The sequence below is a fragment of the Dunckerocampus dactyliophorus genome, chromosome 11, assembly GCF_027744805.1.
Source record: "Dunckerocampus dactyliophorus isolate RoL2022-P2 chromosome 11, RoL_Ddac_1.1, whole genome shotgun sequence".
Taxonomy (NCBI): Eukaryota; Metazoa; Chordata; class Actinopteri; order Syngnathiformes; family Syngnathidae; genus Dunckerocampus; species Dunckerocampus dactyliophorus.
In genome coordinates, this window is record NC_072829.1 from 24,189,801 (window position 1) to 24,333,979 (window position 144,179).

Sequence of the window (144,179 nt, forward strand, 5' to 3'; positions counted from 1 at the left end):
CATGTGTGCCTCACCAAATATGCAGGAATATTACTGACACCTAGTGACCAGTATAAGATACTACACAGGCATCATGTTTCTGAATGCATCTTCTGAATGCCTTATGTGTTTGTTCATTTAGCAGTTTTTATGTTTGGAAATGCTTAACTTAGGCAAAAATATGTACAGTTTGCTTAAATATGCACAATTTTGACTAGTAGTAGGCTGCAAGCAACCACAAAACAGCACAATTTATTAATCTATTTTCGATAGAGTGAAGCCGCGAGGTTCGAACCGTGATGTGGCGAGGGACGACTGTATATCACGATTTATTATCGACCAAATAGGCTCCAGCAAATACTGAAAACATATTGGTAATGAAAGGTCAGCAACACAATAACATTCCAATGGTCATCACAGTTTGAGTCAGTAAGGTTTGCAGAGAAAAGGTTGTTAAATGTGAACAAATCAACCAGGATTATCAGGTTTGTTTGGTGTTTGAACTGTGAGACACCTTGTCTGCATGCAATGTCATTTCCAAATATCTGAAAGAGTTTATAGGATGTCCTTTATTGCTCTCAAAACATGAGTTAACACAGACAGAAGACCACAGTGAAAACTACGGAGAGTAAGACAGGAATGAATAGGTGTACATACAAAAAAAACAACAACAAAAACAATGGATTACACCATGGTGGCCTTTTTGAGTGAATGTCATAGTTCAGCAAAATAACCAGTTTGTCATGATGAGAGAACATTGGCTGCTTTGTTTAGAAAAATAAATGTTTCATGCTTATTAATCATACTTTACTCTTGTTAAATGCAGTCTGCCATTTGCCTGTATGTTACACTACTACTATAAACCGTTACCCTAGGGACGTATATATCAAATACTTTATATTTACATTTGAAATGTTGCGTAATATATTTATACTTACAATATAAATTAGAAAATATTTACATATTGCCATTTTTTTCCCCCTATTGTCTTATTCCTACTGTAAAATTCAAAAACAATATCATTTTTAATGGACAATGTACCAACATTGAGAATTCATGAAGAACCAAAGAATGAACACAGTATATGCTTATGAGAAATGCCACAACCACTACCACAACGGACAAACTGTCAAGAGAGAGTGCTTGTGAACACAATTTTGTCAGCTAAATTTTCATTGTTTAATAAAAATATCATGTGGACATGTGCTTTTGTTGGATAGTGACTAATTTATACACAGTCAATAGGTACAAAATGATCAAAAATCTAAAATAGTGCAATTGAAGCACCCCGAATGATTTATGGGCAATTTTGATAGGATTTATAAAATATATCCCTGTGATTTAACATGTATTTACTGTATTATAAATACAGGGACCAGTAATTTTATCAGTATTTATTCATCCGACATCTATCTTTTGTTGTTTTCGATTAAAGAAAAATGTGGCCTTTGCACTGCACTTTCTCCTAGCAGCATGTCCAGTGTGCACATTAGGCTAGCACACATGTGAAGCGCCTTCATTTCTGACAGAGGGTGAGACACAAAGAAGATTTCAGACACAAAGGATGTGTTAGTTTTATTAAAATACATAGAAAACTACTTTGTGTGTTTCTTATATACTTCCTAGATTGCACAATGTACAACAGCACATAGAAAGCAAATTGATAGTGCGCCTGACAACCTAACATGACAAAGGATCCTATGAAAGCTTTAGATTTGAGGATTACGTCAAATTCATGGCCGAAGATGGGATAAAACACTATATTACGCATTATGTCAACATCGGTTCTGATTCCAGAAGCTGTGCAAAATTTGAATAGTAAGCTTATTCCGTTGCTTGTGGATGGGTATGCTTTAAACTATAGCATCTTTTACAGTACGTAGTATTTTGCGCTAAATGTGAGGACACCATCATGTCTTTCTCTGCAAGTGTTTTCATTGAGCCTGAATTGTCCATTTTCAATGAACTGGCTTATTGTGCACGTGAATAGTGAGATGCAAGTGGCATATGAAGCAGGATGGTGTAAAACACACTTTTTGTATTAGGTGCAGTGTGGGCGTTCTTTCTCTACAGGATGTTATAGTACAGAGGATAAGAGTGTTACTTGGGTCTCTGCTACATGATATACCCAGTGCAGGTGTGTGCATACCAACAGGGTCAGCATGACTAAGTTTAATATGTTGCGCTTGGCTTTGAGCGGTTTTAGTTATCCAACACCGGCACTTATGTCTTAAATATGTCCGACATAGCCAACATAAATCTGTTCATTACAACATTTACTTCATACAGACATAGTACCATTTCACCAACCATTTCTTTAAACTATGCACTTTACAGCAATCGCTACTTGACAAAATCTCTTTTTTCTGTCCAGAGCATATATTTTTATTATCTTATAATTCTCTTGAAATATATTTATCACTCTTTTTTTCTTCACAAAATGTTATATTCTCTAAGTAGACACAACTCAAATGTACACTACATATAAAATATTATACTATATTGACTTATTTGTTTTGATAATATACTGATGAGGTGATTAGCCCTGTACCACCCAGTCTTTTGTGGGGTTCTGTTCACTTGTGCATTATTTTGGTGTATCTTTACATTTCGGAGCAAAATCCACAAGGCTACCTCAGGGCCTGTAAACATGGGATGGAACAGCTGCATTTAGTATCCATTGCACATTCAGTAAAAATGTAAACAATAAATGAATAATTAATGAGCTTGTGTTGGATTTGTTCACATTCCTGCCAGAGTTATCTTTACTGGGCAGGAAGAACTTTGATGGGTCGCGTGAGTGAGCTCATGTTATTGGTGTTGGAGGACACTTGAGGGCTCACTGTTTTTGTTGGCAGGCTGCTTGAATGTCCCATCGATTCCTCTGCTGCGCGAAGAAGCAAAGTGTAGTTAATAGCGACTTCCTCGACTTTCCTCAACAGCTGCTGTCTTTGAGCTTCTGTGCGAACCCCTCTGACCAGTTTAATGAAGGTCTGCGTTAAATCGCACAGCACTTTAAAGCTGGCTGTGACAACAGCAAGCATACAAGTCGGGCTTTTTTCCACACTCGCCACTCTCCGACAAGATGCTCGGAATTCCTTGAAGCGCACTGCCAGCTCCTGTTTGTACTCTGCAATCCGTGAGGGCTGAAGACGAGCCTCACCCTCAGCTTGTGGGCTGTTTGCACACTGACGCAGGATAGCTAGCAACTCGTTAGCATCCAGCTGGGCATTTAGGAAGCCATCAGGCAAGTTGAAGGATTTGCCTTGTAGAGCCTGAACCCGTGCCAGGCTGCCCTCCAGTGTACTGCATGCTCTGAGGTCAATCTCTTGTGCCTGTGGCTCTTTTTCTGTGTCTTCCTCTCCACTACAGTCCTCTGCATTAAGAACCTGGAGGGTTTTGCTAACAACAGGGAAGGTACTTGAATCCAGCTCCATGCCTGGAAGAACCTGAAGGGGAATGGAGTATGATAACTCGTCCTTCTCACTGCTCTCATCTGCTGCCTCACATTTTCTGTAGCAGAAACAGAATGAGCAGCATTTATCCTTGTCATCGCTGTCTTCGCTGGGCAAGGTAAGCAGTACCTCCCCGGTCTCGCCTTTATTTTCACACAATAACTCATTGCTCTGTATAAAAAACACCCCCTTTTTCCCCTTTCCGTCTGGCTGAAGAGACTGTGTATGAACCGGCTCCACTGGGGTCGGCAGCCTCAATCCTGTGGCCCTCACTCTCTCCATCTCTTTCTCAAGACTCTTGGTTTTGGGCTTCACTTCAGCATAAACAGGTGTGTTAGTATTGTTATCCAGCTCTCCAATGCTATATCGCCTCTGGAGCTTTTGTGGTTCCTCCACATAGTCTGTTTGTGAGGTACAGGCAGGCAAGCAGGAACCCTGCTCTCCCCTTGGCTCCCTTGACTCAAGGCTGATAGAACGTATTCGTGCAGTCTTGACTTCCAAGTTCTGAGATCTTCTTGTAGCGCCTTCATTGTGAGGAGTCTTTGCTGCAGTTCTCTCCCTGCCTCTGTTCTGCGTTTCTGTTGTGGAGCCAACTGGCGTGTCAGGTAACCTCATTCCTCGACACATTCTCTTACAGTCACAGCTACGTCTCTGCTCCCGAGAGATACCTGGTGCTTTTAGGACAGGGCTGGTGCGTAGCTGACAGGCACAAGGGGTCCCTGAGGGCACAGGTGAGGATCCTTGGGGCAAAAATTCTCCCTGCGAGGACTTGGGTTTCAGCAGCTCTTCTAAGAACTCCAACTCGTACTGACGAACCTTTTGCAGCTGAGCCCTCCGCTCATCTGTTTCTCTTCTCATTCTCGCCGGGAACGTCGCGGAAAGTAGATTTCTAATGCTCAAAAAAGGGGCACTGCGCTGGGACTTTCCCTTTAAACTGCCCACTTTGTTTGATTCTCTCGCTGGTAGAGTTGATACCTTATCTAAAGGGGGGCTTGGTGAGTTGTCCTCTAAATTAGGTAATGATTTTGTGGCACATATCTGTGGCTCAGAGTGGGATTTGCCAGGTGCACCATCTGTCTTGCTCTCTGCTCCATCTTTTCTTTCTGCTTTTAGAGGCAAACGAGGAGAATACTTGCTCTGTACTGTAGGACTTGGTTTTGCCAAACTACATTCTGCTCCAACTCTTACGGCATTTTCTTTGTTGTTAGCCAAGAAGAGTCCTTTTGCTCGAAGACGCTCATCATCAGTCGGGGATGAAGACTGAAACACTACCACCTTCTGAACCTGTGGATCTTTAATTCTTAACTGAGGCCCGGGTTCCTGTTGTACTGGGCATGTGCAGAAAAGATCGTCAACTGACAGAAATTCTGTCGAACTGGAAGGCTTCATGGTCTCGCTAGAGGCAGTCTCGGCATCTTGGCACATATTAGTTAGGGATATCTTGGCTGAGGCAGTTCTGTCCACAGGTAAGAGAACAGATAAGGCTTTGTCTGTATTAAGAGGTGGTGCTGTCTTCTCCTTTACGCCATCAGGAAGATTTAGCCTCTGTATCTCCCCAGTGGCACTGGATAACTTTGGATCTTTAGTGACTTGAGCTGAAAGTGAAATCTCAGACACTTTAAGTTCTTCAGTTGATTTAGATAGAGGATCAGGGATGGTTCCTTTAGTGGAATCGAACTTTGCTTTCAAATCAGGTGTCTGTTCATTCTGAATAGTATCTTGATTGGTTCTGTGCTCTGTCACAACACCGACGATTCCAGAGTCTTGACAGGGGCTGACTTTAAAGGGTACAGTCTTACTGAGGATTACTTGCTTGGGTGGACATCCAGCACGGATCTGACCCACAGAAAATGCCCCCGTCCCTATTGTCTTTGCTGTGCAGCCAGGGATTGCCAGAGGAAAGTCGCGGCGGCAGAGGCGGCTTTCCTTGTTTATGTGGTGGGCTAGGAGGTAAGCCTGGTTCTGGTTCTGCTTCATTGCTGAAACCATCTCCGAAACATCTGTCAGTTCAGAGGAATTTGTCTCATGGCCCGAGTCCAACGATGATTCGGGTGTAATGGCAGCCAAGACGATGAGCCCTGAGGAATAAGACAAGTGCACATAAGTACGATGACAAGGAACTATGGGGTATATTTACAGAAATGAAGTAACTATTGAAAATACTTGAAATTTTGAATACATTATTTTGAAGTTGAGTGGATTCATCTTGAGTTGATGCTAAAGCTGTGTAGGTTTTGCATGCCATATTTGTTTGCTTGATAAATAAGCCAGGATGATCCAATACAATTTTCAAGGCACAATATGTTGTATAAAACTATTGTGGCTTAGGCTTTTGTCTCTCTCTACCTTTACTTTTATCAATTTTCAGTCTTTAGCAAATGTTGTAAATTGTAGTAGCATGCAGAATAAGTAAGTTTTCCTTTATGATGTATTTTTGCAGCCATTACACAATAATTATTGCCACAAAAATCAGGAAATTCTAATATTTGGTTGCCATTTCACTGTAGAAAAACAGAGGATTCTACACTTCCAATGTAGTGTGAAAATCTGGTTACTGTTACTGAGATATGGACAATAGCATGACTGAGGCTGTTGACCTGCAGTCTGTGTTGGTTGCTGATGGGGATGGGGGTAGTCCTCAGAAGCTGCCAAAGCCTCTAGAGCTTGTAAGGTGGACACCAAAGCATCATCAAGTTCCTGTGCATGATCCCGGACGGTTCTCGTGGCCACGTTATCAATAAGTGTCACAGGCACATCTTCCTTAGTTTGGCGTTGTTTCCCATTGGTGATCTCTGTGTTGGCACCGGTTCGAGCCTTCCTTCCCCTCTTTGAGTCATCCTCATCAGAGCTGTTGTCTCTGAAGCCAGGTGGTGGGGCAGTAATCGCAGGTGGTGGTAGTTGCAGCTTTTCGCCTCCAACGGGTGGCTCCTCCTCCTCCTCGTCCTCATTTCCAGGGGGCGGCAGAGCCATGAGGTCAACGCCACCTCCATCTCTGGAAGCGCAAGCACTCGAGCACGTTTTTCCCGAGCTCCGAACACTGCCCACAGCTGTTGATGAATCTTCGTTCCTGTGCTTCTCTTTGCAGGAGTCACAGAAGAACCGTGGTGATTTCTGTGTCTGTGCCAATGTTTGGGCTCGGACTCTAAATCCTGCATTCTCCACTGGTGGGCTCAACGACACCCCAGCTATATCCTCGGTACTCTTCTGCATGGGGTCTGACTTGGTGCGGGGCCGCCCAGGGGCCTCCTGGGGAATAAAGTTCTCATTGATGTCAAGTTCAGCTTCAGGGTGTGCTTGGAGCTCCTGAAACTGTTGTTGTTCCTGAAGGTGGAAATGACACAGACCTAGATGTTGAGACTCTGCAGGAGCTACGGCCCTGGAAGACCCTGACTCTCTGTGTGAGCTTTCTCTCTCATCCCCTCTTCGCCCTCCACTTCCGGTTGCCCCAGAGCGTGGGTGTGAATGGTGGGAGCTTCTGTAATCTGAGGACAGAATCGTCAGAGCAGTGAAGAGCTTTTAAAAATGAGTTTGGTTGATTTTAAGAAGATCCGAATGGGAAAGCAGAGGCAACAGTTGATGGTCTCATGTGGACTATTTGTTATTTCACAAATGGATGTTGAAAGCTGAGGTTTGTTTGAGGTTGCAGGGTTAGATTCTGGTGGAATGTGATGGTATGACGATCCGTCGCCTACGCAGACTACAGGTAGACACAGCAGATGGCAGTGGATTTGTTCATGCTTGAACAAATGCTTGAGATCACAGCACAAGGTTGCACACTGGAAATCCAGAATGTCAATTTTTACTTGCAGGAAAAAGAATGAGAATCTCATTCTGATGAGCCAAGATGACGATGACAGACAGCAGAGGGTGCCATGGGATGCCAATTTGTTTAGCCAACAAATGTCATATACCAACTATAATATTCTAGCATGCTGTTGTGTTGATCCCAAGGCAATACAGTAAAACTTTCATGACGTATCACAAATGTTTTGAATTTTGAAGTCAGTTATGTTTTTGTACCAAAATTTCCAACATACCAGCCTTGGTCATGTGAGATTGACCAGAGATCCTGAAGTAAATGTTCCTTTTAGGATCTACAAACAGCTTGTAGTAGCCAGAGATGAGGCAGGCAAAGTTACTGGCATCTGGCCACTCCATGAGCAGCACCAGGGGCTGCAGGAGGTAGCAGGAAAGGAAATGTTAAACATCAATAAGGGAGTAGTAGTCGTAGTATTTAATACATTTTTACAGTGTTGTAATACCTTGCCCTCGTGGATTGAAACTTCCACACGTGCCACTCCTTGAGTCTCTCGATAGAGCTGGATCTTGGATATCCTACTAAACTCGGTCAGAACGGTGGTCAGGTTGTTTTTCAGATCAATCACATGACTGATGCCATGTCGAGGACCCACCAGAAGAGTTGTGGCTGATTGTTTCTCATCCTATTTAACAACATCAAATATTTACTAGGGCAAGGTCACTAGGGTAAAATGGTTAGTTCCATAGACGGCTGCATTGCTAATGGAAAGGTCCCTTATTATGAAAAATGAACTAGAGCCTGTTTTTGACCATCAAACATGAGAAAAATCTGAAAAGATTTGCATATGACGCTTTCATGACATCATAAAAGAAAAACCTCCTTCCTCATGGAAACCCGTCCCTATCTAGATGAGCCCGCCCCATTTAAACATCTTAAAATAAAGCCCGGAACGGTACCAACTGTCAGTCAGCTACAGGTGTGGGAGCTGTAAGTTTGATCAATTTGTTTTTCTTCAGCAAATCGGATAACCTAGCATGATGTTTCTGTTGAAATGTGACTGTAATGTTAGCACTGTAGCTCACATAGCTATGCTAGCGTTGCTAACATCTGTGTCCTCCTGTCCCACTCCTGCGACATTGTAGTATGTGATATATGGCATTATTACATTAGACAAGTGCAGAGTTGCAGTGAAAAGTGGATAAAGTACACAAACAATAATTAAACGTCTTGCAGCCACACACTCTGTCACACACTGTGGACAACAACAGCTAATTAGCATTAAAACTACAGGCACACAAAACGGCATGTTCCCCGTAGGGCAACTTTTAAACTGTCTAAATTCCAGCATCAAGGCGAGATTTGAGCAACACACTTGAAATACACGACTGTGGGACCTCTGAGAGGTATTTAATTTGTTGAGAAGTAGTGCAACATTGGGACCATTAAAGTGACATACTCAACAAAAATATAAATGCAACACTTTTGTTTTTGTTCCCCTTTTTCATGAGCTGAACTCAAATGATTCATAATCTATCCACCTCACAGGTGTGGTATATCAAGATGTTGATGACACAGCATGATTATTTCACAGGTGTGCCTTAGTTTGGCCACAATAAAAGGCCACTCCAAAATGTGACGTTTAACTGTATTGGGAGGTAGTCTGGAGGGGTCCGAAAACCAGTCAGTATCTGGTGTGACCATGACTTGCCTCAAATACCGTATACACCAATCCAGAGCATCTCAAACATGCTAGCTTTCTTCAAAATGCCATCAATAGAACACACCTGTGTTTGTTGTCCATAACAAACACGCCTGCCCATGCCATGACCCCACTGCCACCACGGACCACTCCATCCACAATACATTTTACTGTATTGATAGCATTTTGAATGCACAGGGATACTGTGACGAGAGCCTGAGGCCTTTTGTTGCGTCATTCATCCACAAGCACCACCTTATGTTGCAGAACGATAATGCCGGCCCCATGTTGCAAGGATCTGTACACAATTCCTGGAAACTGAAAACATCCCATTGCTTGCATGGCCATCATACTCAGCCGACACGTCACCCATTGAGTAAGTTTGGGATGCTCGGAGACAAATGGTGGTCATGGCAGATACCGCCTGGTTTTCGGAACCCTCCGGACCATCCCCAATACAGTTAAACTGCATATTTTGGAGTGGCCTTTTATTGTGGCCAATCAAAGGCAGACTTGTGGCAATAATAATGCTGTCTGATCAACATCTTGATATGCCACACCTATGACATGGATAGATTATGAATCATCAATGATGAATGCTTACTAACACAGATTTGTGTACAATATTTGAGATAGGCAGGCCTTTTGTGTACATAGAAAAAGTTGTAGGTCTTTGAGTTCAGCTCATGAAAAATGACAGGAAAAAAAAAGTGTTACGTTTATATTTTTGTTGAGTGAAATGACTTTAACACTCTGAGGCTCTGAAAGACTGAACATGTATTTACCAGTTCAACTGTGTTGAACAGTATTCCTCCAAAGGGTGGGAGGTCATTGAGTACACGCATGTACTGCAGCTTTCCTTGGAGAGGAGGGACCTGTCAACAGAATAAAAGAATAGAAGCTCAACCTCTTCCAACACAACCACATGGGGGCACTATTGAGCCACACATGTTGTAATAAACGCTTACGCAACATCCAAAAACACAGAGTGGCTTTTTCAAAGCTGTATGGCTGGCTATTATACAGACTCAGCTTACAGACTATAAAATTAAATAGCTTTTTTGTCTCCACCTGTGAGGTGCTTTGTAACTACGGTGCAATATTCTTAGAAAATCATCAGTAACCTCTTGAAGACCTAAAAACGGTATGACAACGATAGGAATCGTCACGTCTAGTAATGGCGTTTGAGGTGGTGTTTAAATAGCCGTTTCCCCCTCTTCTGCTTTATGGAAGTCAGGCCGTGTCCACATTTCGGTGCAAGGCTCCTTACATAAATTAAAATTAAGCTGCAGAAATATTTTCTGCTGAGGACATGCTGACTTGGCCACACTAAAAGTAATACATGTTTAATTCTGTTTCCCAAGAACAATTCTTTGTTTAAGTTCACGACACCAAATGCCCTTGAAACGCTTTGAGATATTCGGTGCAGGGACATTTAGTAGTACATGTGCTGCTACTGTATAAAGTTTAAACTTTCTCAAAAAAATCCCACAAAAAATCAAATAAAAATCCACATAAACACAAACATTAATGCCCTTGATTCTGTGGACCATCTTTTTGTTGATTAAAAATGGCATCACTTTCAAGATCTCACCTTGCAGAAAGTAAATTATTATTCATACAACGTGGGTACTGAGTGAGAAAATTATGACCGCGCATTTAGTCCTGTCATGTGTCAGACAAGAGCTTAGTGTTATCAGGAGTTGCACCTTGTTGCCCGATGGTGGTGGATGCTGGTAGGTCTTCAACAGCTGTGACAGAATCTTGCACACGTTCTTCTCTTTGACTGTTGGAAGCAGAGTAAGGGGAAGGAAAGGCTCAAGTCCCCACTCCTTTCTGTGACAGAGAGAAAACAAACAATACTAGAATGTAATGACTAAACAAACTTTAATAAGGTCACAGGCTAGCTTACATCCTCCATGTACACTTGACATGGTCACTGGCCGTTATTACATGCAAAGTAGATCTGTTCCACTTCTGTTGCTGTGACGATGCGAGCTAATTATTAGCTAGGTTGAGGTTTTTAAAGAATAAATTAAGACATTGAGGGAGAAATGTAATTTCACAAAGTAATGGGTTTCTTTGTGTCATGATAGATGAATGGAAATGATCATTTTACCTCTGTTTTCAAACCCAAATGGTATTCATGACTGTGGAACCTCTTAACTATAATGCAATGTGTTCTGGGAGGCAGGTCAAACTATGATTTATTTGGAACTTTTTATTGTCAATACCAGAAAAAGAAGTAATCAGTTTCAGGATCAACCTGTGGCCTTTATAAAATTGTTTAGGGAATGTTTAAGAAACATTTTACCTTTCCAAACTGTCACACAAGTGTAAAGAATAGGGGCCTTATGCATGACACGGCTGTTTTGCCAGTTTTGTGAAATGTAAATAAAATCTGCACTCTTTTGCCCATCATCCACAGTCCTTATGTGAGATATGAACACACGTCTTTCTCGCTTCTGTGCGTTCCCAAGATATAAAAACAGCTAAAAAGAGGCAGCTAATTAATAATGACTGTAATGGGTCGCAACTAGTCCGCCTACAAAGCCTTCTGAAAAAAACCTCCAAAAACCGTCAACAACGCTCCATTCACATAATGTCACCTGCAGCGAATGGTAACGCTACATATTGGAGCTGCCGCCACTGCTGCTGCTGTGTTTTTGTTTTTAAGTTTGGAAACGTTTACGCTAGGTGTAACGTTCGTTTCTATGTTGCTGTGTGAAATCAATGCGCCCAGGAAGGAAGTTCCGGTATTGCTTAAAATGACCAGAATAAGGCAAAGTACTCTAAGTATTACATGTTATCATGAATGTGCCTGTTACTACATGGTCACAGCATGGATATAAAACCATTAAACCATGTTAGAGGTTTTTGGGGGTGTTTTAATAGCAGGCTTTGTAGGCAGAATAAGTGTGGCCCATTACATGCATTAATTAGCTGTCTCTTTTTTATCTGTTATTATAGCTTTAAAACGCACAGAAAAGAGAAAGACATGTGTGCATATCTCACATAATGATTGTGGATGATGGGCAAATTTCCAAAAAAAGTGCAGTTTTCCTTTAAGTGGCATAACCGGGAGAACACCCACACCCACACGGCATCAGGACAACGTGCAAACTCCGCACATGCTCCAAGGGAGATTTGATCCCAGATCTCTCTGGACTGTGAGGCTGCTAATTTGGAAAAAAAAAAAAATCTTAATTTTTGACAAACTGCTGCTCCTGTGGGAGGAAACCCCAATATTTATTTTCTTTTGGGAACATTGTGTCAGGCAGAAATGCTCACCACAATGAAATTATGAATTGTACGACTTTTGGGGTGATCGATATTGGGGTTTCAGTCATTTTATAAACTCAAAAGAACAAACCTCTCCTACGTGACACCTAGAATGCTTACAGCGATGAATACAAAACACAATTCTCCCATTTGAATAGTTAACGAGACTGTGGACTTACTCTACGTGCTTGAGAGAAATCTTCTGATTGGGCCTTGTCGAGGACACAGTGATGTAGATATGGAGTGCGGCCAGTCGTAATGTGATGTCAGATTTCCAATCCATGCCAAAGCGCTCCTTGATTACATCATTGCGATTCTGTGAGGACATGATATGTGATTCTTTTGAGTGCTGCTAATTGCAAACAGCACTATTAAACATCGTGAATCTTGTCTGAGTCACGGCATTTGTTTAAGTGCTCAAACTCCCAAACTGATAATCATGTTAAGTTGTCTGCTGTGGAGGTAAATGCGATTGTGATTGAATAAGGTGAATAAGTCTGACTCGTCAGTGTAATCTCTCTGTAGATTTTGTAAAAATCAGTCAAGGAGTCAAATCATTTCATGGAACTTGAAAATGTCAAAGGTGACTGATAATCTAGAAAATGTTGTTTGAATATAGAGCAATAACCCTTCAAAGTTTGAAGATCAATTCAGCGCCGGCATGTCGTTGCCTGGTAGACAAGCAAACCGCTGCTTTCTGGCAGAGCCGAGCCGACATGCCAGGGCTGAGATTGAGTGGGGAATAAAAAGTTCTCTCATTCCGTGTGGAAATGGAGAGTTTTTGACTTCTTTGTCCTTCTTCTCTACTCCGTTTGAAACACTTTCTTAAGTTTAGAATAAGTAAATTGGCAAGGCTAACTAGTTAGCTCGGTAGCTTGCTATGCTAGCAGCGGCCATCTGTAATGTCCCTGCAGTGATCCCGTAGCCTGCACAATGTGATGTAAACAAAGTGTGTAAAAGTGACTATGGAGTGCTATTTCATGTCTTCAGGGCTCTAATAATGTTAAAACCCGGATTTAGAAAGTCATAAACAGGCTTTCTGTGCTTTAACTACAGTCCGATGTCACGGAAATTCACTTATCGCGAGTCGGGTCCGGACCCAATTAACCGTGATAAATGAGGGACGACTGTATTTTCAAATCAAGTCAGTCTTTGCTCTCATCCACTGGAAACCTCATACTGGGTTGAAAAAGTGAAGTCTGCCTCTTCCCGGGAGTGTAATAAATTCTGGAAGTGAAATGATATCACAGCTGTCCAGGAGAGCATTTCACGCTCCTTGGATATTCACTGCTCTTGGAGGAGATGGATCTCTAACAGCGACACGATACTGAATGACCACCCTTTAAACCAGTGCGTTACCTGAATGTAGAGGTACTCAAATGCAGCAGGGTCCCGTCTAAGCAGGTCTGCAGGGTCCTTGGGGAAGAAGCAGATGCGAAACAGACACTTCATTCCTTGGAAATAAGTTCTATGCACCACCTGAGGGAAGACAGAACACATCTCTCACAACCGTATTCCTAATTCCAGAGGGTTGGGTACATTTACAAAATACATCTGCAGTCGTGTTATGGTATTTACGTGCGTCAGGGGCTGGTTCTCCTGCAGCAGATGTAACTTTTGATTCTGGTCAAGACCGCCTGCCTCCAGCACCAAGGCAAAGTGCTCAATGTAGCGCAGTGAGAGGCGGTCCTGCAGGGAGGAGATCACATCCTGGATGGAGAGCGGTGGGAACAGATGAGACAGGGGAAAAAAATATATATTTCCAGTGTAGGAATACTACAACAAATACTTTGATATATGGAGGCAATTTACACAGTGGATTGCCTGCATTTTTATTCAGAGCACTTTGTCATAGTGATACCATAGTGATGGCTACTTCCTTATTCTATACTTCAATGTCATATTTGTCCTTTTGAGCAATGGTAAACTTGTTTAGATATCCTTTATTCTGGACAGTTTGTACATAAAGTACTTAATGTTTAAATTGTGTGCAAGGCAAACTAGTTCTTGTGCAGATTAGCCTTGTTTTATTGTAGACATTGAGAGAGATGTACCTGTAACACTGACATGTTAATGTAGTTTGGCTTTAACTGTTTCAGTTGGGGGTGTTCTAATCGGAAGCAATCGCTATCTCTTAAAAGCAAGGACAAGCAGTTTCACTTTAGGGACTTGTAGGGTTTGCCATAAATGACGAAGAAGTTGTACAATCAACTGGGCCACAAAAGTGTATGGCTCGGAGCCTAGAATGCTGCAGGAAAGCGTCACTTGACAGACTTTCTAATGGCCGTGCAACTGTGCATTCTGGCGTGCCATTGATTTAATCTGCAGTATTCTTTATTGATCCAGGCTTTCATATTATGCTGAAATTCCATTTAATTAGGCTGAGAAGGGACAGTTTCCATCTCCCCTTTAACGTAAATGCACTCTGTCTTTTACACTCCTTTCTCTCCCTCTGTGAGCAGATTTCTGAAATCTAATAGAGCCTATTTAATGAGTCTGTTCAGAGATGTCAGATTCTTCTTGGAAAATGACACAGCTCAGTCTGACTGAATTCATTTATTGCTTTCGTTTCCTAATCACATTAGTGAGAGATTTTGGGAAACTAAGAAGACATTCTCTTTTTTTTCTTTTCTGGAATAAAATAGATAAACATGGCTTTTCATGACTACACGAGGAAAGGGTTTACATGTGCAAAATGTTGCTGTATTATTCTGTCCCTATGTAATATAACCGGAAAGGTATTGTATTTGCATATTCGTGATTGTTTTGCATTTATTGTATTTTATTGTACATATTTAATGAAATCACAAAATGACTAATTGGAAAATGAATAAATAGAGAGAGGCTGTTATTTCCGAAATGTGAAAACGCATTATATGTTCCAACTGAATATTTTAACCTGAATAATGGTTTGGAGCGCTTGAGACAGCGGCCATTTATTAACAAGTGTATAGCACAACACATCAGCAACAGAACCAATTTTGTAAATGATACCGATTAAGCAGCGAACCGCTCAACCAGCATTAATACCACTAATGAGTACAGCAAGGCAGGTATAATAGGCATGAGTGCGCAGTTCTAAGAGGCAGCTGCATTCAAGGAAAACTGCACTTTATTTTTCAATTTTGGCAATCATGCACCATCCTTATGTGAGACATGAACACATGCCTTTCCAAATTCTGTGCATTTTGAATAGAAAAAAAAAGCCAGCACGAGGCAGCTAACAATGCCGTTAATGGGGATTCACCTATACCGCCTACAAAGCCTTCGAAAATAACCTCCAAAAACTGCCAATAAAAGATAAACAGCTTATTAGCCAAGCTACATTGGCAATGCTATTGTAAGAGCTAGCACTGAGGAACTACTTTTCTGGCATAGTGACACAGCTCACACGTTTTGTACACAGCTCACACACCTCACTCACAACACCCCAGGCCACTACCAGAGGTAACGCTAACTACTGGAGCTGCTGCATTGCCTTGGAGTTTGGAAAAGTTAACGCTAGGTTATGTGTAATGCCTTGCACGTGTATAGCAGAAGGTTGCGGCAATAAACCAAACAGTTGGTCAACTTTTGAAATTATACACGCTACCACCGAAAAATCCGGACAGATTGAAGCAGTGGATGGTGGCTCACAACTTAGACCGCATGACGAGATGCTTGTTAGCAGTCAGCATTTTTTTTTACCTGAGGACTATGCTGAATTTACCAGGTCATAGGGGAGCACAAGACTTGTGCTGAAAGATACATCCATCCCATCAGTCGGCATCTCAGTTTACTATGGTCTTATTTTGATGATGAATTGTTTAGCACTAGTGCTACATGATAATGCTACAAGAATGGCTTAGTGATTCATATGTAGCTGGATCTGCCTAGCACCCAACAACTTTAGTAAAAGTAAAAGTAAAAAGTAGTTGCCGGTGGCGCCTCTCACAAAGTCTGCCATGATTAGTGGTAGCAAACGCTCTCTCTATGTTGCTGCTGTTGGCGGAGCTAGAGTTAGTCTCTGCACCCAGGAAAGAAGTTCCGGTAATGCTTAAAATGAACAAAATACCTCGAAATACCGTATTACATGTTGTCATGAATGTGACATGGTCACAGCATGTATGGGTAATGCTATAACATTGTTGGAGGTTCATTTAGAGGGCTTTATAGGCAGAATAGATGAATCCCCAGTGCATGCATTATTAGCTGTCTCTTGCTAGCAAGGTTTCACTGTCTAGAAAGACGTGTGTCCATGTCTCCACTCACTAGAAGGACGTGTGTTCATATCTCACATAAGGATTGCGGATGCTGGGCAAAATAAAATAAAAAAATGCGGTTTTCCTTTAACTTTTAAACCAAAATACCTGTTTGGTACTGATTGGTACCAGTCAAAACATCGCACATTTTGTGGATGCTGACTGCTGCCATCTTGTGGAAGAAATAACAACTACATAAAGCAGTTGGCTACAGCCTTTGTAGACCATGGACCCAGCAACCATAGGAGAAGTAATCACTGAGTCACATTGCTGCTGTTTCATTGCAGCAACATCTGAAAGCCACTTTTGGTGCTTCTAAACGCTTTTACGGGAAGGACTGACTGACGTACATCACTGCATCCTATAGACTTGTTCAAGTAATTTTCATAACCTGTTATGGCCAGTGAAGACTCTTAAAAGGTATTGATGTACCTTTTTATTGTAAGTAGTAATAGTTCTAACAATGCTGTTGCTCATTCCTTGTGAATGAGACTCTAAATTTTGTTCTAGTGGTACTTACCCTCACAGTTGTACGGCTATCAAAAGTAAAGGACTTTATCTGCCCATTCTCCAAAAAGACCTTCAACACATTGGGTATAAGAAGCAAAGAGTCGTCCTTCAGCATTGTCTGAAAGAGATGGAAGAAGAGGGTCACGAGTGGCAGGCAGTGATGCGTTGTTGTTGTGTAGGTTTGGAATCTCGGTCTCATGCATTATGTCATTGAACTGAGCCTCCTCACCCTATCCATTCCATACGCAGAAGATGACATTCGCTGCAGACTTTTGTCCACAGAGGGGGAGCCAATCTGTCTGCTTTTGCTCAAAGTACTTGTTGGAAGAAAAGTTATAAAACGCAGCGCAGTCCATTCTTCTGCGATGTGATTGGCATCCTCGCTTTTCCGCTGAAGGGTTTTTAAGGTATGACTCAGCCGTGATTATGCAGCCACAAAGGACTATAGGAGGATAAGATTTCTTAATGTGTGACAGACCTGAGGGTCTGTCTTGCGAAAAGAAGCAAGGATCTAGCTAGAAAATCTCCTTTCTTTTTTATTTATGTTTTGGATTTGAAATAGCCAGCACATGAGGATGTGGATTTAATGCAACAATGCATCTGACGCAGAAATATGTGTACACAACACGTGTTCAGCAGTCTGTTTTTTGGTGAATGTAAACATGAAGTTGGCTGTAGCAGCTGCTTTTCTGGGCACACTAGAAGCCATTAATTCCGGAGATATTCAGCTACTGATTTGTCTGATAGAAAGAGGGAAAAGACTCCCGTAAACACTCCCAACACATCAATTGCTGATTTCTATGAAACTTTGTGCCACTGGCTCATTTCTGAAGGTATACAGTTTGGTGCAAATCTAAATTAGCATTGTTTTTCTTGGTCAATCTCTGTTCTACCAAGTTTCTTTCTAGTTTAAGATGGAGTCTGATGAGAAGCCAGTGGCGGTGCACTAAGTGTCAGTCATGTTCCTGTAATGTTTGGCGAGACTTGATAATCTCACAACAGGTACAATAATCCCTAATAAAAACATGGGCTACTGTTGCTGCTGTAACCCACACCAAGGTAAAACTCAATTCTGACCCCCCCAACGTCACTTCCTGTCCACTCGCAATTCAGCCCCCCTAGTGAACACATTTATAGCAACACACACAAGTCTTATTTATGTCTTCAATGGCTTAGTTACTCTTGTTATGTCTACTATATTGGGTATTACGCGTGTAAGGGTGACTATAGGGTATTATTTGGGTGACTATAGGGTATTATTTCAAGTCTAGAGCGCTTTAATAATGTGAAAAACTGTAGAACCTGGGCTGATTAGCTAGTACAAGAAATCTGATTGGATAAAAATATCTTAACATAAACGTACACTAGTGAATATAATTTCATGGAACGAATACTCGAATTTAAGTTGTAAATGTAGGTCAGTGTTTCGGATAGTGTTTAGGCCAGCAGAGAAGGCCTTGCTGGGCCTGACTGCACGCCAGTGTGAGAAGCAAGTAGCGTTTGGCCTCATCGCTTTTCTTTTTTGTTGACAAAGAGCTTTTCCTGTAACTTGTCAATACCATCCTGTATCCTCCTCATCAATGGAGGCAGCGATTAAGTCAGGAATGTCTTAAGCTGTTGAATCAACCATAGAACCTTCCTCTCATGTTGTGCAGCCTCGGATCAAATCAGGTCAATTCACAAGAGAAGTCGAGAATTAGTTTAAGTAAGAGGAGGAATCCAGCAAATCTGTTTTCTATCGAGAATAATGGTCTTGTCTGATCTATAGGTGCAATTAGGGAAGCTGTGACATTTGCACGATTTTGGCATCGTAAGGCTGGACAAGCTGTTCAAATCAGCTGTAATTAAAGTTCGAGTTGCCTGTCCAACAAGGTAATCAGAAGTCTGATGAGAAAGCCAATGCCTTGTTGTGAATGAGATCTTTCTTTCATTGTTTTTTTTTTAAACTCAAATTCCTGCTTTCAACTTTTAGATTAGGCCATGAACGCGAAGACTTTGCGCTGCACTAAAGCAGCAATGTGAAAAAATGATGATGCTAAATATTGAACGAGCAATCACACCTACAACCGTACTGTGTTTGCTACAGTGGTGGCCACGCTACAAGAACACATGGGTGTGTTAACTTAATTCTGGTTTACTTTAATCTATAGATTGCAATTGCCTCAAAATGAGAGTGTAAATGCTGTGAGATGCCCCCGCTGAGCCAAATAAAAGTCAAGACTATAATGCTCGGTCATCAAAGCATATCATAGCAATGCGGAGTTATCCCCTTAATGACAACAGAACAAATGAAGGCATACTTAGTACACTTACATTTTTATTCCGAACCAGCAAGTGATTCAAGTCATGGCTTGCTTGCTTCGCTCATTTTTTTTTTTTTTTTTTTAGTTTGAACCCTTTGAGCAATGCCCGGGATTAGCGTGGGAGATTTCAATTAATTATTTTTTTTTCCACGCACATTGTGAATGCTTGTCTCTAAATACTCACAAACCAGAGAAATTTGCTGCGGGAGATGCAAGAAACAACAACACAGTATCACACAAAATTGAGCACAACACTCACATGTGTAGCTAATATGTCTTCTCAAGGGACAATACAGTCGTCCCTCACCACTTCACGTTTCAAATTTGGCGACTTGACTCCATCACGGTTTTTCAAAAATATATTAATAAATAAATGCTGTTTCAATGTGGAATACAGCCGATTATTAGTAAAAAAAAAATATGACTATAGAAGCAAATTTGACATATTTTTTGACAAATTAAGCATTTTCGTGCGTAAAAAGCTAAATGAACTAAAATACAAATGTAGGGCGAAAGGATGACGCATTCATAGACGCTGTGAATGATGTAGTATTCTACACTGGTCGCTAGGTGTCAATAATGTTACTGTAATGTTCGGTGAGACTCAGAAACACCAGACTAGAAGTCATTAATGCCGGAGTTATTCAGCTACTGATTTGTCTGATAGAAAGAGGGAAAAGACCCCCGTAAACACTCCCAACACACCAGTTACTGATTTCTATGAAACTCTGTGCCGTATACATACAGTTTGGTGCAAATCCAAATTAGCATTGTTTTTCTTGGTCAATCTCTGCTCTACTAAGTTTCTTTCTAGTTTAAGTTGGAGTCTGATGGGAAGCCAGTGGCGGGAGATGCATTTACGTGCACTAGGTGTCGGCATGATGTTACTGTAATGTTTGGCAAGACTCGGAAACACCAGACTTGGTTGCAGGTTTTAATTATCTCACAACACGTACAATAATCCCTAATAAAAACATGGGCTAGCGTTGCTGCTGTAACCCACACCAAGGTAAAACTCAACTCTGAACCCCCAACTTCACTTCCTGTCCACCCGCAATTCAGCTCCCCAAGGGAGCACATTTATAGCAACACACATATCTTATTTATGTCTTAAATAGCTTAGTTACTCTTGTTATGTCTACTATATTGGGTATTACGCGTGTAAGGGTGACTATAGGGTATTATTTCATGCCTAGAGTGCTTTAATAATGTGAAAAACTATAGAAACAGGTTTTCTATGCTCTAACTAAGAAAATATTCAATTTATAAATAAGGAATCCTTGTTTGCGGAAATTCAGTTATCACAGTCTGGTCTGGAATCACTTAACTGTGATAAATGAGGGATTACTGTACTATAGAAATTAAACTTGGATATACTGCCCTTTGGAGTAGTCAGTGTACAGCTGGTGTAGCACAAATGAGTATCAAGATAATTGTGTCCAGCCTACAGTCAAACATAGCGGTGGTAGTGTCAGGGTCTGCGGCTGCATGAGTGCTGCTGACACTGTGGAGCTGCAGTTCATTGAGGGAAAACATGAATTCCAACATGTACTGTGACATTCTGAAGCAGGGCATAATTTGGATACGTTCCCTGTGGTGTGTACTTACTTGTGTTGCCAACTATTTAGTTACTTAGGACAGTAAATCTATAGAACTATACAAGGTGGATATTGACTACTCTAAGTTATATCCAAGTTTAATTTCCATAATATTTTTTACTTGAGAAGACATGATCATGTGAGGAGAGAAACTGTATGGGTTCGTGTGTACGAACTTACTGAGTCTGGATCGCTGATGGACACTTGCTCTGAAAAGCGCACTTTAGGCGGGTTAGTTCGCAGACGGGCCTTTTTGGCTGCACTTATGAAGGCAGACTTGGGTGACTGTGGATAAGTGAAGACAAATAACAGTTGGATTGGCTTTTAAAAGGGTGAAAAAGAGCTAGTGCAGGTTAGTGATAATATGATCATGTGACAAATATTGCTGGAATGCGATGGCTGCAATTATTATTCATGTTTAAATGTTAAAGTTGCGGAAAATGGGAATAAAAAGTTGTAGTAGTTGGAGTGAGTGCAAAACAGATGTTAGAGCACTTTGAGCTACCAGTGACTAAGTGCACTAAGTACAAAGGAGTATTATTGCCACAGTAAAATAAAGTTTGAATATTAATAGAAAAACACTGTACAGTAATTTTACACGAAGGTATAATACTACAAATATACACGGAATGTTGAGGATCTTGTCAGCACAGAAGCACAAGTTAAACAAACAATAAAATAGTCAGTGTTTTGGCACATTAACACCATCATCAGTATGAACGGTTTTATATGAAATGTTATGATGGAACCTTATGAATTCTGCCTAGCGACAAGTGGACATGCAAATGTGTGACGTAATCAGGAAAAATAATCAGCAATACTCCTGAATTACGTTGCTGCAAGAGCTCGATATTGCAGCTGAAATTGTATTTTGTCCTGAATAATGAATGATTTTTGTTTTGATTCATGTAAGGAGAAATTGGGATCGAAAAAGCACACTAGAGTGAGTTTATTTTCTAGTATGTAGTGAAGTCTGAGCAGTTGGGGCGTCGCCTTTTTCTTCATAAACAGTAGTCTCTCGCCACATGGTGGGTCGAATTTTGTGCTTCACTCTTATCACGATTTTCAAAAATCTATTCATAAAATAATGCTGTTTTGTGGTTGAATATGGACTATTAGTAAAAAATGTATGCATATTTAAGTAAATGCCTAAATTCAATTTGCCTAAATGAAGCACATTCAAGCATAAAAATGGCTAAATGAAGTAAAACACAAATAATAGGCATATAAATTGTGATATGCAGTATTCTACACTGGTCACTCGGTGAAACATACAAGCGTCAGACTTGATCACCGGAACAACAGGCTTTTATTGCAGGTTTGAATGATCTCACAACAGGCACAATAATAATAACATAATAATAATAATCACATGGGCTACTGTTGTGACTGCAAACTCAACTCTGAACCGCCGACGTCACTTCCTTTCACGTCTGAAGAGTTATTGCAACACACATGAGCATGAGTTTTAATCATGTCTTAAATGGCTTATTTTCTCTGATTAAATTTACTACATTAGTTAATGAGTGTAAAAGTGACTATAGGGGTGTTAGGAATCCTACTTCGTGGAAATTCACTTATTATGGTTCGGTCTGGAACCAATTAACAGTGATAAATGAGGGATTACGGTAAATACCACTACCACTACTCAACACATAGGCAAATATTTAAAATGAAATATTTATTTAGTCATGGATTAACAGATGAAAGCTTTTTAGTATAGTTTCCAGTAAGCATGTGAGCAGCTCTGATGGGGTTACCATAAAAGAAAGTAGTCTAATAATATAACTTATGCGTGGGCATGGTTGTGAATACTATGTCTTCTTGTTTGTGATGGAAAATGAATGGTAAGACATGCATAAAAAGAAATGGTGAGACAGGGGAACTTCTACGTACCTGATGTGGCTGCAGCACAGTGAGAACAATAGTGTCTTTGCAGTTTCTATGGGAAGACAACAGAAAGTGGAGTAGGTGAGGTAACACCGTGTACAGCAGCAGCAGCGTTTGGAGAGCTTTGCCACGTTCTATCTGCCATTTCCTCTCAGTTCTTCAGCAATGAATGGACTGACTCATCTACCTTTTTGTGTTCATGCGGCCATGTATCACTTGCGGTAAGAAACAGTGTGTTCCGTTGGAGCCATTTTCTTTTACCTGTGTTCCCTTCCTTTGTCTCACACCTTGTCCCCTGGCCTTAGCCACCCAAACCCTCCCTCCCTTCATCCCTCCCTCCTGGGACAGTAAAGGATGCTACCTTACAAGGTCTATGACTCTCTCTCGGGGCGCGTCGCTCACCGTCTCTTCGTTAATGGCCAAGATCTGATCTCCGGGGAGAAGCTTACCAAAGGAGGGTCCGTCTGCGGGCAACACACAACCAGAATACAAACTCATACACTGCAATGCATTCCGTTCTGGTTTGTTTCCTCACATACGCACACACTAACCAGCAGAGACTGAGCGTACAATGACCGGCCTCTGGCTGCCTGCAATGAAGCCGAAGCCTTGTGTAGGGTGTCGCTGAATGGTGACCTGTCGAGCTGCGGCAGGACTTAGGGTACCACTGTCCATACCATCTTGGCCCTCCTCTAACATTGCAGAGCTGCACACAAACATACATTCATGAGTGGACAAATTACATTTTGTCTTTGGAAAAGCTCCAACAAATATTTTGTATTAATATTTTATTAATATGAATTATCCATCCATCCATCTTCTATGCTGCTTATCCTCATTGGGGTTGCGGGGGTATGCTGGAGCCTATCCCAGCTGACATCAGGTGAGAGGTGGGGTACACCCTGGACTGGTTGCCAGCCAATCAGAGAGCCAATTAACCTAACATGCATGTTTTTGGAATGTGGGAGGAAACCGGAGTACCTGGAGAAAACCCACGCATACTCCACATAGAGATGCACAAGCGGAGACCCGAACTCAGGTGCCCCTGACTGTGTGGCCAAAATGCCAACCACTAGGCGACCGTGAGGCCTAATATGAATGAAAGAAATATATATACATGTAATATATAAGTCACAACGCCTCGGACCACTACCAAAAGGTAAGGCTACATATTGGAGATGCCGCCAGTGCTGTTGTGTTTTTATTTTTGAGTTTGTTAAGGTAACACTAGGTGTAGGTGTTAGTTTCTATGCTGCTATGTGAAATCAATGCGCCGAGAAAGGAAGTTCCGGTAATGAACAAAACATACATGCAGTTTAGGTAAATAAATGCTCTCGCTATAATTAGAGCATTTGCAGTCATCTTGAGAGTTTTTGTATTCGGGGAGAAGAACCAGGTGTAAATAATGACTAGTACAATGCTAAAAAGCACAAAAGGAGTGTTAGGGCCGCATAAAAAAACAAGATACTATGATAATAAAGTTTCAATATTATGTGAACATGTTTGTAATTTTTTGTGAGTATATACAGTATTAGCAAAAAACTAAAGTTATAATATTCCAAATATTGTACAAATACTGCTTCATATATAAGCAGCGCTGCAGGGTGGCCTAGTGGTTAGCATGTTGGCCACACAGTCAGGAGCTCGTGAAGATCTGGATTCTAATCTCCATTGGCTTCTCTGTGTGGAGTTTGCATGTTCTCCCCGTGCGTGGGTTTTCTCCGAGTACTCCGGTTTCCTCCCACATTCCAAAAACATGCATGTTAGGTTAATTGGCGGCCCTAGTGAGGATAAGCGGCGTAGAAGATGGATGGATATATAAGCAGCATGCACTGATATAAACTCTGTAAGTGAACTTGTACTAATAATCATTAAAAATGTCTATATACCTGTCACATGCGTATATGTGTCCATCCTGGACCTTGGCCATCCCCTGAGAGGAGGGAGCAGCATGGGACAGGTTTGCACTGCAAAGGCTGCACTCTGTTTCGAAATCATTCACCTGCACAGAAGGGAGAGGGGAAAAAAATGACATAACATCTCTTCCTTCATTCCTTAAGTTATTTGTAGAAGAAGCTGCAGCTTGTCACATCTCGGCTACATCTATTAAAAAATCAAAAAAGACTTGTGAAGGTTCAGTATGTAACATTGAACACATTCATCCCAATCAGGTTCTGCAAAAATCCACAAGGTTAAAGTAAGAATTTAGAGCGTTTCTTTTGATATATTCAAAAACATCAGACACAGGAGACATGCCTTAACAAACAGCTCTTATCAAGGACATAAGGGAATGCATACACAGCCTTTAACACAGAATCTCTCTGCTATTGTTGCCGTGAACCACACATGCTCTTTTGCAGATGCCTGCGTAGGAGGAAGCAAGAGCCTGATTACTGTTAGACTGTTAGACTAGGTACATGGCACATGGTATTGTCCATGGCAGGAAAAATGACACAAAAAACTGAGGGCAATGTAAGTGAAGCTTCTAAACTGGCTAAAGTTGAAAGTGACCGTGACATGAATGCTTCGAAACAGGGAGAAAGAGAAAGACAATATCGCACAGTTCACACAGTTATTATGCATGAATGCAAGAGCAGGACGGACAACAAACTGTCAGTGAATGGAGGCTGGGTCGTATTGGTCAATAGGTTATTGATTTAACTTCTTGTCACTTGTAGTTTGTGCTAACAGTGGCTTATAGAGGACATGGCTCATTTACAGTTTCATTGGTGCATTACTGATCTCTACCTTGTACCTCATAAGGGACCATTCATCTTTGATAAACATATTTTTATTCCCATGTACAGGATGATTGAGTTTGGTTTTATTTTTTTTTTCAATAGATAATAGTGGCATTCATTTGTCTGTTTCAAAGGTGAACAGCACCAGCTGCATCTGCCTCTGAAAAATGATCATTTAGTTTGACAGTGATCATAGTCTCCTCATCTATTATGTCCATCGGTACTTGACAGTGCAATTTTACCTTCATTTCTTTACCCTTTCTTTCTGCCCATCTAATGACTTGTAATTGCCATCTGCTTCTCTCTCCAGGTGCTGGAAGGACACCCATCTGGCGGGTCTTCAAGGAGGTGCCAAGGATTGCTCATTCATCAGGTGTGTGTGATAACTGTGGGGGTGTTTCACTGGGAATGTCAGTAGCACCTTGCCTGTCATCTCAGATAGACCAGACTCGGCAACAGGCTATGCACAGCAAACATTCCTGATGCATGTAGGCTCATGAACATACAGTACATACACATAGTCGTCCCTTGCCACATCGTGGTAGGAATTTGGCGGCTTCACTCTATTATTATTATTATTATTATTATTCATTATAGTATTATTATTGTCAAAAATAGATTCATCAATAATTCATGCGGTTTCGCGGTTTAATGTGGCCTATTATTAATTTTAAAAATGGCATATTTAAGCACATTTGACATATTTATTGCCTAAATTAAGAATTTCCAAGCATAAAAATGCCTAAATGAACTATGGTAAGAATACTAATTTTATTCAACAGGAGACTGAGGGCATACTTGGAACCCCAGCTGACAAGGTGCTAGAAGTAGTACATACCTGCTTTTCTCAGTGGAAAAGCATAAAGCAGAATCATAGCATAAGTGGTTTATTAAGGTATCAAGCCACCTTTGCTCAGGACATATTAATTCTCGTAGTAAATGCAAGCTGTTTTGGGGCTGTTTTTAAACATCTCACATAAATTACAGCATTGAAATCCCTCAGTGACTTTTGAGAAGAAGCAGGATAGCAATGAAGGTTGCCAGGGGCATGCTGAGGCAAAAACATCCGCCTGGTGATATGGCATCATGCAAATGCCAAGAGGGAGGACACCAAGGAATTTTGTCAAGAAATGATCCCCAAGGGCATCTGCGGGTTGCTATGACTACAGCTCTAAGTGTGGATGAAGAACGGGTGGGTGGATGAGAATAGCGATGTGGCCGCTACAACAAGGAGAGGGCTCGCCAGCTGCTCTCTGATCCGGCCACAGAAGCATTGCATCACCTCAGGGGACAGAGGTCAGGGCAACTGGTACCCACGCTTGATGCTTGTGTCTCAGCCTGCAACTGCTCACCAGTCCAACAATAAATGACCTTCACTTTTACTTTTACTTCCAGACCTGACAGCTTTATCATCATCACCTCAAGGGGAGCATTGCATCACAACAAGTAACAGCATCAGTGCAGAATAGGCTCTGTTCCAATGTGATCAGTGGTGATCGTGACAAGGTGACTCTGGAGATCACTTGCAGATTAATCAGTCACTTAATTTGTCCCTTTTGTTTAATCAATCAGTTTTGCAAAGCAACAATTAACAATACAGTTGGAATGTTATACTTTCTATGTTGGTACGGTGGCTATATTTAAAAAACACAAACCTTTATATAGTTCCCACAGTTTTGGAGCTCATTTGAACGTAATTAAACTGGGTAAGAAAAACTGGGTAATCATGGGATACCAAATTTCATATAATTTAACATATCATGGATCCAAATCATCAATGCACTCATCTAAACTCTAATGAGTGTTTGTGATAGCGTTTCAGTTGTATCAGTGAAAAAAGCAAATATGTTTTTTATAGTACACGTCTCTTTCTCTTTTACGTAACCGCAGTTGACCTGTGGTTCACTATTGTACGGTAAGAAAAGAAAGGACACAACCAAATGAAATTTCTGTGATGAACTGAACAATGTCATACTGCATGTCCATTGCCATAGGTTGCTGTAGATGAAATTGCATCATTAAGAGGAGGGTAACCACCCATGGCTCCAGGTGCTTCTATGGAAACCGATGGACATCATAGCTATTATGAATACCAACAGCTGCACAAGACTGCAGCGCTCCTGTTTTGAAGAAAACAGAGCCACAATCGCAGTTGAAACTTGATGACGAGGGAAAAAATTGCCGAGGCAAACTACATAAATACTTAATCGTAAGTTTTGTAGCCACCTTCTAAAATGATGTTATTGATTTGAGGGTAGTTAAGTGAGACACAGTCACCGAGACCTGTGGTAGATAGTCAGACGTTCATCCCTTTTTCTATATATACCGCTTGTCCTCACTAGGGTCAAGGGTATGCTGGAGTCTATCCCAGCTGTTTCGGGCAAAAGGCGGTGTACACTGTGGGCTGGTTACCAGCCAATCGCACAGCACATATAAACAAAACAATTCACACTCACTTTCACGCATATGGACAATTTACAGTCACCAGTTAACCTAGCATGCATATTTTTGGAGTGTGGGAGGAAGCCGTATTACCCTGAGAGAACACACGTACGGGAAGAACATGCACACTCCCCAGAGAGATGTTCCAACAGAGATACGAACCCACGATCTCCTGACTGTGAGGCGATCGTGCTGACCACTAGGCCACAATGCGCCCAAGTCAAAGACAAATCAGAAAATGTTTTTTTTTTAAATAACGTTTTCAATATACTGAAATAACAACATAGATTGCAACAAAAAATGATGTACATATATGTATTAGCATCTCAATGACTACCTCCGTTTGCTGCACAACCTTTGAGCTGCTTTTATTTCAGTGTGTGTCTGCGTCTCGGTTCCATCTCTACAGGTCACTGGTGTGTGTGAGTGATGGAGAAAGACTCTGGAGAAAAGTTGCTCGGCCATGCCCTTTTTTTTTCTGGGGAAACCTTATATTGGGGTCAATCCAGTATATTATTACGATATTAGATGTACAAAAAGAAAAAGATCAGACAAAATGACACCTTATTGCCAGGCAATAGTCCCATACTGTGATTATTCGTGACTCTTGCGTACTGGATAATAACTAACACATAGGGTCATCACACGTTCACATGCATCATCTGTATGTGCATGCACCTGAATTGTAAAGCTATGAGAATAATGATGTCAAATTCATTAAGGTAACAGTGTAATTATTAGTGTAATTTCCTCTGAGGCTCAAGAGGATTGGGTCAAGGTCTCAAGATTTAATTTCTTGATCTGGAATACATCCAGACAGACAGTAACCTCAATTACTTTGCTGGACTGAGGAGTAATGGGGGGACATGTGAACAATTTACTGTGGAGAGGCGATACCGAGGAGTGTGTAATTTCCCATAGGAGTGCCCCAAACGACATCACAAATGAAGCAAACTTTTCTTTAAATGTTGCAAAACTGAGTACAGTATATACTGTATATTAAGTCGGGAAAATAGAGCAAAGGGCATTAAACACAGAATAGAAATAAACACTATAAATAAGCCATAAAGCGTCTGACTTCAAATTGCTAGTAGTGATGGGGAAAGGCGTCTATTACTACGCTACGCTATTTCAAACAGATCTCTCACAGTCTTCAACATTAGGTACAAGAGCTACATGAGTTTTTGCTTTTACAAGACTAACACTGCTATCGCGAATGGCAAAAAACCTGGAATAATTGAGACACCCAAAAAAATGTCTATTTTGTCACTGTAACACAAACCAACAGGAGGTCATCAAACCAAACGCCTCCCTCCCTCACGGTGCAACCAAAAATAACACCACACATAACACTTGTGGAACACGTAATGTAACTGCACCAATATACATACAAAACAATACCATCTTATACTTATTTATATCCCACAAGTCATGCTGGGCAATTTCCTGTTGCGTGTGGGGGTCCCCGCATGCCTTACAGGATAGAATAAAATAGTATTGTTTTACATGTATATTAGTGTGTAAACATGTATTTCTATGCCCGCACAGTATGTGTGGTACATTTACATTGTGTGTCCCACACGTGTTACTTGTTATTTTTGTTTGCAACTCGAGTGAGGCAAACATTTGGGTTGATAAGCTCCTGTTGGTTTGCGATGTGCGCATATGGGTGTGAATATACTAGCAAATAATAATAAAAAGAAATCGCTTAAACAACAATGATAGCAAAACACCTACAATAAACAGTAACAGTTAGTAGTAGGGATGTCCCGATCCACATCTTTTGCCTTTTTTTTAATAGTCTTTGATCCGATCCTGACCTTTTTTTGTTTTGTTTTGTTACAAACATGAATTTGTGAAATTTAATATGTTATGAAAATAGCTCTTCAAAGCATTAAAAATAATGCAACCAAAGTATTGCTGAATTTAGTTTTTTATAACACAGCATGACCAATAATATTGTTTGGCTTTTGTAACAAACCTCTGTGAGTCAGGTCCCAATCCAATATAAGATCCAATAAAAATCCATCCAATCAAAGATAAAATTGGAAAACATCCATCGATCCATCCATCCATCCATCCATCCATCCATCCATCCATCCATCCATCCATCCATCCATCCTCTATGCAGCCTATTCATACCTATGGACAATTTAGAGGCTCCAATTAACCTAACATGCTTTTTTTTGGAGTGTGGGACAAAACTGGAGTACCCGGAGAAAACCCACGCAAGCACCTATCATGCTGGAGTGTGGTCCAGACGGCAACCGGATCGGCCCGATCTCATGGCGGAAGCCGATATTATCGGATCTTCAAAATACAGTGCATCAGCAGTCGATCACATTGATCACAGTGTCAATGAAAGTGTCAAACATGCTATTCTTTTGACATGCAGGTGTACCAATTGTGGCCAATGAGTGTCTTCTGTATAAACTCAATGTGTTCCATTCATTTACAGAGATGTCCTCTGTGGGCACTGAAGAAAGGTTGCCAACATTTTGCATCATGGAGAAAATCCCCGAATCTGCAAAAATCCTTTTAGCGTGATGAAAGAGGAGACACAATCATGTCCCTGGTGAAATGAGCCTTTTTCGGACAAAGACGCTGCCTTTCATATGCCAGGCCCCCAGGACCCCAATAGCAGGTATGTACCAACATCGCTGCTGTCTCCACTTTTCAACTGGCTGTGAACAAAGCTTAGAGAAAACATTCTGTAAGGATTTGGTGACTTTTGGTAATAGACTGACAGAGGTGTTGAAAAGGAGCCATTGGCAGTTTGTCAAATCCTCTCTACCACTGCAGCCTAGCCTGCACACACTTGCATAAACCCTGCAGGGCAGGCAATCACAACCACTTCACTCTGTTGGGAAAAGGATGGCTGATACGTACATAAAAAAAAATCAGTTAAAGCTCTAGATAACTTTCCATTGTGTTTTTTTTTTTATCTCCAGGACTGGATTATTAAAAACTCCAGGCTGTTCTTAAAATGGAAATAGTTTGTGTCCGTTTTCATCTTTTCCTGCAAATCCTGTTTTTTCATTCTTCAACCAAGCTCTTCACTTTGCATCCAGTTGTCTTTATAAATTCTGCCCTGGGTTCAACAATAGCAATTACATACCGCAACTCACTCGACATGTTGGCTGCACACTTGTCATTTGAAATAAACATTCGGTCAAGAATATTTGTGCATCTGCATGTCCTGTTCTCCTGCCTCTGTCTGGGTTCATTTGCTGGCTTTTTTTTTTTTTGCTGGACCCTTTTTTAACAAATGTCCTCCCCTGTAAGGCCACATGACATTTAGTTCGGGCTGCAGCCTGCAACCCAGATGCTTCCTGTGATTAATTTCCCCTTATTTCGTTATCTTTCAAGTCTACATTTTTCACTGTCTATGTGCTCCTCTTGAAGTGTATTGCATGAGAGTGAATTGTGACAATGATTGAGTGTTGCTGAACATCCTTATCACTCATAACTCACCTTTTCCTATCTGTCGTCCATGGTATTAATATTGTAAAGGTACAGTATGTAAACAAATGTTGCCATATCAGATGTGGCACTCAGCATTGTTCAGTTTATTGTGACAGTGTGAGACGGACACGACATAAATGGTTAAGTTACTGCAATCATCCTTTAACCACCAGCATGTGCGGATGTTGCCATGATGACTTGCTTTCTACATGGACACTTGTACAATAATCCCTTGTTTATCGGGGTTAATTGGTTCCAACCCAACCGTGATGAGTGAATTTCCACAAAGATTCCTTCTTTATAAATGGAATACTCTCATAGTTGGAGCACAGAAAACCTGTTTGCGGCTTTCTAAATATGGTTTTTAACATTATTAGAGCCCTCTAGACATGAAATAACACCCCTACAGTCACCTTTACACTCGTATTGTAACACTGCAATAACGTCTGAAATAGGTGGTAAAAACAAAACAAGCTTTCTAGTTTTCTGTCCTGGATGTTTTTTGTTTTTTCAGAGGCTAAAAAGTGAAGCAGGACATGGGAAAGTTAATAGGTTTTGGAGTGGATATGACTTCTTTTAAAATGGATATGACTTATTTCAAAATAGAGTTTATAACCTTGAGGAAAACACCAGCACACAAACTCTTTCATTCTTTGCAATTCCTCGAAGTATACAATGCAAACAATGAAAACAATTCACCCCCTTACTCACTGACTCACTGGATGCTGTGGCTTTGTTAAAAGCACCACATCCTATTGTCCTTATCTCCAAGTCACCTTGTTTATTGTTGTTGTCCATTACATTTTGGCTAGGATCTGGATAAAGGGGGCAATATGGGAATTCATTATTACAATTCACCCACTTGCCTCCAGTGCTGCCCACACTGGTGTATGAATGTGAATGAATGTTTGGTGGTGGTCGGAGAGGTTTCCGTCAGTCTATGTCTCTGTGGATACAGCTGTAGATTCCCACCACCAGTGTATAACTGAGGAGTGAATGAATAATGGGTACCTTGTAAAAGCGCTACATAAAATCTAATTAATTATTATTATTACTACAGTTTGTGTTATTGTGTCGGTCATTGCATCAATTAAATGGTCCACTGCCTAGAATCATAATGACACTTCCCATCTGTCCATGCCTGTCACTATTATAAAATAAGGGAAATGTTCCTGTAAAGACCCGACTGCATGTTCTGGTGCAACTGGCTACAGGTTATGTTACGCCAACGCTGCCAGAGCGTTGCCAAGCAGACCAAAAGTTGAGCTGCTCCTGCAAAACCGGAGAGAGTTTTTATTTTCATTAAAGATAAAACACAAGAAAAATACATTAAACTATTCAAACAGAAGGATGCCGAGAAAGAAGGGCAAAAACCATGTGCGTCTGTCATCCTCCATGAACCAGTAACTAGCCTGCGACTTAACAAACAAACACAAACACAAATACATTCAACAAATGCTTTTTCCTCTGCAATATTCTAGCTCTATGTGCTTGTTAAAGTACAGTGGAACCTTCGTTAGCATCATTAATTTCTTCAAGAAGGTCCGACCCTAATCGAAATGGACGCTAACCGAATCAACTTTTCCCATAAGAAACCATGTAAATCCAATCGATCCATTCCAGAAAACAAAAATGTGAACACAAATCATGTTTTTATAGTTTTACAATTATTTTTTTTGCATGCAGAAACCAATCGAAAATGCATATAAATTCATGCATTAAAATTATGAATGAAAGGGATAAACGAACATTTAAGGTTGCTTTTACCTTCATTTAAGACATAATTATTCCCAAAGACACAATGTAGCAGCGAGATCAACACGGACACCTTTGTGTTTTGCCATAAGTTATTTCTTGAATTCAAAGGTGTTTCTCAACCTCAAGTCTCTGCTTTTCTTTTCATCACTGCTGTAAAATAACTCAAAATGGAGCCATAGAAAGTTGAAAGTGAATTCACAAAATAACTCATGACAAAGCACAAAGGTGGTGTCCGTGTTGATCTCACTGCCACATCCTGTCTTTGGCAACAATCAGTAACCTTAAATACAACAAACGTCTATATAATACATAACTGAAATAAAATTGGTGCAGCAATGTAGCCAGGAATGGAATTGCTACATATGATTCTTCTTTCTGGTCATATCACTTTGGCCTAGTCACTTGTTGCTAGGCAGAATTTAAGCAGTGCATCCTTGAAACAAATTGGCATGTGCGAGTCACAGTGCTGTGTACTTGGAAAGTTGAAGTAGGGGGCTCAGCTGCTGCAGCCATCAGAAAAAGGGCAAGGACACGCAGCAGGAGCACAGTCAAAGTTAAGACAGGCACACTACAGAAATTGCTACAGAAACAACAAGTTATTTATTTGGCGTGTCACAAGATCTGGTGTCACAAGATTAAAACGTGACCAGATTTCTCGTTCAGAAAGAAAATGTTTCATGTGCACTAGACCTGCGAAGATAATAAATAAATGAATTAATCACACAACCTTTTTTCGGCCTCCATATATTACCATGTGCACGTGGGTCTGTTTTCCTTGTCTCTTGCCTCCAAACAGGCAAAAAGAGGTTTCACTCTGTGCATTGGTTTCATCACCTTGCCGCATGAACGTCATTAACGTCGTGTCATTCCGTGTCATGTCTCGATGGGCGAAGGTGGGGCCGGTACCATACAAACAGAGCGTAATGTGGTAGAAACTAAATTAGTAGATAACAATATATTTTTTCATTGTCGTTTTTTTAAAAGTAATGTTAAAATCTCGTCTCGTCGACCCAATCTCGTGTATCGCCGCGTCTCGTGAACTGAGGGGTGTCTTGTGACATCCCTATTATTTATACAAATGGAATGCTTGTAACTGTATTGTAAACTAACATCTCCTGGATCTGACAGGGAACTTCCCTCCTTTCTCCTCATGAAAACTCCCACTGAGAATCATATCTCACATGAATATGGTGCAAATGATGAGAGATTAAATTTGGGTTTGATCTCTAAATGAATAAATGAGCCTTGAACATCCTGGTAGTAGCTGAGGCGGAGAGTCAGATGGGGGCACCCTCTGCTTCTCAAATATGATTAAAGGTACGTCAACTTGACCAAAATCTTGCCTGCTTGCATTTGGCTCACCTGTCAATGGCCCTTGTCTTGCCTTTCCTGCATTATTAATGTGCTCATCGCACTACATGGGTTTTAACGCAACGTTAAAAGATAACCTCCATCCCTCGAGAGTCGTCAGTTTGCACAGCAGCTTGACCTCTTGATAATAAAGATCTGTGGTACGTTGACTCCAGTCAAGGGGTCACATTTGACAAAACCCTTACTCTCCACATATTGTGTGTTTTTAATCACTCGTCTGACAATAACAGTGATATTAATTGATTAATTAACATTTTTAAAAAGCTGGGTTTTTTAACTTTTTTTTTTTTACTTATCACCAGATAAAACTGGGAGGCGACCTAATCTTAATCAGTTTTAATTATCAGCCATAAAGCAATCTGCATAGTCTGCATATTTCTCATTCAAAAATGTATGTGTAGCACTAATTTGAGACAGAATATGTTGGCTCGGAAGAAATGTGCAGTTCCTCAGTCAATGGATTCAGCAGCAACGCTAATCAATAATTTATCAGCTGTGGGTGAGAGAGAGAGAGAGAGAGCATTGTCTGCCGTGTGCTGGCGTTTTTTTTTTTTCCCCCTGTCCTGTCCAGCCTTTAAGGCAGATAGAATTGTAGATCTAAATGCTCTCACGTGCTCAACAGATTTACTCTGCCAGGGAAAAGTGTGAGATACACTTCCCCTGTTATACAGAATTTATTTGACTTGAATGCTTTGTTGTTATGCAAATTTGGAGCGGCCGGACCGGAGCAGGAGGGGACAGAGAAGAAGAGAAAAGAAAACAGATGGGGTGGGGGTGTGGGGGAGGTGGGGGTGCGGGGATAAGAGGGGGACAAAAAAGACAGAGACAAGGACAACAGCAGCGACAACAATTGTGACAACAACAACAGAACAACAGAAACAAACAGGGCTAAATCAGCAAATGTCTGTGACGACTATGAAGACCCTGACGGAAGGGGCAAAATAATATCCACAATGACAATACTGCATTGAAACAGTCACACATAATAGTAGTAATGAAATGATTAACTATGATAGTGATCAGATTGACAATAACTGTAATGCACACCATTGTAAAAAAACTATAATCATATTGCCGACATCACCGTCGCTGTAATAAAACCAACATCATAATAACACCCTGGTTAACTCAGTGAGTAATGTGGGGAAGTACGTATGTATTGGCATTTTTTAACCACATGTGTGTTATTGATAAAGGATATACAAATGCAGCAAAGACTGGTGGGCGTTTAATCTACCTGTGCATCCCTGAATACCGTTTAAATTATTGTATGTGTGTGTTTTTGTCACGCAATAGCATGACAAGCTGCACCATAAACATTCACACTAAGGCTCGTCTAGTTCTGCAGACGCAAAACCACCCCTGAGAGCGCCATTGAGATGGATCAGCATGTTGCTTTACAGCCAGTCTGTCACTGAGAAGAAATGAGTAGAGGAGGCAAACAGATGTTCAGCTCTGACCCTCTGTTGCAGGTCACTGAGTGCGATCTGTGTTGATTTGGCGTCTTGGGCGAAAAAAACATAGCTCATCCATGTAACACAGATTTCCCAGTCATACAGAGCCATAATGAAACCATTTATGGAAGATCTAGGCTGTCCAAACTATGTGGTACGCTGCTTTGGAGGTCATAAATAGCAGGCCAAATGTTAATATCTGGTGAAGAATGGTGCTGGCATTCAGCACCATAGCACTCATAACTTAAGTTAACACTATTATAAAAAAAAATGGCGGTGGTATTAATCTGAGTTTGTGTAGCAATAAAGCTTTGCTTTGAGGTAGTGAGAATATGACTTATAGGACCGCAGTCATCCCTCATTTATCGCGGTTAATTTGTTCCAGATCCGACTGCGATAAGTGAATTTCCGCTAAGTAAGATTCAGTATTAATAAATGGAATATTTTTGTAGTTACTGCATAGAAAACCTGTTTACGATCTTCTAAATATGGTTTTTAACATTATTAGAGCCCTTTAGACATGGAATAGCACCCGCACAGTCACCTTTACATTCATATTAACCAATATAGTAGATATAATCCGAGAAAATAAGACATGCTAGACATAAATGAGATAACAGACACCTACATTAGCAGTTCCTTGTTTTTTCTGGACACCGCGTTCTTCGGCTATTGTCTCATCAATGTATGGCAGTTTTAAATGAATTTACACTCCTATTGCTAAATACAGAAGACACAATAGGAGTTGAACAATTACTGACACCTAGTGGCCATTGTACAATAATACATACACAATTACAATGCTTCTTCTGCCTTGTATTTGTATTGTAGTTCATTTAGCTATTTAATTTAGCAACTTTTATGTTTGAAAATGCTTAATTTAGGCCAAGAATAAGTACAATTTGTTTAAATATGTATTAAAAAAACACTAATAATATTCAACCACAAAACAGCGATCATTTATGAATTTATTAATTTGTGAAAAAACGCTCTAGAGTTCGAACCGCGATCTAGCGAGGGACCACTGTACTAGTAAATGTTCTGTGTTTATAAATTTTGAAGATGGTTGGCAAGAACACTGATGCAGGCTAATGCCATGTAGACATTATAATACCTCAATAACATCACATAGCAAGGGTTCAACTTGTGCATTTTAGGGAAGTCTGGTGGTGGTAATGATGATAAAACGAGCAGCGACTGTTCTGGGGAAAAAAAAAATACTTCACTGCTCAACAACAAAAGGATCACATAATAATCCCTGCACAATGGGAGACACAACAGTTGCCAGAGAGGCAATTAACAAGATAACCCCTATTAAAGAGTTTGGCCACCACAGACCATTTCCTTCTCCTCCTCCTTTTTGGCTGCGTCCTGGCAAGTTTTTCCATTGCAAACTGTGCCCAGGCATCTGCCATCTCATCAATAGTAATATGTATTAATACACCAAACGTGATAAAAATGTATCATCTCCCTCACTTGCCACTTTTAAGAGAAGTGGCGCGCAAACGTCATGTTACGTATGACGTCATGAATGAAAACCCTCCTTCCTTATGGACATGATGCCACATCCGATCCGCCCCTAGCCACATCATGGAGGACAGCTTTGTAAAACAAAAAACAAAACAAAACAAAAAATCTTAAAATAAAGGCCGTCTAAAGGAATGTAGTGTCAAAACTGCAAAGAAATCAGACGATTGGACTTTTAAATTACTGTGTGCTTATCATTTAGGCGCAAGCACAGGAAGTAGTCGTCAGAAAGAGGCGGTCTCACATCTTAAAATAAAGCCTGGTGCTGTCCCAACTATCCGTCAGTCAGCTACAAACGTGGAAGATGTAAGTTTCATCATTTCGATTTTCTTCAGCAAATAGGCGCTAACCTACAATGATGTTGCTGTTAAAATGTGACTGTAATGTTAGCACTGTAGCTCACATAGTTATACTAGTGTTGCTAGCGTTTGGTCCTCCTGTCCCACTCCTTAATGTTACGTTTTTGTATGTGATTGTGATTGCCTGGTTTACACTTGCATGCATTTTATCCCTGCAGTGGTAGACAATTTTGCATGCCAATAGCTCACCAATGAGTAAATTGGTCATAAACAGGTGTGAAGTATGTATATAAACAGTGTGGGGCTGTGTGCCAGTGCACAAAGAAAATTTTGAAATGTTCAATATTTCTCCATGCATAATTTTCGTAAATGCACAATGAACGCACAGAGACCTAAGTGTAAACAATGCGGGCGATGAGTATCAAAGCGTGTCTCATTCACGTGAATGGGTTAACTTTTCCATCACCTCTTGGAGCAAGTCAGGGGGGGGAATTCTCAAGTAATTTCTGTAGCCTCTCGGACCTTCCTTGTGAAGTTCTGTTAATAACTGATCATAATGCCCAAAGCAATTCCCTCTCCCATAATGTCCGTGCTTTCTTTTTTTCTAATTTATGCCTTCTTCCTGCTCTTTCTGCAGCTGCGAGATAATATAGACATACCTTTTCTTTTCTGCAATGTGAGCTTCTTCTCTGGAGTTCAACATCTTGTAGATTGTAGAAATTAATGAAGTGGGGGGATGCCTGCTATAGCGTGGCGTCATGCGGGACAAAGCAGGACGGACCAAATAATGCCACTACTGCTTCACGGACGCGGGGTGTGGCCGTGACAATGCATACACATGCGAGAACATTGCCCGTTACGTGTACTATGTCGTGCACTAGACGTAAACAGGACTTGACTTAGGTGTAAATAAGGTGTGCGGGAGCGTGGCATTTCGTGCCAATTCTGACATTTTCAGTCACAAATGTGACAAACCAGTCTTCACGCTTTTTAGGCGCTACATCTAAATGACACGCATTGGCACGGCGACTTGCGGGACAATGCCGAGGCAAAATGCGTGCAAGTGTAAACGCAGCTATACAGTGTATATGTAAAAGAAACACAACTTCTTGGAGTCACACACACTGTCAGAGACAAACGCAGCTCATTAGCATTAAAGCTACGGATAACAGGGATTACGAAAAGCACAGGTTATGAGTTTAGCCTAAGTTAGGATGATGTTTGTTGATGATGTTGTAGTCACTATGTATTCTTTACTTGCGTATCTTGCTTGCTGCTGTAACAAGTGAATTTCCCTGCTGTGGGATTAATAAAGTACAATACAATACAATACGATACAGCTGCTTTAAAAGAGAGCTATGTTCGTTGAACACGCAAGTCCAGCTTTCAACTCAACACAGCTCGCTAACCGACTAAACCCGCTTCACAGAATACCCTCAAAGACCTGCAATTACAGCAACAAAAATCGAACCCCCTCAAAACACCAACATTTCTTGTTGCAAAACGGGCCTCAAGTGACACAAACATGGCCAAGCAGTCTTGAACAGCTGTGCTCACCAGACACATCTACACGTCGAAAACTAAGAAGAGAGGCAGAGTAGCCATGACAGCAGCAGAGTGGCTCTGTCTCTGTGCTGTCACCCTCCAGTGAAGCAGCAGCTCTCCTGACAGTCCAACGCCAGAGAGTGAAACTCATTCTCCACGCAACACTGCATAACTACACCCCCTCCCACCCTATCCTCTGCTCTCCCGCACACCCACAAGCCTCACCACACTCTAGTGACACCCAGTAAAGTGATCGTCTCCTTCAGCTTTCAGCAGGGATGTGACTTGCCATATTTTGCATTTAAAGCACTGTGATTTGCAGACCATTCAGGCCGTATATGTAAAATAATAATTTGCTTAGCTAGTTCTTGTTAAATTCTAGAGGTTGGGGATACTCCAAATTTGTACCAAGTAAGTACAGGGCCAGTACCACCAAGAACAAATTTTGCCTCATGGTTAGAATCCAAATAATACAGGAACACAATTTTAGACAAAAAAAAATTGTATCAAGGCACTTATCTGTGAAAAATTTAACAATACAACCTAAGACGATATGTAACAATATCAACTAAATACATTCATTCATTCATTTCCTATGCCTCTTATCCTCACTAGGGTTGTGGGGGTATGCTGGGTATGCTATCCCAGCTGACTTTGAGTGAGAGGCTGGGTACACCCTGGACTGGTCGCCAGCAATTCGCAGGGCACATACAGACGAACAACAATTCACACTCACTCAACAAAATACAATTATTACCATATTACTTTTTATTACATACAATTGTTTGACCAAATGAAGTCAATAGTGCAAAATAAGTACACAAAAACTACTACAGTCATCCAGTTTTAATTACTACAGTTTTAATTTACCGGCTTCACTCTGTCACGATTTTTAGAAAATATATAAATTAATAAATCATGCTGTTTTGTGGCCTATTGGTAAAAAATATATACTGTATATACTGCTCCGATCGATCGTCCACCGATCAGTATCGGACGATTTCCTTGAAAAAGCATGGGATCGGTATATGCTTTATAACGCCGATCACATCCGCTGATCAGCTCCGCCCCCATTGCAGCATCCAGCCTAGAGCAACCGTCTCCTGCTCACTTTCTTTTCACAAAGCCAAAACAAGCATGGTTGCCGTGTGGGACTTACCTGTCATTGTGAGAGTGATATGTTTTTCACCCTGCAAAACAATTTGAAACAAAAACATAAAAGCAAACTGAAAATAATCAGTCTCATCGTGCTGGTATCGATCCAATACCAATATCGGTATTTAGATCGCTCTTCCCACCTTAACTAAATTCTCACGTTAGACACACAAGATCAAAATCGGTATGTCTATGTTGACCTCTATGGCCATGATATCACCACTGTAGAACATTATCTACTTTTTACTTGTTAGTGCCTCCATTTTCTTTTCTTCCCCACCATTAATGCAGCTTCCTGGCTGCTTTGTTTGTGTTTATCGACAGGTCCAGGCGATTACACTTCTACTGAAAGCGATTCATCACCGAGTTGCGTGTCAGATGCGATTGTTTAGTATACTGGAGCGTGTTGTTCTGCAGAGGGCGCATGCCCTTAGACCCAGACCGCAGCGAGAGGTTGATTTGTAAGCCGGCCACACTACTGTCTGTATCTAAATAGATGCAGCGTTTTCACGCTTTCTCTCTTCCTATCTGCCTCTGCCACCATGAACTTATCTGCTCTTGGTGTGCTTCAACAGCGATGTGGAGAATAGCAATTGGCTTTCTCCATTCACATCTGGCCCAGCCCTGGTCCAGCATTGGTGTTGGTTTGTTCTGATTGATGGAGGATATTTCAAAAACATTACTAACATGAAACATACAAAAATACACAATTATAATAATAACATATGATAACGTTAGAGGTGCACCAATATATGCACAGTGAGCCCTCATTTATTGTGGTTGATTGGTTACAGACCCAAACCGTGATAAGTGAATTTCCACCAAGTAGGTTTCCTTATTTATAAACGTAATATTTTCATAGTTAGAACATAGACTTGTTTACTACCTTCTAAATATGTTTTTTAACATGATTAGAGCCCTCTAGACATGAAATAACACATTGAGAGTCACCTTTGCACTTGTATTACCCAATATAGTAGACAAAATAACAGTATATAAACCATTTAAGACATAAATAAGACTTGTGCTCGTGTGTGTTGCAATAAATGTGTTCCCCTCAGGGGGACCTGAGTGGGGGACTTCAGAGTTGAGTTTCAGCTTTGTGTGGGTTACGGCCGCAACAGTAACCCGTGTTTTTGTTAGGGTTGTTTACTAGGAATTATTTTGTCTGTTGTGAGATAATTCAAACCTGCAATAAAAGCCTGTTGTCCCGGTGATCAAGTCTAGTGCAAGTCTAGTGCATTGAACATTACAGTTGCTGACACCTAGTTACCATTGAATGAGTGAATGAATCTTTTAAATGCCTTATTTTTGTATTTGAATTCATTAAGCCATTTTTATGCTTGGAAATGCTTAATTTAGGCAAAAAATATGTTACATTTGCTTAAATATACATATTTTTTGACTAATAATAGGCCGTATTCAACCATGAAACAGTATGATTTATGAAGGAATATATTTTTTTAAATCCACGATAGAGTGCAACCGCAAAATTCAAAGCTCAGAGTTGCAAGTGACAACTGTATCTGTATTGAACCATTTGATACAGTGGTCTTGGTTCCGTACGCACTCTGACTTGAACAATACACGATTTTATATTGATTTAAACAACTTCTAACGATGAGGATCTGCGCTCGGCAGATCCACTAAGCTGTGCCCCCTGTATTCATTCAGACCAAGCTGCTGAGACAGAAGCTACATGTGAAGATAGATCGCGCCGTAGAAAAAAGGACAACGGTATATATAAGTGTCACACAATGCTAAACATTGGTGGATGGCAACCGATGTCACTTCCTGTCCTCCACACATCTGTCCGCCCACCACTTAGGTCAACTAAGGAACACATTTACTGTTACAAACATGAACAGGAGTTTTATTTATGTCTTAAATGGCTTATTTACTCTTATTATGTCTACTATATTGGGTAATACGAGTGTAATACATTGATGAGCCACGACAGAAAGTACACTGTCCAGAAAAAAAAAAACAGGAACTGCTAAAGTGTGAGTCTCTGTTATCTTATTTATGTCTAATGTGTCTTATTTTCTCTGATTATATCTACTATATTGGGTAATACAAATGTAAAGGTGACTATATGGGTGTTATTTCATGTCTAGAGGGCTCTAATAGTGTTAGCCACCATATTTAGGAGATCGTGATCAGTTTTATATGCCGTACTTACGAAAATATTCAATTTATTAATATTGAATCCTACTTGGTGGAAATTCACTTATCGCGGCCAGGTCTGGAACCAATTAACGAGGGACGACTGTACATTTAATTTAATTTAAAAACTATACTTTTGAATTGAAACAAATGTTGGTAATTTCAATAAACAGTAACATAAAAGTTACAAAAGGCTTGACAGTATTGAACCGCCACACCAAAGTATTGAACCGAACAGAACCATGAATTTTCTGCACTGCTGCGCCTTTAAACAGTATAAATAATTATTAATAGGGGTGTCACGAGACGAGACGATACGTGCGATAGGGTCTACGAGAATGAGACTAGACGAGATTTTAACATTACTTTTAAGAAAAGTACAATGAAAAAATCAAAAAAATATGTGACAATATATTGCAGTCTAGTAATTTAAATTCTACTACGTCATACTCTTCTGCACACTGTGTGTATGCTAGTGGCCCCGCCTCCACCCACCGAGACAAAGAGACTGTAGGACATGACAAAAGGGCTCACTCCTTGTGAACTCTCTTTCTGCCTGTTTGGAGGCGAGAGACGAAGAAAACAGACACATGTGCACATGGCAAAATATGGGGGCCGTCAAAATGATCAAGTTCATTTCCATTTATTGTGTAATTAATTGATTTATTACCGACCTAGGCCTAGTGCCCACGCCACATTTTTTTTCTGAATGAGAAATCTTTCACGACACGTTTTAATCTCGCGAGATCTTCTGACACGAGATCTTGTGACACCCCTATTAAATAAGTATTCCTGCAGTGTCAACAATTGACAAAATATATATATTTTTAAAGATACACTTCTATAGTAGTCCAACTATGTTTGTTGTTGAATTTCACACTGAGCGTTTAAGTTCTTGCTACCATAATAGTAGCAGTATAGTAGTAAAAGCATTAGTATAATAGTATAGTGCGATATGCCTTGCTATCAATTTGCACGTATAATACACAGGGGTTGTTTATCACATGTAGTTATTTTTATCCCCTCTGACCACCACGTCTTATTTATACTAGCAAAACCAAATAAAGCTGAACATTATATTTCCTTAATAAAGAATATTGCCAGGCTGCCTTTGCTAAGATATTCCATGAGGTGTGTGTGGCTCGTCTGCTGAATTCTCAGTCAGAGTGTAGGAAATGAATATATGCTTGGCTGCTCTTCCAACTTTAATCCAGTCAGTGCACCCATACAGTATAGGAAGAAGGACGAGCATGATGCATCCTGCTGCGCCGTGCAGATTTAAAAGAGCTTGACTGTTGCATTGAAGCTGATATGCAATTCCTGTTTGTAATTGTTGTCATGAGAAATGTATTCGCTGGCATCGGCCAAGGTCTCTCTGTGTTTCGTATAGGACTGCAATGTCTGTGGCGTTTTGCATAACTGTCTATAATGCAAAACCCCAGCCAGAGTGGAGATTTTCAAAAACTCAGGCCCTGTCCACATGGAAACATTCCTGGGATTTTTTTTTGGGCAAATTGAAAAAAAAATGCATCCATACTCTGGATTAGTAAATAGTTGCATCCAGACGGGAACAGATCACTGAGTGAAAACGATGTAATACACAAGGCACACAGACGCACAGCTTGAACCATGTGACACACCATACTACAGAAGAGAGAACACATGCGCATGAGTCCGCCGTCTTCCGCTTTCCAACGCTCGTCTCGACTTACGACGAAAGGGAATTACTTAAGCGAGTCATTTTGTTGTATAAGACAAGAAAATATAACGTGAATGTCGACCGGATTGCTTGCCTACACGGAAACCTCAAGCTGGTGTATCTAGAAGCGGTTTCAGGGCACACAGAACGCCGTTTCCATGCGTGGACAGCCCCTCAGACTCCAACATTATCTCATCTTTTTAAACTTTACTTAACAACAAAACCTGAAGTTATTGCCTTGTGGGTGTTGGTTTCATTTTGTTTAGCGGTAGACATGCGTGTGTTGTACATCTGATATCTCACTATGTTAATGAACAGATGCGTTATAATGCACGACCAAGTCAGTTGTGGTATGTGCGTATGAGATGTGTTAAGAAGCCTTCCAAAGTGTTCGATGTAGTTACATATACAGTAAGCCTCTCTTGGCACATGTTAGATAGCATGACCGGTGCAGACTTGTTTACTCGCTGTCTCTGTATCACTTGCTTGGCCTTCATCTTATCCTTTATCACAACCTTTGGCACACTTAGTATCGACTGGCTCCAACCAGCGAAGACCACTGGGTCACACATAGAGACATACTATAGCCCCCCCAAGGGGCTGCTAAGCTAGGGAAGCTGTGCCTCGGACTTGCTCCTGCACCCGTGTAGAAGACGAGTCCCCCGCAGCTGTGTATCATTCTTCCTGGCACATTAAACTGTTCAAATTGAGCCATTGTGTCCGAGACTTATTTGGAAGCAATAAAGATAACAAACCAAAAGCGACAAAACTTTCAAATGCCATCTAGCGACGTGCGATACCTCTGATTTCCTTTCCGATCCGATACTTTGTGAAATTCAGGCTGGCATCAGCGATATCCATCCAATACCGTTACTTTGTGCAAAAAAAAGTTGAGTATTTCAAATCCAGACCAAAACCAAAGAGTACAAGGTGCGTAATTAAGTTATTCGTGAAATTCTTACTTTAAATACATGAATTATTAAAACATGAATTTTAATTATTTCATCCATCCATCTATTTTCTATGCGGCTTATCCTAGTTAGAGTCGCGGGTGTATGCTGGAGCCTATCCCAGCTGACTTTGGGCGAGAGGTGGGGTAGACCCTGGACTAGTCGCCAGCCAATCGCAGTTTTAATTCAATATTTATTTATTTTAAACCTTATATTTAGGTAGCGGGGTGATTTACAATACAGTACAGCCACGCGAATATACAACTACAGAAAACCAGGACAAAATCCTATAAAATATGTGGAAATGGTATTTTAAACAATAATAGGGCATAAAGAGCTGGTACACTGTAAGTACACTATAATACACCAAGGATGCTTAGAGCAGAGCAGGGCCTAATAACTGCTTCATGGTTGTTTTTGTATTTTATTCAACCTTGAGCCATTGCTTGCTGAGAGGAAAACAGCACATCACAGTCACTTATGCTTTCATAGCAGGCATCTGTTACATTGTGTACACCTGTGGTGGGGGACGCCTGTCCCCTCCTCCCCTCACAAGTGTAGGCGGTCCACTGAGCGATGGCTGTGTCACGTGTTTGTGATGAATCACGCTGCAACGACGCACTTTTGTTCCCCTGTTAATGGGCTGCGATCAATAACGTTAGCTGGCGTTTCAGAAGCCACAGCTTGATAGCCTGGTATGAGGGGCTAAGAAAACACATGATAATCAATGTGAATGCAGGGATAATCAACACGATTTGAGGTATTCTGGGAGATATGTGAAACTGGACACTTTGCACGACTGTTTGAAGGGATCGATGAGGAAAATTGTCTCTGCTGCACAAAAAAGCAGTGCACCGACATGACTCTGGGGTGTGTTTGTGAGAAGATGGCAAAGATAAGAATAGAGATTTGCTTGGAAGGCTGTGCATCACATACGTTACACACATAGAAGGGGTACTTGGCTTTGCCTGTAGAAGTATAATAGTCACAATTATAGTAGTATAATATAGTATAATAATAATATAATAATATAGAAGGATGCAAGTCACTATATCAATGCAGCACAATAAAGAAGAGCAAAAAAACAAAAAACGATTCATCTACTGTCTTTTAACAACTGCACTTCAACAACTGAAATCTAAGCTAGTTTAAATATGGTGGCCCAATTTATTTTTGACCAACAAGATGATTTTCTTAGTAAGCACTAAAATCTCAGGTTTGCTTATTAAAATGAATATTAAATAAACATCAATGCAACAGTCTCCATAGTAATCAAGTGTCCATGAAATTAGACTCTGTACTTTAACGTAAGTATTTCCCTTTTGTCAACTTCATTGCAGACTACAAACAATTAAATTTAAGGAAGATTATACCCAAAATACAGTCATGGAAAAAATGATAAGACCACCCTTGTTTTTTCAGTTTAGTGATCCATTTTAATGCCTGCTACAACTAAAGGTACATTTGTTTGGACAAAAATAAGGATGATAACAAATATAGCTCATATGAGTTTCATTTAAAAGCTGATATCTAGCAACTTGCGTGGTTTTCTTGTTAATAACCAAAATGACTGAAGTTCTTACATGAATAGCTATAGCATTGTACTGCCAAAAAATGGAACTCTTATGAGCTATTTTTGTTGTCATTGTTATATTTGTCCAAACAAAAGGTACCTTTAGTTGTATCAGGCATTCAAATGAACAAGAAACTGAAGAAACAAGGGTGGACTAATCTTTTTTTCCATGACTGTATGTTCTCTTTCAAAAATAATTATTTTTTTGTTTATATTGTGATTTTATGGTTCCTTTTTTCATGTCATACAGACAGACAGTAGAAGGGGTGCAACCAGGAATCCTTTCATTAATTAATTACTCATTTTAACTTTATTAGTAATTACCTATTTTGGCCAATGGCACTCATCATAAAAAACATAATGAATCCATGTGATCGGTAACAGGCGATTTCACTCCTGGATAATCGGTATCGGAATCGGCAGCATAAAACCCTGATCGGAGCATCGGTAGTTTTTGTGTCCTGCATCTTGTGTTAATATCGTTACAATAAAAATTTAGTAAGATAGTAAAAAATACATTTTAAACTAATGTTAGATTGACTTACCTCTGGTACTCCTTTAAGATAATATGATTGCACAATTACGACTAGCTCTCACTAGCTCAGTATAATATATCAGTTTTAAGTAACATCTATCCCCCTGATGTTAATACTGTACTCTAATAATATGAGTGAGGTTAATGTGCTTTAGCACTTTATGAGACTGTACAAAATATATGTAATCCCTTCTTTGTGCTGTGCTCCCGAGTCACAAAGACAAACAACCGAGGAACAAAAGGTCTTGAAAGACAGAATGTGAGCTAATAAACCACTCACGGTGATAAAAAAAACTTCAACATATTTACAGTGTCCCAATAAAAGGAGGACATTAGCAGAGTTGACAGAGCCATTGTAGCGAAGCTAAAATGGAACAGACACAACTTAAACTGTCAGTAAAAATTACGGCAGCTTCTTGTTACACCGCATAAACCAAAGGACGGCTTCTTCTTCCAAGTTCATCTCTCACGTGTTGATCGTAAATCAACAGATGATAATAGCTACTTAAAAGTAGAATGTCACTCAGTTAGACCTCTGCTAAGGCTGAGCACTCTTCATTTGGATTGGCACCAAAACGTCTGAAGATGCTAATCATTAACATTGATTCCTTATGCACTGTAAAATTTAGAACAAGGTCCAAAAATGTAGATTTTAAAAATGTAATGGTTACTACTATGACCCACGCTCCACCCAAACCAGGATTTATGTACATAAACCTGCTAAGACATTAATAGACATGAAAAATCCCCAAACAACCAATAACAGTATTAAACTGACAAGGTGGAAATGCTAGTAGTTGTCCCTCGCCACTCGAATTTTCAAAAATATATTAAGTAAATACACTAAATAAATCATGCTGTTTCGTGGTTGAATACTGCCCATTATTAGTCAACAAATATACATATTTAAGCAAATGTTACATATTCTTTGCCAAGCATAAAAATGGCTGAATGAACTAAAATAGAATTATGAGGCATTTAAAAGATGCAGATGGTGAAAATATGTAGTATTCTACACTGGTCAGTAGGTGTCAGCAATGTTACTGTAATGTTTGGTAAGGCGCATACACTAGACTCGATTGCCGAAGCAAGAAGCTTTTATTGCTGGTTTGAATGATCTCACAACAATAATCCCCAAAAAAACATGGGCTACTGTTGTGGCCATAACTCATGGCAAGCTGAAACTTAACTCTGAACCCCTTTGTGTTCGCCACTCATCTTTGCAGAATTGCTGTAATTCAGCCACATTGGAGGGTTTTCCAGCATGAAGCGCCTTTTTAAGGTCATGCCAAAGCATCTCAATAGAACTCAGGTCAGGACTTTGACTAGGCCAATCCAAAATCTTAATTTTGTTTTTCTTCAGCCATTCAGAGGTGGACTTGCTGGTGTGTTTTGGATCATTGTCCTGCTGCACAACCCAAGTTTGTTTCAGCTTGAGGTCACCAACAGATGGACATTCTCCTTCAGGATTTTTTGGTCGACAGCAGAATTCATGGTTCTATTTATCACATCAAGTCTTCCAGGTTCTGAAGCAGCAAAACAGCTCGAGGCCATCACTCTACCACCTCCATATTTTACTGTTGGTATGATGTTCTTTTTCTGAAATGCGCCGTTACTTTTACGGCAGATGTAATGGGACACACATCTTCCAAAAAGTTCAACTTTTGTCTCATCAGACCGCAGAGTGTTTTCCCAAAGGTCTTGGGGATCATCAAGATGTTTTCTGGCAAAATTGAGACCAGCCTTAATGTTCTTTTTTGTTCAGCAGTGGTTTTCGTCTTGGAACTCTATTTTTTCTCAGTACCTTTCTTATGGTGGAGTCATGAACACTGATCTTAACTAAGGCAAGTGAAGCCTGCAGTTTTTTGGATGTTGTTGTTGGGTCTTTTGTGACCTTTTGGATGAGTCCTCGCTGTGCTTATGGGGTAATTTTGGTAGGCCGGCCACTCCTGGGAAGGTTCACCATTGTTCCACGTTTTCGCCTTTTGTGGCTCATGGCTGTCACTTTGGTTCGCTGGAATTTTGAACATTTAAGTGTGACAAACATGCAAAAAAAAGACACAGGGAAGGGGGCAAACACTTTTTTACACCACTGTACATACTCATCTAGTCAGGGTGGGGCCAAATGAGTTTTTTCCTTCATGATGTCATGAAAAAACACTTAAACTTCACTCCAACTTCAGGAACAACCATTTCAGTGCCTCTTCCATCAAAAGTAGAGCAAACAAGTGAGGGAGATCATCGATTTTTCTCACATTTGGTGGCCATAAGGAAACAAATTACTGTTAGAACATCATTAAAAAGTCTATTTTGCATGATAGGGGAACTTTAACCAATTTCCGCAAACTGTGTGAGGAGATGAGGCATGTCCCAAGCAAGAACCTTTTAAAAATGTTGGTACAAATTTGGATTAAGGATTTATTTTTTCCCATTGCAACATAAGGGATTGTCTGTCATTTTCCACTATTATTTCTCAGTGAATAATACATACAGTATGTACAGTATGTAGTGATAATGACAAAATCAATGCCTATTAACATCTCTAAAGGCTATAACAGCTCTGTTCAAAATGAGGCATGATCAACCTTGGTGGAGGTCTGTGGTCTCCTGAAAGTAATTTGAATTTTTCATGCGCTTGATTTATCTAGCATGCAAGAAAGAATATGTACACAGTATGTGCAAAAACTCAAGAGGAAGGGTAGTTGCAGTGGGTTTCTGGCGGCAAAGGAGTGCTGATCACAGGTTTGTTATCATAGAGCTGCCGCCTCTTGGCTCATCACGGTCTAATGCATAACACACACACGCACACAGTCTAAGAGGCTGATATGAGATCATCTGAGCATTTTCCTTGAGTGGACCTGTCAAAGTATCGACACAATAAAGGTGAGATTGTTTGGGTTATAGCTACAGACAATACTTCAGTGTTTTATAGTGCAGCATGGAGTAAAGGAAGAGGTGAGGCAGGACCCGACTTTCCATTTTTCCCCATTTGGAGAAGGTTCTCTGTGTTTTCACAGTCAATCGCCTGACACCGTGACCTTCACTCTCAAAAGCTGATTAAGACGGCCGCAGAGCGCCGCATTATCACTCCCAAATGTTGTACTTGACCAGCTCGAGCCAGAACCAAGAGAGGACAGCCTGAAACGGTAGTTAGGCGCTCGGAGGTGACATTTACAATTCGAAGATGAGAGCCGTGTGTACTTAATTAAGAAATAGCAGGGGATATCAGCTACTCTCCTCGTCACCGCTTCCAAAGAAAGCTTATTTCATGCTCCAAAAAGCATTTACGTCTCACAGACAGACCCACACAAACACACAAGCCTGCGTGTGTGCGCTACAAAACAGAGAAATAGTGTCAGACAAAGATTAACAGAATAATTCATCCCAGACATAAAGTCTTCAAGCCAGCAGAATGGAACAACATGTGTTCAGTGTGTTACAGTACATGCACATTTATAGCCATACACATTATGCAAGGATGCCTGAAAGCTGGTTTGCATGTTTCTCATACAAAGATACTGTCACTGTAAATGACAATTGTGGTTTGGAAGACATGCTAGAATACATCCAAATTCATACAGATATCCTCAAAGTGGTATAATCATTATACAAACGGTTATGGGACTCAAGGGAAATTACTTTCTAACTAATCTTGCTCAAATTTTACTGACATGTGTTGATCAGTCCCCTATAGGTGTGTACCAAATTCCTAATTTTACAGTGGATGTTTTCTTTAGTGCATTGAGCTGTGTGAGAAATTTCAAGTCAATCCTACTTGTGGTGTCAAACAAGCTGCAATTTGGTGTATTTTTAAGAAAATTAATAGCCCCGGCAAAACAGTAGGAGTGCATGTTTTTTTCTAATTATTGTGTGCAGCGCTTCAGGAGTATACTTGGGGTCATGTGAAAAAAATGGGTGTCCTAATTTTTTCACACAATGAATGTAGACCAGTGGTTGAATACGGCATATTATTAGACAAAAAATATGCACATTTAAGCAAATGTTAAGTATTTTTTTTTCCTAAACTAAGTTTCTACGGGGTCAGGCAAAATGATCTGACACATTTGTAGGTTAAATAAAAGGCAAATAAAGTAAAGAAACAAAAAAGTGTTTTTATTTTCGAAAAGCACATATAATGCCATTTTTTTCATATAATGCCATTTTGCTTTGTTTCTTTATAATGACGTTGTTTTTCGTTTCTTTTTCAGTTGCTGCCATGAATTGGACTAGTGAGCATCACGCTTTCATTGTGGAAACATTTTATCAAAACAAACGAATCTGTAACTGCAACACAACGAGCGTTCCGTTTGCACTTCAATCTTGGTAGACTTGATCCCGTACCAGCTCCAAACACCATGTTGTTATGGGTTACCAACTTCAGAGCTACTGGATCTGCATTGAGTGTGTGGACAATAATGGATCCCATTTGGCTGATTTAATTTTTAAAACATAATGAAACAGAATGGCATTATATGTACGTTTCGGAAATAAAAACACATTCTTGTTTCTTTACTTTATTTGCCTTTTATTTAATCAGATCATTTTGCCTGACCCTGTACATTCATCACCAGGTGTCAGTAGTAGGGGTGTCACAAGACAGAGATATGGTCCACGAGAACAAGGCGAGATCACAGTTTAACATTAATTTTAAGAAAAGTACAATGAAAAAATATGACCGGGCAAACACGTTTTTATTTAACCTAGTCACAAAACAACGCAGGTGCAATTTGAAATGTTTATTGTCCCACAAATTGATAAACGATATTATTGTCTACATTTTTTGAGACCCAATAAACCACTTTTATGATGATATATAGTAATAATACATCATAATAATGCAATATTTATTTTAATATGTCATTTTCACGCTGTAAATTGGAATTGCCATTGGCTTTTCAAAAGGTATTAAAGAGCAGCATTTTTTGGTCAATGTATGAAACTACTCTGGCGCTGCTCGGCCAATATGTTTAGGCGGGCAAGTTTGTTTTGTTTATGTTGCCACCGCTTTCTAACAAATTCGCCAAACTGGCTCGTTCATGTTGATGGGCTCGCCTCGTTATTAATATTCCCACATGGGGGCTGTGGCATTTGACCTTGCACTCATCTTTTTTCCTCTTAATTTCTACTACCTTGCATTGCTCCTCACGAGGCTCCACTCTTTTGCTGTGTGTATGCTAGCAGCCCCGCCTCCCTCCACAGAGACAACGCGACTCTATGACTGACAAGAGGTCTCACTCCGTCTCAAAACGTCTCAAGGTTCTATGAAGCATCTAGGTGCTGAACCAATGCAAAGAGTGAACCATCTTTCTGCCTGTTTGGAGGTGATAGACGAGCAAAACAGAAAATTATTGAGTTCATTTTCATTTATTGTGTGATTAATTAATTTATTTATTTTTGCAAGACATTTTTTTTTAAAGGAGAAATGTTTTGATATCATGATTCTTATTTATGTCTTTAATTACTTTTTTACTCTTATTTTCTCTACTGTATTGGGTATTATGATTGTAATGGTGACTAGGGATGTTATTTCATGTCTAGAGAGCTCTAATAATGTTAAAATCCATACTCAGAAGGTCGTAAATAAGTTTTGTACACTCTAACTATGAAAATATTCCATTTCTAAATAAGGATTCCTACTTCACGGAATTCACTTATCACGGACTAATTAACCACAACAAACGAGGGATTACTGTACTACTGACAACCTGATTATATTTATCTGTCTGTCTGTACAAACAACTCTATGAGTTGCTGGCACCAGCATCTTTTAAGGATGAACAGTGACACTAACAGACCTGCCAACCTTGAGTGGCCCCCACTGCCTCTCTGCGCTCCCCAAGGGGCCCACCCCACGATTTAAGAAGCATGGACATAGACCGGTAGAGCTATTTATATATAGCAACAAGCTGAAATATTACTCTAAAATCCCATAGTGATGAATATTATTAATTTACATACTCCTCAGGACGATTGTCTCCATAGCAACCTGTGGCGAGAGGAGCGCTGGATTCTGTGTACAATGCAGCAGCTGTGTCCCCGAGGGCTGAAGGACGAGCACAGGTTATGAGTAATAGGTTGCACTGTGCAAACCCTGAGACAGCATCTACAAGTAGATCTACAATAGCCTCTTTTTATTTTGCGCTTTCTCTTTAGCGAGGTTAACACTAAGCATTAATCATGGTGATTTAGGAACGCTACAAAGCTTGTGTATTGTCCTCTAAATAGGTCCCTGGAAACAACAAGTACATGTCCGCATTGGGCGATTAAACAATATGCTGTACTTGTCAGTTGAAAGGAAATTAAAGAGATAGTTTGCATTTTTGGACATGAAGTTGTATGACATCCCCATCAGCATTGTAGTCCAATAACAGCGACTTACCCCCCACTTGCTCTCCTAAGTCCAGTTCTGGTCAGATTTCCGTGATGAAGAACGTAGTTCCACTTAGTTGCCGAGGACCATTAAGTAAAGAGTTTGGCTTCTCAAAACAATATGCGTTCACAAGATTAATACATTTGCATCACAAAAGTACCTTCTCAAAAAAAAAAATCAGACCTCACAAAACGCTTGGCGTTATATCTTTCTCCCGCCCTATCCCTGCGCACTGTCGCCTGTGCGTTCATGTGTATGTGGCGAAGACGCTCGCATGTACAGTACTTCTGTGTATATATAAATAATACATCTTTATGTTTGTGTTATATGATAAAGCAAATGTGTTTCGTTCTGCCTTTTTTTATGATCTGATGCGGGCTGTGTTTGGTTCTATTTTAAGAATACTGTGTGCTGTAGTCCAATAAAAAAACAGTCTGTGGCATGTAAATGGCCCCCATGCCAAAGTTTGGACAACCCCTGGTCTTGATTAGCTTCTACTGCTTGCAATTTACACTGCTAGTTAGGAACACACTTGTCATATGCAGCAGATTCCTATTTAAACATAATTATCTGAGCAACCGTGTTCATCTGGCTGCCTTATGTTACCTTCATATCCCCTCGTGAGCCAGGTCCATTATTGGATTATAATCACATGATTATGTTAGCGATGTCACTTTACACATGCTTGGGAGTACTGTATGTGAAAGCATTGAGAGGTTGCCCAAAAAACAGTATAAACACCTGTTTACGCTTAATGATGCTTCAACAAATACATGCGTGTCACATTCGCACTGTGCAAAACCACCGTTTAATGGCCATACATAGTCCGGATGTAACTCAGGACAGTGCAGACCTCAAAAGTTCCACAAATGCATTGCAGAATGGCATAAATGTCTTGGTTTCGTGGGTTAGTTAGCAGGCTACTTCCTGGTTCATGAAGGATGAGGAACGGATAGGTGGTGCCATTATGATTCCAGTGTGTGGATGGATCCATTGACGCCATAGTGGGTCAAACACATACCTGTGTGTGCATCTCTATCCACATTTTTACCAAATTTTAATGGGTTTTTCCTGCACCACTCTTCTACAGAATTTCATAGTAATCCGTGTTGTATTTTAAATTGTATCTGTTGTTTGCTGTTTACTTTTTGACTAGGTCAAAATGACTGCTGTGAAAAAGGTCGCAGGTTGCCTACGACTTTTGCATAGTACTGGAGAAACATGTTACCTCTTAGTACCGGTACTACTGGTAATCATTTTAAACCATTCGTCTTCAAACTCACTTCAAATAAGCAGGTGGTGCTATATTTAAATTTTTTGTTCAAGGCATGCCTTTAAGCTCCCATCCATCCATTTTCTATACCGCTTGTCCTCACTAAAGTCACAGGGGTTTGCTGGAACCGATCTAAGTTGACTTTGGGGCGAGAGGCAGCCACAGGGCACATATAGACAAACAACCATTCACACAATGGACATGTAGAGTCTCCAATTAATATAACATGCTTTACCTGGAGTACCTGGAGAAAACCCACGAATGCACCGGGAGAACATGCACACAGAAATACGAACCCAGATCTCCTGACTGTATGACCAACATGCTAACCACCAGGCCGCCGTAGCCTTTAAGCTCCTCATATGCATTTTCTTGAGGAAAAAAAACATAAATGTCAAGATGAAATTGCCTGAATTAGTCATGATTTTATTAGCGACCCTTCTCAGTGATTAATTGGCGTGCTGTGTTGCCCAGTGTGACGCGCCACTCCTCGGGAGACACTGTTGTGACAGCACGTGAGGACAATTTTGATGCTCACGCTCAGTGATGTAGACTTGCAAGGCAGACTCCACTCGCATCCTAAATTCAGATTGCCCGTGAAGTGAGAGGCTTCCTTTCACAGGCTGATTACCGTTTCAGACTTTTACGAGAGCCACTTGCACATGAAATGTCTGCCTCATTGCTTACCACAGTGTTGGATACTGCAGTTTACATGGCAGCCCAAGCTGAGCTGTGTTAGAATCCACAGAGGACTGTCATCTCTCTATCAGAACACCAAGACGAAAGGCAGCCTCACTGTGCCTCAGCCTCTCTGCTCCAGGGACGTGAGATAAGAAAACCCACTGTGTATATGACGGCTGCTGCAAGTTAATCACCGCCATCACTGCCATCATCATCCGTACGAGCAACTGAACAGAAAGAGTTATATCCACCGAGGGAGGGGGGCTTAGAGATGGAGTTATTGAAGATATCGAGGCTAAATGAAGCTAAGGTGTAACCATCGAGATAAGAGGAGGCCACCAAAGGCTGAAGATGAGCACGCTGGTGTTCAACTGGAAATGCTCACCCCCCACTTTGGAAAATCAAGCCTGGCGTTTGTTGTGTCCTTCTGCCTGATACTGTAACTACTTTGCACAGGCTGTCAGCAGCCAGTGCATTGTGCTTATGCAATCAAGTGAGGGAGACGGGAGGGCTGGACAGGCTGTTTGGCCTCAAGGTACATAATGATACCACCAAAATGCTTGCTAGCATCAAATGATAGGTCCTACCATCAGGTTTTGCCTGATTTGATGAATTCGGCAGCGCAGAGGGTCACTGGTTTGAATATGAACTGAATTTGGTTTGAACGGGAACAAAAATAGGGAATAATAACTGATTAATGCATTTATAGTAACTTTTTTTGTTACCTTTTGGAGTGACATGCAATGGGTTTCTCAGCAGCTATCATTCTACATCAGGGGTGCCCATTACGTCAATAGCCAGCTACTGGTAAATCCCAAAGGTGGTGTGAGTCGCTCCCCTCGTGATTCGCTGGTGCTCCTCACGCGGCAATGATAAAGTGGTGAGCAGACATCTCAAGGTACACACAGAGGCGGTAAGATGCCTATATATCTGTAACGGCCGAAAAAATGTCGACTTTTTATGTCGAAAAAAAGTCAATTCTTTGATGGCTTTGCTTCGCGTCCTCAACTCCACTATAGAAATGCAGGTTTTGTTCCGCCTGTTCAACTATTATTTCATGAATAATTGGAAAACGTGTCCATTGTAGAAACCTTTTTAATATGTTGCCTTGACTTTTTCTGCATTGTCTTTTGCATAATCATTTTCATTTCTTGTATATCTGTAATGTTTAATAGGAAATGCTGTTTTATAGTAAGAGATGGATCATACCGACTTGTAACATGCTGAAAAGGTGTGTGCGACCTTATATACATGTATAACGTACATAAATACCCATATTTATAAATATAGTAATATTACACATTTAAATATTTAGAAATATACCTTCTATGTTTATAATAGAAGGTAGATCTTTGGGACGTGATCATTTCAAAAGTAGCCCACAGGCTGAAAAAGTATGAGCACCCCGGATCATGTTGATTGTCTAAGAAAAGCCACACTAAACCACTGTACAAAGTTTACAATTGGTTATTAGATAAACAAAAACCCACATAAGCTTCAGCTCATTTATCTCCCATCAAATCCAGTATGTGCCAAATTTGAAGTGAATTATTTATCTGGTGATTGTATATCTTTAATAGGGATGGGTATCGATACCATAATGGAAACAGGGCTGATGTAAACGGTGGTAACCAGTCCAAAAAACAAAGTAAGTAGACGTCGATGCATCATTTCGGTGCTAGATTTAGCATTACAATTAATAAACAGTTACTATTAACTTATTGGCACCGAAATGAGGCAAAAATGAGGTATAGTTATTGCCGCCACAGACGCATCTAGCTAAAATGCTCAGGCCCAAACGCTCCAAAGTTGGTACTTCACCTCAAAAGATGCTGACTCAGCCACCTGCAACAAGTGCTTCAAAGTTAGATGCAAGTGCAAGTAACGTCACGTAAGTAACTTCATTTTGCTCGATTAATACACAGCTATTGCATGTAGGATTAACTAGCAAACTCCGTTGTAACGGTCGTCTAACATCTTGTCTATCTACCATCAATTTCTGCTCAAATCGTGGGTAATGTATTGACTTAAACAGCCCAATGTAGGCACTTAAAGTACTGTAAAATCTTAATTTTTTGTTTTGCACATTCCCTGTGTTATGTGTTGCTGCTGGTTTTATTTCAAATTGGTGAATTTATTGCATAGTTATATTGAAGTATTTCAATTACTATTCCGTTCAACTTTTATGTCACAAAATTCCATACAAAGAAAAAGGTGATGTTTTTGAACAAAAATTGTATGTTTTCCGTTTTTCAAATACTGGTTCGGGCACTGTTTAAGCACTGGCACTGTTTCAAAAGTACTGATTGGACACCAGTGTCAGATGCCCAACCCTAACCATTAAGACAAGAAAGTGGTTGGAGAAGTTGTTAAGAGAGAAAACAAATGAAAATGCCATTTTTTTTTGCCCTGATCCTTACCTTTTCTCAATACATGCATAGCTAATGTTATGCAATACATGCATAGTCATGCATGTATGATCAGGGGTGTCCTAACGTTTTCCAGCAAGGGCCGCACATGAATAAGTCAAAGGATGCGGGGGCCATTTTGCAATTTTTTTAGTTTGTAAAAAGGCTTAAAAAGCTGTTTTATATGTATTTAATGTATAAATATTATTATTAGTATCAACATTTCAGTTTTTCCTCATTACATTAAATTAACTTCTACAATGTGCCAATGGTCAATAGGCCAATAAAAAACAAGCTGCGTGCTGCAAATGGCCTCTGAGGCCGCACTTTAGACACCTGTACTCTATCTTATGGTAGAAATTGTTAGTCTTGCAGTGTTGGTATAGCAACTTCTGACACCAACCTGGCGAGCGCACCTGTCTGTCTGCATTTTGTGATGACAAAAAATGTTACAAAGTCGGACTCTTGCAGTGTATTAGTAACACGTGCCATATTGTATGCTAACCGAGAAATGTATCCGAACCGAGGCACAATTTTTGCTTGATTTTTCAATGTAAACCAAAAAATACGCTAACCGGGGCATACGCTAACCGAGGTTTCACTGTATCGGGTTGCAGCTGCTTTTATGTGTATGCTCCGCAGCTCAGTCCTGGTTGAGCCAATCACCCCCTGCCATATCCTTGTGGCAAATGGCTCTTATGTAATCAATCGGCTCCGTCTGACCACTCAACCCGGTCGAGTCAGGTATTGGTACGAGCTAAAAATAGTTTTACAGAGGAGAGTGCTGATTAGAACCAAGAAATCAATACTAATGATAACTTCAGAGCAGGCTTAATTTCCCTTTCGTTGGGTGATATTTTTAAGCTTCTGGGCTTCTCATTACAAATTGTTGCATGAAAGTAACCGTCCTTGAAGTATTTATGATAACATGCTAACGGGGTGTGATGGGAGATTTCCCAGCTATACAAAACAAACACACACTTCAAGTTCAGGAGGATAAACAAACTCCTCTGTGCCTGGCAGTGACAGCACCCACATGCCTGCTGGATACAGTAGCTGTTTATATTCTCCTCACAGCAGTTTGTTATTCTTTCTCCACTGCAGCTATATCCTATCCTATTCCTATCCCAGATCCTCTGTGGCCATTTGCGTTCAGCCACTGTTTGTTAAAATCTGTGTGAAAAAGTACACTTTCATCGCAGAATGACTTAAAAATCCATTTGCGATGCAGAAAGTCCTCTTAAGAGTTTCAGTCTCTTCGAGCATCAATTTCGCAGCACTTATCGAGTAAGGATGTGTATGTGTGTTTTTTTTAATGACATGTCATTCAGTCAGCTCCTCTCTGTTGGTGACCTACATGCATGTGATAAAATACACGCCTGTGCGTCAGCATCATAGAGGGGGTCCTAACAAGCACCTCTCTGAGACAAAAAAAAAAAAAAAAGTACGCCCATCAGTTGATTATAATCCAAAAATGCTGCAGGGATAAACAGCATGTTTGTTAACACCGTGTTTCATATGCTAATTAAGATTTTTGTTTTCGCCAAACACGGTGTTTAGTATGCTACGCTGTGTTAGGACAACAAGGGATTCATCTTTCAGCCTGTCTTACATTTGAATTTAAGATGGAAATGGACGAATAAAATTACCTATATTATTATAAGCGAATTGATTTATCAATCGCATGCAGAGAGTGTGTGTGTATATGCACGCAACGTCTGATGACTGCAGCACAATGTGATTGCCGTATTGACTGCAATCATTCACAGTTATGGCCATGGCCACTGGCTTGATGGACCGGACCAACACAGAGCCCAAAAGTCTGCATCAGCTTTGTGCTCACTCAGTGGCTGGCATGGAATCAATGCAGAATTGCAGATGTGAGCAAAAGCTGCACAAGATACACACATATAGTACACTCTCATTGCCAAAATGCTGCTGTGTTGTCAATATCATGACAATAGACAGGGTTCATAACCTTTCAAGGTTTATAACTTGCTCAATAGCGATAAGGAGAAACATGGAAATAATTAAGAGAGACTCTAAATGGAATACTAAAGTGCACTGATGAGAGAAGAGCTTATACATTAAAGCAAAAGGGAGCTACTGTATATGAAGCCTGCGACTAACATTGATAAAGGATTTGAAATCCTTGTAACACTTCATGTTTTTTTCCTCACATAATTCACACAGTCTAATAAGGGATTCAATTTACCTTTTCATATGTATAAACACTCGCACACTGTGATATTAACATTTCTGTTCATGTACAAATTTGATCATTATAAGCTAGGAATTTGACAAAATGTGTACTTACTGTGTTTGAGTGTTGACTGTGAAGGTTTCTTTTGTCAGCAGGGGTCACCCATAAACTTTATCCCACACAAGTCCACAATGTGGGAACCTGTTGAGGCATGGAAAACAAAAAGCGAACTCAATTGATATCACTGCTCATGAAGCATTCCGCCATCATCATTCACTCGGGGCGTCACAAGACACCCAACTCACGAGACAGGATTGGGTACACGAGAGCCAAAATTTTAACATTAATTTAGGATTGGGTACACGAGAGCCAAAATGTTAACATTAATTTAGGATTGGGTACACGAGAGCCAAAATTTTAACATTAATTTAGGATTGGGTACACGAGAGCCAAAATTTTTATATTAATTTAGAATTGGGTACGCGAGTGCCAAAATTTTAACATTAATTTAGGATTGGGTACACGAGAGCCAAAATTTTAACATTAATTTAGGATTGGGTACACGAGAGCCAAAATTTTAACATTAATTTACGATTGGGTACACGAGAGCCAAAATTTTAACATTAATTTAGGATTGGGTACGCGAGAGCCAAAATTTTAACATTAATTTTAAGAAAAGCACAATGAAAAAATATGACCGGACAGGCAAACTTTTTTAATTTACGGAGTCACAAAACAAAGCTGGTGCTTTTTGAAATGTTTACTGTCCCACAAATTGACGCTAAGCAATATTATTATCACCATTTTTTGAGACCATATAAACCACTAATATTATGATGATATAGAATAATAATAATATATCATAATAATTCAGTAGTTCCTTTAACATGCATTTTTTTACTCTGTAAAACCGTGGAATTTCCATTTGTAACATGTATTTTCTTATGTCTCTAACATTTGCAGCATTGTTTGAAATGCTGGCTTTTTAACTGTATTAAAGAGCAGCATTTTGTTGGCCATGTATTAAACACCACTCTTTGTGAAAGCACACCATTTTGCACTCTTCCGTTCAAATGTCGCTGACTGTGGGTGTGTACGGTAGTTTTTTCCCAGATGGGAAAACTGGGTTGGGTGGATATGTTTGAGGTGGGCATGTTGGTTTTGTTTATGTTGCCACCACTTTTGAGCAAATTAGGTTTACTGGCTCATTCGTGTTGATGGGCTCATTATTAATATTCCCACATGACGGCTGTGGCATTTAGCATTGCAAGCATCGTTATTCTCCATTGCTCCTCACGAGGCTCCACTCTTTGGCTGTGTGTATGCTAACGGCCCCGCCTACTCCCCCCCAGAGACAATCGTGTGACTGACAAGATGTCTCACTCCGTTTCAGAACATCTCAAGCTGTTCTATGAAACGTTTAGGTACTTAACCAACGCAGAGTGAACCCTCTTCCTGCCTGTTTGGAGGCGAGAGTGAAGAAAACAGATACATGTGCACAGGGCAATATATGGAGGCCGGCAAAATTACCAAGTTTATTTTCATTAATCGCATGATTAATTGATTTTATTATCGCAGAAATCTCGTCACATTGTGATCTTGCGAGATCATGGATTTAGAGTTTTAACAAATACTCAATTATATTACTTATTTATGGCAGGTCTTGTACGTATTGTGTTTAGGTTAATGTGAAGCTTTTGAGATTTACTTGTTAGACTAAAATTGTTCCTTACGATTAAATGAAACTATTTAATTATTCTTGTGACATTGCAACTTTTATCTAGCAATAATTCAACCAAATTCCCTTTATATTAACGTATATATGACTTTTTCCTCGTGATTTGGGACATTTTTCAGTGGTCGTCTCCCAACTTGAAGGTTGCTGTCCTCCCGTGACCATGTCGAAGTATCCTTGGGCAAGATACTTAATACCCCCAGTTGCTCCTGATGCTGTGTCATTAGTAGGTAAATGTAGTAACAGTGTCAAATGGCTTTGAGTACCTTGATGGTAGAAAAGCACTATACAAGTGGAAATCCAATTTTCTCATAATTTACTAACTTTAATGATTTTGGATTAATACTGTATTTGCTTGATCCACTGTAGGTAAATTAAAGATCATTTGAATTGTGGACTACTATATTTACAAGTACAGTCATCCCTCACAATATCACCCTCAATTATCACTCCCTCAGTCTACCGATAAACAACGAATGACTAATATTAATTTTAGATTTGAGAGAAAATGACAGTTATTTGTGATTTTCCACAAAGCTACAGAAGCTTCATTTTAGGAGTTACCAGGTGCAAAACAGTACACATGAAATGCTTTGTAATAAACAACATGAACATCGCTGAGCTTTGCACAGCTAATGTCACGATGCAACGTCTTTAGAGAGCAAAGTAGTTGGGATTGAATCAACAACCACTCTGTTGGTTGAAGTAATGCCTTGCATTTTGCCTCAATTGCTTCAAGACAGTTAATCAACAAATTAATGAACTTACAGCGTTTACATTTATACATTTATGGCTGTTAGTTGATCTCTTGGTTTGCAGAATAACAGCTATAACGCAGCGTTTTGGGACTTGTGTGGGAGTCGTTCCCGTATTCACTGGCATTTTGGACTTTTCAATAAAACTGATTTCAAGGGTAATGAAGAGGTCACATTTGAGCAGGCAATAAACAATATTTGTAAAGGATTATAAAAACACAGTACACATACAACATTTGCTATGTGTAGTTGTACGTTGGCACAGATACTGTCATGTAAACCAAAGTTTGATCCAGATCTGATCCAAATTCTGAATTTGGCAGCAATTTAAATTCAGATTCTTATATCACGGTTTCATGTCTGTTTAGTCCTTCAGTTTGTTTATTCGGATGGATGTTGTCATAGCAACAAGCCAGCAAACCTGCTTAGCTGGTCGTTTGCTGTGTTGAATTCTTTAACAAAGAGCCTTTGATCACCTAATGACCATCAATTATTCATCATTGCAATCTTTCACACACATACTTTTCTGATCTGTTATAATTACTCTATTTGTTTTTCAAATACCTTGTCTCAGTCTGTCCTGCAGCCATTTTCCTGACAAATATATTGTGCCAATAGAGTGTAAGCCTTTGACCAGTCATGCCCCCACCCTCTGGACTGCATTGTCACACTGCTTTATTTGATGAGTGTAAACACTGCTGTCTGTGTGCGTTGTCTCGTCTGCGCTCCTGACCTTCTCCTCCATCGCACCTCTGCTCTCCACCGAGGTTACACTCGCACTGTAAACACAACCTGCACTCTGGCAGCTGTGATTTAACTTTTTTGGAAACCTGATCATAAGGTGTGTTTATCGTGTAGCCCTTCAGGGAAAGGACTTGGCAGATTCATATATTTTCAATAATTAAACATATTGCACACAAGTCGCAAATTCGTGGCACACCTACTGAGACCACAACCTGCAGTGTAACCATGACAACATCATGGCTTGGAAGCCACACTTAGCCATTAGCAATCATAATTGCAGTAATTCCACTGAACATTTGATTTCAAACGTTTTGTCTTGTGACAAAAAATGACAATCCAAATAATTACCTTGCTGGCTTGTGCTGAGGTCTTAGTTTAGCCCATGGTGCTGAAACATTGTCTGTAGTCCTTTTCAGCACCATGGACAGCAGCTCCAAACAAAGCTGTGTACCGGCTTTTCAACTCATAGCTATATTGACATATTGCAGTCAAAAAAGGAAAAAAGTGTATTTACAGTTGTCCCTCGCAATATCGCTCCCTCGCTATTGTGTTTTTTCAGAAATTCATTAATTAATAAATGATTGCTGTTTTGTGGCAGACTATGGTCTATTATTAGTCTAAACATATTGAAACACAAGTGATATGTAGCATTCTGGTCACTAGGCGGCAGTAATGACACATTTACTTACATTACATGACCTTAACACCTAATGAAGTCATGAAGTCAGCCATGGAAGTCTGTCATGATAGAGTATAAAAAGGTTCTCCTCCCATTCCGTGTGGAAGTGGTACGTTTTTGGCTTCTTAAGTGTAGAAGAAATAAATTCGAGGCTAACTGGTTCGCTCGCTAGCTCCCTAGCTAGCAGCCATCTCAAGTCCCTAGCATAGTCAAGCATAAGAGTTGCGCAACATGTTGTAAACGATGAATAATAGGACTGTAAAGGTGACTATAGGCGGACTCTAATAATGTTAAAACCCGTATTTAAACAGTCAGAAATGACAGAAATCAGGTTTTCTATGCTCTAACTATGAAAATATTTCTTTTATTAACATTTAATCCTATATCGCGGAAATTCATTTATCGTGGGCGGGTCTGGAGCTAATCTACTAAATTAACCGCTCTAAATGATGACTGTAAATGTAAATAAATTACAAGTAAGAAATGTAACATTGTTTCTGTGGCACCTGAGTATTACGGTCATTCTAATAAAAAATGTAAAGTATAAGGACAATCTAAAAGCTACAATATCAATTTTCTTTCAGCCCCAACTAATGTTATAAAAACAAAATGAATTTGTTCCTATGAAAACAGAGCAGATTAAAACGCCCTTTGACAAGAAAATGTGTGCCTTCTTGATGATCACTAAACTACGTAGTGGCCACTCTCCAGCCACCTCACTGGTCATCTAGACATTTATACACTTTATAAATGATAAATGCCTTTCAAAGCCGATACTTGTGACTAGCAATATTACAGCCCACAGCGATCCTTTTGTGGATGCAGTGTCTTAACCTACCTAACGTCTTTGGCGTCGTCGTCCTGTCACTTTCCCCTCCCACAAAGCAATGCCAATCATGTCTGCCGTATGGAACTTAACTACCGCCACATGCCACGGAAACTATCGTGCGGGGGTAGCAAGTTAAGAAGCTTTAATACGGCATTTGAAGAACAAACAATTGACGGAGTACGGTGACTTTTCATCATTCAGACGCCAGCTAACGCAGACATGTGGCTAACGCTCGGCGCGTATGTGTGTGACAGTCAGAACGCTAAGCTAATAACCCGAAATAATAGACGACCAGTCTTTCTTAGCAGTGGAAGACACAGAGTTTGCCGAGTGGAAGTTCCGCCGATGTACTCTTACATCCAAAGTCTCCTGAAAGAAGGCGTGTCCTCTTCTGGAAGTTTCGCCATGCAGTGATATACTGTATGTTCTCTTCAAAAAGTAAGTCGAATATGTTTTTGTCTAAATTAAGGTGATTTGATGGTTCCTTTTTTCATACTTTATAACCAGTAGCAGGGGTGAAGTCAGGAATTCTGGGTCCCATGAAAAAAATCAGGCCTTATTAATTAATTACAAATTTTGTTAGTAATTACCCATTTTTCGGGGTCACGTGGCAGTCAAGGGACCTTGAATCTGTCCTGATTTTTCCCCTTTATACAGCACCCGTGTCGAAAAGCACTCATTATAAATCAATTGAAAAATGTATAATTAATCCATGCCATTGGTATCGGCTGATTTCAGTTCTGGATGATCGGTATGGGTATTGGCTGCATAAAGCCCCATCCTGTCATGCTCACATTTTTACACATTGTGGCGGATGCAATGCATTATATACACACACACAATACAGTACTTTACAAAAGTCTTCAGCCACCACTAATTCTGTTTTAATGGAATTTTTCACAACAGTCATTTTGACACAGTAAACGGGGAAAAAGAAGGACAGACACAATTAGTAGGATTACACTAAAAATAAGGATGGCATGTGGACCCAGGATGAATCAATTACCTTTGGTGAAGATCTAGAAGGGGCTAAAAGAGGATTTTAATATTGTAGTTTGATGGCATCAAAGGAATGCACCCAATTACAACTAACTCAGCAAAAATACAAGTAGTTCATGGCCCATTTCTTTCATATAAATCCACAAATCTGTCTAAATATGTGTTAGTGAGCACGTCTCCTTTGCCGAGGTAATAACGATGGTGATTAGATAGCATGATTATCGCGCAGGCGTGCCTAACGGCTGGCCGCAATAAAAGGCCACTCCAAAATGTGCATGACTTGACACGTCACATACTTGCATCAACGGAAATGTTTAATGATGTAAATAGTAGTTACATAACCTGTGTCTGATTTGTCCTCAGCTTTAATAATTACAGTACACTTTACGTCCAGTCGAGGTTTTTAAAACCCCCCATGCGCCCACATTCATTCAGGAGATATTCATTATCTACTGAATTCCTTCATCTCACTTTAATTGTTACTCACCGCATCTCGCCAATAATGGTAGCATTAAAAGGACCATAAGGGAGGAAAATTATGGTTAAACAACTGAAATGTATTTAACAAAGCTCTTAGCAGTGCCCTGCATTAACAGTGAGGTTTGGTCGATGGAGGCTCAGACGAGTGAAGGTGTCAGCTAAAAGCCTATAATGGAGGGGAGTGTTTGTCAGGCAGAAAGATAAAGTCTGTAATTGCTCACACTTCTTTACCGTCAACATTCGGTTTCAAATGTTAGCTCCTGTGCTTTTAGCTCTGCGTGTTTTTTTTTTCCACAGTAACTCATGGTTTACGGAACTGTTGGATGCACTTGAACTCAAAATGAAATCAGCGCAATGAAGTGACTTTGGAGCTATAATAAAGCTGCTGAGGTGTTCACACTTTGCCGTATCTCAGCACTCCAGCCGCTTTTCCAATTTAATACCAAGCTTCAACATCATAAAGTATGGCTTCAGCTGCACACCTGCACCCACATGGGTGCTGTGGAATGCTCCTCCCTGAAAATGAACACTTTCTTAATTAAGGTATCTCTTCGCAGTTTTTTTTCACCATGCGGGTGAGACGTTGTCAGTTGTGCAGGCGTCCTCAGAAACAATTACATTACATCATTAGAACAACAGAGTGTGGACGTAATTTTCCACATTAGTATTCATACCGGAGAAGACCTCTGTTAGTGACCCAGTTGAATGTTTGGAACATTAAACATAGTGCTTAATAACAAATGAGTAATCAGCAGCACTCCAAGCGGCTCATGTCACTGAATCTTAATTTGCTGTGTCAGTTCAGCCGCATGCAAGCAATAAACAAAATGCAGCTAGGCGAGATTAACATGTTAAGGGCCTGTATTCTCTTGAGTTTACACTCCGCTGAATACAATGATAGGCGCCCTCTTCAAACACCCTTTATTGCAATGATGTGAGCTCTACTTAAAATATATTTGAAATACCTCAATTAAAATATGGGTACTAAGGGCGCCGCACGGTGGTCTAGTGGTTAGCACGTTGGCCAATACAGGAACAGCCTGGAGATCGGGAAGACCTGGGTTTGATTCTCCCTTGGGCATTTCTGTGTGGAGTTTGCATGTTCTCCCCGTGTGTGCGTGGGTTTGTGCGTGTGTGCACTCCGGCTTCTTCCCACATTCCCAAAAACATGCAGGTGAGGTTAATTGGCGACTCTAAATTGCCCATAGGTATGTCTGTGAGTGTGAATGGTTGTTTGTCTATATGTGCCCTGCGATTGGCTGGCGACCAGTCCAGGGTGTACCCCGCCTGTCGCCCGATAGACTCCAGCATGCCCCCGCTCATCCTAATGAGGATGAAGCGGTATAGAAAATGGATGGATAGATGGAACTAAGGGCCAGACGATGTATAGTGCAGCCATCATTCCACAGCACTAACTGATTTATAAAAAATATTCTAAAGAAGTGTAGCGTAAAGAGGATTAATTTATTCCACTGTCAAACTGTCACCATCATAAAATGTCAGCGAGTGGCGTTTTATGGGTATTGCTGGAAATATTCAGGGTAAAAAAAAAAGCTATAGAACAAGCAAAACACACTCGTGCATTTAGCTCTTTACAGCCTAAGTTCCCAAAGTGGGGCGCACATACCCCCAGGAGTACTCCAATTGTCACTGCGGGTACGTGAATGAATTAAAAAAAACTATTTGCGCCAAGACTAACCCACAACCCCTTACAGCGATTGCACAGCGCAAAGAGCACATAGAAAGCAGGAAGGACACAGAGCAAGTGTGATGATTATGTTGTGCATTAAGAGTGTTTAATCTAGACTATTTCATTTATATTGGTGTTCCAATCCTGCACTGCGCTGCGGAATACCTGTCACTTTGTTTATGTTTGGTTGAGAGAGTGGGGATTCCTCGAAAATGAGGTTTTATCGCTGGTTGTATGTGTTTTTGTACTTCAGATTCTTCGCCCTCGGTTTGATCTCAAATTAATATGCAGACTTAAATCATAGCGATCGCAAGTGGACAAAAAAGTTAAGCTCAAATTCAACCCCTTCAAAAAGAAGGATCCCAACATCAGACTACAATAAAATATACAGTATGTACGACTACTTATTTATCAGTGCTCATGTGAATCTGAATATAGCGGTGACAAAAGGTGTTTGAGAAAACAAAAAAATACAAAGTACAAACTCCCGATTGAGACGACTGACCCCAAGGCCCGGATAGGTGATGGAAAAAATGGATGGAAAGTACAAACAAAAAGACTAGCATAGCCACAGAATAAATCATTGGCAGGATTAGGAAGCTACAAAGGTAGCAGATGAAGCAATATCAGTCACAAAAACACTTACTTACAACTGCATGAAGCAACAGGTCAGCAAAGCCAAAAATAGTAACAGTCATAGAAGTCATATCAAACACAAGCATAGAATTACACATGCACGCAGCATCGTGGCTTAATTGGGAAGTGCCTGCAGGTGTGGACCGGTGGCCCCGCCCAGGGACACCAAACAAGGGCACAGCAAGCACACCCTGTCCCGTGGAACATGACACAAGTGGGGTTTTTAGTTAACTTAATGAATGTTTTGAGGGTTTATCAGTTTATCAGGCCTGTCACCTTCCCGGGTGAGGAGATGGCGATGTGGTGGTGATGAAAAAGACTCCGCTGATATAATCCTGTTGAGCAAAGATAACTTTATTTAACAGTCAGCAAGTATCAGAACAGATCCATCTGTAGTTCCAGCCAACACCCAGTTTTACACTCCAATATGATGTCATCTCAGTTACGCCAAACTTTGGTGCACATGTATCCGCTCGTATGTCTTGGAAAAATAATGGGGTCAATATAACTGTGGCCATGATGTCAGTCAGTTGACCATTCTCGGAGGCCCTGCTGCTAGATACGCATCGACCCCATATATAAGGTATTAACCTCTTCCCTCAAGTCCTCCAAAGGAGCCTCACAGCTCACCTTTGAGGTCATGGCCCACGGGTTAATCAATATATACTGTATGTGTGTGTGGTATTGTGTCAAAATGATTGCCCGCTGTTTACAGAACTAGCTATTGGCACGTGAGGTCGAGAATTAGACAACATGTAGAGCATTTGTTTTCATAAACAATCATATACTACGGAATCAAACATTGTAACATTATTGGGTATTGCTGCATCTTGATGAGAAATGTCACCATCAGCCACTATTTAGTAATTATTCTGTTATTGAGTCATATTTTATTTTGTTTTGATTTTCTTAAATTTATTTTATAGCCCTTCTGAATAGATTTACATATCATTTTCTAGAAACTCCACACTAGTTTTCTAATTATTACATAGATATATAGTTTTTGTCTATTGTGGGTGTTATCTCTCCTTGCCAGCTGTTGCATTTGTCTCATAAATAGCATGTACAACAGCAGTAAGCATGATTTATGTTATTTATTTAATCCCCCTAGCACCAGTTGAACAAACCCTGAAGAAGCTCATCATAATGCATTTTAATGTTTACAACCCAGGACAGCGTGCATGGTTACCTAATGAACACAAGTGGGGTAGAGATTCTATATGGGGGTGCTGTGACAAGGAAGATGGGCATCTAATTACTGCTTTCTGTTTACATAATGACTATGTGTGGAGGTCTGCGAGATTGTGTTGGCAAGCTTGTTTGTGTTTAACTAAAACATTTCAAGGTTGAGCAAACACATTCAGATTAAAAATGTAGAAGAAGAAGATAAATCGAGCATCTAGCTTCAGGATTGTGAAAAGTGGTTTAATTCAAAAACAGTCCTTGTGAGACAAAGGTCAGTTTTAGCTGTGTGTTATTATTACAGTTGGTAACATGACTGTACTGTATGTAGGTTATATAAACTACACAATGTATGAATAAGAGATCGGACCACTGCCAAATAAGCATCAAATTTCTTTCTAACTTGGAACCATAGAGCAATCTTGGACCTTGGTGCATTCATGCAAGAATCTACTTTGACTGAACAACTTTGTTGCAGACTTTTCACAGCAACATTTCCCCAAGTGATAGTAGCCTCTTGCAGAAGTACAGTGTACACCTGCCACTGGTCAGGGATAAACTTTTGAGAACCTTGACACAGTTCAAGGGACTGACTATAGACCTTCCAATTCCCCAGATCTCATCTGCCGGGATAGCAAATCAATGTGGGAGCAACCTTGTAACAGACTTGATGGATCTACTGCATCATGTCAGACAGTACAAGATTCCTCATACCAAACAGTGGCTTCTCCATGTAGAATATAACTCCATACTGATGTCATCACAGTGTTTATTGCCGTGGAAGTTACCATCACCACTACATTGCCATACCTTACATTACATTACCACTAACACTGCATGTTCTGCCCTTTCTACATAAACTGACGTTCTACTACGGTGAAATCTTTAGGTGTACTGCTGATCAAAATTTTTTGAGTGACAACCATTTAAGTGAAATAGGCTGTTCATCAGCTGATCAAAAGTTTAAGACCACAGCCTTTAAAAGCCAAAATATTGATTCAATGTAATTTTCTGTCAGCTATTTACACTGTCATGATTTCTTGATGGTAAAGGCAAAAAAGCTTTCTTTCTTCGAACGCTGTTGGATTGCTGAGCTGCATAAGCAGGGCCTCTCGCAGTGCGCCATTGCTGCTGAGGTTGGACGCAGTAAGACAGCCATTTTAAACTTCTTAAAAGATCCTGAGGCCTCTGGAACAAAAAATCAAGTAGACCCAAACAATTTCACTGCCTTTACGTTAAGACACAGCACGACGAGGACTTCTACCAGAGACATAACCTGACTCTTTTGGACCATCCCGTGTGTTCCCCTGATCAATACCCAATTAAGAAATTTGGGTGTGGATTAGTTGCGGATAGTGGATGCCCTCCTTGAAGCCATCTTCACCACCTGGAGCAACATTCCCAACAGCCTCCTGGAAACACTGGCATGCCCAGACCAATTTTTGAGGTGATTAACAAGAATGGTGCAGCTACTCATTACGGAGTCCTTTTTTTGAACATTTGATTTCTTTTAAGGGGTTTCAGGTTTTTTGAACTATGATCTTAGACATTTGATCAGCTGATGAACTGTCTATTTCAGTTTAAAGGGATAGTTTGGATTTGTTGACATGAAGTTCTATGACATCCCTATCAACACTGAACTATACCAACAGTGACTTACCCCCCACATTTGGTCCCGCGAGTCCAGTTCTGGTCAGATTTCCGTGACGAGGAATGTAGTTCCTGATTTAAGCCAAGCCCATTTCCGGTTAAACCACACCCACTTCTGGTTTATGCCATATCGAGTACAGATACGGCTACAGATCATTTAGATGTGTGAACGGATACAGATACAGATACAGATAGCGGTGTACTTGCTAATCCCTAGTAAGTAATATCATGTCGACTCAACAATGACTGTTTGAAGTATAGTGGGAATGACATAACGGCCAGTCACTGGTAAGTAATGACATGTAGACTGCCTGATGACTGTCTCTACAGCAGATACCATGTAGGAAGGTGGGATGTAATGAGAAACACAAGCCAGTGTGCAGTGGTATAATATTCAAGCAAAAGCCCTATGAGAAAGTAAATTCTGGGTTGATTTTGAGATTGCAGCCTGATGCTTTTTATGTACGTCATGAAAACAGATCGAGAACATCTGGGCCTATAATTTTGGAGGACTTAGCACCCTTAAAAGTGGCTCTACAGAGAGATCAACCTTACACTCTGCATAAATTACAAGGCAGAAGTTATCATTAGTCTCTAAGGCACACTTATTATATTACTCTGAATTATTTTACTCTGACACCTACAGTATGCTTCCTAGCTACAAATTAGGGGTTTGGTCAAGTTCGTTGTTGGTCTATTCCCTATTTGATACCCATTTATACAGTATCGTACATATCCAAGTATCCGCTAAGTAGCCAAGCCTTTCAGCTGAATCATGCCAGGGATCACATTCCAGATTTTCCCAATTTGAAAGATTTGTACTCAATGAAATTTTGTGGTATGCTGTGCAATGACAATTAAGACTTTTTATTCTATGAAAAACAGGAACCTACGGTATTTATCAAACATTCCTTACAGTTTCCCAGAGATTTCAAATGTAAAGATGCCGTGCACATCTGCACGCAAAAGGCAACACAGCAAAGGTCAGCGATTAATCAAATCTCCCAAAATGCCAACATGCAATAAGGTCAACAATAAATTCAATGAATGAAACAGACATGCCCCAGTTTGCACTTGCACGAGTGAAACAATTGGACCATGCACTGTAGGGTCGTGTCTTATGGGCACATATAGAGACGTTAATTGTTCTAAAACTCTCAGCAACACGTTTGCCTTGCATTCTTTAATTCACATAATGCGGTTTGATGTGGTACTTTTAGTGGATTCCTACCGCTTCTATAAAAACAATAATTTTTTTCAGAGCCACAGAGGAAATACCACTGTAATATTATATTAATTACCATTGACAAGTAAACATTGGAGTTGCCCTTTATGTCTCCATCACACTTAGTCAGAATCAGCGCGAATCAAGCAGAACCAACCGGAATGAAACATTTTTAGAGTTCGTGCCACATTTGGGAGAGAATTACTACTTTGTAAGAATGCCGTTTGAATACTTAGATTACGTTTCGAGCCGTCTCGAATGTAGTTGGAACACAGTAGGAATATTAAGAATACTGTTAGAATGCAGTCAGAATATTTAGAAAGGACTTTGAATGCCGTACGAATGTCATTCAATTGCTACCCAAAGTCTGGTTGGAAGCTACAGCATCATCAGGAAGCAGAGCTGGCTCTTCAGGAGCTTCTTGTACTGTCCACGTCAGTTGCCGGTGGTGGAGTTACGCTTGGCTCTTTTTTTTCCTGGCGACATGACGTGATGTGACTTGGCGACGTGTCAGTGCTGAGTGATGTTGCAGTGGGCTTCTTGGGTTTCAGCACACCTTTGCAGCACCTCTGCACTGTCCACACCGGTGGCTGCTGGTGCAGTCCTTTTTCTCCGTGACGGCATGACGTGATATGAATTGGAGATGCGTCAATAGTGAGTGACGTTTCAGTGGGCTTCTTGGGTTTCAGCACCTCTGCACTGTCCACGCTGGTGGCCACTGGTGGAGTTAACTTAACTCTTTTTTTTCCTTGCTGGTATGAAGTGATGCCAATAAGGCAATGCGTCATAGTGATGTTTTGGCGTCAGCTGGCTGTGTTTTTTTCGAATGCGTTTGGAATACTGTTGGAATATTTAGAAAGCTGTAAGAGTGCAGTCAGAATACCTTTTGAATGCCGTTTGATATTCTTCCACTTCGAATCCACCTCAAAGGTTTTTGACACAAAACAGACGGCTGGCCACAAGAATGGGCGCTTGTATTTGTAATGCACTCAGAATGCAGTCAGAATTTTTAGAATGCACTTTGAATATCTAGGAATAAACCAGGAATTTTCATTCCCACGGCATTCTGGCTCATTTCGCCTCTAGTGTGACTAGGGTATTACCAAGTAATCTTCGTACCCTTACCCTTAAAGCTAGGCGGGCCTCTCGAAACATGACAGGATAATAGAATGAGGGATATTTTCAAGTCTTCTTAAATAATGCGTCAATGGTCATATACAGTACACCCCAGTGGTTTAACAGTCTTTTAATGCACATACGAATAACATGGGAAAGCAATACTATCATTGCATATTAGCATGATCATGTGGATATATTTAGTGTGAAGTGTTATGTGTCAACATTCCATTCGAATGGAATAGTTAACTTGTTCTGATGTTGCCTGCGTGTTCGAAAGACCACTTACTGTACCTGCATTCTGTCCTGAATGTACTCTGTGGCCACTTTTAAGAGTTTGCGTCAGCAGCCACCTGTGAGTAATTGGTGCACTCGCCCCCCTCCTTTTTTCCCCCTCTTGTAATGTCAAACTGGCCAAAACACACCCCCGCACCGCGCATTCACATACTCTATGCTGAAATAATGACTTGGATTTTTACTGCTTCAATGAGGCACAGAACAAGAGGCAGCAATATCTGGCCCAGCTAGTGATGAATAATTCTGACAGATGAGCATTGATGCCACTGGTATGTGTCGTAAATGTGCAGTTGTTATTTAATTATAAATTTTGTTTTTTTATATTGTTATTTTTGCACTTTTCAACTTGCTTAATAGCAGCACCATCGCTTTACAGATACAAACTCAAAATCAACAAAGGACAGATTTCTTATTACTTTTCTCGGTTTAAGGTCTTATCCTTAGATAAATATTTGGACTTTTATAGCCTCAAAACACTTAGTAAGCATCCAGTCTGATTGCATTGATCCGTACAACCACACTTATTTATATTTTTAAACACAGCAAGAAATCAACATAATACAGGGTGATAAAAACAAAAATAATTACTTATTCACTGCCTATAATAAAGTATATTTCTTCCAGATGAATCTACGAGATGATATTGCAAATAATGTTCTTTCTTAACTCATTCAATCCCAGCCTTTTTTCAAAATTCAACCCCTTCAGTGCCAGCCATTTTACACGATTTTGACTGGTCTTTCAAGGCACACAGAATATTGTGTTCTATGGCTATATAAACATGGAGCCGACCAAAAGAGAGATTACACTCTCGTCTTTCATCAGAAAAAAAACTTTTTTTTCTACCTTTTTTCATTCTTTAGTAATCAGCAGTAGAACATAGGTAAGTTCCCAACAAAAATTGGAGAACAGCTTTTTGTGAAAAGATACATTTCAAGCATAACTTTCACTTTGAGACAAATGTTTTGCTTTTGTGACAGCTCAAATATCAAAACAACTTCACCACAACATTAACAATACAAAAAGGGTTGTTTTACATCAAAATAACAATTTATTTACAAATATAACACCCGAACTATTTACAACTTTCACATTTGGAACTAGACTGTGTGTGTGCATGCGTGTGCGCCTGTGTGCATGCGTGAAAATTTCCCTACAATGCATAACCTTCTGCAGGCTACACTCCTCCACAGTCTCTCACTTCCTCCTTGCTGTCGAGCGCGTTAATACATGCAAAAGATACATGGCCAGCTCTTATCAAATGGACTTCTGCCAGCTTGTAGCCGTTCTTATGGCTTAAAAAGCTTTGTGTTATTATTGCTGCTGGATTTTTTTTGGGCTTAATTTTCGTTCTGCAGTGTGCCTCAGGGCAATGAGGAATGAGCCACAGGCCGCATATGGCCCCCGGGCTGCACTTTGGACATCACTGCTTGTGTGGCTATTTGTCAGAGTTCGGAGCGTAGCGTCAGCTCTGTGAGTAAACCACCACTCTATTTGGCTTGTCGCAGGCGAGTGATGGTGGTTGAGGGGGAGTTTTATTGTCCGTATTACAGTCAGCCCTAACGATCCATGATTTTTTTGGAGGTGCACGTTACGCATTGCTTGTTGCTTGTGGGGCGTGTGTGTGGCATGTGCTGGCACCTCGGGGAGTAGGCTCAGGCGCTAGGGCTGGTGGGGTGTGTGCCTGGAGAGCGGCGAGTGTGTTCAAAGGTCGAAATGTGTGACTGTTGACATGTGTGATGGTCACTCTCAGGGAGGTGAGGGCATTTATTTTTCCAAATATTTTCAGGTTTGATTGGCAAGGTCTCAAAGATCAACTGGTCAATCACGATCGACCAGGCAACCCCTGTGAGTAATACAAATACATGGGAAACAAATTGTTCAATACGAAATAGTAAATTAGAAGAAAAACAACTGTCAGGGGCTGTGATTGAACCTGCGCCCTCTGCCTTAAGAGGCAGCAGCTGCCACTGTGGCAAGCAGATTACTTGTCTTTTTTTTTCTCTCTTGCCTTGGGGCTGACTTGGTGCTCTGTGCCTCACGACAGCAATGCGCATCCTTTGCGCATTGCTGAGAATGCGGTCCCTTGCGCAAAATGGATTGTGAGGCCAGCGTGTGTTCTGCGTATAGTGAGCAGCACGGGTATAATAATAAGTGTTCATTTATAGATTGTGACATAAATTACACTCTGTGTTCGTATACCTCAAAGGCCATTTGGATGAACTCATTAAAAATCACATCTTGTAGGGAGGTCTTGAAGCACAGCCACTGTGAAGAGTCATCCACAAAAGGCCATAAAAAGGGGTTTGGAGTGTGCAAGGAGTTCTTATTTTAGCCTTCTTTTACCCAAGTCTACTTTTTCCTTAATCCTATGTATACCCTATTTCAGTTCAAACTTTAGTTTGAATCCATCAGAACTGTTTTATGAACATTTCTTAAGCTGGCTTCTTCAACTCATGACAACTTTGTAACAAATCTCTTTTTCTCCCAGTCAAACGAAAGAGATGGAAGTATAGAACCTGTGCAGAGAAAACGGAATACAAATAAGACAACTTTCTATTTCAGGAAATTGCTCTCAATCCAACAGCGTGACATCTCCCCCTAGATAACTGTGAAGAGATCTCCATATGCGGATGAACTGAGGACATAACGATTACAGAGTGCTGCTCTCCATCAAGGATGAAGCTGCTTGTGCTTCGAAAGGCCAACCATTAGAAGTGAAGGAGGTCTGTCTTTAAAACGTAAGTATGACACATTATCCTCACTTTGTGGTATGGTCGAAGAGTTTATGGAATTTAGGATGCGTTCACAATTGCCATATTTGGGCCTGTTAAAGGGACTATATGCAACTGGCAAGATTTTTTCAGCCAAAAAATATGTAAACACCATCACCGGCCAGCATATGTTAGCAATAGTGGTTAAAAAAAGGATTGTAGAAAAAATGTCTATATTTTTCACAATTACGGGTTTAAAAATGTTTTGTTCTGTCCGAATAAAATAACTGACATGCTCACCGAATGTTGGGTGTTCACGTAGCATGTCGTAGCATGTGCACACACAGAAAAGTCGTCTCAAAAGGTGGCCTATTTAGATGAATGGTTTTGGGACACTAGGTTCCAGCCAGGGAATCCTTTGATCATTTCTATTTGTGTGTGTGTGGGGGGGGGGGCTTATTTGTTCATAGAACGCGCACAGAATGATGAACAACTCCGTTTCTGTCTCATTTCTTTCTCCTAATAAGCACTGTGCACCCTGCACTGATGAGGCATTCAAGCGCACTGCATATTTCTGAGTGTTCTGTGTGCTTTGTTTATCACGGCCGCACAATAACCCACCATGACAGAATTAGATTGTTCTAATGTCAATTTTAAATGTCTGTAATCGATTTTCCATTTGCAGAGTAGTCCAGAATTATTGCAGAAAAAAGCTGACTTGTCCCCTTTCTAACCTGCACAGTTCATCAAGTTACAAACCATTGAACATGATCTATGGCGTGTTCCCCCGGGGCTGATGGGTAGTATGCAAAACAGCTCTTCCTGCAATCAGCATGAGCCATAAATTTGCGATGTGAGATGTGCACAAATGGGTGGGGCTTGGCCTTGGATCGCTGCGCAGTGTCCTTTTGTCTCCTCAGCAATCCTGTCAAGAATCTTTACACCATTTTTTAATGCAAACGCCATAAACCCGACATCATAAAAGTCACCTGCACTGGGCCGCTAAAGTTGAACTGGAGCAAGTGCTCTCACATCTCATATGGAAAAGTATGGACTGTTGAAGACTGAGGTCAACATTGATTAGGGGCAGGCGTGCAGGTCACGCTCCTGCTGTGTCAATACCAATCTACACCACCATTTTCCTTGTGGACGTTATGACTTCTTGGGCAAATTCCAGCATTTGAAATCCTTGTTTTTCCAGGAAGGCTTCAATCTATGGTGACATGGGTGACAAACCTTGAAGTTTTCCAGCACGCCGGTTGTACAGTATACAGGTAATATACAATATGATGTCTCAACATCAGGGTCAAATTGTCAAACAACATTTTCATCTAGACATGCTCGCCCCACCTCTTTCTGGAAGTGCTGCCAAAATCATATTAACTCAGGAATTGAATTACAGTTGAAGGAAGTACAATACACACACACACACACGCACACGCACGCACACACATGCAACATATTAATTGAGATACACGAAAATACACGTCCATATTCATCACTGCAAGTTAACACCACTTATCCCTACCGATTCTGCAGGACCTTCATATTGCATTGCACCTTTTACATCTTTTAACAGGTTGTTGCTGTTGTCCTCTGTGATTAAAAAAATAAGTAGATAAAAGCACATATTGTTGGTAAATTACTATCTTTATTTATTAATATTTGTATGGAGTTGCCGCCTGGTGGCCTAATGGTTAGCATGTTGGCCACACAGTCAGAGATTGGGAAGATCTGGGCTGGAATCTCTGTCTGTGTGGAGTTTGCATGTTCTCCCTGTGCGTGGGTTTTCTCCAGGTATTCCCGTTTCCTCCCACATTCCAAAAATATACATGTTAGGTTAACTCTTAAATTGCCTATACTGTAGGCATGAGTGTGAAAGATTGTTCGTCCATATATGCCCTGCGATTGGCTTGCGAGCAGTCCAGGGTGTACTTCGCCTGTCGCCCAAAGTCAGCTGGGATAGGCTTCAGCATACCCCCGCGACCCTAATGAGGATAAGCCGCATTGAAAATGGATGGTGCCGTGTCCGTGAGTGAGAGTGCGACACTCTTTATTCCTACCTTAACACATCAACAGTTCCAACACCTTACTGAATGTATTGCCAACTTGCAAGCATGTCTCTCCATTCTCGGAACAACACTTCCTCATTTCCCACCACACTACAGTGAAGCGCATTCGCGGAAACTCTGAAATCCGAACATCAACACAACAAAAGCAGGTTGTAGGAAACCAATGATGAAGCACCACAATCTTCTATTTTCCACACAAAACAGAGCAATGGCTAAGATGACCCAATTGAATTGTGTCGGATAAAAGTATGGCATCTCATAGTATTACTATTCTTATTGTACTGTGTTTGAAAATTGCATTACTGTTCTAAATATCTGAACTCCAGCCTATGGCGGAGTTCAGAGAAACTGCAGCGAGACATTGCGAAGAGACAGACAAATTATGTTATGGTGCGTAGTATGTTTTAGCTTAGCTTACATATTGAGTTCATTTGGAGCTGTTATACACAATATTTCAAATATACTGTATATATTTGTGTCCTGTCGTCTGTTGTCTGTGTTAATAAAATACAGTAATAACGGCTATATTTCAGGCATAGTTGCAAAGGGTGATTAATCATGATTAATTAATTTGTAAACTGTGATTAATCTGATTTTAAAAATAGTATTTCACAGCCCTATTCATGATATATTAATATTTTTATTCCAGAACTGCACATAATAAAAATTAATAATGCCTACCTATATTGTCTCTCAAATGTGCAGTCTTGCATTTATACCTTGTCTGTGGAATTCATAATATTACATTGGAAGAGAAAAAATACCACATCCAACAGTAGTACTACCTCGCGATGCGTTTCCTCACTGTCAAAGTCCCTCAATGTTATGTTATGCATGTTGTGTATAACACAATGTTATACACCCTCCCACACGCTCCCTCACACGCGATCAATAAAGTGGTCTTACACTAGAGGAAGCTGTCACTCAATTGGATGATGAGCAAAGGTTTCACTCTGTGTTTGGTCTCCTTGTGTGTGATTGTGTTCGGGTTCCATTTGAATAACTGGGCCTCATCTTTCATCTGCCTTGGTAGTCACCCGCTCAGGTCCTCCTCTCCAAGCTGCTGAGAACCATTTAGGAAAGGAGCTGGTGATTAAACATGGCTCTGAAGTTTCTCCCTCTCAAAAACAGCATCCACTCTGCCAGCTGCTACATCCACCGCTCATTTCTCTCAAAGGGCTTGGAAACTCGCCATCAAAAAGCAGGGAAAACAAGTGGCGACTGGGCTCAGACAGTTGTTCCCCCTTCACCTTCAAACCAGCCAGTATAATTGAATAATAACTGTCAGAAACAAAATAACTGTCAGAAGTACAATCACTGTCTAAATCTGCGGGACTCCAATCAGTTTGTAGCCTGAAAAAAAGTATTCCTCAGGCGCAAGGAGGCTGTTGAGATCACAATCTGAAGAGGAACATCTGCCCGTGTGAAGTCTTCTGCTTTTGTCCCAACAGCCTGGCTCTAGAATCACATGCATACAGGACGGCATCCATGGATACAAAGTGATAACAAATACCGGTACACATCAGGGTTCAAGCAACAACACAGTTAAAAATAGGCACATAGCATTTTCACAAATGCTGAGTGTCCTCTCTGGATAAAAGCTTCCCTTGATGATGTTCATGCGTCATGAATGAACAACATGTTATTTTGGATCTTTTTAAAAAAGCACTGTTGGAAGGGGGCGGAAGCTGTTGTTGCAAACCTAACCCAGCTGGCGTCATCGCTGTGTTTCTGTTCACAAGGGAAGTAAATCATTGACAGCGTAGAGTGCAAAAAGTGCTGCTTGTGTCTTGCAGCTCAGCTCTGGAGCTGCTGCAGCGGGCCAACACTGATTTACTGTCCCACAAATTACTCATGGAGGCTGGTGTGAGAGGAATAAAGATGCAGGAAGTGTGCATTTCTGGCCCCCAGTTTATAGTCAACCCTAATGTACCCCATAGGCATAATTATTGGACTCCAAAAAAACAAGGATTTTCCAGCCCCAAGCTTCAAAATTCAACGTACCTTTTTGTGTGTATTCATCTTTATACAGTTTTCTGCAAGCCTCAACTACTGACAATGCCAATGTCGTCTAAATAGGAAGTCCATTCATCCATTTTCTATGCCGCATATCCTAATTAGGGTCACAGGGTTATGCTGGTGCCTATCCCAGCTGACTTCGGGCGTGACGCGGGGTACACCCTGGACTGGTCGCCAGCCAATCACAGTAGATAGGAAGTGTTTTTGCATATGAATGTGGACTGACCTGTTCATGGTATAGTGCACCTTTTGGCAAAGTCAGCTGGTGTAGGCTGTAGCACCCCATGACCCGGAACAGTACTGTATTTAATTGTACTGAAAATGGATATGTCAGGACCAAATATCGAAATATTTATTTGACACTTTATAAACTTGGTTTGCAAGCCAACTTGACATCAGCACATGACTGACTGTGTAATGATACATAATTAAATAAACCATATTTGCATGTAAATAGAAATGCACAAATAGAGCCAGAGTCAAAGTATATTCACGTACAATAATTGGTTTGTCGGCATATATGGCTCAACTGGAACTAATCTTTCGCAGTGTGCCCCAGTGGTTAACCTCCAGAATTAACTTTATTGCTCATGCAGTTATGTGGAGGACAGAACAGCAAAAACCTGTGCACTCAACATAATAAAATGCAAATACAGCATTTAATAAAAACAAGAAAAACAAGAATTAAATGAAATTAATTAAAAAGAGACAACAACTCCTCACTTTTATCCCGATTGTCTTGCAGGACTTTCTATCTTAAAATATTGTCTCAGGCTACTATGGGAGGATAACCTCCTCTTCTCACAGACTTCTTTGTAACAGCGTGCGGAATCCACGACCCCTCCAGCATTTATTAGCATTCAAGCCTTATCTTTAATGATGACAGTCGCGCGATTGAGACTAAAACATCAGCCAGTATTGGTGGCCACGTCTCCCCTCTGTTCATTTTTGCTTCCACGGTGATGGCTTTCCTTTTCTATGGCGCACTGCCGCTTGGAAGACATGATAAAGTCCTAAAAGTTAACTAATAAGCCATGTTATTTTTTTTCAGTGTGGCTGCACAGGCACACATTGTATTATTCCGCCCACCACGAAGTACACACTGTATTCTTATGCTGCGCGTGGTGCGTATTCTTCCGCTGGCACGCTGTAACTAGTTCCCTAGCCAGTCTTGTGTTTAGGGACCAAAATTACGTTTTTATTTCATTTATGGGACTGCTTTCATAACAATAAAACATGGAACGTCGTAAATCAAGGACCACCTGTCTGAGCCGCAATACTATAGAAATTACTTGGATAGATTGTAGAGCAGTCAGTGTACTTCTTGTATAGCGGTATAGAGTATCTATTTAAAACTGACCTAGAGCAGGTGTGTCCAAAGTGCAGCACGGGGGCCATTTGCACCTGCGCCACATTCTAAAAAATATAATCTAACAAGAAAAGTTAAAAAAACAAAAAAAAAAACAGAAAAACTGGAAATATCGGCAGTAATTTCACAAGAATAAAGTAAAAGTATCAATAGAAAAAGTTATGATCTAACATGGAAAAAAAGTAATTTCACAAGAATACAATTAAATATTAAAGAAAAAAGATATTATTTTAAAGTCATAATATTACAAGAAACAAACAGTACAACAAAACAAGTTAGGTTAGGAAAGAAGTTCAGGAATACAGGAATAAAGTCAAAATATTATAGGAATAATATTATAAGAAGAAAATTTTGCCCAAGAAAGTTGAAGTATTTGGAAAACTATATTTTAAAAAAGTAACAGCAGAAATTTTACAATAATAAAGGCAAAACATTAAGAGAATTCTAACGTGAATAAAAGGCACAATTTTACAAGAATAAACTTGTAATATTATGAGGAAAAATGTTATTTTAGTAGAGAAATATAAAGACAAATATTAAAGAAATTTTTTTTCTTCAACATTTTATGAAAGACGTAATGTTATGGAAAAACAAACAAAACAAAGAATAAAGTTGTCATTTTTGGAAGATTAGTTTGGGTAAAAAGTTATAATATTACAAGAATAAACTCAAAATATTAAAGAAAAAAAAAGAGAAAAATCACAATTTAACGATAATAAACTTGTAATAGTATGGGGAAAAATAATGTTATTTTAGTAGCATTTCACCTACTGTATATCATAAAGTTGAATTGTAGTTTTTCAATAGAACTTCTTAGCATGTGTACATGGGTTGGTTTACAAAATATCAAAGTGGCTCTTGCATCCTTTGATTTTTCATTATCTGACATCCATGTCTGCTTTTCAGTCAGGAGATCGTGACTTCCAAGCTCTGTTGGAGTGGAAACTCTGTGTGACGTTTGCCTGTCCTCCCCATGCTTGTGTGGGTTTTCTCCGGGTACTCTAAATGGTCCATAGGTGTGAATGTGACAGTCAATGGTTGTTTCCATTTGTCCTGTGGTTGACTGATGACCAGTCCCACCTGTCGCCCCAAGTCAGCTGGGATTCACGCCAGCTCACCCGTGACCCTAATGAGGACAAGTGCTGTAGAAAATGAATAAATTAATGAAAGTGACTCAGCAATTATTGAAATTATTGAAAGTGACTCAATTATTGTCGAAATAGCCGGCAACATAAGTGAGTGCTAAGATAATTGCTGTCAGTCGACTGGGTCTGCATGAATGCTGCTGGCATTGAGGACCTGTGGTTCACCATCCAAGTTTCATTTCTAGTCTGAGAAGACATACTAAAATGATTGCTTCAACGTGAGGGGTGTACTCACTTTGTTGAGATGCAGAACAATAAACCGCGAATCTGACAGAAATGCTAAAAATGCTAGTAAGTCTAAAATAAAAAAACGAGCATGTTTTTTGTATTGAACCTTATTGGAATAAATTAAGGTTTAGATGGTCATTGTGTCCAATCAGTGTATTTCTAAATAAACCCAACTACGAGCTGATTTGATGGCGGCTACGTCACATTTCTTCAGAAAAAATCTGATGAAATATAAACAGTATTTATAGCGATAAAGTACTGTGTCCTAAGTGATTTTCATCTTTTGTGTAGACTCATTTCAGAAGAAAGGTGCCTTCCACAAAGGAGTAACACATGTTGAGGGTGTGAGAAATGATTGGCGTAGCACCTATCAGAGACAAAGTGGTGTGAAATGAAATACTCTCTTACAAAGTAGCTGGAGGAGGAAGCAATAAACAGCAAGGCAATATATTCAGATTAGCCTTAAAACTGCAGATTGTGTCGACAGACTAAGGCCTTCACGCTGTTTTACATGTCAGTAAGCTTTTACTATGGTGAATAATTGTATGACTACAGTGGAGAGGCTCACAGTCGTCTTCACATGAATGTAAATTCGGATTTGAAAGTCTATCCACGAATAATATCCATGCTGGCGACTCTTACAGAGTAATTTGGCTTCATGCTCTGGCAAATCCAATATCTATTCAATATCAATTCCACTGTGTTCTCAGAAATCCACATCCTAGCAGCTGTAATTGTGTACGACTGTAGCTGGATCAAACCACTTATGTGTATGCTGTTAATGTGTTACTTCATCAAAGTCCTCAAACTGATTACATCTTACTGTTTCAAATCAAAGCCTGATGTGCAGAAATCCCAACAGGCTGTCTTATTCTGAATTTAATGCATTATTCATGCAACATATTGACTTGTTCCGTCAGCTTATATGTCTGAAGCTATATCAAAAACTAGAATAATGCAGTTTTGCCAGAGACGTATTATTTAAGTGATATTTTCCCCTCAACATTGCAAACTGCAACCACAATAGTAAGTGTTTTGTTCAACGATTACCTCACTGACATTGTAATGTTAATGACTTAGTTCAGGGGTTTTAAACTCACAGCGCCCTACTTGGGTGGACAGTGAAAGACACTTTAGCTTGAACATCATTCAGTGAAATGAACAGAGGGGTCCCCAGACAGAAAACTAACTACAATCGCGGTGGCAACACTAAAATGACACCACAACATGTAACATAAGTAAACGATAACACACATAGCGGTGGCCGTTTGTTGTGTCACTTCAGAGATGCCAGTAGCCTGTGTACAAGCCGTGTGCAGTGTGATGTAAACAGAGCAAGAAGTACTGTCACTATGGTGACAAGCGCCATAGTGAGGATGGATGATAGGCTGTTGCCGATCTTTTTTTTCAATGTCATGCATGATCAACCCACATTTGAGATACTACAACAAAGAACTGTCCCAATGCTAACGGTGAGTTATTATGTGTTATTGCTTAACACGTCTACTATATAAGGTATTACAAGTATAAGACTTTAGGCACGTTATTTTTGGAAGATCATAAACAAATTTTCTACACTCTAACTACAAAAATATTCAATTTATTAATATTCAGTCGTACTTCACGGAAATTCACTTTTCGTGGAACCAATTAACCACCATGAAGGAGAGATGACTGTATAATGTTGACAGATGAAACAAATAATTCCTAATAATGAATGAATGAATTGTCCATCACAACTTAGAAATGGTATGTTGTGGTATGGAAAGGAAGGAAGGAACAGTTTATGAGGACAAAACACAACTCAGATACAGAACAGTTATAAAGCATTTACTTGTGAAAGTTAAGTCACCACAAGGCTATTTTCCATCCATCCATCCATCTTCCACTGGTTATCCAAGATTGGGTTGCGGGGGCAGCAGCCTAAGCAGGGAGGCCCAGACTTCCCTCTCCGCGGCAATTCGTCCAGCTCCTCCCGGCGGATCCCGAGGCATTCCCAGGCCAGTTGGGAGACATAGTCTCTCCAACTTGTCCTGGGTCTTCCCCGAGGCCTTCTACCGGTTGGACTTGCCCTGAACACCTCCCCAGGGAGGCGTCCGGGAGGCATCCTGACGAGGTCCCCAAGCCACCTCATCTGGCTCCTCTCAATGCAGAGGAGTAGCGGTTCTACTCCGAGTCTCTCCCGGTTCTACGAGTCTCTCCCAGATGACAGTGCTTCTCACCTTATCTCCAAGGGAGACCCCAGCCACCCTACGGAGAAAACTCATTTTGGCCGCTTGTACCCATGATCTTGTCCTTTCGGTCACTACCCAAAGCTCATGACTATAGGTGAGGCTAGGAACGTAGATTGACAGGTACGTAAATTGAGAGCTTTGCCTTTCGGCTCAGCTGTACTGATGTAGAGTCCGCATCACTGCAGACGCCGCACCAATTCGCCTGTCGATCGCGCGTTCCATCCTTCCCTCACTCGTGAACAAGACCTCGAGGTACCTAAACTCCTCCACTTGGGGCAGGATCTCATCCCCGACCCAGAGATGGCACTCCACCCTTTTCCGGGAGAGAACCATGGACTCGGACTTGGAGGTGCTGATTCTCATCCTGACCGCTTCACACTCGGCTGCAAAGCATTCCAGTGAAAGTTGAAGTTCATGGCTCGATGAAGCCAGCAGGACCACATCATCTGCAAAAAGCAGAGACCCAATCCTACAGCCACCAAACCGGAACCCCTCAATGCCCTGGCAGCACCTAGAAATTCTGTCCATAAAAATAATGAACAGAATTGGTGACAAAGGGCAGCCCTATAACCCTCACTGGAAACGGGTACGACTTATTGCCGGCAATGCGATCCAAACTCTGACACCGGTCATGCAGGCTATTTTCTTTACAAGATTATATGAGATATGAGTTTTGAGTCAGTGTTTTGGATTGTGCAGGTACTGTATAAGCAATGTAATTGAACAAAATGATTATTGTAATAAATGCAAATGTATTACAATTTGCATTAGCCAATTTCCCCTTGTGTTATTTCACCCAAACTGATCACATCTTATTATTTATATAAGAGTTTGATGTGCACAAATCCCATCAGGCCATATGTATTGTCTTCTTTGGACTTGACTTTCTTGACTAAGCGCGTTATTCATGAGCTGTGTGCTGCTGTCAGCATATTTGTCAGCAAGTCCTACACATACTGATAGAATGTACACAACCAGTGTTAACCAGGTTCCCATGAGGGATGGCAGGCCATTAGCTGAGGATTTGTCTGAATCCAGATTTTGCACCTTTGAGACCAAAGTTGAATTCAAACATGCCGGATAAAGCAGTTTATTCCTTCATCCCTTTGAGATGAGATTCTTCCTCCTCGAGGCAAACATGCTGTTTACTGCACGTTCCCGCCACGTGACTATAGAAGTATTTAGTGATAGAGGGATATACAACTCCCAGGTTTATTGCGTCTTGGATCAATTGATCACGTCGTACCCCTGTGAAGAATCTGTTGAAGTCAGAAGAAGCTCTTGGTGACTTTTAATCAAGGCTACGCTCTCATGGCAGGTGGTCTAAGTGCACTTCATTACCGTCCTTCCCCGGAGAATTCACTCAGCCGCTGGAGACCATGCCGCCCACATTTACGGGCACACCATTAATTAACCAGCAGCTGTGCACACCACTATCCGTTACACGCAGTGACATATCACCTCAAGCTTGATAGCGGCGTTCGTGTTTATACGTCACACTAAAAGATATCCATGATGTCAAGAGAGAGGAAGCATTAATGAAGGGGTGAACTTAAATCTTGCATGTCATTCTGTGTGTGTGTGTGTTTGTGTATGTGTGTGGCGCAGTCCCATCAGGTAATTGCAGTCTAATCCTCAAGACAATTGCAATCTGAAAACCAACTCACCGAGATTCTTGTTGGTGTTAAATCTTTACCGCATATCAAACGGAGGCCTCTGCTTTAATAGACACCGTGCCTCAATTAGTAGCCGTAAATAAACACCTCATCTCTTTTGATTCCCTCAGGAAAAAAACAGGTGGTGCCAGTAGGTAGCTGTAATTACCTTTACTATGGCACCATTTGCACACGGTGGGTACAGTCCCATTCAGAAGACAATACCTTCATTTCTGTCAATTAGACAAAGAAGAAAACTAGTAACGGGGATGACGTTGACAAAATAAATACAGATATGTATTTCACAATGTGTCTTATTGCCCACACCCTTTAGAACAAGGGTGCCAAACTTGTCGCAGTGATGGCTGCCCTCAGAGGGCCGCCTGTAACTGTCAGTATATTGGAATAGAAATGTTTAATACCTTCATGATATTATTACACAATTGCGCATGCATTTATTGTTTTGTGGTTGACTACGGCCTAGTATTAGTAAAAAAATATTGAAAGACAAGTCATATGTAGTATTCAGGCCACTAGGCGTCAGTAATGTTCCGTTGAAGAGACATTACCTTACATTACATTACCTTAACACGGCATGGAGTCAGCCATGGCATGTCCAACATGATAAAGTCCAAAAAAAAGTTCTCTTTCCATTTTGCAGTGTGGAAAGTGGTACATTTTTGGCTTCTTACGTATTCCTTCTTCCGCACTCCGTTTGAAACACTTTGGAGGCTAACGAGTTAGCTCGGTAGCATGCTATGCTTAAAGCGGCGCCCGTCTCTAATGCCCCTGCAGAGATCCCGGAGCCTGTGCGTTAGTGTTGCGCAATGTGGTGTAAACAAAGAATAATAGGAGTGTAAAAGTGACTTTAGGGTTGTTACATCATGTCTGCAGGGCTCTAATAATGTTACAAACCATATTTAGAAAGTCATATTCAGGTTTTCTATGCTCTAACTACAAAAATATTCTGTTTATTAACATTGAAATCTACTGAGTGGAAATTCACTTATCCGCAACTGTACTTTGATTCTCATTGCAATAAGGGACGAAGTTTGTCCCTTTTCATCTCAATATGGGACACCCACTTTTGTTGCTAAATATAGGATGATTCCGTTTTTCAAGGGACAGTTGGCAATCCTGGTCACGAGCAACAGAAACTAGCAAGCTAAATGCAAAATGCATAATCCAGTTTTAAGCCCTAAATATGTCTCACACACTTACCTTATGCTATGGTAAGTGGGGTATGTGCACCCCCAGGGGTATGCCAGTTGTGGTAGGATGTAATAAAGGGGGGATAAAAATGAAAAACAATTAGCACCTAACACCCACAATTACGAGTGCGACTGAACGCCTCACAGCGCGAGGAGAAGGGAGCAGAAAGGAGAGATTATGAAGTCGTTCATTGCTCTGTGTGCATTGTATGAACAAATAAGTAAGTGTGATGATTATTTTGTGCATTAAGAGTGTTTAATCTTGAAGATTTCATTTATATTAGTGTTCCAATCCCCGCACGCCGCAGCCGTAAAAAACTCATCACTGTAACAACAGAAAATGAGCCATTTAAGACATAAATAATGCTCATGCTTGTGTGTGTCGCTAGAAATGTGTTCCCTAGGGGAGCTGAGTGGTGGAAGGACAGGAAGTGACATCAGGGATTCAGAGTTGAGTTTTAGCTTGGCGTGGGTTATGGCCGCAGCAGTAGCTTGTGTTTTTATTAGGGATTTTTATTAAAGATTATTTTACCTGTTGTGAAATACTGTATTTCAAACCTGCAATAAAATCCTTACAGTAACATTACTCACACCTAGTGACCAGTGTAGAACACTACATATCATTCACAGCCTCTTTGAATGCATCTTCTGGATGCCTTATATTTGTCTTTTACTTCATTTAGGCATGTTTATGCTTGGAAATGCTTAATTTAGGCAAATGATACTTAAAATTTGTTTAAATGTGCATATATTTCACTAATAATAGGCGATAGTCAACCATGAAACAACACAAATTATTGATTAATGTGTTTTGGAAAAACCATGATAGAGTGAAGTCGCGAAATTTGAAGCACATAGTGGTGAGGGATGACTGTAACTCACTTTATTTATTTACTGCATTTATTTACTTTATTTTGGCACAGTAACCCTACATTATGCATGTACTGTACATCAGCTGTAGATGACGACTGACAATCTGTGGTTCTTCCTGTACCATCTGAGGGATCATAGATCACAAGTGTTGAGCTAATTTTCCTGCACTTCATGCACTGGAATTCCTCCAGATTCCTTTAATCTTTTAATTATGTCATGCACCATGGAGGGTGAAATATGTAAATCCCATTTCTGTCTTTCCTTGAATGGCATTTTTTTTCCTCTTTCAAACTGTTGGTTCCTTGGCTTGAAGGATTGGAGCTAAATTGAATTTTCTTGCAATGAAATAAAAATGACATTTAGCTTGTCTCGCCCAACATATTGTTTGTATCCTTGAGGCCTCACCACTGCAATGAACGTTTTTCTTTCTCTGTTGTTTAAATGATCTGGGAAACCTGCATTGTTTACATTTGCGTCTTCTTTTTTACATTTTTTAAAATTTTATTTTAATTTTACGGCGTCGGAATATTATGAGGGAAAATAACGTAATTTTAGTAGCATAAAGTTGAAATATTAAAGAAAAAAATATGTTTTTTTAAGCCATAATATGAGAAACAAAACAAAATAAATTTGTGGAAAATTAGGTTGGGAAAAATACATATTATTATGTGAATAAAGTCAAAATATTTATATAATAATATATAAATATGAATATATATAAAATAAAGTCTTAATTTTCTGAGAAGAAAATTTACAAGAAGAAAGTGGAAACAGTTGGAAAAAAAACATCAGAAATGGAAAACTGCTGTAATTTTAGAAGTATGAAGTCAAAATATTAAGAAAAAAAAGTAGCAATCTTACGAGAATAAACTTGTAATAGTATGAGGTAAAAATGTCATTTTAGTGGCGTAGAGTTTCAATATGAAAAAATACATATTTTTTTTAAAGTTGTAATATTATCAGAAAGAAACAAAACAAAATCAAGTTGAATTTTTTGACAAAGGGACAAAGTTATAAAATGGGAATAAAGTCAAAATATTATGGCAATAAAGTCATAATATTACAAAAAGAAAATTAACGAAGATTATTCAAGAAGAAAGCTGAAATATTTGCAAAATGGAAAAAAAACAATGGGGAAAAAAGAACAAACACCGAACTAATGTCATACTGGTAATATGCTTTTCCACCTATGTCACAAAACTGAGATGCAGTTTTTTCTTGAAATGTATATGATTTCTTAGCATAATTACATGTGCTGCTTTACAAAATATCAAAGTGGCCCTTGCATACTCTCATCATCCAGTATGCAGCCCTCGGCGGGAAACATTTGGACATCCCTGCTCAAAGTTATTCAAAAGTCAAATCCACAGCGGGCTCAGGCCCCCGTCCACATCTGTGTGTGTAATAAAGATGTGTCATTTAATTTACACACGTAATTAATGATGTCCGCCAGCATCCATAGTAGAAATAACAACAACGCAAAATAAGACCAAGATCCTTGAAGTCGGAGAAATTACAGTAATACAGTGGATCCCTGCACAGTCGTGATTCAGCATTCACCGCCCCGCAAATTCCCGGATTACTGGTCAAAAAAACTGTTTTTTGTTCTTCGAAAATGGACAGTTTTTTTCCACAGGAAGCGCATCATAATAGGTCAGTAAGAATTTACAAACACATGATAACACAGGTAAAATGTACAGCATAAATGTACCACTGTTAGAAAGCTCACAATGTTTACATGTTTATGTCTTTATGCTGCACGGGTAATGTTTTTTCCTCCAGTATTGAGATTTCGCACTTTGTTCCACTGTGATTGAATGCACCATAGTTGTGTGCTCCGATTCCATCTGTTTGTCGATCATCTGATTTTATCATTCGTTAGTGGTGAGTACCTCTACATTTTATACTTTAAATGAGTTTAATAAGTGTGGGAGGCATATTTAGAGCTCAAACCTGGATTGTGCCGTGAGTGAACAATGGCAATTGATGAGAGAAGGAGAGGGTTCTGGAGCTGATTTGAATCTAATAATTACATTAGTTTTATTGCAAATGTTGATCCAGAATCAGAGGAGAACGTCAATGTCAAGATGGCAGGTGGATTTGAAGGGAGTGGAGCGAGACGTGTCATAAATAGATATTTTTATGGGTGTATCAATTACTCAGACGGCGGCAGTGGCTCAGGAGGTAGAGCAGGTCATCCAGAAACTGGAAGCACAGGTTGGTGGTTCCTACCCCCGCTTCCTCCACGCAAATCACTATGTTGTGTCCCTGCCAAGACATTTCACCCGCCTTACGTTGACTTTTTCCACTGTGAAGCGTTTTGGCTACCTTGTAAAAAATCACTATAGAAATCCAATCCATTGTTATTGTCACAGTTTTTTACCATTTGCCGGTGGTCTTGGACCAGAACACCCGTGACAAGCGGAAAACTACTATAGGGACAGGGTAGAAGTGATGAGACAAGCAAACGATCCGTGGCTTGAATGCTCAATGCTCATGGCACGAATGGCCTAGTGTGAGTAATTGGATTTTCAGGCCTTACAGGTAATAGTTTGTAAATATTAGGCTGACGACCACAACCACTTTAATAAATACATTGTTAAATTTATATGTCTCTCACTGATAATAATTTCATTAGGCTGCGTAAGCCCTGTGATTGACTGGTGACTAGTCTAGGGTGCACCTCGCCTCTCGCTCAAAGTCAGTTGAGAGAGGCTCTAGCTCAAATGAACCGTTGCTTGATGCAAGCACAATCGTCATACCTGGACCATTATGTATTCATTTACGCAAATGAGCTGTTATGTATTCATGACATCTCCGTTACCAGTTCATGCTGTAAAACAACGACTAAAAAGACCTTGCAGATGCAGTTTGAAATCTTTCGTGGCTCAGGCTAATCTGGATATGGAGCCTGACAGCAAAGATAAGCAACATCACATCACATCATCATACTGTATATGTGTAGTTGATGTGTGCGGGTGTTTGAATATCAGGCAAAAATGGCTTATTCCACATACACAACTACATATTTCCTCATACATAAGCAATTGTGTGTACGAGTGATTTGTTTTAGCGCCACATATACTGTAAACACACTCTCATAATAATACATAAGCACTTGAAAGGATGTGTGAAGGTGACTCTGACAGGCTGTGTGAGGATCTTCTCTGCTGTCTTAATTTGGTGCATCATTGATGTTGTGTAATAACGTCACTGTTCTGTGCATGTACAAACTTTGTCACACACTCAAATGATCAGACCATGCTTCTTTTAAGACACAACAAAGACAAGTTATTCTAGACCGGCATGCACATTCGATAATATTCGACCTCTTTGCGTTTCGACTCTTCTCTCTTGTTTATACCGACGTGGTTTAAAAGTGTGTTTAAAATGTATGTTTAAAATATGTTTAAAATAAAAAACAACCCAACATCTTAAGGTTGGTTTTCCCAAAGGGCTTTGCACCTGAGCAACGCATTCATTGGGGCCCTGCCATGGCGTCAGCTTCCCTAGTTTTGCTTTGGGCTCCGGGTCCTCTGGCTTTCTCTGGTGGACAGAAGTAGCATTGACAGCGTTGACAAGCTTGTCGTGAGTTTTTTTTTCATAGTTCATGATTGGCTCCTGTCAAGAGCTGACTGGTCTTCACGGACTCGTGCTCGACACAATATGCCGACGTGGACACGTGCGGCTTATATAAGAACAGATTTGTTTTTTCCTCTACATTTAGTTGGTGCGGCTTATACACCAGAATTTACAGTAAATTACACTTCATCACTCAAGTGTGAGGTAGAAATGCATCTAAAGTTTGAACACAACTGTCAGTAAATTAGATTTTAGACAGTCCTTGGATTACTTTTTGGCATGCATGTACATTATGTGTATGGTCATGCATAAGGTTACAAAATTCTAGTAAATGGCAAAGTTGGACATCTTGCATGGGGAATGTACTTCATGTGAATTTACAGGGATTCATTTTTTTGTCAATAAAGTGGACATCATAGTTGAAAAAGACCCATCTTGCAGCATATTATTACCAACTAGGGTATAAATAATAATTATTTTATGTGTAATTATTATAATTACTGATATGTATTGTATATGATTTTATTTTACATTAAAGCTATTGAAGTTGAACATGCAAAATCAGCCATATATACTATATGGAATAAGTATACAATAATATATTGATATACTTTTTATATAGTAATTTTGAAAATATTGAAATTGTTAGCTTACATGTATGGCACCTTTTGATGTAAAAAAAGTTCATTATTGTATTTGTGTGTATAACAATTTGTCACATTTTCAGTGAAAACCCACAGAAAGTGTTCGACTTGTCCTTCAACTGCTTGTAGGCTGCTGAGTGATAGTCCTGAGGCTGCATATACAATAATACTGGTATTAATACATTGGACGTATCTTTTTTTCCAATAGTGGGGACTTCAATTTGTCGCATGAAACCCTTCCCCCCATTGATCCCTTAATTCACATTCAGTGTGTTCTCTCCAATTACCTCTCTCTGCTTATACATGTAGCTCCAACCTTGTATAGTGTAGTTAGGGTTGATTGGTGGTCATGTATTTATGGACCATGTGTATACATCCACAAAAGCCATATAGTACAGTAGTATGTAGAATAGAGTGATAATGGAAGCTTTCTTTTGAAGGGCTGTTCATAACAGACAGTGCATGGGCCATTCCATTCCATTACAAACCCTGCATACCAAAATGCCATCAAGCACAGACGAGTCTTGTGACCTTGCACTCACCACCCTCATCTCACTTGATGGTGATGATGATTATGTAGCGAGAAAGAGACGAATTCAGATGTACAGTGCTGTAAGTAGAAGGTGGAAGCAATAACAAAGACGTTGCTGGTGTTCATGGTGAAAAAGATTAGAATTCCTGCTAAAAACACGGGTGGTAGTTTGTATCAAAGATGAGGACAAAATATCAGAAAGCCCTTTCGGTATGTCTGTACATACAGTATCAACACTGCAACTCATATTACACTCTCCATATTAACACTTCCTGAGCCTCATCACTTCTCCTCATGTGTCCAACTGTGTCCTGTTATTTAGGGAGCTACATTTCAGTGTGCCTTCATATTAGTAAATCATAATAGTCTCACAAAATATGTTGAATTAGTAATCAGACTAATCTTGGGAGTGAAGATGCTGGATGTGGGGATCATGGACTGGTGTGTTTACACGTGGTCTGCGGTTGTGAGGCTGGTTGGATGTACTGCCAAATTCTCCTTTGGCACCTTTGGAGACGCTTATGGTAGACAAATAAATATTCAGTTCACGGGCAACAGTTCTGGACACTCCTGCAGTCGGCATGCTCATTGCACGCCCCCTCAACACTTGTGACATCTGCGGAATTATGCTGTGTGATAGATGTGCACATTTTGGAGTGGCCTTTTATTGTAGCCAGAAGAAGGCAATACAATACAATTAACCTGACACGCATGTTTCGGGAATGTGGGAGGAAAACCCATGCACGCACGGGGAAAACATGCGAGCTCCACACGAGAACCATCCATCCATCTCCTGACTGTGAGGTCGACATTCTGATTAATATATGGATACGCAGTATTTATCGTGGATAGGAATGGTCTAGCTCGGGGGTTTTCAAAGTGTGAGGCAGGCCAGAAGACCTCAGGGGAGGCACAGCAGCTTGAGATAAATAAAAAAAACATCTTTTGCTGAGCAAACTTCAGTTCTGTTTTAATGCAAGATGAATTGATTTTTAGTTCCTATGGTGAGATAGTAAATGAGGTGGGCAGAAAACTCTTCTAGTAGGGGAGGCACCAGCTGTATATTTGTCTGAGGCTCACAGTGCCACACTTTGAAAACCCCTGGTCAAGATTTATATTTATTTTTAATTATTAATAATATTATGTCCTTAAATTTTTCAGATAAAAGGATGAATTAATAATAATAATGATAACAATGTGTCTTTTCTCAATTTCCAGAAGATACCAAACAAAACTGACTATTTAAACTATTTACAAAAATATGTTTGTAATTAATAATAATAATACTCCCTAGTCTGCAAGATTTGGTTCATTCTTGATTTGCATGTGTGGCAATGGAGTGCAGATAGACAGAAGGCAGAAAGCTCTTCAATGTTTCAGTGCAGTCTACCTGACTGAGCTCCTCATTTATCCTACTGGAGCACCATTTCTTTCTCCTCGAGCTGTTTTCCCAAACTGTCCTCTCCTGAAAAATGTATGTTTTTCTCTTTACTGCACACAAACCTATGGTATACATTTTAAGTCATTGTTGTCTCCCGTTGATAAATGAAAAGGACTGCAAAGCTATCCCGACGTGACCAGAAGAGAGCGAGAGCGATAGAGAGCATGTAGAAAACACTGCAGTCATCTGTTTCCTACATGGCTGCAGAAAGACTTGTTAGCTGGGCTTTTTATGATGTTGTAGCATGTAGCGCTGGTGGTTGTTATCACTACTATGAGAGGACATGAAACCACCTCGGTGGAATTAATGTCTTGTATTCTTGGCTTTTTATCTGGAAATCGTACATGCATATTTGTAGGGATCATTAATTGCGGGCATCAGTGTTCGACATTAGTGTCAGCAGTGGCTGATGTCACAGGCGAGTGTTATGCCTGAACATTCTGTGTAAATTGCATGGAAACAGGCTTAACTCCATGTTTTTTTCTCCTTTATTCAGCATTAATAGTTTCCGTCCAAAAGCGGCATGATGTTAAAGAGATGTTGCTCTACAGCAGGGGTGCCCATTACGTCGATCGCGAGCTACCAGTAGATTGCCAAGGTAGTTTGGGTCGATTGCGTAAACGTCACTTTGCAGATGACATATGACATTAGTCAGCTGACATTAAGCTCCCCTCCTGATTCGCTCTTGCTCCTGCGGGGCTTTTCAAGCTGCACACGGACATGCAACTTTCATCTTTATTTTTCTGATTACGGATAAACTAACTTAGCAGTAAGATGCCTATATCTATAACAAAAGCTATCAGTTCACTTGTAAGCAGCTAGTTATATAGAAAAAAAAAGTGTATTGCTTGATGGCTTTGCTTTGTGTCCTGAACTCCACTACAGAAATCAGTGTTTTATACACGTCAGCTTCTTAAACTATTATTTTATGATGAAATGGAAAATGTTTTCAATGCTGAAACCTTTTGAATATATTGCCTTGACTTCGGCTGCATTGTCTTTTGTATAATCATTTTCATTTCTTGAATATGGGTAATGTTTGATAGCAAATGCTAACTGGATGTAACACATGAATTGTGTGTGTATGAATGCAGCTATTTTGACTGACATATTACCAGTACTCAGGTTGTGTATACAACTATAGAGGAATTATGGGTCACATTTTACAATAAGGTACACAGAAATACAGTAGTACTGAGGAACTAATGCAGAACTAATGAAGAACTAATGAAGAACTAATGACTAAGGCACATAAATTTAGACGAGTTACTGAGGAACTAATGAAGAACTAATGTGTAGAGTAGTTACTGAGGAACTAAGGCACATCAATTTAGAGTAGTTACTGAGGAACTAATGAGTAACTAATGGGTAACTAATGAGTAGTGGTTAGGGTTAGGTAGGGTCGTTCCTCATTAACTGCTGTAATTTTGTGCGCCTAATTGTAAAGTGTTTCCGAATTATGTGTAATTATCTTTATTGCCATATTGAATATAATTCTATCAACTACTTTGATTACCTGTACAGTTTGAAAATGTGAATGTGAAATACTAATAATGAATATTTCCAATAATATTTCAATGTTTACCGGTTAGATTTTCTGTATATGTTTTATAGAAAGAGGTAGATCATTTTGACTTGTAACTTGCATGCTGAAAAAGTGTGTGCATCCCTGATATACATGTATAACGTACATAAATACGTACTCATAGCTTTTTTATAACTATAGTAAATATATATATTTTCTATATTTATATTAGGAGGTAGATCTTTGGGACTTGGTCATTTTCAATGTAACTTGAAGGCTGAAAAAGTGTGAGCACCCCTGCTCTACAGTATGTCTGAAGTAAAACGCCTGTCATGGCCCTACTATGCCGTGCCGCATTGTGTAAGAGCGTGGTTTTATTTTTGTTTCAAGTGTTTTTCTCTTCCGATTCCCAGTTGATAGTTTGGGATGCTGGCCAAGTTAGGTAAGGATTTCACACTACAATGCAGAGCACAAGTGTGAAAATCAGATGTGCTGGCAAAAGAGACATATTAATATGCATATTCATTAGCCTCGTAGCACTGATAGTTTACAGTATTGTACTGTTATTTGGCATACCTCCTTCTGACGTGTGGCCTTTTTCTGCCTTTCCACTTGCCCGTGGCTCTACCTGGTAATAGTTCTTAGCATATTGATTATATTCTGCGGTGCCCTCAGTCTCCTCTCAGATACAATTTGCCTTTGTTCCATGGCAAACAGCTACATGCCGAGAAGTACAAAAAGGAGACCTTCATTCTCCTCTGTTGTTGTTGTTGTGATAGCATGTTTTGTCCTGACTGATGCTTTCAATGCAGCAGTGTTTTGATAGTTTATTGCGGTACTATTTTAAGGCTGAAAATAGACCACACAGACCTAAGTCGAACCAATACTGCGCAGAGGATAAATGGCGCTAGTTGGCAAAGTTGACACATCCACCCATCCACCTTCCTCTCTCTGAAAATAACCAATTTTTCCTGTTTATTTTAACCATGACAATGGTGTAATGCATGAAGGTATTGGCTGAGTTTGCAATGCTTTCTTGTCAAATTGCGCTCATCCCATTCCACAAGGATCATACCCAATTTGAGGGGCAAGCAATGGAAGATTTTGAGTTTTAGAGATGCCAGGGTATTCATTTTGCATGAAGTAAGAATTCAGTTGATTGAAAATAGTGCCAGAGGTAGCGTTCTGCTGGTTGCAGTTGCCATTCAGTAATGGTTTCACAGCATTGCCTGAGAGCATTTTGGTCTTTGTCAGTGCTTTGTCCCCTTTTGTGAAACGATGAAGGTGCATATTGAAGATGTGTATTGCTGCTGACAGCAATTAAACATGAGTGACAATAGGAAAGTGGCATATAGACTGTTATTTTCAAGATGAGATCAACATTGGATGACTCTTCACAAGGGAATCAAGTCTGGCGGACCACCAGTTGGAGCAACGTGACTACCAACCACACAGATACGAGACATAATGGATTTTCCTGAAAGGGAAACCTGCAGCCAGTGTGACCTACTGTTGACAGGGGGGAGGTGATATCATGAGCCAAAGTTATTGTGTTGACATAGCATCAGTACACCCATCAGGCGTGGAGGAGAAACAATAACACCTCTCACCTTGTAAGCCAGCAAAGTGTAGAAATAAATCTTGGAGGACCAAATGACATCTTTGGAAGGATCTTCCCATGTCACATACTGTATCTCACAAATGTGAGAATGTCCCTCTCATTTTAGCAAGTTTTTTTTATTATATTATCTCAAGGGACGATACTACAGATAATACATGTTATATACAGTATACCTTAGAGTAGAGAGTAGTCAATGTACAGCTTGTTTTGCAGTATGGATTTACTATTCACTGAAAGAACCTCAACACACTATAAGATAATTGTCTTTCCTGCGGTGGTAGGTTCATGGTCTGGTCTTTGAGTGCTGCCGGCACTGAGGAGCTGTGGTTTATTGAGTGAAACGAGAGCAGAACACGTACTGTGACACTGTGAAGCAGAGCATGAACCCCTCCCTTGGGAAACTTTGCTGCATGTTAGTTTTTCAACATGATAAGGAGCCCAAACACACCTCCAAGATGACAAGTGCCTTGCTGAGGAAGCTGAAGGTAAAGGTGATGGAGTGGCCAAGTATGTCTCCAGACCTGAAACCAATTGAGCACCCGTGGGGCATCTTCAAGCTGAAAGGAAGGTGGAGGAACTCCACCAGTTATGTCATCATGGAAGTGGAAGAGGATTCCAGGAACAGCCTGTGCAACGCTGGTGAATCCCATGCCCCAGAAAATTAAGGCAATGCTAGATAACACAAAATATTGACACTCTGGACACAATTTGGACATATTCACTATGGGGTGTACTGACTTGAGCTGTACATTGTTGTAAGTTCTATCCAAGTTTAGTTTCTCTATAGTACTGTCCCATGGGAATATACATAAAATGACTGCTGAAATGTGAGGAGTGGACTTACTGTAATGAGATCTTATGTATTGGCCATAATTATTGCTAGAATCAAGTGCAGAATCAAGGCCCAAGTTCTTGTGGGGTTTGGTATTTGTGTCTTATTAGTTCACAGGCAAATTCTTGGTTCATGTATGTATGTAATGATGGTAATGATTACGGTTCTATCGGATGGACAGTTGCATTGATGCTGTCGTGATCTGAAATGGTCAAAGTAAATTGCACTACCAATATCTTTAGGGCCCTGTGATTTCCGTGGACTTGGCCAATAAAAACTGAAAATACTGTTTAATGTCAAATTATGCGAAAATTGACATAATTGACATCGTGAGGAGAAGGAACGTTGGGGAAGTATTTCCCCGGCGGACTGCTCAATCTTGTCACAAACACTAGCCTGCCCCCTACCGAACTCAAGATGTCAAAACGGTGAATGTGAATGGAAACTAGCAGGGTTCGCTTAGTTTAGTAGAGCATGCTAGTGTGTGTGTGTGTGTGTTTACACAGAGTTGTGTTTTACCGCCTTTTAAAACAAACAAGCGTTTTACAATGCCTGCTGACGTCGTACAGGTTCTGAGTGAACGAGAGGCACGTTTATTTCTTGGTCCCAGCTCGACTTAATTGTCAACAAGTATTCTCAACACACGCAACACACTTCCGGCCTTCAAAATAAGAGCGCTGTTTGCCACATGCTGTTTAACAAAATAAGGTTGTCATAAAAATATCTTGCATTAACAACGCAAATGGAAATGCATCAGTGATTGCGTCTTCTTTAACCACGAGCATGGCCAGTTTGTTGAGAATTTTTCAGCAATGTGTGCGGAGGCTTACATCGCACGAGAAAAGTCAGCCAAGCTACATCAGTTTCTGAAATACTGGGCAAAATTGGCCAATGATGTATTGCATCAATAAATGTAATGATTTTAGCATTTAATCAACTGACATTTTATTTAAAAGTAGCCGCTCCATGCTGGTACAGTAAGTGTAAAAGGCAAATTTAAAAAATGTAAATGGACAAAGTGGAATTTGGGAAAAAATAAAATGGATTTCATAGGGCCTTGCATCCAGAGCCTCACTGAACTTGAATGGGTTCTACAATATTTTGTGGAAATCAAGTTTTTTTTTTTATGTCCTTTTTGCCACATCATAAACAACAAAGCTAGCAGTGGCGTAAGACTTTTGCAAAGTACTGTACAGGAGACATACTTTTGTATAACATTTTTTAGTACTGGAACCTGAAGCCACTCAGACTGCCTTCACTGAGCTCTTTACGCAACTCAGAAATCTAATTGTGCGAATGGATCTGGGTTACTTCCTGTTCATCAATGAGTACGTTTACATGCAGTCAAATAATCCTATCATAACCGCACTATTAGCAATAACCCGGTTGCGCACAGCCATGTAAACACCAACAACTCTTTTGAAAAAACGGAATATGCTCGTATTTTCACGTCACACATGTAAACGGGTTATTCGGAATGTTTCCGAAACCGGAATATTGACCTTAACCCTAATATTGACTGCATGTAAACGTAGTGAATGATGATAATAAGAGATACTGTATATAGTGTCCAGCCAACAGTTTGCTGTTCTTTGCCCCTAAATTTGGAAACTTTATAATGGTTTTGCACACAGATTTTTAATGTAAATATTTTTAGGATGTCATGAAAGTACCTTCTCTCCAGTTGATATTTGTATGGAAACATCAAAGCTAACAAGACTGGAGATGAAGTCCTTTGAACACCTTTTGTATGTACCTCTAAGGCTCATGCATAACAATTACTGTGAAATGCTTCTCATTTAAAAAGCCTCTGTTGTGAATGGTTAATTGTTATTGAGGGCCCAGAGTGTTTTTATAGCGTGTTTTTAAATGTCTCTACTGTGCAGCAGACTTTAGAGCTTTATAGCGGTTCAGTTCATGACATTTCAGTAAGCCATATCTGTGCTGAGATGTTTAACTTTTTGTATTACATTCCTGTCACGAATATCTCTTAATTGGATCCTGGTGCACAGTGCATTTTAGTATTTAGCATCCAGTTATCCGTTTGTTATACACCCCGGACTGGTCGTTAGCCAATTGCAGGGCACATTTAGATAAACAACCATTCACACTCACATTCACAGATATGGACAATTTAGAATATCAAATGAACCTAAAGGCAAGGTCTAGATTCATACATGCAAGTAGTGCCAAACGACTTCTTCCCAAGTGAGTGATAGCTTGTCTTCCTGTCACTCACGTTCACCAGTGACTTGAACAGATATATCCCAGACACAGTGACCTTCTCAAATTGGGCAAGTTAGTGCTGAAGAGGAGTTTTGATGTTAATTTTAAGATAATGGGGATCAATAAAACACAGTCATCAAACAACTGTTGAGTAGCTAAGAAATATGTAAATCCTTTTTTTTTTTTTGCTTTCTACCGTATGTTATTTCACTGATATTGATAACATGATTAAAAAAACCCCAATGATTCAGTCTTGTATTCAGGATCGTCTACATGGTGGTTCTTTTATAGCCACAAATTAAAAAGAAAAATAAATATAAGAAAATGAAAAGTACAGTCGTCCCACGTTTATTCCCGTTAATTGTTTCCAGAACCGACCGCAATAAGTGAATTTCTGCGAAGTAAGATTTAATTAGTAAATTGAATAGTTAGAGCATACAAAACCTGTTTATGACTTCCTAGATATGTTTTTTTTTTTACCATTATTAGAGCCCTGTAGACATAAAATAACACCCTTAATGTCACCTTTATACTCCTATTAGTCTTTGTTGACACCACATTGCGCAACTCTTACGCACAGGCTACGAGGTCACTGCAGGAACACAAGAGACGGCCGCCGCTTTAAGCATGACTTGCTACTGAGCTAACCAGTTTGTCTCCAATGTATTTATTGTAAACTTAAAGTGTTTCAATCAGAGTGGACAAAAAGGGCAAAATAAGAAGCCAAAAACTTACCACTTCCACACGGAATGGGAGGGAACATCTTCACTATGTTATGCCATATGACATGCCATGGCTAACTCCATGCTGTGTAAATACACTTACCAAAAGTATAAACACAACACTGTTGTTTTTGCTCCCATTTTTCATGAGATGAACTCAAAGATCTAAAACCTTTTCCACGTAAACAATATCATCATTTCTCTCAAATATTGTTCACAAATCTGTCTAAATCTGTGATAGTGAGCACTTCTCCTTTGCTGAGATAATCCATCCCACCTCACAGGTGTGCCATATGAAGATGCTTATTAGACACCATGATTTGCTGTCACCTGTTACCAAAATTTACCACGATAACCGATGTCATTTTGCCCATGTCGGTAAATTTGGTGTTTTAATAAAAAAGAAAATAAAAGTCTTTTTTTGTCTGTTTTGACAGTGTGTGCTGGTATGCTATGTTGGCTGTGCAGTGCCAACACTTCACTTGCATATGCGACTAGAAATAAAAAGGGAGCACACGTGCGACTATGTTTTTCAACCCTTCCATTTGCATTTTGTCCCTGAAATGAGTCCATACAAAGTGAATCAAAGTTGAGTAACATTTTGGTGCATCTCTATATAAATCTGCACGTCTCCTACAACTTCTCTTCACATCGACAACTTGCGTTGACATCTCAGCCGTACAAGCGGCACTCGCTGACGTTGCTAGCTAGCTATGTTATCAGTGGGATACTGGAGCACTATGGGAAAGATGACTGCTCTCTGTGACATACTATAGTGCTGTCCCACTCATGCGCTAAAAACACTTTGTTTTCCTGTTTGTATGCATGGTAACGCCGCTACGAGTGATACTAAAAACGAATAACACAAATACTTGACTTTAAATATATGGATTTTTAAAGCCTTTAAAAAACAAAAAACATGTACATCATGGCCAATTATGCAAAATTGACAATTCACAAATAAAGAACAAGAAAATAAAAACATTATAAAAGCGTCTCTATAGGAAACCATGATTAGTTTACTGTTGGTAGCAATTCTTAAGGATTCCATGCTTTATTTGATGGATGGTCACATGGCTACAAGAACATGTGAAATTCTCTTTTCAGTGTGTACATGATCATTTTGAAGATGGTTATTTATCCAGTTTCTAAAGCCAACATGCCACACACGTACAGGCAAATAACATGACAATGGAACGTCTGGAATTGAATAGAATTGTTAGAAAAGCGAAAAAGTCAGTATATTTATAAATGGTAATATTTTTATTGGAAAATATTACCTGACATGGTTGCTTCATGTGCAGTGTGATAAGTGGCCATTAGTAATGCAATTGCATGAGACGTGATGTCAGTCATGTTATGTGGCTGACTGTGTAGCTTAGTACATGTACAGGATACAGTATGCCAGGGTATGTGAGTATAAAAACTGTCGTAACGACCCAAAGCACATTAGTAAGTAATTAGCACAGTAAATGGAGCGCTGTCGGCGCTTTTTGGAGGGTTTTTCAGAAGGCTTTATGGGCGGAATAGGTGCGTCCCATTACGTGCACTATATTTCATTGAAAGTAATGTGTGCCAGTTGGTCAATAAATCAACAAAAAGCAGTTACTTCGCATTTCCTGCAATTATTTTCAGGTGGCAAAGATATATAGTGGTCAGGGATTTATCATGCATTTATCGTTATCAAGGAAAAATGCCCAATTTATCCTGACATTGATTTGAGGTCATATCGCCCAGCCCTAATATATGTATATATAATTATTATAAGAATTATATAATAAATACAAATGTAATATTATATATAAAGTATATATATATATATATATATATATATATATATATATATATATATAAAAATGAAGGTAATGTCTCATCCTTGTAACAGTACTGACTCTTAATGACCAGAACACTACATATGACTTGTCTCAATATTTTTTGAATAATAATAAGCCATAATCAACCACGAAAGAAGCAATAATTAATTAACTAATTCATTTTTGAATAAAATGTGACAGCGTGAGGGAGCGATGTTTCAACCGCAAAGTGACGAGGGCCGACTTAAATGAAAAAGTATTTCAGCCCTGCTGGTGTTTGTTCTTTGTCTTTGTGTTTAATATTTGTCCCTGAAAAATCAATAACTTACTGGGTCCAGAAAACGGCAAACATGATAGAAGAACATAATTGCTATCTTTAATTTTAAAGTCTGAAGGATGCCTGATCACTTGGTGACTGTTTCGGAGAGCGAATGCCCCTTGCAGAGGTGTAATACCTCAAACATGAACAATACTCCACAGTTTTCATGTGGATCAACAAGCTCGCTCATGACCATTTGTCCAAGAAATAATCCCTAAAACAGGTTATGTGCCTATGAAGTGCACAGATTCTATGCCTTCAGCAAGAACCTTGTTGAAAAAGAGACCACTGCTGCGACAATAATTCATAAGTGGAAGAAATAACATAATAAAATAACAGTTAATAACAGACAGTCCCAAGATTTCACCTCCTGGGGTAAGGATGAATGTGAGAAAGGGGAGGGATCAGCCCAGAATTATACAAAAGGAGCTGGTTAAGGCTCTCAAGGGCTTTTGGACCACAGTCACTAGAAAACTACGAGTAACACACTGCTGTAATGGATTGGGGTCCTGCAGTGCCTGTAAGCCCCCCCGCTCAAGAAGGCACATGTCTTAAGGTTGCCAGTGAACATCTGAATGAGTCAGACAAGTCTCGGGAGAATGTGACGTGGTCAGATGAGACCGAAATTGAGCTCTTTGGAAGCCATTCGACTCGACATGTTTGGATCCAAATAAATGCTTCTGACGATGTTATGGTTTTTTTTTTTAGGATTTTATTTTACATTCTTACAGTAAACTCATCATAAAAGTCCTGAGCTCTTCATATCTATGTAAGTGGTTCAACTTAAAAAATACTTTTTTTTCCTCCACCATATGCGTTCGTTGCTTTTTCATATTTCAGCACTTAAGCCATGCCGTGACATCAGAAGTTCGTCTTTGTTTGGGAATTTAGGCACATGCTTGACTGTAGTTATTTCTACCCTTTCATATGCTCACCAATGGCCGAGCAAAGCTGGCAAACCACAGCAGCTGTTTGTGTCTCTCTAATATATCAAGCATGTACAGTAAATATGGTTTGTTATTACATAAAATGTTTTGTGCCCATTATTATATTAGATTTTTACAAATATTAATTAGAATTATACACAAACATACATATATATATACACATTAATGTCACACAGACGTGCTACGATTATCTGCTCGAGGCTAGAGGCCTCTTGTCTCCAGAACAAGTCCTTCACATGCTCAGCCTTGGGTGTTTGGGAATTTTAAAGGAAAACTGCACTTTTTGGCGGGGAATTTTGCCAATTATTTGAGACATTTGCCCTTATGTGAGACATGAATACACGACTTTCTCTTTTCTGTGCGTTCTAGAGATGTAAAAACAGATAAAAAGAGACAGCTTATTACTGCACATAAAGGGACACACCTATGCCACCTACAAAGACCGCTGTTAAAACGCCTCCAAAAACCTCCAACAAAGTTTTCTGGTTTTATATACATGCTGTGACCATGTAGTAACAGGTACATTCATGATAACATGTAATACTTACTGTAGTATTTCGGCGTATTTTGGTCTTTTTAAGCATTACTGGAACTTCCTTCCTCGGCGCACTGATTTCACGTAGCAACACAGAAACGAGCGCGTACAACAGATACAATATAAACATAGCAGCAGTGGTGTCAGCTCAAAAATCTAGCCATACCTTTTTGGTAGTCGTCTGAGGAGTTGTGCGGGCGAGTGTGTGATGAAGCTAGTCGCTAGCCGGCTAGTGGCTAGCCGCTGTGTTATGGCGAACTGTCAATGCGCCAGTAACAGAGTTCGATTGGCATAACAATGTTAATACTAATAACAATGTCACTGTACCTTGGTTAATATGCACGTCACATTATATGTAAATGGAGTCTTTCCCAGTGTGCAATAATGAGCTGTTTATTTTCATCTGTTTTTTTTTTTTTTTAATCTTTGGAACGCACAGAAAACAGAAAGACGTGTTCATGTCTCACATAAGGATTGTGGATGATGGGCAAAATTCCAAAATGCCTGCAATTTTCCTTTAAGATAGCTTCAGCCTCTCATTTTAGATTACCCCTCCCCTCACATATCTTTTCCTGTAGAAGTTAGACATTTTCTCTACGAGCCGTCCGTTCAGGTTTTATTGAGTTGTCTTCTTGCATTCAAGTTTTATTCAATTCTACCTCTCATTATCCTCAAATTACTTGTCTTATCACCTGCCTATTTTGAAGCCAGCAGAAAATTTTCTTTTGACAGTCTTTTTGAATTCGTACTTGTCTACAATTATTCTGAGCAACTGTTCTCATAGTCCGACAGGAACCTTTGCATTACTTTGAATACTTTGCTGTCCAACAGTGAGCCTGCAAAAACGAACATCAAATCAGCCTTACGACGCCGCCCACGTCACTTTACAGCCTGACCACTGTCGGCCTGAGTGGCTTCTTGATAGATGCCTAACGGCCTTCACAATTCTCCCTGAAACAAACCTTGTAATGGAACATATTGATATTTCTGGCATACCGAATGTGCCGCCATCTAGAATAAATCACGGCATTAAAGAGAGTGTTCTATCTCTCCTCCTCAGCTCTACCTGTCTCATTTCCTCTGCTCGCCTATGTCCAGTGTCTCCATAACCTGCCCAGCCACATGATGAGATCAGAGGAGCCTGGTCATCTAAGTAATGGCTTTCCTTCTGTTGATTCCTCCTGGGTCTACAGCCCTGCATGCGGTGATGTATGCTCCACGCAACAGCAGCCGACAGCTCATCTCTCTCAGCCACAGGCGCCACTGAATAAGCACATCTACCCCAAGCCAATCTCTGAAATGCACTTTGGGGCTGTTGCCGCCTCTGTTTTTGACATGGACTGAAAATGAAAAGCACAGTAACCGTTTTGCAGTCATGTAATGAGCCTAAGTGTGTTAGAGGAGAATTTGGAAGAAGAGCTTCCAGCCTATTCTGTTATTTTTGCAGAGGCAGCCAGAGAAAAGTTACTTTATTAATATGAACAAACCTGCAGTGGCTCCAATACTGTGTATGTGACAATTCACCAGCTACCCCCGCAGACTCCACTTTTTGCAGCTCTTTAGATGAGTATGACTAGAATATATAAATTCCCAACAAAACGAAAAGGAACAGCAGGAGCCCAAAGGACATGACACTCACATGAATTACACAAAATGCCACAGACCTTCGCTTTCCCTTCTCTTCCCCTCTGCCACCTCCCCCGTGTAACCCCCTCCCTCCCCTTTGACTATCCTCAAACGTGTGATGGATTTTGGACCATGTCCTCCAGGAGACATTTTCCATTATCATGCTGCCACAGTGCTCATCCACAGAACCCTCTGCCTTCTAATCAATGGCAGCGCAGCAGAGCAGGACACACGCACACCTTCGCCAAATAAGCAAACCCACGGAAACAAGCTTACTTGTGTGATTTCTCTTGCAATACAGATCAATATGGATACATTTATATCTTACCTGCGTGTTTCCCTGTCGAGGTCCTTTAGTCCAGTGTGATTAATGAAGACCCTCGCTCTATACAGCCATGCCCTCCTACATGGGCATGCATGTGCCGAGCAGGTCAGCCCCCTTTCTTGGATTCCAGGATGAAGTATCAGGCTGTCCTCCTTGCCGGCAGCCCTATTGAACACATCATCTTCTTGTGTCGCCTGCTTTCCAGGGTCATTCCAACCAGCCCCTCAGCAGCCGCAACACCAAGCGGCGCTCAAGGTGGGTGGGAGGAGGGCAAATGGGTGGTGCTTAGAGGACTGAAGCGGACATGAAGCTGCAAGCAGAGCACCTCCCCTTACTACAGGTCAGCATGCAGCCGCTGGACATGATACCTACCGCTTTCTACAGTATACACCTATCCTTCCTGTGCGTGTGTTTGCATTTCAGTCCACTTGTGTGTGAAAAGCGTGTCTCTCCCCTCACTGATGATGCTGCCTGCCTGCCTGCTTGTCGGCTTGCAGCTGGTGGCTCTGAGATGCTGAAGCAATGTGAAGGAGAGATAGAGAGAGCAGGAGCGCAGAGGTAAAGCGGAGGGAGGGAGAAAGGATTTAGCAGTGAGGGAGGGAGGATGGATACTGTAGGGAAAGGGAATGCTTTCCCTCCCGCTCTGTCAGTCAATCAATCAGGGATGCATGGCCGTACCACAGTTAATAGTCACCAATTCGCACAGTGTGTGCGCGTGTGTGTGTCACAAAAACGCAGCTTCATGTTCAGCCACAGTACATTGGCAATTATTTGCATGCAATTACTCCAGTGAAGAATGCATGTGGAAATGAACAGACCTGTGAAGCTACTGCAAGTCCTTGCAGTAGTGAACGCATAACCAGGGGGATTACATGATAACATTAAACCATTAGAGAGAAGACAATACTTAGGAATTCTACCATCAAATAATGGAAATAAAATGACAAAAAATTATTTGGACTGAGAGGGAGTTGTTCTTTTTTTTTTTGACCACCACTACAATGGATTTGAAATAAAACAGTCAACATGTGACTGAACATTCAGCTTTAGTTTAACTTTCATGAGAATGATGTTGTAAAAGGGGGAGTTTTTGCTTTTATAAGCTGTGTACAAATAATCTCCACATTTAATTCTTCTCGGTCATATCCAAAGTTAGAGTTTTAATACTCTGGCGTATATTTGTGTTGACTATTGTGAGTTATGGGAGTACACGCCTTCACTGGTCACAGTAAATGTCGATTTTACAAAGAAAGCATTATCTTGACTGGCACACGCCTATGTTTCGCCATTCACATGTGCAAGTCCTCCATCTTAGGAAAGATTTGGTTCACTGTTTCGCCAGCGCTTACAAAAGGCCCACATTGAGACCCGTTTTTACAGGTCTGCCATTTTTACTCACAAAAAAATGGCAAAACAATTACAACTGATGAGCGAAATGAAAACGATTTTAAGCATTTTTATTTTAAAATGGTCTCGTTAACCAGCCCCTATATGGTACTTACCATTCAGGAATTAGAACCTTTTTGGGGGCTCATGAGCAATTGACGTGTTTGTAACTTATTTTGATGTTTTCTGGCAAAGTCTAATTTGGCTGTCTATGTGGTTGCACTTTGTTGTAAACCCGCTGTATTCATGAAGGCATGTGTTGATACTGAGGGGGCTGTTTTTCTTTACAAAAACTATTTTTTGTAACTGTATTAAGTTCATCTTCGGCGCCCCGTTTCTCCTCTTCTTCTTTCCTCTTCTTCCTAAATTGTGCACCTGATGGATTTGACTCTTTCTCTTTTCCATGTTTAGTTGACAAAAATAACAACACTTAATTGTCATCTCCCACCGTCACTCAATTAGCAGTCAAGGCTAAACTAACTCATATTGACTCACAATTCCCTCTTTTTTATTTCACATTTTCGACTCTTGGTCTGTGATATAATGATTATAATATAATATTACTGTTGTAATGAACTCTTTTTAACCGTATAATTAACCTGAGGGCTGAGGCACAGCGGTGAAGTGAGCCCCCCATACTCTGGTTTGGTCACGTGAGGGACATTTGACAACGTCTGAGCAGCATGGGGGCGCGAGTATCCTGCCTGTAGAGGGCGCCCATCTGCCACACATCCTGACTTGATGAACACAAATAAATTGGATTTTTAGGGGCGTATTCATGGTTATGAATAGCTTACCACAGGGGAAGCACACTGTCAAGACGTCTTTTTCGTGTCTCACTGACTAAACGACCCCTTCCCCTTCCCTTGCTCATCCAATCAACAGTCAGAACGCAGTGTAGGATGCATTCACGGACTAGCAGTGAGTCAGATATTTCAAATTCTTTTCGAAAATGCACATTTCCTCTGCTTCGGTATTAAAAAAAAAAAAATCACAGAGGTCGGCATGCGAATCGCAGGTGGCCGACCACTGGCATAGCCTATCACAACCACACAATGACTTCACTTCTCTCAGACTGCTGCTGTGTATGCCTCTCGCCCGAAGTCAGCTGGGATAGGCTCCAGCATAGCCACGACCCTAGTGAGGATAAGCGGCATAGAAAATGGATGGATGGCTGTATAGACTTTCAATCTGTTCTTTTAAACTGCTATTGGTAACATGTGCTAGCCGGTGTTGGTGTTTTCATATTTTTTGTGGAAAAAAAGTGCAATTTGGAGCCGAAGAGGGACAGTGCTGTTAACAATGATAATCCTAATTTTTCTTTCCCAAGATAAGGATTCTTCCATTATTCTTTTTAGTTGTCTTACTGCGAAAGACAACGCAAAACTTTTATCAGGCAAATAAACGCAATACTCTTCAATGGACAAGTCAGTGGCCTGATATCAAGCCAGAAGGGGATGCTTTGCACGAAAACAAAAATGAAGGCCTGCAGTGAAGGCCAAGCAAAGCATCTCCCGGGAGGAAACTCCAGGCCGCCACTGGCTGCAAAAGGATATCTCGATTATGTCAGTTGTCCACATACTATTCAGCCCCTGAAACTGCAGGTACTCTGCAAATCCTCTTAAATTAAAAGATGAAAGACTCGATATTTCAAATCCAGTGTAGTGCTGCATAGAGGCAGAATCTACAAAACTCTGTCATTGTTCAAATGCTGCTGGACCTCACTATGTTAGCTAATACTGCCGTTGTTGTGCACCCACTGTATTCTATTTCGATTGCAATAATCAAAAAGAGACAGGATAGGATGAAACTGAGAGGAATACAGATCAAGAGACAGGAAGAAATGAGAGAGAAGGAGAATGCAGCCACTAATATCCATCTGATAAAAAGCAAGGGCATTTACAAAGCACAGGAGGTGCATACTAAACAACCTCTTCATCTTCCCTTCTTGTGATGCAAGGATAAAGAAAGATAAGTCTTCTCCTTATATTTGCATTCCACTTGGTTTAATACCCCTTCAGCAAAATCCCTCCCTTCTGGGATCTTTGTCGCATCCCAAATTAAAAGAGCCTTTGGTTCAGCTTCAATGTGGGATTTATGTAGAAACAACGGTTCAAGCCGCCGTTAGCCCTGTCAGTGTGACAGAGAAGCCTATCAGGAGTGTTCCTAAATCTCTGCAAAACTTAAAACGTTGACACATGAGAATAAGCAGAAGGAGAAGTGCTGTGCTTATAGGAAACTAGCGCCGGCAGGCACATTTTGTAGAAGTAGTAGACTAAAGTAGCTCAACTTATGGTGCATCTCACACCAATTTCCCTTCTAAAACACCTTGATGCTCCATAGTTTCCCAGTCGTTTTACACAAACATTCTTCAAAGGATGCACTTTTATACCAGCCCATTCCAATAATGGAAAAGACACGGTGTGGAAAATAAAAGGAGTCTAGTGTAAGGAGAAAGAACAGTTCAAAGCTGCCATGTGTGTCAGTCTTAATTCATGCTGGAGCTTCACTCTACCCAAAAGAAGAGCAGACCTGTGCTGACCTGGTGTCTGCTTTTGATGGTTCACCTAATTGCAATCTGCTGCTCAATCAGGCTTAAGGTGTGAACCCAGGCCATGGTTGATCTCACGGTGCATGACTGTGCAAGCGAAGTTACACACAAGGAAGATGGTTAGTACAGCATTTGTTCTTGGAACAGACTTTCATTCACTCTGCCTCCCGCACATCTGCCTTACATCTGGGACTGTAATGCTCTCAGGAGGTCTGTCAAAAAGTGACACATAATAATAAATGTCTCGGATATTAATCGTAACACCTACATGCACCCACAACAGGATGTATAGGCAGGATGGGATAACATCAGCTGCATACTGTAGGTCAGTATGAGGCTCCACCAGTCGGGGATAAATTAATAACACTCTTATAGCTATGCCCCTTTTTCCATTTTTTTCTTAAATAGCATAATCTCTTTGCTGAGCAAGGAAATACTGTCTGGTGAAACAAACCCACTTCAGTGGATTAACTGGGACTAAGAAGAGTGCATATTCTTGAGTGGCCATGGTGTTGCATCCACAGAGGACACATTTGGGCTAAGTCGGCACTCCGGAAGTTATTAAATTAGGTTAAATATGCAGAACAGCACAGCTGCAATGACAACGTTCACAAATTAAGGTCAGTATTCACAGTTTAAGAAGCACAGCCCATTTGAGTCCAGCCATCTATTTTCTTTCAATTGTCCGGTCCAGGTCGCTGATACAGCAGACTCAGTAGGGAAGGCCAGACTTCCCGGTCTCTGGCTACCTCTTCCAATTCCACTGGGAGGACGCTGATGCATTCCCAGGCCAACTGCAAGGCATAATCCCTCCAGCATGTCCTAAGCCTCATCCCGGCTGGACATGCCCAGAACACCTTACTAGGGAGGTATCTAGGCTAGATGCCTGAGCCACCTCATCTGGCTCTTCTTGATGTGAAGGAGCAGCGGCTCTACTCTAAACACATCCTGGATGACCAAGATCCTCACCCCATTTCTTAGTGTGATTCCAGCCACCCTACCTTTCAGCCTTTCAGCTGCTAGTGCCCACAGTCTTGCTCTTTTGGTCACTACCCAAAGCTTGTGACCATAGGTGAGGGTAGGAACATACCGGAGATCGACCGGTAAATCAAGAGCTTTCTTTGCCTGTTTGTACAGCAGCCACATTTTTACAAATGTTGCGCCGATCCACCTGTCGATCTCAGGCGCCAGCCTACCCCACCTCATGAACACTCGAGATAGTTGAACTCCTCCACCCACCTCGAAGGGTGCAATCTTAATAATAATAATAATAATAATAATAATAATAATAATAATAATGATACATTTTATTAAGAAGCGCTTTTCTAAAATCTCAAAAGGCACTTTACAATTAGGCAAGCAAATTAAATCAATACAACGCACAATAAAGCAAAATAATACAGGACATATGCAGTTAAAATTAGAATAACTAAGCATTAAGCAAAATGGGAACATTAAATATTCTAAGCAAGTTTGGAGAGATGGGTTTTAGCATGACTCTTAAAGGTGGACAGGTCAGTGCAGTTACGGGCGGTTCCAGAGGGAGGGGGCAGCTTCAACTAATGGCTCTGTCGCCGCAGTTACGGTGCTTGGCTACTGAGGGTGTGGACAGGAGATTGGCGTCAGAGGAGTGAAGGGGACAGTTTGGGGAGTGAAGGTGGAGGAGGTCAGTGAGTAAGGGGGAGTCAGATTGTGTAATGCTTTGAAAGTGAGTAGCAGGATTTTAAACAGCGCCTACTGCAGCCATACTAATTACTAGTGAGGGAAATAAACACAATTCAGATGTCACCTTTTACCCCTGCAATGTCAAACGTAATTGAAGGAATCAGTATAACAGGGCTGTCTTTGACTAAGGACTTTCATAGTCGAATCCTGTTCCTTAGATTCTGTCCATAGTCGACTAAACAAATGCTTTTTTATTTCATTTTTTTTAAAGAGCAGAACTAAAGGTGATACCGAGAAATAAACAGCTCTCATTTGCGACTTTTTCCACCCTCACAGAAACAGGCTAAACACTGAGATAAACAAATAAGTGTGGTAGTTGTGCAACAGCAGTGCCTTAATTTACTTAGTGACACTGAGAGCAAGACACCACGCTGTCAGCACACAACCGAAAAGTGCGCATAGAATAGGAACAACATGGCTTAAAAAACTGCATTGCCAAAACTCCCAGTTAGCAGCCTGATTCCTTGCATTAAAATTGACCTGACCTGTTTGAAATGCTATTCAATGATGTTCACTGATGAGCCGACGATGTCGGTTGTCGTCACCTGATATGTAAGAAGCTGCTGACACAAGTCGTGCCTCATTTTCTGGAGTCAACTATAACCTTTTCAAAATACTGACATGGATGGACATTGGATGAGCCATTATGAGCACATAAGTTGACGGCCTTCCTAGCGTTCAAAGCGCGTGCTCACCTCAGCTCCTTTGGATTGTGCCACAGAATTGTCTGATTTTATTAATGCGTGGAAAGTATAGGTCTGCCGTTAAACACACACGTCATTTTCGATTCTTTATTAGCACAAATTAGACTGATTTTATATTATTTTTTGCATTAAATTATTTGTAAAAATGTATGCTCAGCAGCAGCAGTGGCCACCCCTCATGTAGTCAGAATGGTACAATCTTTATAATCTTGATGATTATGGCAAAATGAATAGTCGACTCCTCCAAATGGACTTTTCTGAGACAACCCTACAGTACAATAATGTATTGTCATCAGGGGTGTCCCGATGCAACTTTTTCACTTCTGATCCGATTCGGATATCAATCCAATCCAATAACAGCACAGGTCAATGCATCTTTATTTGTTTAGCAGCCAGGAATGTTACAAAAGGCTTGATCAAGTGATATTACTCAGAGAATAACAGTCAGCAACCGTAGGTATGAGAAAAACTGACCCATTTACTTCTTGATGCATCTGTTTTAAGTTTTAAGTCGACAGTAGGCATAATGTGCCGAGGCTCGACATGCTCTGTGAAGCATTTAAACCCGATATGACTCACCATGAACGAGGGCCGGCTCTTTTGTCTTAAGCCAATGACTTTTTGACGTCTCTTGGAAGTTTCTCACGCTTTCCAAATGTGTCAAACAGTGGTGGATGTTTCAGGAAGAAATCCTTCTTCAAATGTGTGAAGAGATTGACCGTACTTCCCTGGTTCTGTGCCACCACGGGAAACTTGTGCATGACAAGCCTTGCACTCAGCTGCAACGTCTTTTTTTTTTTTTTTTTTTTCCAAAAGCCACACGGCTGACATCACTCTGTGTCCATGCTAAACATTCTAGCAACGTTGTTGCCAGGTGGATATAATCCGATTTTGGCTGACATCGGACTGATATCCAATATCGGAACGGGACATCCCTAATAGTTATTGATCGTTAAGAATTTGGTCCACTGAGTGGATGGGTTGTTGATTAGGCGTGTCTGAAGCAAAATAGAATGCACTACTTGCCTGCAACCAGCAGTGACACTCTTGATTCCTGAGTCTCAACAGGTTTGCAGTGAAAAATAAGGACAGTTTATGGGAAATATTTTGGCAGATATTTTATAATATGGAAAGTATTTTTGCTTTTTGCTTTGCTATATCTGTGTCAAATTCGGATTGAATTTTAATGCAGTGTGAGAGTTGAACAACATTACACATACAGTAATAAACAGTGCTGGGAATACAATAACTTGCTACAAAAGAAATGCAATTACCTCATTAACTATCACACTTTGCTGTAATGCTGTCATCCATCCCTTTCCTATCTTGCGCAAGTGAGGCATGAATTGTATTTTAGTCATATTTAGATGTTACAGTCTCAGGCACTGCATCTAGCCCTGACCAGACTTGTCGTTTCTCCATTTATCCAAACATCTCCATTTATAGGAACCTTCAAAAGGTGTCCTTTGGGATTTTCCAAATCATACCCGATTTCAGGAATTCAGCCGGCATATACAGGGTGGGCCAGAAGACATTTTACATTTATTATTTACATACATTATATTGACATATTAGACATTTTTCATTGAATATTTAATTGCTCAATTGCTCAAAATGTCCACCTTCAACCTTGTAACAATCTATCCAAAACACTCTGACACACAGTACGACACAAATTCCGATCTCCATTAACTTCAGTGAACGTATCTGAAATGTAGTCTTTCACTTCATTCACAGTGTGGGGATTTACATTATTTTCTATAATTTATATCAAAAACGTTGATTGTTCAGGTGAAACAGGTAATGAAGTAACAATAACCCGACTTACCCGGTCTTATTCCACTTTGCTGTGTCCTCTGTTTACGTGCGCCCTTCCTTCGTCATTTTTTGTTGAACTTACTTTTTATTTTATTCTGTGGCTATGAAAACAAGAAGTTACTGTTTCTGAAACTAAAAGTTCACTGAAAAGTAGGCTTATTACCATTTTTGTTGTACTGTTTTGTGGCATTCTTGTCTTGTTAAAAGACAGTAACTTGTAATTTGACGTGATCTGTTCCGTATTTATTTATTTATTCTTATTCACTTTTCTTGTCTCTCATGTCTTGCCTTGGTTCTTTTATTTTGCGATGAAGTGATTAAGGTCGTTATGACATTTTTGCTGAGCTGCTGGAAATGTGAATTTCTCTTGGATCATCATATCATCATATATTACATTTTGAAAGTCATTTTCCCAACGATGTACAACAAAGGATGTACTACTCGGGCAAAAAAAAAGACTTAAATAACGAGACTTATTACAATAATATAATAATAATATGATATTATTTTTACTATGAATTACTATTATCAGCCTGTTAAATTAAAGCCTGCTCTGTCACCACATTCACAATGTCTGGAATGATACTTTGTGGTTTAACCAGCTCCCACAAACGGCTTTTATGATTTACATTCAAGGCCTACATTGAATAAATATGTTTTGTTGAGGCCCAGCACACTGTCCAGTTTATTCAGTCTAATCCTTCAAATGTATCCGCCTAATCCCAGGAGATCAAAAACAACCGTTTGAGGTTAAACCAATTGTGCCGCCCTAAAGGAATAAAAGCATACTGTTCTTTGAAAAAGGAGCACGGCTCACTCTTGTTGTCCACGTTTGCAGATACGACTAGATAGTCGTTATAGATCTCTGTCCAAGCATATCAAGGACTTGGCTGTTATTGTCATGGGAATGAGGCTGAACATAGCCGGTGGGACTGCAAGCAGTCAAAGAGCATTACATTACAGAGGCAGACAGTACAACCATGTTAGTACACAGCCCAGAGCTCCTGGGATCCTCAATCGATTTGTGGTGCTTTTTGAACGTACGGAAAAGACCCTATCTCACTCTTATGTGACAGCTGCAGGAGGCCCGGTTACTAATTATAATTGGCATAGCGTGATTCCTAATCTGCACGTTGATTCATGCTGTCGCCGGAACAGTGGGATTCTGAAAGCTATATCGGGCGTAGCTCTAAAAACCTAACTAGTTATTGTCAAGCTATGTTCTACTTTACTCAGTTATCTCTAGGTACAAAATGCTTTGCTTTTCAGATGGTGGAGTCTAATAGTTAACGTATTAAAAAGGCTGTACAAAATGTTTGTTATTGAAAACGTATTACATGAGTTGGTTTATGAGTGTGACCTGTGCAAATGCCTGTGATTTAATCTCATATGTCAGAGTAGAAATAACTATATATATATATATACACAAAAAAAAGAGGCCCTAGGGAGTGTTTTCTTCCCCAGAACAAATTAACATTACAAGTTCATTGGGAGGTTTGAGTATCTTTACATCACATTTGGCTAGACTTCATTATAGCTTCCATGCACTTTTAGAAGCAATTTAAGAACTGTCATTTCCTTTTTAAATGGATGCCGTGTTCTCTTTTTCTCATTTTCCTTATAATGCGTAACGTTACGCAAGACCCCGGTGTACCTCATGAGACCTCAGTCCAGAAAGGGATACACTTTGTCTCAGCAAGGGGTGGTAAGAGACAAACAGCGTGAAAAGAGAAAAACATACATGAAGTTACAACAGAAGCACCACGAGTGAGCATAATATGAAAAATATACATAACAGAAATTCACCGAGAACTGGGGAATAATAACGTGGAATGCACTGTAATGAATGGGAACTTGGGGGTGGGACGTCCCGGTGTAGACATCACATCCGCCTCCTTCGGACCTGGAAGAAGTGACGAAATATGAATATTGCATGAATATTTGAATATGCGAGCACGCATCTAACACAGGGAATATGCCTTTCAATGTTGTTTTTCACAGCAGAAACAAGATTAACATGTGTTTTGGTGTCATGAGCACTTTAAGGGAGAAGGTTTTGTTTTCACGTTTTGCTATCGTAACTTCTTTTCACACTTGATGTGCTGAACTCTGCAGTACGCCTTCATTACATGACAGAAGTATGAGTGCATTGTTTGTACATTTGAATGAAAACAGTTATTAACATCTTTTTACACTTGTATGACAATTGCTGGGTTTCACGTGACGTCACGTCCGCTTGCTGTTGTCACGGGCTCAAACGCTTAGGGAGCACACAGCCAATTTCCCCCCCTAATTTTTCCAAGTATCAGAGCATGCACAAAAACGACCTGAGCATTCCTTGGCCCTCTGTGAGCAGCATCAGACGTGCGCACTGTAGTATTGCACCTGTCCAAAACCTGAGAACTTCCATTCCGTCATATTTTTTATATGAATGGTTACAAACAGATGGCAAGGAGGATTCCACAGTGTAGCTTTCTTTATTCTGTACCTCAGACAAAATAAGTCATGGTCTAATACAATTAACCATTTGAATCTTGTAGAAAACCCAGAGTTTAGCATTTTAGCTCATTTTCTTAATAATTTCTTAATTAGGTATACTTTAATTTCCTTATTTGACTTTCACTTCCTGTTTTAAAGCAGCCTGTTGTTGCACTATTTTATCCTGAAAATTTACTTGAAATTGATGCCATGTTTGTTGTGCATGTTTACGTTTGTCTAAATAAAAAAATAAAAAAATAAATTAACTCTTAACCGACCTTTCGGTCCCTTCCATAGACATGCAGTCATGGAAAACATCCTTGTTTTTTCAGTTTCTTGTTCATTTTAATGCCTCATACAACTAAAGGTACCTTTGTTTGGACAAATATAACCATGACAACAAAGTAAAGTAAATACGGTACTTACGATGCACCAATGTTACGTTATGTAAAGGCTTGGGCCCCAGATGTAGACTCACGAAGTTGTCAAAGCAGTTTAAGTCTTTTAATAAAGCAAAGTATGAGAAAATCAAAGTTCACGAACAAAGGGAAAAAAACACCATGGAAGCAAAGGTCACCAAAGGTCAACAAAAGCACACAACATTGCTAGAAGGCAGGCAAGCAAATGGGCCAAACTTGCATGACACACTTAACTAGTATAGTATAGTATAGTATAGGGAAAACGTTGCAAACAAAGAAACACTAGCAACAAATAAACCAGGAGGCAGAGGAATGGAGTTCATGCAAATGTGGCGAGCAAGCAACATCTCACAGGTGCAAGCAGTCAGCTTAAGTGGAGAGGAAAACAATCAGCCTCAGGTGGGCTCGTTTGTCCGGCCTCCAGCCAGAGCAATGACATCTGCAAAGGAAAAAAAACACACAGGCCAGGAGAAGGCAGGCACCAACGCAAAGTACAAAATAGGAAGGCAAATGACACACCAGTAAGTTCAACACTGTCTTTCATGGCTGCAAAGCCTAATTCAAGGATCCAACCAGATGTAGAGAAGTTATGTGCCTCCATACTTTTGTAATTATTTCATTTCCTGCAAGTGTAGAACCCCTAGCAAAAAATATGCGATCACCAGTCTTGGAGGATATTCATTCAGTTGTTTAATTTTGTAGAAAAAAACAGATCACAGACATGACACACAACTAAAGTCATTTCAAATGGCAACTTTCTGGCTTTAAAAAACAGTCAAATAAATTTAATGAAATTGGAAGTCAATAACAGTGACTTTTTTAGACCAAGGAGAGGGAAAAAATAGGGAAGGAATCAATTCTCAGGAAAAAGTATGAAATCAGGAAAAACAAACAAAAGAACACTTCAACACAACACAACACACCACAACACACCAATAGTACTTTGTTGCACCAACTCTGGCTTTTATAAAAGCCTGCAGTCTCTGAGACATGGACTTAAAGGGATAGTTTGGATTTTTTACATAAAGTTGTATGACATCCCCATCAGCATTGTAGTCCAGCAACAGCGACTTACCCCCCACTTGGTCTCCTCAGTCCAGTTTTGATCGGATTTTGGTGATGAAGAACATACAGTAGTTCCGCTTAGTTGCTCGGGACGTTGAAGTAAAGAGTTTGGCTTCTCAAAACAATATGCATTCGAAAGAGTAACACATTTGCATCACAATAATGCCTTCTAAAAAAAAAATCTGACCTCACAAAACGCTCAGCGTTATATTTATCTCCAGCCGTATCCCTGCGCACTGCGGCCTGTGCATTCACGTGTGTGTGATGAACGCAGGGATATGGCGGGAGACAAATATAACCCCGAGCGTTTTGTGAGATCAGACTTTTTTGAGAAGGCATTTTTGTGATGCAAATGTATTCATCTTTTGAACACATCATTTGCAGCCAAACTCTCTACTTAAATGTCTCCAGCAACTAAGCGGAACTATGTTCTTTATCACCAAAATCTGACCAGAACTGGATTTAGGAGACCAGGTGGGGTGGGGGGGGGGATAAGTTGCTGTTATTCAAGATTCAAGATTGAAAAGTTTTATTGTCATATGCACAGTAAAACAGGTAGTTCTGCTATGCAATGAAATTCTTATTCTGTTCATTCTCCCAAAAAGAAAGAAAACACAAGAAAATCAATAAGAACATAAGAAACATAAATACCAATAAATTAAGCAACAACAATAGCAGAGACATTAATACCAATGAATGAATGAATGAATGAATAAATAAATAAATAAACTATTATACAAACACTGCTGATGGGGATGTCATACGACTTCATGTCAAAAAATCCAAATGATCCCCTTTAAATGAGCGACAAACTGTACTCTCCATCAGATCAGCTTTGCAGGTTGAAGCCTTCTCATGGACCGTTTTCTTCAACTTCCACCATAGATTTTTAATTGGATTGAGCCATGACCTTGACCTTATGTGTCTTTTTTTTGCTCTATGGCAAGATGCATTGTCATCCTGAAACACGATTTCATCATCCCCAAACATCCTTCCAACTGATCGTATAAGAAAAGTGTCCAAAATGTCCACGTAAACTTGTGCATTTATAAAAGATGTAATGACAGCCATCTCCCCAGTACCTTCACCTGACATGCAGCCCCATATCATCAATGACTGTGGAAATGTGCATGTTTTCTTCTTCAGAAATCTCACTGGAATGACACCAAACAAAAGTTCCAGCATCATCACCTCGCCCAATGCAGACTCTAGTTCATCATTCAATACGATTGCTTTTCCTTAGCCCATTGTAACCTTGGTTTTTTCCGTGTAGGTGTTAATGATGGCTTTCATTTAGCTTTGCAGTTCAGTCACAGACGTTGACTCCTGTTTCCTCCCATTTGTTTCTCATTTGTTTTGCTGTGCATTCCCTGTTTTCAAGACTTTTTGCTTTAAGTTGTCTGTCTTGGTGCTTTGATGTCTTCCTTTGTCTACCAATACGCTTGCCTTTAAAAGCCTTCCCTTGTTGTTTGTCATTGGTCCAGATTTTACACACAGCTGACTGTGAACGATCTTTTGCAACATTGCATGAAGATTTACCTTCTTTAACAAGTTTGATACTCCTCTCCTTTGTTTCCTCTGGTGTCCATGTTTTCGGAGTGTTTCCCATTGTTAGAGTTGCAATGCAATGTAATGAAGATGAAGGTAATTTGCAGACTTTTTTTTTTAATGCAACCTCGCCCACTTCATTAAGCAAACGGTTTGCTCACTCGGCCCAGCAAGCTTTTGGAGCCGGAGTTGAACCGAAAAAAAATAGCTTCAGTTCGAACCAATCATGGAACCATGACAGTGGAAAAGCAAAGGGGTAACAGTGGAAAAGGGAGGGGGTGTCGGTGGGGGAGAGAGAAGGTGATCCACACCTACAACAACTTCTCAACATCTTCGATCATTTTTGATTTCTGTTTCGTTCACACCTTAATCCCTTTTGCAACATCGGCTTTCTCGATTTCTTATTTCTTTGCCAGGATGGAACTTACTGTTGATGCTGTCGATGACTAGCTTGTGTAACATTCTCATTTCAGTTTGCAAATGAATGTATTGCGTAAAGAAAGTATAGTGAAATTTGTATGATCCAAGATGATTCGTATGATCCAAGATGATTCGTATGATCCAAGATGGCTGCATGAACAAGCAGTGCTGGGAGTCTCATCTGTCCACGTCTTCATAAATACCACAAGATTCCATGTACCAAGGGATAAAGCAGAGCAGTTTTTTATGATATTGGAGACACTCCACAAGAACTGAGGCAAAATTTTGGAGAGCATTTTCATCAAAAAACAAAAAAACTGGGGCGTTCAAAAACCGAGGTTTGACTGTAGATAGCTTTGAGTCAACCATGCAATTAAAACGTTGCTCGCCCTGTAGAATATTATGATGTGCAACATTTGACACCGTTCATCAGCCTCAGAAGCCTGTTTGCAAACCTCCACCAGTCTTACTCTATCTAAACTCCCCTGACTTCAGGCCTCTATTTTTCCTCACTAGCTGAGTCCTTGTGTGTTTACCTCAGGGCTTTGAAATGTCCTCCTCCTGGCGTCCTACATCGATGTCACTTGACCTTTTATTACTGTGTCTCTATGCTTGAATTACCGGGTACCCTTGTGGAATGTTCCCCTCCGGATGATGTTGCTCTAACTCTGACCGCATTAATTCGAGGTCACCGGACTGTCCCAAGATGCAAATCTGGTCATCTATGAATGAATCACTACGACGAGTTAGAGGGCAGCTTTTCATAACAACTTTCCCCCCCCTTTATGGCGCCCCTGTCTCAGTGTAACCGATTACATTTCAGGTTGTCACAGACGGGCGCTTAAAGAGAATGTTAGCACTAAGAGCGCTTTTGACTTATAATGCTATGACATGTAATGGAGCACTTTAGCCTTGGCGGAGTGGGTGGGTGTGTTTATCTGTCAGTGCATGTTTGAGGAAGGGTTTGTTTATGTGTTTTTTGGTGTACTACAATATGAGCATCCTTCAGCAGAGTAATGCAACAGGGCAAGTTTGTGACACATGTAAAGTGTAGCGCACCATTTGGAGGAGGGTAGGCAGGAGTGTATCTTCATCAGTTCCGAACCAGCTGCCATTACCTTCATGTTAAACTCTTTGTGTTCTATTGTGCTTTGAACACTTTTCCTTCCCCTCGGACTATCAGCCTGCTGTCGCCTCACATGCAGCACCCTCCTCTCTCCTCATTAGCTGGGGACAGTATCAACTCTGCGTGTACATTTGTGTATGTTTGTGCACGCTCGCTCACATGTGTATTAGTCCCTGGAGTCGCTGTGTTGGCAGGGCTGTCTTTAAAAGCAGCTCATTAGCAAGTCCATTCGGACCCCAGAAGCTCCTTCTTCTCCCTCTCCTGCAGCTGTCTATTGACACATTAGGCCAATGATGCTCTCTCCCTCTAATGGAGCAGAACCAGCGCATCAGCATTGAGCTGCTCTTGTTTGCTCTTCTATTAATTATCCTTCCCCTGCCAACTTAAACGACTCCAGTCCCAGGCTTTCTTTACCGTTCACCTTGGCACAACACACAGCTCTGATCATCAGAATACGCTGACTGCAGGTGTTTTTTTTTTTCACGGTGTGCTCTATTTAACCGGTGCAAAATATGCCGCTCGTTGCCTCATCGTACTCCATGAGGTGTGTCGCATGGTTGCTCAGACCTGTGTGTTGGCAAAATGTGCTAAGTACCAGGGGAACGAGGTAAACATCCATGCCCCTACTGCCTCTGACTGTTTGTTGGAGTTTCGTCCGTTCATGACTTTGAGGTCTTCTTAAAAGTTCTTGAAGTGTAGCCAATCAAACTCTTTCTAAGGGGAGGTTTGCACAAGAACAATGTAGCACAATGAAAGATTTTGGCCTAAAACGGCCAAATAGATAAGCATTAAAAAAGTGTGTTTTCACAGGACCAATAACGCAAAGCCTTCTGGGTTTTTAAGAACTTCGAGGCCTGTTTTCAGAAATGTGTGTTTTCCGTGGGTGTCTTGATTCGATTCAGAGGAGTCTGATTCAACTATCTCTCAGGCTAATCATATGAAGATGTAATCGTGATTGTGCCATTCTGACGACATGGGGGTGCCCACAACTGCTGCTGAGCCTGCATTTTTACATAGAATGTCTTTGTTTTTGTAATAAATAGCCTATTTTCATACAGATTCAGCCTCATTTGTGTTTTGAAAATGACGAGTGTGTTTACCAGAAGACCTACACTTATGCAGGATGGTGGCGTTTACACACAGCAAAGCCCAGCGTCTCTTCCAGATTTGCAGATTTGCAGTTTTTTAGTTATTTTTCTCATATTCGGTCTGGTTTAACATCTTACACGCGAGAAGAGCTTTTGGATAATGGATTCGCAGTACCGGAGTTTACACACACCACGCAGCCGGGTGGAAGTGTTCGCAAGTGGCGTCGAGAACGTAAACAATAAAGGTGAGGAAGGCACGAAGGAATACAAGCTAAGCTCTCGCTAACACCACACCGACTCTGCCTACCGAGCATTTCCTTGCTTATGTGCGGTCTTTAGCAAATAAAATGAACGAGTTACGACTCCACATCACCCGCAGTAAGAGACTTTTGGACTGCAGCGTCGACTAACTGACCAGAGGCGGCGAACTGTGCATTGATGTGAACTGCTTTCTGCTTTCAGCGTCACTAAATAAATAACGGTACTGTTGTCACACACCTACCTAGTTTATCAGAGTGTTTTATCCTTTTTCTTTGAGGTGAAAAAAGTCGCAGATGATCACCGTTAGCGGTGCTTAAAAAAAAAAAGACTTACGGGGAGGTGCAACAGCTTGATACAAATAAAGAAAAAACATTTTTCAAGCTAATTTCAATTATGTTGAAGGGAAAATAAATACATTGGAACCTCGGTTAGCATCTGCCTCAGTCGGCATGTGTTTTGGTTAACGTAATGAATGTACGGCACAATTTTACCTGCATTCAATGGTTAGTGTGAATATGGTGTGCATCTTTCCATTTTTATAATACACTGCGTGAATCCACTTGTGTTCTTAATGTATTTTTTTTATCAGAAAACGTCCTTCCTTGTTAGCATTCTATTAGCTAGCTAACAAAATGGCAACCGGAACCTGAAGTCAGCTACGTCACTGGTCTGTTAACACAAAACACGTTTTTACAATTATAGTTTTGCATGCATGAAACAAATGTAAATGCATATAAATGACAAATGAAAGGGATAAATCAACATTTAAAGTTACTTTTACCTTCATTGAAGAAGTAACGGTTGCCAAGACACAACGTGGCAGCAAGATCTACCACCACCATTTTCCACTATTTCTTGTTGCGTTGCTGTTGTTGTGTTTCTCACCTTCTTTATCAAAATGCTGGCACTTGCAATGTTCTTTGACTCCATTTTGGGTCGTTGCGGTGGGAAACACTATCAAATTAAAAAAATAACTCTTGACAAAACAGGAACGTGGTGGGAGTTGATCTCGCTGCCACATTATGGCTTTGGGAACAGTCACGTCAAGAATCGGGTAACGGTAGCCTTGAATGTTCATTTATCCCTTTCATTCATCATTGATATGTATTTTTAGGCATTTTCAATAGTTTTCTGCACTTCAAACTATAATTGTAAAACTATATAACATGTTTTATGATGAAATTTTTTGGCTTATCTGGAATCCATTACTTTAACTTACAATATTTCTAAAGGTGGAAATTGATTAGGTTGGCATCCATTTCCGTTTGAATCGGACATTCTTGAACAAATTAAAGGCGCAAACCAATATTCTAGAGTAGTGAGAAAGGAAACAATCTGGGCTAAGCAGAAATTCTATATGTTCCAGAAAATATTTTTGGGGGGGTTATAGGAGAGGCCCTAACCGTACTCTAATCTCTGGCAAGAGGCTCACGGTGCCACACTTTGAAAACCCGTGATGTAGGGAACACAGTGGAACCTCTAGCGTCAAGCAGTTCACTAGTTAAATAGTTTAGAATTTGACCCACTTTTCTGAGAAGCATGTACTGCAATTTCCCATGTATAAGCCGCTACTTTTTTCTCGGCTAATTTATGGCTAAAAACTACATTTCCCAAGATGCTTAGAGTGCAGCTTCAAGAAGTAGTGCCGTGGACTAGTGAAGTGGAACCTAATATGACTTTTTGATGTCTTATGCAGCAATCTTCAACACATCTTAAGTAAGTTTGATCAAGTGTAGACTTGCTACAGCTTCTGTTTGGACTGCTCGGACCGCCAAGCGTCCAACGGGTTTCGAAAGGCTGGACTGAATGAAATGAAGAGCATAGCTCAAGGTAAATGGCTAATTTGCTTTGAGACAACCCAAGAGAAAAGAGAGTAACTGACAAAGTGTGTGACAAAAGAATTAGGAGGCTGTTCAATTGTGTTGCTTGTAAAGACGACTTGAGTGGTTTTAGTTCCCAGAAGGAGGCGGAGGAGGACAGCGATAGATGACTTTCCTGGTAGGCTGCTGTTTAACTGGGCATACGACACTCACTGTTCGGCATTGTTTAACTATCCATGTTACAATGCACTTTTTGGAAAAAAGCTTTTATTGAATCAAAAGTTGAAAAATCTTTCTGTGAAACATCTTTCTGTGTACTAAATCTCCCACGTTACGATGTGGACAACTGCAGCTTATACTTGTAGACAGGTGTGACATACTTATGTACAAATGTTTTTTTCTCTTTAAATTTAGTGGGTGCGTCTTACATACCAGTCCGGAAATTACGAACTGAAGTAGCCTCATTGTATTCCGCTACTATGGATACTATCGAGGATACTATGGATTTGTTCTGTCCTGTGTTCAGAACACAGGTCATAATTTTAGAACAATACTTCAAATCTCAACAGTTTTCAAAGTTATGACCTTTCTGTCAAAGATTTCATGTCATTCAAAAGCTTCACTTGAACTGCAGATAGCAGAAGTGTGCATTTAGTTGTAGAGCTAAAGGCAGGGTTACAAAAATGTTTCTAAAAGGCCACCATAGATTAATTGTACCCAAGGGGTGCTATGGATTCATAGTTCGTCTGCAGCGGCTGCAGGAGAGGGTTTTTTTGCGTGCTGACCACAGGCCACAGTTTTATTTGGATTGTGTAACAATTTTCTGTGGACGTTCAGATGTCCACATGGACCAAACATGCTGATTGTTCTTTCAATGTTGATGAATTGATGACATTTATCAGTGCAAATTAAATCAATGGATAAAGTGTTAGATGTTAGATGTGAGGTTTATTTGAGCTGCAGGTGACAATAGTAAAACTATAGGCTTGTCTTCTGGTGAGGTTCAAGATGCATTTTTGTACCTGGGCCTTTAATGGGGACAGAATCGACCCAATCCACTTCTTATACTGGAAGCGGAAATGAATACAATTCCTTGGAACAAATACTATAATTCATGTTGTGAATGTAGATCAGTGTTTCTGATCGTGTCAAGGCCAACAGAGATGGCTTTGTTGTCTCTGATGGCACACCAATGAAAAATATATCAAACAGATGAATAATTAAGTAAAATAAGAACCTTGGGCACAGTGGAAACAGCTGGCCATGAAGAATAGCACTCTGGTCCTGCAGCCTGACTGGATAGGTTAGTGGCAAACTAGCTCGAAGTTGTACTGGCTGTGTTCAAAGTTTCAATTTGATTAGCTGGAAAGGGTGGAAAATTGCAAAAACTGCCATTTAAGTAAAAAAATCCTGTGCATTAAATTATAGTTTGAATGCTGCGCTACTTTTGTAAACATTTGTCATGGCTTATCTGAGTAGTCGCAGGTTCAATTATGCAAAGCATGGCTAGCATGAGAACGCCTTTTCTCGAGCACGTCATGTTCTTATACTGTATGAATTTTTAAAATGCCTGCATGATATAAAGGAATTCTTATAAGCATCTGTGTACTGCGGATTGGATTCGTCGGAAAATGCTTGAAAAAAAAAAAAAAGACTGTTAGCCTGGGACACCCTCTTAATTACACTGGATGATTGTTTGCTTTTAATGAAAGCCCTCGGCTGTGAACTAAAATTATTGATTGTGTCTAACTTTTAAAGGTTAAGTAATGGCGGCACCTTTTGGCAAGTGCACATTATTTAACGACACATGAAAACCTGTCACTGCAGTTATTTTTAGCAGAGGAAGAGACAAAAATTCATTTTTTATGACACTATTTGATTTGCACATTTGGCTTTCAAGGATCCTCGGCGACATGTGAAAAGTCAGAGTGTATCTGAAAGCTCAGCATGAATAAGTCAACAGTGTCATAATGTTTATTTATTCATTTATGAGCATCTCCTCACCGACGCCCCTCCGCAGCGTCCCGCTTGGGAATACAACATACCGCATGCTCTTTTTCAACTTCATGCACATTACAAAACAGCTGATTGTGCTATCTAAAAGGTTTCTGTTTATATTGTCCAATTTCGTCTCCTGTCTTTTGCATTTCTTAACCATTTTCCGAACTCTCATTATTTTGTTGACATTTATATTCTGAAAAAAGTCATCCATTTTCTTACAGCTGTTTGAATTTCAACTTTCTTGCCTATTTGATCGATTTTGACATCATTATCAGTGAGTGTGACACATGTCTGCTACTTTACTGCCTTTTTGGATTGATTATTTATTTATTTATTTATTTATTTATTTATTATATATTTACAGTTGTGTGTATTTATACTGATCGCGGTCATTAATGCCTGTTACTTCTTTGCATACAGGTGTGCTTTGACTTTGTGAGTTATTTGAAATCATTTTTGTCATTTCTTATCAGTGTTGCCATATGTACAATATTTATTCTATGTGTTGGATAATTTTACCCCCTGTATGATCAGTAAGTCCAAAAAACCCATAAGGTACGATAATTTGACCCCTTCAATATGGACCCTGGCTATTAGCAAATACAAAAACTTTACTGCCTTTTTGGATTATTTACAGTTGTGTTTATTTATATTGATCACGGTCATTAATGGCTATAACTTCTTTGCATACAAGTGGGTTTTGATATTGTGGGGTTTTTGAAGTACTTTTTGTAATTTGGAATCAGTGTTGCCATATGTACAATATTTATTGTATTTGTAATTTGACCCTCTGTACGATCAGTAAATCCAAAAAACCCATAATGTTTGGTAATTTGGCCCCTGCAATATGGCCCCTGGCTATTAGCAAACACAAACGGGATACAATGCACTGCATTGTCTCATGTGCCTCTTTACAACCAATCAATGCACGACGAAGCACGCCTCAACAAACAATTGTATCCGTGCTCGTGGTGTAAGAAGATGTAGTTGCAATTGAAAACATTGAAAACGTATTTTGACTGTTGCTAAGTGATATCGCTAGCTAGGTGCCTCTCCCGGCCTTGGCTGTCGTCTTTATTTCACGCACAAAGTCAGCGGCATCCTAAAATGCTCGGTTCCATCACCTAAAACACAACTTTGGCACACACACAGCTGCACTCCGCTCAACTAAGCTTAGCCAGCCAGTTTCCACTGGCCACTGCTGTGAGCTCACGCTCGGTGAGGAGTGTTTTTGCTGACTTACGTCAGGAGGGGGCTCGTTGGTGACGTGCCGCTATGAATGAGTGGTCCGCTGGGGAAATATTTCGCCACACAAACGTTCCTTCGCCTCGCAATTACAGCATTTCATTCCCAATATGTCAATATCCACAAGATTGTAGATTCCCTTTTTATTGTCCATCAACATGGAAATGATAGGGCCCTATTCAATCTTCCCAGGCCTTCAAACGTCCAATTCCTTCTTCGTCCTCTGTGTGGGTGACATAAGCGACGTAAGCAATTTTTCTCATACCATCATTTCAATTCAATGAACGCGTTCCAGTCACCCAAAAATATTAACAAAATGTACATTTTATAGGAAATAATTACACTTTTACATGCCGAAAACAATGTGAAATAATGAAATAATTATAAATGATTATATTTTATATTTTTGATGCATACATCCTGACAAGATCAAATGTAATTGTGTTTCTCACCTTCTTTATCAAATTGCTGGGACTCGCAACTTTCTTTGGCCCCATGGTGGGTTATTTAGCAGTCACGCTCAATAGAAACTGCACGGACAGTGAGTCAGCAGAGTGTGGGCTGCTTTGTTTGGGCACTTGATTACGCGGAACAGAAGTGTGTGTAAAAACGAGGCAAAATGTTAGCGGAAATTTTTGACAAAAAACGAATCATGCAAAAACCGGGGCGTTCGAAAACTGTGCTTTGACGGTAATCGATTTCTTGCTTGATCACAGGTGGTGAGTTGGTGAGTGACGTTGGAGGAGTTATTGGGGAGCATGGCTTTTGAGGGCTGTGAGCTGTAAAAGAAATAACCATGCTTGTAGGCCTGAATAGTGTAAGTGAAGGCCAGCGGGGGACTGGGGACGGCACCTCAACAAGGTATGCAGCAACGGTTTCAAGTGTGAATGTGGTCTTAATGTCCCGCAGATAATCCAACTTGTCACCTCAGTGTGGCGGCCAACACAGTTAGTAAATGTTGCTTTTTGGCTGCTTTTTAAAAAATCTTTTCATCCTTTTTGTAATTGGAGTGATTTGTTTCCTCACCGCTGCTCAAGCAGGTTGGTCCCCTAGTATTAAATAAAAACTCTTTTAATGGGAAATAAGTGCTGTGCTGAATAAGAAATAAAGGATAACAGGGAGAGTAGTGGAAATACACCTTAGCTCTGCCAAGTCAGCACTTTTTGGAAAGCAATATACTTGATTCAGACAAAGAATTACATTCCAGCAAAAATCCATTATTCATTCTCATATGTAGTTACCTGGGGAAAGGCCAGCAGACAGCTAATTTATAAGAATGGAGAAGACGAACGAAAAAAACAAAGCAAAATAGTTACTTGTGTGAATAAGCCGTCTGTGTGTTATTATATGCTTTCTGTCGGGAGAAAAGTAATCAGTTATGAACATGATACAGTAAGAGGTGCTCTGAATTATAAAGATGTGCGAAATAACGACCAGATCTTATTAGAAAAATGTCACACTAATTGTTTTTGATCAGCTAATACAAGTTAATCCGAAAAAAAGTGTATCCTTTATTCTCTTTCTGGCTTTAATGGGTTAATATGGTAATGCAGTCGTCTCCTGTTTATAGCGGTTTAATGAATTTCTGCCATATAGGATTCAATGTTAATAAATGGAATGTTTTTGTAGTCAGAGCACAAAAAACCCTGTTTATGCCCTTCTAAATACATTGTTAGCATTATTAGAGCCCTGTAGACACGAAAAACACTCCTATAGTCACCTTTACACTCCTATTATTCATTGTTTACACCACATTGCCCAACTCTTTGCCCAACAGGGACTCGAGACGGCTAGTGATCTAGCGAGCTAACAAGGTAGCAAGCTAACCAAGCTGGCCTGGAATTTATTTCTTCTAAACATAAGAAGCCAAAAACTTACCACTTCCACACAGAATGGGAGGAGAACATTTTTTCACTCTTTCATGTCAGACATGACTTCATGCAGTGTTAAGGTGAGGTAATGTAATGTAAGGTGATGTCTAAGTGTTTTGTGTCATTACTGCCACCTAGTGACCAGAATACTACATATCACTTGTGTTTCAATATGTTTTGACTATTGATAGACTATTGTCGTCTATGGAACAGTGGTCATTTATTAATTAATTTCAGAAAAAACACGATATAGCGAGGGAGCGATAATCGCTATCTTGCGAGGGACGACCGGACACGTGTTCACATGAGTGCTGTTCTGATCCTACCAACATCGCTGTGTACATTGCTGTGTCCTAATTAGAGCAGAGAGAAATACATGCCATATATGACAATCCTGCCAGAGATACAGAATAGAATAGATGTCTGGACAGAGATTCAGGACAAGGAAAAAAACAATTAAAGGCTGAACACCTTCGAGGATAAGACGTTTCACATTATCTCTGTAGTCTTTTCCCTGAAGGCTCAACCCGATAGCTCTGCTACCGTCTTGGCAGCTTCATCAAAGACAGAACTCCACAGTGGGTTTACTAATGTGCAGATGTGAATACACAGGACAGGCCTCTCTGCTGACGGCGGACACGGAGAAAGAGAAACCACATCTGTGAGTCTGTGTGGCGAAAAAAAAAAAAAAAAAAAGCTGTCCACTAAAGCATACAGTAACACCTTGAATGACGCATCATGCTCCATAACAGTAAACAGCAAGTCTCAACTTGGGATGGGTTCTTTCTCTACACATTTCTTTCATTCACATTGTTATATAATATATACTGTAAGGGAAAGTATATTCAAGAAAAATGGGAGGCGACGCTCTGACAAGCCTCAAGGGGAGTTTTGAGGTAGACAAGCGTATTCATACGAAACACTAAAAGTACTACAAACATATGTGAGGTTGACTTTGTCAAGGTTGACTTGTTTTAAAGTTAGTAAGAGACTTTACTAACTTTACTTTTGGGGGGCAAATAACAGTAACAGCTCTATGAAGTTACAGCAGCTCTTTAAGCAGCACTATAAAGTTACATTAAAGGTGTTTCCTGTCATGGATTGGTACTGCAAAATAGCGTTCAGATGTACTTTTGTACTGTATATCCTGGCCTCTTCCTGCTTAGCCATGACTGTTAAATGGATAGTTCGGATTTTTTGACATGAAATTGTATGACATGTCCATCAGCATTGCAGTCCAATAACAGCGACTTACACCCCACTTGGTCTCCGAAGTCCAGGTCTGTTCAGATTTCTGTGAAGAAGAATGTAGTTCCGCTTAGTTGCTGGGGACAATTAAGTAAAGAGTTTGGCTGCAAATAATATGTGTTCAAAAGATTAAAACATTTGCAGCACAAAAATGCCATCTCAAAAACTCAAAGCTCACAAAACGCTCGCCATTATATCTTTCTCCCGGCGTATCCCTGCGCACTGTCGCCTGTGCGTTCATGTGAATGTGACGAAGACACCCGCATCTTCTTACGCTGTGGAACACATACGTAAACAAGATGGCCGCGGCGCTCCGTCGCCGACGGAGATCCGAGCAACTAAGTGGAACTACGTTCTTCATCATGGAAATCTGACCAGAACTGGACTTAGGAGACCAAGTGGGGGCGAAGTCGCTCTTATTGGACTACAATGCTTATGAGGATGTCATACAACTTCATGTCAAAAAATCTGAACTATCCCAATTGATTGCAAACAAGCAGGCTGTTCATCAGCGGATCAAAAGTTTAAGACCACAGCCTTTACAAGCCGAAATGTGTCACTTTAGGTATTCACAATGCCATGATCTCTGAAGGCCAAAGGCAAAACGCTTTCTCTCTTTGACCGTGGTGGGGTTGTTGAGCTGCATAGGCAAGGCCCCTCTGGCAGCGCGCCATTGCGGCGGAGTTTGGACGCAGTAAGACAGTCATTTTAAACTTCTTCAAAGATCCAGAGGTCTATGAAACAAAACAGTTAAGTGGTAGACCCAAAAAAATGTCACCAATCCTGAGCCAGAGAATCCGGTTGGCTGTCCATCATGACACGGGATGATCCTCGGCCCAAATGAAGGTGCCGAGTGCAGTCCAATAACAAATAAATAACAGTAAGACAGCTCTCTGCGAGAGAAAGGTTTTAAGAACAAAAAACATCTTCAGAGTCCTTGTCTCCTTCAATGCCACAAAATTGCCCAGTTGGGATTTGCTCGAGAGCACCATGGGACATTGTAAGGTGGAAGAAAGTTTTATTCTCTGATTATTCTTGTTGCCACTATTGCTTCCATGGCTGCCATTTCCAAACTTGTTCAGTCGTCCATTATGGTCAGTAGAGCCATATGCTTCCATGGCAATGATCACTGACATTTGTTTGAATTAACCTGCAGTTACTCTTTAGGAATCATGGGAATACTGTGCAGCAGCATTGTAATTAAATTACCAGTTAATTACTGAATTTATTTTCAACCAAACTACTTCAACCTAATTACAGACCCTGTTTCCTGTCCTCTGGGACTTTGTGAGGATTGTGTGATTCCATTGACCTGTAGAAGCTGGAAGATACGATGGTTTAACTACATGTGTATTCGAAGCTTCATTCTCCTCTTTCCCCCACTGTAATGGGACTATCATTGGGGCAAATTTAATCCATATTTGTGTGTGCAATGTAATGATGACGTCACTGTATTTCCTGGATATAACGTACAACGTAACGTATAATTATCATTTTACACTCAGGTCCGACAATGTAAGACTATCCACACATAAACAATCAACAAAAAATAATTCTAATTTAGCCTTGACAAGTAGCAAGAGACTGAATCCACTGTTACTATTTCATGATATTTTATGTCTCCAAAATAAAAAAATAACTATACAATCTCCTGGGATGATCCATTGGGGTGGGTTGAAAGAGGCTTTTGTCAAAACTGGGGGTGGACGAGGAAGAGAGAAGACTCTGGAGAAAATACAGAGATTAAAAGAGTCTTCACTGCTTTAATCATGAAAGCCATAAAGAGCAGGATACAGAACAGTCCCTTGGCCCCTCACTAAGCACACACACACACACACACACACACACACACACACACACACTATATTTATGTCAACCTACAGTTCCAAAGCGCCAAAATATGTTCTGGCTGTTTACAGTAACTTTCTGTAAAAGGTTAGTTGAGAAATTTTGGAAATATACAGCACATATATTATTTACTTTTTATTCTAATGACAATTAAGTTGAATTAACTGGACGTTTGTGGTAATTTATACATTCTGTATTGTGTGTATATGATATAACAATGAACGCAGTCATATGCAGGCATCCATGCAGACAGACAGTATATTTACATGGTATGACATTGTTCACTATCTTATGAATTTGTTAACAATCTATATGTTATAGTCCAATTTTTTTCAATGAACAACAAAAAATGTTATTGGTACAATGAAACCTCAGTTAAATTTGGTTCATGTTCGCAAACGTTTCCCGGTTAGCGTACAATACGGCACACATCTTGTCGTGTTATTAATAGACTCTGTGAGTCCAACTGTGTTTGTAACATATTTTTGTCACAGAATGGCCCTGTTAGCAACCTGTTAGCATGCTCTGAACTGAAAACCAGAGCGGGAAGTCATCGTCCTCCAGCTCCATCGCCCAACTATGACCTCATCGATGTTCCAACACTTGAAGAGGATGACTTTAGTGGTTTTAGTTCCCAAGAGGAGGAGGAGGGCAGCGATGAATGACTTTTCTGGTAGGCTACTGTTTAACTAGTCGTGTTACATGCACTGTTCGGCACCGTTTGGAAAATAGCATTTATTTAATTCTTAATTTAAAAAATCTTTCTGTGTAACATCTTTCTGTGTACCAAATAGCCCATGTTAGGACGTGGACATCTGCGGCTAATACCTTGGTGCAGCCTATATATGTACTAATCTTTTTTTCTCATGAAATTCAGTGGGTGCGCTTTATAGTCCAATAATTCCTGTAACAAAAACAGACGCTCACAATGCCGCTCTTCTTCCATGACGGAGCGCCGCTCACATCTTGTTTACGTACTGTATGTGTTCCACAGCGGAAGAAGATGTGAGCGTCTTCATCACATACACATGAATGCACAGGCGACAGTGCGCAGGGATACGGCGGGAGAAAAATAGAACGCTGAGCGTTTTGTGAGGTCTGATTTTTTTGAGGAAGCACTTTTGTGATGCAAATGTATTACTCTTTTGAATGCGTATTGTTTTGAGAAGCCAAACTCTTTACTTAAATAACCCCAGCAACAAAGCGGAGCTTATGTTCCTCGTCACGGATCCCCGACCAGAACTGGACTCACGGGTCCAATTGGGGGGGTAAATCACGTTTGGTGTAGTACACTGCTGATGGGGATGTCATACAACTTCATGTCAAAAAATCCAAACTACTCCTTTAATGTGACAAATAAAATTAATGGATTTTGAATTGTTTTATATTTTAAATAAAATAAGACCAGTGTGACAAGACCTAGTCACAGAAAAAGAGTGCTGACGTAGTATTCAGGATTTAGTCAGTGCACAGAAATGTAGTCCACACATTTGTTGTTTGTTCTTAACCTGATTGGCTGTTAATAGAAGCCTTCGATGAGGTGGATTCACAGGGAAAATATGTTGTTTTGCTGGAAATTACATGACAACGATCATGTTAGCCGAATACTTTGAGTGGGGACACATTTTACTCAACACATTTACTGAAAATTTTGAGTATTTTCTAGTCAGACTGAAGTCCGTGTCAAATCCCGAGTCATTGATGTCAAAGTTGAGTTGAGTCGTTGATGATATTGTCAAGTCGAGTCCAAAGTCATCAAAATTGTGACTCGGTCCACATCTGCGGATTCTCCCATTCCATTAACATAATCTTATTTTAAAAATCCATCATTTGATGATTGATTTGTTGTTAATTTCCCTCATAGTCGATCAATTTAATAAAAGTGCCTGTCATTTGTCTGCACTGAAAATGTTTGTTTGCCAAGAACTGAAGTCATCGTTCTTCCTCCTTGGATGTTTCTGTGACACAACACAAAGTTTGCTAAGCTGCCAGGCAGCGTAATGACATAATAGAGTTTACTCCCAACACATCAACCAGCTGTTTTGACCTCCAAGGTTTTTGACTTTCCCTGTAAATCACATAAATAGATGGAAAAGAGAATGGCACACAGGCAGCTGTTGGCTGGCCTCTGAACGTTTTCTTTTGAGATGTGGGAACTCAAAAAAAACAACAACATGTTAGCCCTTTTGACATGCACCTTCTGAAAGGTGGAAATGCATTGATTGTCCTGACAGTGTTATTGCGGTTTACAGGGCCTAGCTGGAAAGGATGATAACAGAGATAACACAGCTCATTTCTTAAGGGAGCGTGCATCTGTCTGTCAGTATGTTTCCCTGCTTGTGCCTCAGGGTGTTCATCCAGCTGTGTGTGTACAGAGGTGCTCTGTTTATGTTCTTCTGAATGTACGATAAAAGGCTGTGTCTCTGAGGCACCGTCGAGGATAACAAATTACAGCCGGTGTTCAACTAAATATGATTTCCATTGCAACAAGCTGTTAGCAGAGTGCGCCATTACCGTGGTATACAAAGGCGTGCACGGTACGAGGCAAACACATGCACACACTGACTGACATCACCTGTCTTTTTATTGTACCGCAGTGTCAGGATATGATTATACAATATGTTAACCAAAGGCAGCTCCAAGGTTAAACGTTTGCATTCCACTGCATGCTCTGCAGCGTCACATTTATGCTAATGAGAACAAGAACAAGAGTTCCAGCGCCATTAGCATTTGCAGTCTGTGTGAGAATGAAGGAGATTAAACACCTGTCGTGAACTTACCTGAAGATGTCTTTCCAATTTGAACTCCATAGTTTCTTTTATTACTCGTACGTCTGGTTTCTCAGCCCTCTTGATTTTCTTCATTCACCTTCACACTGAAAGCCGCCAGCTTCCTTTTAAAAGCAGTGCGGAAGACAAAATGATACATTATGGGCATTGAGTTTTACAATATTATCTGAAGAACACTATCAGAAGCAGGAGTCGAGCCTGCACTGTGCAGAGACTGCTAGTTGATGCACGAGAGGTGAAAGGGAGAACTCAAGCTCTCACAGCCTATTAAGTATTTCATAATGTGCCGCCTGAATGAGGAGTGGAAGAAAAGGGGAAGAGTTGGCAGAACACAGGAGAACAACATCCCACAGAGACTCTCTCCATCATGCAAGGACAGCTCGCTAATAGAGTTGTTTACATGCATGCTGCGACTCTATCCGTCTTTCTATTCCTTTACCACACGCACGCACACAGACACATTTGCAGGCATTCTGTCCTGACTTTGCAACCGGATGTCACCGATGTAAATGGCTGAACGCCCACTCCACTCACTGACATTTATCAAAATCAAATCTAATACATGGGTGCACTCATGCATGTCCATGGACAGTGTGAGGTTCTGGTAGTGTCAGCTTTTTTGTGTACGCAATGGTTTGTGTGATAGTGGACCAATGTATCAACATGTAGGCCTGCTCATTTAAACATGCATCCCCTTGATAATAAGCCAAACTATTTCTTTCATTCAAGTGTATTTCATTCTTTTTTTTATCACTGTGTAAGTTAGCGTTTATAATGTTTACTTTTTTACCTCAAGCACTAAATGAGGATGACACAATTGTAATTGTGTGTTTGTTATTAGGATAACAAAAAAAAGATTTCCACAAAACTTTGTGGAGGGATGGTAGATGAAAAACGTGTAGCTACAGATATTTAAAGGTCCCTTATTACGCAAAATTGACTTATTTTATTGTTATAAGAGCAATATGTGTCCTTAGAGCTTGTTTATAACCACCAAATGTGAGAAAAAATGGATGAGGTCATAAACAGAACCTGCTTGCCCATGTACATGATACCGCTTCCGACCTCCAAGTAGCTTAGCTTAGCCCATGGATACACCCACCACTTCACGGAGGACAGCTTTGTTAAAATGTTTTTTTTAAACGGGCTTCGCTGTACATCTTAAAATAAAGCCTGGAGCTCTGCCAGCTATCCATCAGCTAACGACATCTTTCAAAGCTTGGTATCAGTAGGGGAGGTACGTTATGTCAAGCTCCAGGATCTGGTTATTGTCTGGTTGCTGCGTGAGATACTGAAAGTCCTACAGGAAGGGCCAATGTCTGTCCTTTCATGGTCTGGTGGCAGCTTTTTTGAGAGTCGTAGTTGTCAAACTTGCACAGAGAGCTTAAGAGAAACTCTTATCTTGATCTTGTTGGGGATGGTTTGCAGTTCGTGCAGCACTGCTGGAATAGTTTTATGTAGAGTAACGACACAAAAAGAGTAAGAACACAAAAAAAGCATAAAGTATAATGTTTGAGTTCAGGGCTTAATCTGAATGCACTTATGTAAATATATGCTGTATCATGCACAGTCCATCTCTGCTGTGGAATAAGGTGGCAAGAAGAGCAGATGTGAGTCTGAGAGAGGGTTTATCGATGGGGCATAGATGACAGGAGCTTTGGTCATAAAAGGCAGTTTATGTTCCAAACAGTGACTGAAGTCAATGCCTTGAATTTTTGTGTGGAAAGCATCTGTGATTCCTGAGGTGACTGAGAATGTCGATGCAGGACGTGAGCTGAGTGTTTCAGCAGTATACACAAGTACAAAACGATATTAAAGCAAGGTTGCAGTAGATTAAAAAAGAGTGCAGTTTTTACATTCTGTAAATAACTCATGGGGCAGCACTGTGGTCTGGTGCCTTGCAGCAAGGTCTCAAGTTTGATTGTAGGCTAGGATCTTGTTTTCTTTTTGTATGATTTTCCTGTGCGAACACATTGCGTGTAGAAATGCTGTCAGAGCCAATACAGTCAGTGAAAAACACTGTGCTACCTGTCACAGCAGTGGATAATGAGCAGACTTACTGTGTTGTTCTGTAACCAGTAGGGATGGACAAGTACACCACTGTATCTGTATCTGTTCACCCATCTAAATTATCCGTATCTGTACTCAGAGTGGGCGAGGCATAAACTGGAAGTTGGCATGTTTTAACTGGAAGTGGGTGGGGCTTAAATCTGTACTATTTTAAGTCTGAAATTGACATGGATCAGTCAGAAGCTTGCTATATTTATTTATTATTCAGCTATATGTGTACTCTGTATGTGTGTAAGTGATCTGTAAGACTTTATTGTTTATTTATTTTAATGATCTGTGTGAAGTTGGTGATTCATGGCAAAGAGGGAAATAATCTGTCAGCCTTGTTCACTGTATTTTTCTCAAAAGCACCGCATTCCGTACTACAAGCAAAGTTTTCCAACTGACTTTATATCACCAAATTACAAGCAAGCAGACGAAAAAAAAACAAAAAAAACGTCAGTGACTGACGCACAAGCCGTATACAGCTGCCTTGTGAAATGCACCGCGTACGTTGCGAAACAAGTTTAAGATTGCAACGTGCATACTGCAACATATTGAGAGGGTTGTAATATTTTACCACGCTTATGTACATTATTTTACCACGCTTATGTACAGTATATAATGTAGTATGATAGCCATACAGGCAGAATGTTTGATGCAGCTGTGCAGGTGCACCTAATGTTGTGGCAAGTCAGTGCATGAAAATGAGCAAAATTCTTATATTGTAGGTAGCACGCCGACAGTGGGGGCAGTGGGCACCGCCACACGAACCGTTTCCAACTTGCCAATTGCACCGTGTTCATGAATGAGGCACCGATCGACTCCTCTGTGGCTCCAGCCTGCACAGTGTGTCTCGGGAGGGGCGGTCGCTGTGTGTGACTGGCCAATCACTGAGCGTGAAGACTGAATACATAATGAGGGTTTTTTTTCATCAAGATTACGGATAACGACGACATGTACTCGCTTCATGCTCGCTATTCGGCAAAAGTGCATTATCCGTAATGTTATAAACGAGTATCCGGCTCATCCCTAGTGACCAGCATTGATACCTACAATAAAAATGTTCAGAGGTCATACCGTAACTGCCTCTTCATCTGTGAATTGTCCAATGGCTACCAATTGGACTGACATATACTGTATATTAGACATCGGATTGATACTAAATTGGGAAGTATTTGAATTGTTGTCACAGCATATGGGAACAAATTAGGATGGGATAAACAATGCAACACAAAGTCTTAGTATGCATCTGGATTTGTAGTTGTTAAAACCTAATGTTTACAAAATATATATTATATATACTTATATATATATATATATATATATATATATACTACTGAAGCTGAGGTTTTCTTAGCAAAAACGCCTGCAAGATGTTTGATTAGTTTGGCCAAAGAGCTAGGAGATACTTTTGAATAATGAGCATTTGTTTGGTTTCTGTTTTTTCCTTCATGCATGCACATTTGAACACAGTTTGTCTTGCTTATGCTGGAGGCAAACAAAAAGCGCCATATGCTGCAAAATAATAAAAAGACATTTTCAGTGATTAATACACTTTTCTTCCAGCTTGTAGAAAGCTGATGTCTACACTCAATCACGTCCTGAATCTATTAGAAATTATTGATTTTGTAAAAAAAACAAAAAAGAGAGACAAAGAGGGAGAGTGAAGGGGTAGAGAGACGATAAGGATGAAGACAAATGAAGACCAACGTTGCCAAAGAAGACACCACAAAAATCTGGACCTCATCATTGGTAACTGATGTGACACGAATGAGTGAAGAGATTTTCATAACTGTTCATCATACGAGCAACATGGCAATCCAGTTCTCTGAACCTTTAGTAATAAGTATTGTCTCCAGTGACGTGCGTTGAGGTTCATGGCTGGAGAGGCCCAGACGCCGTTGGATTTTTTTTTTTCTTATACACTCAAATTTGCAAGAGTTTACATTTTGCACAGTTAGCTCTTAAGGAGGTTCTAAGTAGAGCTTCAAAATGCAAAAACAAGAAATGGCATGTCTAATTTCTATTTTGAGAGGGTTGATCAGCTGATGAACAGCCTATTACAGTTTAATGGCTGTCTGCAATAAAATCCTTACTCCCATTTCTTCTTTTTGCATTTTGAAGCTCTACTTAACCTCTTTAAGATCCCAGAGTGCAAAATCAAAATTTTTGCAATGTTTCAATTATTCTTAACATTTTGATCAGAAGTGTATTGATACAGGTTGTGCATAAAGAGAATAACAAGAAAAAGAAGAGAATAATTCACTTTTGTAAAAAACTGCAAAACATTTGCCTTTTTATTTGTATATGAAGCACATGCACCCTGTTCTCCTCCAAGAAAAGTTCTATCTTTGTTGTAGAAGTCTGATGATCTTCTGGTGAGTTTGGATATATTAATTATCCATCTTGACAGTGTAAGTCATTCTTTCATTCAGCACAGCATTATAATATTTTTTATGCATTTGACTTGCTGCTCTCCAGCTTGTGCTGCTGCTGTAAAACAAACAACTATGATCCAATTTTCCATTTTTTTGCTGATATCAGACCGATATCAATGTTGATCGGGACTAATAAGTAGTATTTCTGACTATGATACTCGTGAATGTATTAGTTTTACTATAGATCTTAAAAATGTATGCATCAAGGAGAAGGGTGACAAAGAAATAGATGGAACATTGACTGCAAAAAGAGACAGATTGGTGATGTTTTCTTTCCATCTGTTTTCTAACCACACCATTTGATCACTTAATGTGTCTCTCCGCAAAGCTATCCATCACTGCAAGCATTTATCACCAAGTCTTGGACTGCTGTGCCCATTAGCTGAAGGCTGAGACAGTTCATTGTACCCAAGCTGAAAATGTTTTGTCCCAAAGTACACCTCGTTGGCCTGAGGAATCAACCAGCATCATCTTTACTGTGCTCAGAGCCACAGTGACATCTAGAATCTCACTACTTCTACTTGTGCTGTCCATTACTCTGGCGTAACAAGCATATTATAGGAAGGACTTAGCAAGTATAGATGTGAGTGTAACAACCTGGAAAACCACTATCGACTTTTAAAAAAGCGACAGTGAAACTCCTCCTGCAGAGCAGAAAAAGAAGATGCCTCTGCTCATTTCCATCTCCACCCAACATGTAAAATATTCTTGGCATTTGGCATTCATGCAGGCTTCAGATATCCTCCCCCATAGTGCAGTAAACTATTATTGACTTCTTTTCAAATTTTAAACATGCACTTTCAGACACGGTCTTCAGGTTTTATGATGAACGGACAATGCAGAAATGTGTCAGATTTCTCTAACGTCATAAACAAGTGGCACGTAGTGAACTCTTCCAGTGAGGAGACTCGCATCAGAGCCACATGCATCTTCCATAGGTAGGACGTGATAAGATGTAAATTCAAACTTCAATCTGGCCAACATGTGGCTGTTCCAATCAGCAGAAAGGTCAGGCTCCGCATTGCTCTCCATAATCAAAACACATGTCTAGAATTATAAGCATTTCTGTACAAGGTATGCATGTTGTGTCTGAGGGAAGCTAGAAATTGGATTTTAAGGCATTCTAATGTCAAGCCAGGTCCCTATTGTGGATTTCAACCTTTGCAAAGCCATCCCAGCTCTGCAAAGTGCGGCCCAAACAACAGCAATTTTACAAGAAAAAAATGTAAATATTAGGCGAATAACGTGATAATATTACAAGGAAAACATAGTCATCTTCCGCATAAAAAAAGACATAATATTATTCAGAAAAATGTAATTTTGAGAATCATAAAGTTGAAATATTAAAGAAAAAAAATATTCTAAAGTCATAATATTATGAGAGACAAAACAAAACAAAAACAAAGTTGCAACTTGTGGAAAAAATTATGTTGGGAAAAAGTTATCCTCTGAGGAAAAAACATGTAATTTTTAGAAGCATTAAGTTGGCATATTCAAGAAAAAATATATTATTTTCTAAAGTCATACTATTATGAGAGACAAAACAAAACAAATAAAAATAGTTTTGGAAAATTAGGTTGGGAAAAACATACGAGAACAAAGTCAAAGTATTATTGGCGTAAAGCCATAACATTACACGAACAAGAAAACGTAAATGTTGAAATATTCGAGAGAAAAAAAAACAGGGAAAAATGGGAAAACAACAAGCAAAAGGAGAA

General features: G+C 40.2%; 1 protein-coding gene across 3 annotated transcripts; it reads right to left on the reverse strand.

The window, feature by feature from the left end:
• Positions 1-435: 435 nt before the first annotated feature.
• Positions 436-109,069, reverse strand: frmpd3 (FERM and PDZ domain containing 3). 3 transcript variants are annotated; one of them, XM_054792287.1, is made up of 17 exons: positions 108,564-109,069; positions 60,447-60,533; positions 24,607-24,719; positions 23,269-23,423; positions 23,079-23,181; positions 22,724-22,769; positions 21,008-21,112; positions 16,937-17,044; positions 13,754-13,885; positions 13,535-13,654; positions 12,355-12,491; positions 10,603-10,729; positions 9,679-9,768; positions 7,697-7,876; positions 7,472-7,607; positions 6,032-6,916; positions 436-5,512 (listed from the first exon to the last, which is right to left on the reverse strand). In XM_054792287.1, exons 3-17 carry the CDS (start codon positions 24,645-24,647, stop codon positions 2,745-2,747), a joined length of 5,133 nt encoding a protein of 1,710 aa, XP_054648262.1. In that variant the 5' UTR covers positions 24,648-24,719; positions 60,447-60,533; positions 108,564-109,069; the 3' UTR covers positions 436-2,744. The 3 variants fall into 3 exon arrangements, with proteins under 3 accessions (XP_054648262.1, XP_054648261.1, XP_054648263.1); XM_054792286.1 differs by lacking the exons at positions 60,447-60,533; positions 108,564-109,069 and adding an exon at positions 25,701-25,856; XM_054792288.1 differs by lacking the exons at positions 6,032-6,916; positions 60,447-60,533; positions 108,564-109,069 and adding an exon at positions 25,701-25,855 and having other exon boundaries at positions 440-5,512.
• Positions 109,070-144,179: the final 35,110 nt, after the last annotated feature.

Excerpts from the sequence above, each read along its gene's own strand:
- frmpd3 (XM_054792286.1), bottom strand. The coding sequence starts at position 25,787 with ATGGGTGTCCTTCCAGCACCTGGAGAGAGAAGCAGATGGCAATTACAA. Across the intron at positions 13,886-16,936 it reads ATAGCCGTACAACTGTGAGG|GATGTGATCTCCTCCCTGCA; the intron begins GTAAGTACCACT and ends CTCTCCATCCAG. Across the intron at positions 5,513-6,031 it reads GCAACCAACACAGACTGCAG|GGCTCATCGTCTTGGCTGCC; the intron begins GTCAACAGCCTC and ends CTTATTCCTCAG.